The sequence below is a fragment of the Bombina bombina genome, chromosome 8, assembly GCF_027579735.1.
Source record: "Bombina bombina isolate aBomBom1 chromosome 8, aBomBom1.pri, whole genome shotgun sequence".
NCBI classification, from domain to species: Eukaryota; Metazoa; Chordata; class Amphibia; order Anura; family Bombinatoridae; genus Bombina; species Bombina bombina.
The window spans coordinates 324,329,258-324,473,436 of NC_069506.1; the positions used below are offsets into that span (position 1 = coordinate 324,329,258).

The 144,179-nt window shown below is 35.6% G+C and overlaps 1 protein-coding gene across 3 annotated transcripts; it reads right to left on the minus strand.

The window, feature by feature from the left end:
- Nucleotides 1-31,061: 31,061 nt before the first annotated feature.
- On the minus strand, nt 31,062-111,308 carry BARX2 (BARX homeobox 2). Of its 3 annotated transcripts, none has more exons than XM_053691543.1 (5): nt 111,225-111,308; nt 106,985-107,210; nt 42,651-42,957; nt 39,602-39,686; nt 31,062-31,925 (listed from the first exon to the last, which is right to left on the minus strand). In XM_053691543.1, the coding sequence occupies exons 2-5, from the start codon at nt 107,169-107,171 to the stop codon at nt 31,632-31,634; spliced, it is 873 nt and encodes a 290-aa protein (XP_053547518.1). In that variant the 5' UTR covers nt 107,172-107,210; nt 111,225-111,308; the 3' UTR covers nt 31,062-31,631. The 3 variants fall into 3 exon arrangements, with proteins under 3 accessions (XP_053547518.1, XP_053547519.1, XP_053547517.1); XM_053691544.1 differs by lacking the exon at nt 111,225-111,308 and adding an exon at nt 108,045-108,198; XM_053691542.1 differs by lacking the exon at nt 111,225-111,308 and adding an exon at nt 108,045-108,198 and having other exon boundaries at nt 106,985-107,633.
- Nucleotides 111,309-144,179: the final 32,871 nt, after the last annotated feature.

Below are 144,179 nucleotides of genomic sequence, written 5' to 3' on the forward strand. Positions count from 1 at the left end.
GACTTCTCCAGACTGGCTCCCATCTTGTGGAATTCTCTGCCTTGCTCCACAAGACTCTCCTCTAGTTTTGAAAGCTTCAAGTGCACCCTAAAGACTCTACTGTTCAGGGATGCTTACAACCTATGCTAACCTTACTTTATACCAGTTCCACTCCTCCATTGCTATCCCCTGAACCCTCTTAGCATGTAAGCCTAAGAGTCCAGCTGTTTGTAGATAACCTTCTTAAGAGCTGACTACAACAGTGCAACTCTTGGCAGGGCCCTGTACCCATTTGATCCCTATAATTGTTTTGCTGTACTCAGCCTTTGTTTATAGCGCTGCAAAATCTGTTGGCGCTCTACAAATAACAAATAATAATAATAATAATAGAGCACTAAACATGTGAAAAAACACAAAATATGTAAATTAAGGGCAGCTGCTACTTTCAATGTTGGGATAATAAAGAAAACACGTGGGTTCATAGAACCCCCCCAAGTACCCTTAGAATCACCTCTGTCTGAACTTCATAATTGTTCTGTCTTTTTATCATATATTTTAAGACCATTAGACTTGTTATTGTTTAACAAGATAGATAATCCCTTTATTACCCATTCCCCAGTTTTGCATAACCAACACAGTTATACCTCTGTGATTACCTTGTATATAAGCCTCTGCAGACTGCCCCCTTATCTCAGTGCTTTTGACAGAAATGCAGTGTAGCCAATCAGTGCAGACTCCTAAATAACTCCAAGGGAGTGAGCACAATTTGTATCTACATGACACACATGAACTAGTACTGTCTAACTGTGAAAAAATTCAAAATGCTCTGAGCTAAGAGGTGTTTTTCAACGGTTTAGAAATCAGTTTCAGTCTAGCTAGGTTTAGCTTTTCAAAAATACCACCAAGGGAACAAAGCAAATTTGATGATAAAAGTAAATTGGAAAGTTGTTTAAAATCGCATGCCCTATATGATTCATGCAAGTTTAATTTTGACTTTACTGTCCCTTTAAATGCTCAATGAAAAATCCCAATTTATAGTATTTTGTACAAAAATCCCCAGAGTAAAATAAATGTGCTTATAATTAAAAACGCAGGAAACTAGGAAACATATTTTGCTCTCTGTAGTATGTGTATATATATATAAACACACAGTATAATAGTTTGGGTAATGAAATGCTAATTATGGCTGAGAATGGCAAAACCAGCTTTTTCAGATTCAAAGAGCTCTCTCCCCTACCCCAACTAGGAAATTAATTAGTGCTGTTTCTTGTTTAATACAAAGAATACAGGCAAAATCAGCTATTTCTAATAACAAAATAAAAGTAAACAGCCTGCTTGCTAATACTTAAACACACTCCAGCAAGTAAAATTAAAACATTTAAGGGGAGAACATTTTAGAGCGCAATATCCCTTTAAGCTTAAAATGTTTAAATTGATATTGAAACTAACAGGAATTATATGTTTGTGCCCAATTATTCCATATGGATAATTGCCAATTGCCTAACAATTTTGCCTTTTCTTGCAACTTTTCTTGGACAGGGACCTCCACAAGAATAAACTAAAACATATATTTATTCAACTCAGGAAAATCCATTTTTTTAGTAAAACTGAAGCTGTAATGCTTTTAAAAATAATTTTTAGATACAAAAAATAAAACTTCCACGTTATCTTTTACATCAGCTGTGGGGAAAAAAAGGGGCATTGTACTAAAAATGTTCTGTCATGTATATTTAATTTTAATTAAAATTAATAATAATGTTATCAAATTTGCTTTGTTCTCTACATATATTCTCTAGGTAAGCTCATATGTTATTTCTATGCCCTGTAATGCCACCTCTTATCTCAGTACATTTTGACAGTTTTTCACAGCTAGACAATGCTAGTTTATGTGTGCAATATAGATAGATATATGTTAAAGTATTTGTTTCCATTGCATTTTCTTGTGTTTTGTTACGCAAACTAGCAAGAGTTAAATGTGTTATTTAGGTTTTAAAGATCTGTTAATGTTACAGTGGTGTTTTGGATTTTTGTCAAACTCTACACTTAAAGGGACAGTTCACCCAAAAATGTTCACCCCTTTAAATTGTTCCCAGTGATCCATTTTACCTGCTGGAGTGTATTAAATTGTTTACAAGTAGCTCCTTTACCCCTATTTTATCCTTTGCAATATCTGATTTACCCTGTGGTATCCCCACATACACAGAAAGTTTCTATACTGGAGTTGCATCTATTGAAGAACCTATTGTAAACACAGCCAGCAGAAGAAATTAAACTGACAGTGGGGAGCAGGATAGTTAAAGGGACACTGAACCCAATTTTTTTCTTTTGTGATTTAGATAGAGCATGAATTTTTAAGCAACTTTCTAATTTACTCCTATTATCAAATTTTCATCATTCTCTTGGTATCTTTATTTGAAATGCAAGAATGTAAGTTTAGATGCCCATTTTTGGTGAACAACATGGGTTGTTCTTGCTGATTGGTGGATAAATTCATCCACCAATAAAAAAAATGCTGTCCAGAGTCTGAACCAAAAAAAAAAATGCTTAGATGCCTTCTTTTTCAAATAAAGATAGCAAGAGAATGAAGATACATTGATAATAGGAGTAAATTAGAAAGTTGCTTAAAATTGCTGCTCTATCGGAATCACAAGAGAAAAAAATTGGTTTCAGTGTCCCTTTAAGTAATAAAATGTTAACTTTTCAATGTTCTTTCTAAGTAATGAGCTTTGGTTTTAGATAAATATAAGATAAGGGAGCAAGTGTGTGTACACAAAGTGATAACATAATGATATTTAATATTACCTGAAACTCAACCCATTGTTATAGGCTGTGGTTTAATAGCACAAAACCAGCTATTTCATATACACAAATAAACCTGAAAATGCAATTTCTCACACATTTTTATACTCTGCAGCTGGTATAACAAGTCACTTAAAAAAAAAATATTTAAATAAAAACAGATTTACAGTGTACTGTCCCTTTAACTCATCAATTGTAATTAGAACATGATGAGCACACTAATAGATCATTCTGTACTATGCATTAAAACCATAGGACACTCTACAAATGTTTGGCTTCTTTTGGTTAAAATATTTAAAGGAACAGCCTACTTGAAAATGTTTATTATTTAAAAAGATAGATAATCCCTGTATTATCCATTTATAATCAACACTGTTACATTTTTTTTTTCCATGTTACTTTTTATTACAGGGTACAAAGATACAAGGATTAAATAAAATTAGTATACAGAAGCAACAGAGACAATTTGATAAACGTGATATACATAAATCTTTAGCAACTATTCAGTTTACAATACCTAATTACATAAATCAAGATGTCAGTATTTGATTCAAACTTGCTTTGATACTCAGATAAACATATAGGAAATAAACACTAGCAAAAATCATATTTCGTACCCTTTTAGTGTTTTTGTCTATACCATAAACTTCAGGACCTCCCTTAATTAAACATAGTTGAGCTATATCAGAGAAAAAACAGGGACCCTTAGGTTTTACAAACCATATATTAAGATAATACACTGTTACTCTCCATTTACGCCATAGTTAGATGATTTAACTTATTAGTTGGTATGAAAATGAAGAATGACAGAAAAGAAGAAAAAGAAAAAGGAAAAGTTTTGCTCTACTTCAGCTGACTTCAGATGAAAGATTGACAGTAATAGTATATAAAAAAAAGGAAGAAAAAAAACAAACAAAAAAAAAAACATGGTTGTAGAGAACGGACTCCGCAACTCTCTCTCCCCCCCTCAACTCATATTAAACTCCTGAGTATGTCCTCCACATATTTACATGAGTTAAAGGGAGCAAGGAGTTGGGCTTGCGTATTATTTTTGTATATTTTTAAGGAAACTAAGCCATTTGTTGCAATATTTTTTTAATATTCTGGTCCGACCCAGCAGCACTATCAAACTGTTCCATTACAGCTTGTTTTAACATTAAATTAGTCAGATTATGAATAGAGGGTTCTTTTGTTTTCTTCCAGTTTTTGAGTATTACATATCTTCCACCCAGAATCGTGGTTGGGTATTAACATATCTGATAGCTTCAAAGTCAACAAGCAAAAAAATGTGTTGTTTCTCTAGTTTAATGGAGACATGTAGTGTTTTACTCAGCCAAAAACTGGTACGTGACCAGAATTTCTGAATTTTGGGACAATTCCAAAACATGTGTATTAAATCGGCATTAAAATTTGAGCAGCGAGGACACTTATTACTAACATTCGGAACCATTTATTGACAGTAGCAGGCGTGATGTAAATTCTGTTAATTTAAGATGACTCCAGCTTGCTGCTAATGTGGCATTATCTACTTTATGGATGCTTCTAATAATGTTTTTTTTTATCTATCTTTGGTAGATATATTTGCCAACTTGTCACTAAGTTTTGTAAATTTAAGTCTCCAGAAAAGTTTATTATCATTTTATACCAATAGTTAAGTGAGTGAATACCTGCTGTTGTCAGGATTTGACTTCAAACTGTTCCTTTAAATCAAATCTCCTCCCCACACTGCTCCTTATTTAAGCCCATTACTTCCAGTGTCCATTGCTTGATTATTGGATCACTGAGGGAAGTACTGTTGCTCCCTTATCTGGTTTTCCTCTTTAAGCCTTGGTCTCACTTTAAATTACAAGTACTAATTCCTTTATCCTTATACCTCCTTTAGTTCAACATCTGACCAGTTTTTGGATTCAAGTTAAACTTTATATTTGTGGCTTAACTTTTACTAACCATTGATCCTGTCACAGTGCTGCAACTATCTCCGTGTACACAGACTGAACACGGTGACGTCACCTGCTCTGCACTGAACAGCCGGAAGAACTGCGCGCCTCTAACTCTGATCAGAACAGCTGCATCCTGCGCGCTCAAACACCGGATCCTCCGTGTTAGCTAACACTGTGAATAATCCAGTTCCTCTTCTTCTCCTAAGGCTCAGTTAGTAAATCTAACATTCAAAGGTATGACATTCTTATCCTTAATATTTGAGTCTGCATAACATTAAGAAGGAATCACTATCTTATAATATTCATACTGTTATCGCAACAACTCTGTATGAATCACTGTTTACCTAGCTTAACACTAACTACCTTACTTATGCTCATTTAACTACAGCCTACTATGTATAAGTTCTAAAATATCCTAAAAGATATCTTGGAGTTCTATCAAATCTTTGTAATCTTTGTCTGTTAATATCTGAGATAACATTTGTCTGTTAGTATTTCAGCTTTTGTTTCAACCACCATTTAAAATCCATTTAGATTAATTGCTGCCATATTTAAACCTGAAATCCAAGAAATGATTATTGGGAATTCATGGCAGCATACACTCAGTGAACAAGAGACATGTAAAATATTTGCAATGTGAATTAACAGACTGTCACAGCTATATATAAGACTAGACCACAATGTATCCCTGAGTGTATCCATACATGGTTAGGATTCTTAGTAACTTCATAAAACCAATGACACACTTGTAGGTATGCATACAAATCGGACTTTGGCAATTTATATTGTGATCTAAGGTTGGCGAATGTTAGGCTTCTGGGAGAATCTGGCTCTTTAAGTTGATACAGATATTTTAGGCCATTATTAGCCCAATTTTTAAAGATCCTGTTGTACAATCCTTCAACAAAATCTGTGTTTCCGATGATTGGTAAGAGGTTTGAAATCAAGGGGTAGGTTTCTATTAAATTACATAGACTATGCCAGGCCTTAATAATTAAATAGATGGAAGTAAGCTTCTTAACCTTTATTGGTAATTTTCTGCTATGGCAATGTAATAACGCCTGGAGAGAGAATGTAAATGTCATACTCTCTTCAGCTACTCAGAACGCTATATAATTACCTTCTGTAAGCCAATCTAGCGCAACTTTCCCAAGGCAAATTATATTATATATGTCAAGAGATGGGAAGGAGAAAGTTTTTCCTTCCTTTTCCCCATAAGAATACTCTGAAGATGTTATGCACCGCCAACAGATCCTTTTAAGCATAATAACAGGTATATTATTCATAAGGTATAAACATTTAGGAAATATTATCATTTTAATTAAATTAAATTTGGCAGTCAAGGATAGCGGAAGTCTCAACCAATTCTCCAGATCTTGCTTGGTCTTAATAACAGGGACATAGTTAATTTTTAAACCCTCAAATTTTTGGGTGACAGTCGATGTGACTGGATTATATTCCTGTATACCCCATGAATTAGACCTTACAGCATTAAGGTTTATTTTGACTAACTATTCCAACTTGAATTTCAGAAATATGTTGTAGAAATTACCAGGTTCCTCCTGAGCCACAATTATTTTGAATTTGAGGGGGTTTTCTATCTCCAGAGATGTGGGACAGCAATGGGGGCACGTTTTGCCCCCTCTTACGCCAACCTGTACATGGGTTGGGGGGAGCTGTCCCACATCTATGGAGATGGGAACCCCCACAGATCAAATATCTCATATTACGGTCGATTCATCGACGACCTGCTATTCATTTGGAGTGGCAAATTTGAGAGTATTCCTGAGTTTGTAACCTATATCAATCAGAATGACCTTAATCTTAGATTTACATCTGAGATACACAAAGTCACCATAAACTTCCTGGACATTACTCTAACTGGTACTAGATCAGGTTAAATTGAAAGTAGTATCTAAAGGAAACCCATATCTGGGAATTCGGTACTACATGCCCGGAGCTGTCACCCAAAGAGTGTGACATACTCCATAGCCAAAGGACAGCTAATCAGGGCCAGAAGGAATTGCTCTTCAGAGGACAAGTTTGAGGAACACTAGAAAGATCTTTTGGATCGTTTAAGTGAAATGGGATACCCCAAAAAAGTATTGAATAGAGCAGTCAAGGAAGTAAAGACTATTGACTGTACCTCTCTACTAGAGGACAGGAAAAAGCTGAAACACATTGACCCTAATAAGAATCAGGTAACCTTTGTCACAGACTTTAGTTTGGATTATCAACCAATCTGTAACATAGTCAGAAAACATTTCAAGTTACTTGTGGCAGATGACAAACTAGTTGAATGTGCCTCAAAGGGCATAAGGTGTTCATGCCGCCATAATAAGACACTAGGGAATTACCTGTCTCCTACAGTCTTAAGGAACAAAAAATCCCCAGCTAGCTCTTGGCTTATAAACAAGGTCATGTTCAGGTGTGGGAGTAATAGATGCAAAGCTTGTGATTACATCACTATAGCTAACACCTTCACCTCCACTGTCACTCAAAAATCATATGACATTAATATCTGCCTAAATTGCACCTCACACCATGTGATATATCTGATCACTTGCACTTTGTGCAAAATACAGTATGTGGGTCTCACCACAAGGGACATTAGGTCCCACATTAGGGAACATTTATCAGCAATCCCTGTAGGAAAATCTACTTCACCAATAGTGTAACACTTTGTGACTAAGCATCTGAAGGATGTATCCTCTTTCAGATGGTTAGCGATTGATCATATCCCATACCCCAAAAGAGGTGGGGATAGGTTAAAACTATTAGAGAAACGAGAGATGCTCTGGATTTTTAAACTATCCACCAAAGTCCCTCTGGGTTTAAACGCAGAGTTTGACCTCATAAATTACTAGGAATAGAACATCACCCAGGCATATTATTCTTGGGTATATACTCGAATATAATGTTCAAAAAAAGACATAGACACATCTTTAGTTGTGAGTATTACTCATAATTTCAATACTTTATTATATATAGTGTATTCCTATCCCTAAAGCTCTGGTTACTACTATCTCCAGAAGTAGGCACACATTTGTTAGTACTAGAAGTGTGCTTTTAATGCATTCAGGGTCACACAGTCTAGGAGATATGGGAAAAACACATATTTATTAATATGTTCAAATTCTGAGGTTTGTCTTACTAATCTATTATTTATAATTCTCTTGAGAAAATTACCTATTACCGTCATAGATCAAGAACACAAGGCACATATATGATACTCTAAAATAAAATGTATATCAGAGGTCTACACTGCTTAGTAAATTTAACATCCATCTGATCTCTTATACTATATTCCACTGGTGCTACACTTTGCTTGTGTTACAGTCACTTGCATTTAATGATACAAAATACATATTTTGTGGCTATTTATATCAACACTAACAATTAGACATGCTGTGAATATAAGCGTCTGTTATATTTTCTCTCTAGAATGTTTGTATCAATTTCACCATGTTACTCATTCCATCTCACTAAAGGGTTAAATCTCAGACACTAGGTCACAGGGAGTATAGATTAAGGAGGCGCCTTTTTGCACAGGTACTTGTGTAACGTCATAATGAACATGTGTTCTCTTTTACCAATGGGCGTGAAGTGCACCCCTTTTTAAACTAATATGTGTGCAGTGTTTTTTAAGCAGTAGTGAGTACAGCGTACAGCCGAAATGTGTATACTGTGTTCTCTTTCTTTTGTACCTGTGTCCTCCATGGATTTTAAAACTTTATTGAATAAAGGACCAAGTTTTACTCTATGTGGGATTGCTTCATAATTTTCTCTTTGGTCTATATAGTTAATTTTGTACCATTGATGGGGGTTATGGCATAGATTAATACCAAGATATGTAAATTGTGTGTGGACTTCTTTAAAGGTTATCTCTATTTTCCTATTTGGATAAAGAGAGATCCATAGAAGTTTTGATTTTAATGCATTAATCTGATATCCAGAGATAGAGCTGAATATTTGTCTCATATCTAATAATAGAGGTATTTCAGTTTTTACATCTTTAATGAATAGTAGAAGATAATCTGCATATAACAATAATTTAAGATTAATCTTCCCTATAGGGATTCCCTCCAATAAAGTCCTGAGTTTAATAGCTGGAGGTTCTATGGCCATATTAAACAATAGCGGTGAAATTGGACATCCTTGCCTTGTCCCTTTGGTTAGTTCAAAGCAATCTGTCCTAGTTCCATTTATTAAAAGGGAGGAGGGTGCTTTCTTGTATACAGATTTAATAAAATCTGGAAATTGATTTCTGAACCCGAAGCGCTCAAGGGCAGTCAATAGGTGATCCCAGATTATAGAATAGAATGCCTTTTGTGCATCTATAGATAGTATGGCCGCATTTCGCAAAGCATTGTTCTTCTGCTCTCCTTTACTAAGGTTACAGCAAGAGTCTAAGACTAAGACTACCGGAAATTTGGCCGAATTCATAAAATTCGGGATTCGGATCGATTCGAATTTCCAAATTAAAATAGTGCCGAAACTACTGAATAAATTTGAATTAGTTTGGATTTATTCAGATTTATTCGGTAGATTTGGATGGCTATGGATTACACTAGTATTGTACAGTATATTAGGTTATATCCCTCTGCTATGGGTTACACCTAATATACAGTACATAATACTAGTCTAATACATAGCACATCCCACCTAACACTTACCGAAATTCCGAATTTCCGAACTGAACCGAATCAAACTGAATCCAGCCAAATTTATTCTAATCCGAATAAATCCGAAACGAATCCGAACTGAATTGATTCAAATTTTTCCGAATTTGAATCGATCCGAACCGAAATTCGAAAAAATCTGAATCGATCCGAACCAAATTTTTTTCGCCATGCACATGTCTACTATTTGGCATAAATCCTGTTTGATCTGTATGTATCAGGGGTTCAATTATTTTTTTTAGCCTGTTAGCTAAGATACCGGTCAGCAGCTTGTAATCAGAATTTTTCTCAATTAAAGTTATTATTGATTTGACAAGGAATTGAGAGGGAGTTTTTCCTTTTATAAAATAGCTATTGAATAGATCCATTAGTGATGGGGCTATAACTGTTTTTAAAATCTTATAGAATTCTCCGGGCAATAAATCTGGTCCAGCTGCTTTATTAGGTTTAATACTATTTTTGGCTTGTTGCCTCCAATATGGAAATGTGTTCGTTTATGAATTGGAGACTTTCAGGTTTAAGAGAGGGAAGCAAGATACTTTGCCAAAATCTGATTTTGTTTGTAGGGTCTATGTCAGGAGTAGAATATAAATTGTTTTTTCAAGTTTAAAAATTCTTCCCTGATTTTTTATTAATCCTATTAATAAATTTTAGTTTTTCCTTTGATTTTACACGTTTTGCCAAAAGTTTTCCAATTTTGTCCCCATATGTGAAGTATCTTGCACTAATTCTAAGGTCCTTTATGGTATTCTTCTGTTCATTAATCACCTCCCATTCAACCCGTGCTTTAGTATACCTGTCCCAGTTCTCTCGATTGGGACAGCCTATGTATGTGTTATATCTTTTTTAAGATTATTTGAAATAGAAAGTTCTTTCCTATTGATCTCTTTCTTCCAATTAGCATAGTAGGTTCTAATCTCCCCCCTAAGAACTGCTTTAGCGGCTTCCCAGAAGACCTCATGTTTATATATATATGATTGATTATTCTTTTTATATACATGTCATTTCTGAGTTAGCCAGTTCTTAAATTTAGCATTGGATGCTAGAAACTGAAGAAGTCTAGAACATCTTGTTATATCACTATTTCCTTCTCCCCAAGACAATTCTAATGAAATTATCACATGATCAGAAAGTGTAAAGTTTCCTATCCCTGCATCCGGGTTGAGACTAAAAATTCTATCTGAGGTTAGAAAAAAATCTAATCAGGAAAAAGATTTGTACTTCTTAGATTCACATGTGAATGCTCTGGTATTTGGATTAGAAAAACGCCATACATCTCTTAACTTTAAGGCATTACAAAAGTTTTTAAGTGGTTTATCTGTCATTCTCCTTATTTTTCCCTTTTTGTCAGTGCTTAGCGATTGCAGCCTATCTATATTGTTAAATACCATGTTAAAGTCACCTACAACTATTAGGTTGGTATCCAGAGATTCATATAGTAAAAAAATTACATCTGTCATATTAGGGCCATAGATGTTACAAGATACAAAAATCTTATTCTTAGTTAGAATTTTAATTAAAATATATTTCTCATTCGGGTCTAGGTCTTTTTGTAAGATTTGATTTTTAATTTTCTAGTTTAGAGAGGTGGGTTTCTTGTAATAGTGCAATATCTGCCCTACTCTTTTTAAAAGATGTCAAAATATGTTTTCATTTTATTGTGCTGGTGATGCCTCCGACATTCCAAGACACTATTTTAATATTAGCCATAGCTCAGGGGACATAGATTGAAGGGGAGGCCCACAATTGAGGGCAAAAGGGGGGGCCCACGAGTATGAAGAGAGGGGAGAGAGAGAAGGAGAATATATATATATAAACAAATATATATGTGAAGTTTTCTTTAATTTCTATTTCCATAAAACAATCTTAGAAAGACAACAAAAATAAAAAACAATAAAAAACAAAATTGATCATCTATTTAGTTGCTATTAGGGCCACTGTTCTTTTGTAAAAATTCCGGAGCTTCCTGGTCTGATTTCAATAGTTATTTTCTCATTTATGATAATTTTGATATTCGTTGGATATATCATTCTAGCAAAAAAAGCTGCATTGAGTAATTTGGTACAGTACGGAGCCATATCTTTCCTTCTAGCAGAGGTTTCTACAGAGAAGTCCCGAAATAACAGGATCTTATTATGCGCTATTTGCAAGTTTTTACTTCTTCTGTATGCTCTTAGAATGGATATCTTGTCTTGGGAATTTAAGAACTTTATTATTACAGGCCTTCTCTGCAGTGTGTTATTCGTCATTGGTTTCTTTGGTCCTATTCTATGTGCTCTTTCTATTGGGATATTCCTTTCTTGATGTAATGGGTCACTGTCCTTTAAACCATGAAGACCTGCCCACTTAGTACTTCCCTATAAAGCAGTGAACAAAGCACCTGTAACCTGCTTGATTATTGAAGTCTGATTGCTGTTATAGTTCCTACGTCTGGATTATACTCCTCACATACTTTGTTCAAGCCTGCACTTCGCACAGAAGAAAAAACTAGAGTCTTTTAAGGCTCCTTTGGACTTCACGTTCTAACAAACTCTGTTAGCATTTTCTTATTATCTTTGACAGGAGAGCGCTTCACTGACGTCATTCTGCTCTCGCCTGCAGACTCACCACAACTTGGTGCTTCACTAACATTCCCTTCTCAAGAATGCTGACTACTCAGCTGCATGTTCTCGCTTCACAGACAACTCCCCTTCAGCTGATGTACTCGGGATCTTCGGATCTACAAGCCGCAAGTATCAAAACTAACTGCCTTGCCTACTTTAAAAACACTACTGTTTGTTTTAAAGCTCTCTTCTAAGCAGCTTAAGCATAACACTTCTGAACTGTCTAAACTAACGTGATTGCCTCATATTAACCAGCTGAACAACTAACGTTATTTAAACTAGCTTTTTACTCTAAGCTAATCCCGCAATCCTCTGTAAATACCATTTGCTGTCTATTAACGTTACCCTCTTTGTGGGTTTCTCTCCTGCTTCAATCTAACGTTTGTAACATATATCAAGTGTATTTACAATTCAATATCATATGAACTGCTATTCCTTTTCAAAGCTACACATCAACATTATATGTGTTAGATTCTTAAAGGAATATCTACATACTACAAACAAAAATTGTGAGTTTATCTCTATAAAATTGATCCTCCATTTTCTGAGAAGCAACGTATGATACTTGATTATCTATACCTAGTGCTTGTGGTAAAGTAATAGAATCAAAAGATAGCAAATCCTGGAAAACTGGACTCTCAGGGAGACCAATAACCCTAAGGTTATTCCTGCGAGACCAGTCCTCCAAATCTTCAAGCTTGTTATTTATGTCTGTAATTTGGTTACTATGTATTTGTATACTTTGATCTTGTTTAAGGTATGAGTCTTCTATGTCTGAAATTCTATTTTCGGCCTCAGATATTCTAGCCCTAAATTGTTAAGTCGCAGAGGATAATGTAGCTACATCCTGTCTTAGCCGTTCAAATTGTGGAAGTAATAGATCTGCCACTTGTTTAGAGATTTCCATTATATCTGCCTGACTTATGACTAGACTGCTCATATCCATTTTAGCTTCTGTACTGGTTTCTAAGCTATTCCTAGTCTTTTTGTCCTTACTTTAGGCATTGCAGGTGATCTATTAGGGAAATATCTTTCCATAGGTAGTTAACCAGTGATAGGGTGAACAAACAAACAAAAAAAAAGGCAACAAGGGGAGAAATGAAAAAATAATTCTTCCTTTACCATGAATATTAACACAGAGAAGCAAGAGAAAGCAGCAAGGCGCTTAAAGGGATGTGATTTGAAAATAAAAATGTAGTGTTTTTTTTTTTTTTTTTTTTTTTAATAAGTGTGTGTATGGGTTTGTGTATATCAGACGTTATATATAAAAAAGGGTAATAAATGGACTTGAAGTAATATGCCTGTTACAACATTCCCGGATAAGTATTAGATTTCTCAGGAATCATATGATAGAGGCAGCCTTAAGATTATAATCTTAAGACTTGTGTTTAGCCAGCCGGTTAAATATATAAACCAAGGTCAGAGGAGAAGGTGTGTAGGTCTTTAAATAGAAGTGTATATGTGCTAGGTATTAGTGTATATTACTAATACTACAAGCAGATATTCTCAATAGCACACCACTCTAAGTACACTTTGCCTGTACACTATTCAGGAAATATACATTAGGATTCAGTTTAGCAAGTTTACTAAGGAGACCTTAGAGTAAAAAAGATACAAAGAAAGCTAGGTCTTACTTATGCTTGACAGTATGAATATAGATGTGGCAAGAGTCCATGAGCTAGGTACATATGGGATATACATTCCTACCTGGAGGGGGCAAAGTTTCCCAAATCTCAAAATGCCTATAAATACACCTCTCACCTCACTCATACTTCAGTTTAACATATGGCCAAGAAGTGAGGTGTAAAAAAGGAGAAAAAAGCATACAAAAAAGAGGAACTGGAAAAAATAATTTGCTTTATACAAAAAAATCATAACCACAAAAAAGGGTGGGTCTCATGGACTCTTGCCACTATGAAAGAAATTAATTTATCAGGTAAGTGCTTACATAAATTATGTTTTCTTTCATGTAAGTGGCAAGAGTCCATGAGCTAGTGATGTATGGGATATAATACCCAAGATGTGGAAGTCCATGAGTCACTAGAGAGGGAGGGATAAAATAAAGACAGCTAAATCCGCTGAAAAATAAAATCCAAAAAAATAATTAAGTTTTTCTTAAAAATGTTAGAAAAAATCAATTAAAAAAAGGCATTAGAATCAAACTGAGACAACTGCCTGAAGAACCTTTCTACCAAAGGCTACTTCCGAAGAAGCAAACACATCAAAATGGTAAAATGTAGTAAAAGTGTTTAAAGAAGACCAAGTTGCTGCTTTGCAAATTTGATCAACTGAAGCTTCATTCCTAAAAGCCAAGAAGTGGCAACTGATCTAGTAGAATGAGCTGTAATTCTCTGAGGTGGAGACTGCCCCACCTCCAAATAAGCTTTGTGAATCAAAAGTTTCAACCAAGATTCCAAAGAAATAGCAGAGGCAGAAAAAATAACTAATAGACTAGAAGTCTTTCTGAAATCTTTAGTAGCCTCAACATAATATTTCAAAGCCCTTACCACATCCAAAGAATGTAAAGACCTTTCAAGAGTATTCTTAGGATTAGGACATAAAGAAGGAAAAACAATTTCCCTATTGATGTTGTTAGAATTCACAACTTTAGGCAAAAATTTAAATGAAGTCCGCAAAACAGCTTTATCTTGATGGAAAATCAGATAAGGAGACTCACAAGAGAGAGCAGACAATTTGGAAACTCATCTAGCAGAAGAGATAGCTAAAAGAAATAACACTTTCCAAGAAAGAATTTTAATATCCAAAGAATGCATAGGCTCAAAAGGAGGAGCCTGAAAATTTTTTAAACCCAAATTGAGACTTCAAGGAGGAGAAATAGATTTAATAACATGTTTAATTTGAATCAAAGCCTGAACAAAACAGTGAATATCAGGAAGTTTATCAATCTTTCTATGAAACAAGACAGAAAGAGCAGAATTTTGTCCTTTCAAAGTATTTGTAGACAACCCCATATCCAAACCATTCTGAAAAAAACTGTAAAACCCTAGGAATTCGTAAAGAATGCCAAGAAAACCATGAAATATAGGTATTCCAAACCCAATGATAAATTTTCCTGGAAACAGACTTACGAGCCTGTATCATAGTGCTAATCACTGAGTCAGAAAACCCTCTATGACTAAGCACTAAGCGTTCAATTTCCATGCCATCAAATTTAGATATTTGAGATCCTGATGAAAAACGGCCCTTGAGACAGAAGATCTGGCCTTAAAGGAAGTGGCCAAGGTTGGCAACTGGACATCCTGACAAGGTTCGCAAACCAAAACCTGAGAGGCCATGTTGGTGCTATCAGAAACACATAAGATTGTTCCATTATAATCTTAGAGATAACCTTTGGAAGAAGAACCAGAGGCAGAGAAATGTAAGCAGGTTGGTAAGACCAAGGAACTGCTAGAGCATCTACCATCTTCGCCTGAGGATCATTGGACCTGGAAAGGTATCTTGGAAGCTTCTTGTTCAGACACGAGGCCATCAGATCTATTTCTGGGGGACCCCACATCTGTATCAATTGAAAAAACACATCCGGATGAAGAGACCACTCTCCCGGATGTTAAAGGGACACTGAACCCAAAATTTTTCTTTCATGATTCAGATAGAGCATGCAATTTTAAGCAACTTTCTAATTTACTCCTATTACCAATTTTTCTTTGTTCTCTTGCTGTCTTTATTTGAAAAAGCAGACATCTAAGCTTTTTTTGGTTCAGACCTCTGGACAGCATGTTTTTATTGGTGGATGAATTTATCCACCAATCAGAAAGGACAACCCAAGTTGTTCACCAAAAATGGGCTGGCATATAAACTTACATTCTTGCATTTCAAATAAAGATACCAAGAGAATAAAGAACATTTTATAATAGGAGTAAATTAGAAAGTTGCTTAAAATTTCATGCTCTATCTGAATCACAAAAGAAAAAAATATGGGTTCAGTGTCCCTTTAAGTCTGTTTCATTGCTGAAGGACTGTGAGTCCCCCCTTGATGGAATTGAATAAAAAATTCTCTTTTCAATAGAGGCCAAGCTTGAAGAGCTCTGAAAATAGCACAGAGTTCTAAAATATTGATTGGTAACCTCGCCTCCTGAAATTCCCAAAACCCTTGTGCTGTCAGAGACCCCCAGAAAGTTCCCCAACCTTTAAGACTTGCATCTGTTGTGATCACAGTCCAGGTAGGATGAAGAAAAGAGGCCCCTTGAACAATAAGGTGATGGTCTAACCTCCAAGTCAGAGACTGTCCAATGTGGGGACAACTGTGATCTGAGTATAAACCCTGCACCATTGGTGCAACATGCAAAGCTGAATAGGTCTCATATGAAAACTAGCAAAGTGGATCGAATAAGATGCTGCAATCATGAGACCAAAAACTTCCATGCACATAGCCACTGAAGGGAATGAAAGAGACTGAAGGTTTAGACAAGCTAACACTAACTTCATTTGTCTCTTTTCTGTCAAAGAAAGAGTCATGTACACTGAATCTATCTGGAAACCTAAAAAGGTGACCTTTGTCTGAGGAATCAAAAAACTATTTTGTAAATTGATCCTCCAACCATGTTTTTGAAGAAACGACACACACAAGTTGTTTTGGGTGAGATTCTGCTAAATGAAAAGATTGAGCTAGTACCAAGATATCGTCCAAATAAGGAAACACCACAATACCCTGCTCTCTGATTTCAGATAGAAGGGCACCGAGAACCTTTGAAAAGATTCTCAGAGCTGTCGCAAGATCAAACGGAAGAGCAACAAATTGGTAATGCTTGTCTAGAAAAGAGAATATCAGAAATCAATAGTGGTCTGGATGAATCAGAATGTAAAGATAAGCATCTTGTAAGTCTATTGTGGACATGAAATGACCTTGCTGAACAAAATAAAGAATAGTCCTTATAGTCACCATCTTGAAAGTTGGGATTCTTACAAAACAATTTAAAGTTTTCAGATCCAGAATTGGTCTGAACGAATCTTCTTTCTTTGGGACAATGAATAGATTTGAATAAAAACCCAAACCCCGTTCCTGCAGAGGAACTGGAACAATCACCCCTGAAAGCTCTAGGTCTGAAACACACTTCAGAAAAGCCTGAGCCTTTACGGGGTTTGTTGGAACATGGGAAAGAAGGAAACTTCCCATGGGATGTCAAATTCTAAAACCTATTCGATACACCTGAGAAACAATATCCTGAATCCACAGACTTTGGACAGAATCTGCCCAAATGTCTCGAAATAATTTCAATCTGCCCCCCCCCACCAGTTGAACTGGTTTGAGGGCTCTACCTTCATGCAGTCTTAGGGGCTGTATTTGGTTTCTTATAAGGCTTGGATTTATTCCAATCCATGGAAGGTCTCCAATTGGAACCAGAGGCCTTAGGGGAAGGAGCAGTTTTCTGTTCTTTAGTCTGACGAAAGGAACGAAAATTATTGGGAGCTTTAAACTTACCCTTAGATTTCTTATCTTGGGGCAGAAAAATTCCCTTACCCCTATTGATAGTGGAGATAATAGAATCCAATTGAACAAAATAAATGATTACCTTGAAAAGATAATGATAGTAATCTAGATTTAGACACCATATCTGCATTCCATGATTTAAGCCATAAAGCTCTTCTGGATAGAATAGCTAAAGGCATAGATTTAATAACAATCTTAATAATATCAAATATAGCATCATAAATGAAATGATTAGCATGTTGAAGTAAAACAACAATGTTAGGCACATCAGGATCCAATAGCAGCTCTGCTAAATTGTCCAACCAAAAAGTTGAAGCAGCAGCAACATCAGCTATAGAAATAGCAGGTCTAAGAATATAGCCAGTATGTAAATATGCCTTCCTAAGATAAGATTCAATCTTCCTATCTAAAGGATCTTTAAAAGAAATATTATCTTCCATAGGAATAGTAGTACGCTTGGCAAGAGTAGAAATAGCGCCATCAACTTTGGTTAATTTCTCCCAAAGCTCTAAATTAGACAAAGGTAAAGGAAACAATGTTTTAAACCTAGAAGAAGGATTAAAAGAAGTACCAGGCTTAGACCATTCCTGTCACGGCCATGCCTGGATTTGAACCTGGGATTCCTGGTTCCCAACCTGTTTTTCTTTTCCTGTGCCACCAGAGGTATCTGTTTATGTTTGCAGCTTTTTGGAGACCTGTTACCTGCAGTGGATTACTCTCTGGCTCCACCTGCTTGCCAGCTGCAGGTAGTTTTCTAATCAGCTCTGCTATAAAGGGCTGCTTCACTAATCATTTGGTGCCTTGACATTGTGATTGATTTCCTTTGTTTTTGCTTCTGTTCTGTCTCCTGAATTCCTGTTTTGTTGTTGGATCCCTGGCATCTGAACTCAGCTTGCTGATTAACCATTCTTCTGGATTCCCCTTTTTGCTTTATGAAAGATTGGACTGCTTTCCTGGCTACTGACCCTTGGCTTGTATTCTGACAATTCTTTTGTATCCTGTATGCTTACTTGGCTACTGTGTCTATCACAATGCTGTAAGAACTGTATGTTAATCTGCTTGCTAAGTCTAAGCAACTATACTGTGATATCTGTTTATCCTGAAGCCAAGTACCTCTGCTGTGAGTACCTGTATACTTCCTTGGCTGTTGGTACTAAACTCCACTGCTGTAAGAACTGTATGTTTATCTGCTTGCTGAGTCTAAGCAACTCTACTGTGACATTTGTCTTCCTGAAACTAAGTTGCCTTACCGAGATACTGGCATATGCTTGGCCTGTTCCTGAACCCAAGTTGCCTTACCGAGATACTGGCGTATGCTTGGCCTGTTCCTGAACCCAAGTTGCCTTACCGAGATACTGGCGTATGCTTGGCCTGTTCCTGAACCCAAGTTGCCTTACCGAGATACTGGCGTATGCTCGGCCTGTTCCTGAACCCAAGTTGCCTTACCGAGATACTGGCGTATGCTCGGCCTGTTCCTGAACCCAAGTTGCCTTAACGAGATACTGGCGTATGCTCGGCCTGTTCCTGAACCCAAGTTGCCTTACCGAGATACTGGCGTATGCTCGGCCTGTTCCTGAACCCAAGTTGCCTTACCGAGATACTGGCGTGTGCTCGGCCTGTTCCTGAAACCAAGTTGCCTTACCGAGATACTGATGTATGCTCGGCCTGTTCCTGAAACCAAGTTGCCTTACCGAAATACTGGCGTATGCTTGGCTCCTCCCTGAAACCAAATTGCCTTACCAAGATACTGGTGTATGCTCGGCCTGTTCCTGAAACCAAGTTGCCTTACCGAGATACTGGTGTATGCTCGGCTCCTTCGTGAACCCAAGTTGCCTTACCGAGATACTGGCGTATGCTCGGCCTGTTCCTGAACCCAAGTTGCCTTACCGAGATACTGGCGTGTGCTCGGCCTGTTCCTGAAACCAAGTTGCCTTACCGAGATACTGATGTATGCTCGGCCTGTTCCTGAAACCAAGTTGCCTTACCGAGATACTGGCGTATGCTTGGCTCCTTCCTGAAACCAAATTGCCTTACCAAGATACTGGTGTATGCTCGGCCTGTTCCTGAAACCAAGTTGCCTTACCGAGATACTGGTGTATGCTCGGCTCCTTCGTGAAACCAAGTTGCCTTACCGAGATACTGGCGTATGCTCGGCTCCTTCGTGAAACCAAGTTGCCTTACCGAGATACTGGTGTATGCTCGGCCTGTTCCTGAAACCAAGTTGCCTTACCGAGATACTGATGTATGCTCGGCCTGTTCCTGAAACCAAGTTGCCTTACCGAGATACTGGCGTATGCTTGGCTCCTTCCTGAAACCAAATTGCCTTACCAAGATACTGGTGTATGCTCGGCCTGTTCCTGAAACCAAGTTGCCTTACCGAGATACTGGCGTATGCTCGGCTCCTTCCTGAAACCGAGATACTGGTGTATGCTTGGCCCCTTCCTGAACCCAAGTTGCCTTACCGAGATACTGGCGTATGCTCGGCCCCTTCCTAAACCCAAGTTGCCTTACCGAGATACTGGTGTATGCTCGGCCCGTTCCTGAAACCAAGTTGCCTTACCGAGATACAGGCGTATGCTCGGCCCGTTCCTGAAACCAAGTTGCCTTACCGAGATACTGCCATATTATACCAAGTACCCTGGCTCTAATACCCACTTTAATCCTAATATCAAGTACTCGTAAGGATCGTCTGTGTCTGTTGAAGGACGTCTGCTTGAACTGTTCTTTTACAAAGACTTTCATTTGTTTATTATCAGTTTGGAATATAACCTCGATGTGCTTTACCTCTTGTTTTCCTTGCATTACCTTAGTAAAGTTACTTTAAGAAAAGCCCTTCTTTGTTCTGTGTTTCCATTCTGGTATATTGAGTCCTACTCACCTCTTCACATCCTCTCAGCTTAACTCAGCCATCACCTTGCACATGCTCCAAACCCCTGAACCTACTCAGCCGTACATGACAATTCCTTAATAATCAGAGATGGCTTTAATAATCATTAGAGATGGCTTCTGAAATTGGAAAAATTTCAGGACTAACCTCAGAAGTTTTAAAAACAGAAGTCAAACGTTTGCAATTCTTGTTATCAAGAGGACTAGATTCCTCAATACCCAAAGTAAACAATACTTCCTTTAACAAAGAACTTATATATTCCATCTTAAAAAGAAAAGATGATTTATCAGTTTCAGAGTCTAAAGTAGGATCCTCTGAGCCAGAGAAAACCTCATCAGCAGACAATGCTTCAGTATTCTGTTGATCATCAATACAAACTTCATCAGATTTATGAGAAGTAATAAGAGACCTTTTACATTTATTTGAAGGCGGAATAGCAGTCATAGCCTTTTCTATGGCTGCAGCAATATAATCTTTAATATCTACAGGAATTCATGTACATTAGACTGTGAAGGTTTAACAGTAGATGTATTTGTACTTAAAGAAACATTATCAGCATGAAACAATTTCTCATAACAAGTTCCACATACTTGAGCTGAAGAAGGAAGATCAGCCAATTTACGACATAAACACTTTGCTTTGGTAGATATGTTTTCAGGCAACTTAGTTCCTACAGTAACATCAGAGGCAGGATCAGTTTGAGACCTCTTGAAAAAATAACATTTAAACAAATATCCAAATATAGTCAAAATAGCAGTTTCAGGAATGGGAAAATGTGCTTATAAAAAATACTTGTATGCAACAGCAAACATCATAGCCCTCTGTAACAAATGAAAGCAGAGAGAAAAAGAGGGAGAGACTTAATGTAAAAAAAAATTTGGAGCCAAAAATGACGCTAACAAGGATGACGTAAATACAGAGAAAAAAACTTTTGTCACCAAGGTTAACAGGAAATTACATAATTTGCATCATAACAGGTGTGACTTCTCGCCAAAAAAATCGCCTCAATAAAGATGCAAGAAATAACTTGACTTGCGTCACAACAAACGCAACGAGAGAGAGAGAGAGAGAGAGAGAGAGAGAGAAAGAAGCGCTAGAAGTGTATGAGTATGCTGTTAGTCTTAATATATCTTCCCATCCACTACTGGAATGTCCTCAGGTTTCCAATTACTCCTTGGAGTCTGCAGCGTGTCCCTGGAACTCTGCAACCTTTATTTAAAGGGGGCTAGGGCATAGGAGTAGGGTAATGTGTACTATTTTAAAATATACACAACTACCAATTGATAGAGATAAAAACAGGTGCTCTCCGCCCCCCGCCGCACTCTGACATTGCACGCTGTGCTTACACATCTACACGGAGCTGCATAAAGGATTGGACTGCTTTATTACGAATTCTGATAAAGCAGATCTGCGAATATCCTTTGGTGCTCCATACCTGATTTTATGTATAGTAGAGCGCATTAGCCACTTGTGTTTCTAGCCTTGCACGCTGGATGTAACACCTGTATGACTACAGCTCTATAGTGATCTTCTGCAATACGAGGAACATTTTCTCTTTGCCTACAAACAAACTCTTGTAGGGGTTTTTTTATCTTGCACTGTTAAAAGTTATTTTATGTATATAAATAAACACCTGTTTTTATCTCTATCATTTGGTAGTTGTGTATATTTTAAAATAGTACACATTACCCTACTCCTATGCCCTAGCCCCCTTTAAATAAAGGTTGCAGAGTTCCAGGGACACGCTGCAGACTCCAAGGAATAATTGGAGACCTGAGGACATACAGGAGGACTACAAGAACTGAGAGTACACTAACAGAAGTGCCTTTTGTATACCTCATACGTTGAGGTTGAACCAGGTGAGAGCGGATTTTTTCCCACTGTTACATTATAAGTAAATGATCTGAACGTATTACACGAAGTGTGCCTCTTGGCGCTTGTCTTGTCTCATACTCTTTCAGATTATATATATATATATACTAAATTTCCTCCAAAACATAATTAGACTGCAAAGGGAAATAAACATAGACCTGACTCATGGCAAATAGATGCAATATACATTTAAAACTTTAAAGATGTAAAGTGCCAAACCTAGCTGAGAGTGTCTTTAAAAAAGATATATACTTACCTGAAGACACCCATCCACATACAGCAGACAGCCAAACCAGTACTGAAACATATCAGCAGCGGTAATGGTAGAGGAGTATAATGTCGATCTGTAAAGGGAGGTGGCAGATGAATCCCCACGACCAAATTTACAGAGAGCCTTAGAATAGATTTCCCATAGGTGAAAACATGGCATCATTAGGCAGATACTCCCATCTCATCCCTCAGACAAACACTGTACTTTGAGAGGAACTGGGTTTCAAAATGCTTAGAAGCGCCTTTCACAGGTAGGAATGTATATCCCATTCGTCACTAGCTCATGGATTCTTGCCACTTACATGAAAGAAACTGTATTTTTATTTGTTTTAGACATACAATTCTAGTTTAACTCCATTTTCTTTGATAACTGCACCAAGACCTAGTTTTTCACGTTTTTGTGGTAAACTTTTGATCATCGGGCCCTTAATCTTTATCTTATTCTTTAAATATTTTTTCCACTTCTGCACTAACCCTCAAAAGTCAATTTCATCAAAGCCTGATATTGCATTTGTTTTATTGTTATTCGATGAAAGACATGTTTCTGACTCTACATAAATAGGCAGTAGGTGCCTGCAATTAGTACATTTTAGTGTCACATTGTAGCAGTCTATGATAAATAGAAACCTATGCTCTGATCTATGATAACACTATAGGAATATTGTAAAATCTCATGGTTTTAAGGAAACTGATAGGTATCAATGTATAAAACTAGTACAAAATGTTTCCAAATGCTGTAATTATTTACATACTAGATCTCACATTACAGCTATTTGTGTTTTTTCATTGTGCAGCATATCATGACCCACCCATTAATCCTATAGGCTATGGGATTAGGAACTGATTTACTCACATCAAATCACGCCACAATAGGTTCTTCAATTTCACTCACTCAAGCAGTAATCACCTTCCTGCATGATGTCAAAGTCATACTGATGAAATTAATAATGTTTTTTTTTTCTCTTTTAGATTCCGAATAAGGTAAATTCAATGAAGCAGATTTGCAGAAGTATTTTATTTTTAGACAGAATAATTTTTTTTTTATAAAGATGATAACATTTTTGTGATTTTTTTATAGATAAAAAAATACAGTGTTACCAATGAAGATAAAAAATGTCATTAAATTCAATTAAAATAACTTTCTTACTTTGTAAACTTTGTGCTCCTGCGTGGTTTGTTGAAACATTTAACTCAGATGTGGAGATTTAACTATTATTCAACACTAAAAAATATATAACATAAACTATGTTAAAATATCTTGACTTTTAACAGACATTGATAAATAAATATTTTTAAAGGGAATCTAGAAGTTTGTTATATATAAATCTCATTTCATTTTAGTCTTTGGAATATATTGTTTTCAGGTACAATTACCATATGAATGTCCCCATTTCCAGAGCAGGAACATTTTATAGTTGCAGATTTCTCTCTACTCTCCCTTGGTAAGGGTTGGCTAGCTTACGGTATGAGTTCCCAAGGTGAATTCAAAACTAACTCTCTGGGCTATCGCCCAATATATATATATATAAAGGATTTATAAGGAATAATAACTTGAATGTTTCTTTAATGTATGTTTCAATTTTTTCACTCTTTCTCAAAAAAGTTTGCAGTAGATGATGTATTTCTCTTGTGGATGCACCCAGTCCAGTTTATTTTCTGTTAATGTTCTATATTTACTTATTACATTGTATTTAACATGTTTTAATATTGAACATAGATGTTTTGGCAAAGTATCTTGCTGTCTCTATCCAGTACATTATTTGTGGGGATCTCTTTTGCTCATTTCTGTCCATGTCTTTAGCTTGACTAGTTTTCAGTTTCTCATTCTTTGTCATATTAGTTGTTTAGTAAGAGATAGCTCTTTAACAACAATGACATTTTTTTGCTAATTAATAGGTTCAAAGTTTATTAATCTCTGAATTAACATAATTCTTTAACATGACCCTAAATTCTAAGATTTATAATGAATAAAACCCTGATGTTTCTCATAATCAATGGGAACATAATTCAGTTAGTGATAAGCTCAGAGTCCCATATAACAACCTAATGCCAAGAGTAGCAGCAAGAAAATAAGCACAAACAGAACATGCTCATTCAGTTTATTTTTAATTAAAAAATAAAAATATTTTATTATAAATCTTTCTTTTAAACAGGATTACACATGACCAGTAACATAATTGGCTTCACAAAACCCAACCTAAGTTCCATAACATTCTAAGCATGCTCAAACTTGGGTGTTTTCCCATTTGTATCCCTGAGTTGTTAGCGTGTACACCACATTATTGCCATATTTACCCAACCCAAGTGTAAGAAAACCGATTTGTCATTTATACCACATGCCTAGGTTTTATGGAGTTCATGTGTTTGCAGTGGAATACCGGAGGATAGAAAGCCAAAAACTGAGCTGAAATACATCCAAAGATTTTCCCTGGAAATCTTGAAACGTCAAATAAAGCAGCCATAGTTTGATAATGTTATACTCTATAGGATGCACTTTTGCCATCTCAACATTCTCTATCTAATATTTTTTAGACAAAATTAGATTTTGGCTTAAATCAGTCAACTTTTCCTTATGAGATCATTTTGCACATCCATGGTGGTAGAAAAAGTTTTTTAAAAAAACACATATTTAATGCAAACGAGTAGCTTTTCCTTATATATGCATTTAGAGTCATTACAAAACTGGTTTGGGTGATTTTTTTTGACAGATTTGTTAAAAAATAATGAATACTAGCCAGATTAATTTGTTTGAAATCAATGCCACTAACAATGGCATATGGGTCCCTTCCAGTTTGCCCAATGCTTACTGTGCCACCCTTAGCCCTGGTTTTCTTTTTGTCCCTTCTCATTAGATAATTAAGCATGGGTATTTTTGCCAAATGTTTGTAAATTGAAGTAGTATATATAGTTAAATTAATCTCACTAATAGTAATTTCATATAATATTTTTTTCTTTATTAACTAAATAACTCTTTGGCATAATAGATTATATCATGTTTTACTTTGCCAAACACAACTTTTCTTTCTTTGAATCAAATGCTAATTCCGGACAATACCTTTCAAAGTATTGGCACTAAAACATTACCTGAACAAAGCCTTTTGTATAATCAAGAAAAAAAAATCCTAATTTTCCAGTTAGCCGATGGCAGTTGTTAATTAGATGATTAAACTATGGCTCAGATACTGAATACATTTACCTTGAACTGAAAAGTGCTTAATTTACTAGAATTCACCATGACTCTGATAATATTGTTTTGTATTATATTATACTCAGAATCACTACAGACATAGTCATAAAAATACTGTACATATAAACGTCATTGAGGAGAAAAGCTATATAATGTATGCATTACTTCCAGCTCCTGTATTGTTGTGCACTGCGGGCTGTAAATAAACATACAAATCTAGTTTTTTGCACATTTTAATGACAAATGCCCCATTTCTGCATCAGTTGGCAGTACACTCAGGGTATTTTATTTTAAATTAAAGGGACAGTAAACACCTTGATATTTTTTTATATAAAATGTTTAGTTGCATGCAATAAAACAACTTTTCAATATATTTCCATTGTTCAATTTGCCACCTTTTCATGCAATTTAGCCCTGAAAATATAGCAATTTCTAATTCCCAGAACTTGAAATGCACCATGCTAACTCTTCAAGGCTAGCTCTGCTACACATCTGTCCCTAGTAATTGACTTTATCAGATAACTGCTAAACAATGCATTGTATACTAACGTTATGACAGTTGTTAGCCTTGTTGTCTGTGGACTAAAGCCCAGATTGGTTCCACGAAATAAGGGTAATAGTGGGTGGAGTTTGACTATTGAAAAATAATTGTAGTAAAAATTAGACATTTGGATTCATTTCATTCATGAGATAGACTGATGCACAGTGCATAGACACAGTAACCCTTCTGTTGCTTTTTCACTCACGGCAAAGATCACTTGATGGGAAAAAAACTCCTGTGTAAAATAGTGGATAAAAGTTATAGTGGCTCTAAATGTTCCAATGCCGGTTGCCAGACAGAAACTAAAGAAATAGGATGCAAACAAAGCATGAATATTTCAAATGAATCCATGAAATGCACTATAATAAGGGGACAGAATGTGATGCATTATACCTGCATCACTTCATCATCCCTTTAATTGATATATCTGATTAAAGGGACATTTAACACTATATACATTTTATAAGCATAGTATTGAGGTTATTCATTGCCTCTCTCTAGTCATGGATGCTGCCATTTTGAAATCTATCCATCACTGCATTCCAGTGCTGTCTTGTTTGCAAAATGGTGGCTCCCATGATTAGAGGGAGGTGCATGAAATGTATTTAGTGTTCTTAAAGAGATGTGGAAAGCCCAATGTGTATCTCATGCATTTATAAGAACATTTGTTGCACAAAATTTAATTATTTAATGAGATGCTTGAACTCGGACTGTGTTAATTGTTTCTGACAAAACAAGGAGAAAAAAAGGTTATATATACCTATTATAATGACTTAAAACTATATTTTTAAATTGCAAGTTACAACATGTTTGGCTTTCCGTGTCCCTTTAATTAAACAAGCTGCCAAGAACTGTGGTCTAGAAAAGACTATTATATACCACAAAAATGCAATTACAGTTCATTTTAAATTGACACCTCATTATTCTTTTCGTTAACGGAAAGGTAAACTATTTACTTCTTGGCAAGTGATTTTCATTCTACAAGCAAAGAAAAAGTCTGTAGAAAATACTGCTAGGTCTTTATAGGACACAAAATATAGAAAATGAACATTAACAACATATTTATGAGTTATAAGGAATAGAACTAGCCTTGCCAAGCTGGTTCATTTAAGCAATGTGTACACAACAAAGCTCATACAAAACTCCTAAAGAGATGTGATTTAGCTAGGCTTTCAGATTCTTAAAGGGACAGTCTTTTCAGAAGTAACATTTCATGATTCAGATAAGGCATGCAATTTGAAACAACTTTTCATTTTACTTTTATCATCAAATTTGCTTTGTTCTCTTGGTATTCATTGTTGAAAGCTAAACCTAGGTAGGCTGGTATGCAAAAAAAGTTTACAGCTAGACAGTGCTAGTTCATGTGTGTCATATAGATAGCAATGTGCTCACTGCTGGGAAGTTACCTAGGGGTCAGCACTGATTGACTAAAATGCAAGTCTGTCAAAAGAACCGTAATAAGGGGGCTGTCTGCAGAGGCTTAGATACAAGGTAATCACAAAGGTAAAACATATATTAATATAATTGTGTTGGTTATGCAAAACTGGGCAATGGGTAATAAAGGGATTTATTTTTAAACAATACAAAGCTATGAAGTACACTGTCTTTTTAAAACATATGTTGTGTCATTTAAAGGGACAATAAATACTTAATACATTTTAGAAGCATAGTAATGAGTTTTTTCCTGCCTCCCTATAGTTATGGGTGCCACCATGATAAAATCTAGCTATCACTTCATTTCAGTGCTGGCGTGTTTGCGCATGTGCAGTAACACTCCTTTAGATACTTGCAGTGAAATCTAGGTTCCAAAATGGCGGCACAATTATATAGAGGTGAATAAAATGTATTTAGTGTTTATTGTCCTTTAAACCTACAATAATTCATCAGTTCACTACTTCACTCCCCTGGTACTATATAAATTATTAATTGTAGTCTTGGAACATATTGTCATGCAGTGTAGTTTTACTGTAGGACCTACTCAATATAGATATAGGAAGATACAAATGTTAGATACATTAATGCTATAAAATACAAACTCTTTATCACAAAGCACAGTCAGTTATCTTTTTAGTGCCTTAAGTTAAGACAAGACTTGCCTAATCTGTGCTTTTGGGGAGTTTAATATATTAAATACAATAAAACACTGCAAAATTGCAGTCACAATTAAACTTTTATGATTCAGATAGAGCATACAACTCTTTTGGTATGTTTTATTGAAGAGAATATCTATGTAGCCTCAGGTGCATGCATAATATAAAGCTGCTGTGTTTGTAATGTTTATAACAATGTGCTCAACAATGTATAATTCATACATTGCTGCAATATAAAGGTCAGGACACATGCACACTCCTGAGCTTATCTAGGTTCGCTTTTCAATACAGTATACTAAAAGAATGAAGTTAATAAATAATTACACCATTCAATCCCAACTAAAAAAGCTATAGAGAAAAACCTCCTGACTTGAACATCAGGTGTGATTTTTTAATAGGTCATGTTATTTAATAATACGGTTCTCTCTGAATACACTTTCTGAATCATAAAAGTTTAATTTTTATTTTAAAGATCTAGCTTTCTATAAAAGTTTAAAATGTAAAAATAAATTTCCTGGGTCATATTGTCAAGCAAACATACATTACATAAAGCACAATTCAATCCCAACTAAAAGAGCTATAGAGAAAAACCTCCTAACTTTAACATCCGGTGTGATTATTTTATAGGACGTCACCTAAATTGACAGCTGAGGTTTCTTATCTGCTATTAAATCCGACACTGCGGATCAGGTCTGCCAGACCTCGATGAATACGGCGAGCAATGCGCTCGCCGTATTCAGCATTGCACCAGCAGCTCACAACGCTGCCCCCTGCAGACTCGTGGCAAATTGGCCGCCAGCAGGGGGGTGTCAATCAACCGGATCGTACTCGATCGGGTTGATTTCCGGCGATGTCTGTCCGCCTGCTCAGAGCAGGCGGACAGGTTATGGAGCAGCAGTCTTTGTGTCCGCTGCTTCATAACTGCTGTTTCTGGATAGTCTGAAGACTCGCCAGAAACAGGGGCCATCAAGCTCCATACAGAGCTTGTTAAATAGAGCCCAATGTCTGAAATGCCAACTCTATGTATAATAAGATAAACACATTTTATTAATCCGTGTCATTCAGTAAAATGTATGGCATGTGACTGGCATCACATTTAGGGATGTACGCATCTTGACAGATATGTATAAAATATATGTACAATCTCATATGATTAAAACACATTTGGTATAAATTATTTTGTGGTGCAGATAAATATTTATACAAGCATACAAATATATTTTAACACATATATACTAAATATGGACAATTTGCCTTAAAACCCTGCTCTTAGGGTTAAAGTGAATGTAAATTTTGATGCTAAAGTGCCCGGTTTTTAAAAATTCGATTAAAAGCAGGGGCACTTTAATTCATCAAAATTTACATTTCGCTCCTGTTGTGAAAAAAAAACTTACCTTTTAAAGTTGACAGCAGCTCCAGCTTCCTCTGGTCGTCGCAAGCCATTTCTGATGTCAGAAATGATGGATAGGTCATCCTCCAATCACAGCTTCCCCCGGGGGAATCCGTGTCTGATTCAATGCCGTGATTGGAGGAAGCCGGATTCCTCATTTTAGACCCAGGAAGAGGCTTTGCAACTGGTGGAAGAAGCTGGAGCTGCTGTGATGTTTAAAAGGTAAGTTTGTTTTCACAACAGGAGTGAAATGTAAATTTTGATGAATTAAAGTGCCCCTGTTTTTAATCGAAGTTTTAAAAACTGGGAACTTTAGCATCAAAATTTACATTCACTTTAAGGTGGAGATTTTGCAGTCCAAGAGCAGGAGTAGACAACTTCAGGATCTGGATTCTGCAGCACTGATCACTCTATCAGCTTTAGCCAGTAGGAGAGACATACAGGGAGGGGGTGGGACTAAAGTCCCTATACAGAACTGATCAACATAATTCAGAACAGTAGCAAAAAACAACATACTTACACACATCACTGGAAAATTGTGACATCATTTTTCACAAATAATTTTGGTAAAAAAATAGGTCAACCCAACGGCTGAACGCAGAAGGCACACTTTGGGTTTTAGCCTGTATGTATGTAACTCTATTTCTGATGCATATTTTTTAGACAGTTTCACTATGAAATAATGGCAATAAACTACAAATAAATGGTTTTGTGAGGTATAAATTTATTTCAATAGAGAAAATCCATTTGGTTCAGGTTGGTTCTCTATGGAATCCAAAACTAAACAAAATGGAAGACTAGAACCCAGTTTGGATAAAGCTCATCTTTAGAAGCCTGTTGTCTCATTAGAACATCTAATTCTACTGTTAATAATCCTTCTATTGTCATTACTGCTGGGGCCTTTATACCGTACACTTTAGAACTTTATAGTGGTTGAATATGGTAAATGGTATTGCCAGAGAAATCTATAGGATTGCTCCAATGCATAGATATATTTTAGTGTTTTTGTATTTTTGCATAACCTCCTCTTTCTGCCGTTTTGTTATACATTTTACACAACCAGCCCAATATATGCCAGTAGGTCACGTGTATAAAAGTCGCCACCACTTGTGCATTCTCAAAAGTGCTGCAATTACTTCAATGTCCCTTTATAATGTGTGAGTGTTTTCTTTTTATTTTGGTAAAGGTTGTTTTTCCACTGCAAAGTCCCAATTTTAAAAGCTAATCTCTTTTAACCAATGTAGTTATTGGAGTTTTCCTTATTATCCAATGTGCATTAATGCAGTAGTATCAGTCGCACACAAACATGCATTTGTTGCTAGTTTCAATATGAATTGACAGCTGTTACATCATTTTTTTCATCTACAAACTATTTTCAAATGTTTAATTACACCTTTATTAAAGGTATGATAGAATGTATTTGTTTCCATGTCCTGTTAAATTCCACCCAATCAAAACCAGATATGATAAATAATGAGGTGCATCTACTTTAGACATCTCATTATGAAACCAGTAATATAGCTATAAAAGTACTTTTTGGTAGACAATTTGTAACATGCAACATATAAACACTTCATTTCAATCCATCGCAAATTAAGTCACAATAGGGACATTTTATTTTTCCCATATTTTTTTCTTCCTTTTCACTGTAGCTTCTGGCAAAAAAAAATATTAAAAAATAAGGAACACTATATACATTGTCCAAACACAGCAAAATATTTCAGTTGTACATAATGCAAGAGTCTTTTTTTTGCAGCAGTACCGTATCACTCACTATTCTGTCTCTTCTGAATGGCAGTTTCTATTGATTCCAGGGGAAGACACTTAGAATGGGGTAACTTCTGCATTTCACAAGTCCCTACATCTGTCCAAACAGCAGCCAGAAGTGTGTATTTGTGTTTTATATGCAGCATTTAAATAGTTTGTTATAAATATTCTCTGTTTAGCTCAGGGAAGCATTTCCTCTGGATGAGCTCTCAAGATGAGATGCTGAAGAGAACGATGGTGACTGCGACCCTAGACTCTGGCATTCCTCCTCTACATTCAGCTCATCAGATTCTTCATCATCGTCATTTTCATTTGTCCATTGGTTTGGTTCCTCATCATGTCCTGTGCCATCAGATGCTTCTGCCAACCGATTCTTCTCTTCTGCCTCTATTTCTTCAGAAGTCGGGATGGAATTTTTCTTGGGACGCCCTTTAGGTTTAGTTGGCGCTTCTTGACCTCCTTTCAGCACCTAGCAGGGAAAGATTGATACTTTAAGCTTTATCAGGTTATGCATTTGTTGCATACAAATTTCATATGTATTTGTAACTGTATATAATTCAACATTTGTATTGCTATTTTGTACTGCTGCCTGGTTTAATAATCATGCGCTCTTTTTTGCCTATAAGAATTGATCCCCAATATAATTTAACCATACCTCAAAGGGACACAAAAATGGTTGCTTTAAAATTGCAGAATAGAAACCCAAAAATATTGTGATTCAGCATACAATGTTTTTAAAAGATCCAATTTACCTTTATTATCAGATTTGCTTTCCTACCATGGTAATCTTTGCTGAAGAGATACCTAGGTAGTTTTCTAGATCATTATATGGCAGGAAATAGTGCTGACATCTAGTGCTCTTGAAAAATGATAAAATTCTTGCAAAACTGCTGTCATATAGTGCTCCAAATACATGCACACTCCTGAGCTAATGTAGCTGCTTTTCAACAAAAAACTACCAAGAGAATGAAGAAAATTTGATCAAAGAAGTAAATTGGAAAATTGTTAAAATTGCATGCTCTACCTGCATCATGAAATAAAAATGTTGAGTTTCATGTTCCATTAAATATGTATCTTTTATGACCTTTAAAAAATAAATAAATAAAAAAATGTATGCTTACCTGATAAATTTATTTATCTCTTGACACAATGAGTCCACGGATCATCATTAATTTCTGTTGGTAATATCACTCCTGCCCAGCAGGAGGCGGCAAAGAGCACCACAGCAAAGCTGTTAAATATCACCTCCCTTCTATCCTACCTCAGTCATTCGACTGAAGTAAAGGAGAGAAATGAAGCAACAAGGTGCAGGTGTCTGAAGTTTATAAAATACTAACAACCTGTCTAAATAACAGGGCGGGCCGTGGACTCATCGTGTCAAGAAAGAAAGAAATTTATCAGGTAAGCATTAATTTTGTTTTCTTTCTAATAACACAATGAGTCCACGGATCATCATTTATTACTGTTGTGAATCAATACCCAAGCTAGAGTACACAGATGATAAGGGATGGACAAGACAGGAAATCTAAATGGAAGGCACCACTGCTTGAAGAACCTTTCTCCCAAAAGCGACCTCAGCCGAGGCTAAAAAGTCAAATTTATAGAAGTTTGAAAAAGAGTGAAGAGAGTACCAAGTTGCAGCCTTGCAAAACTGTTCCATAAAGGCTTAATTTTGAATGCCCAGGAAGAGGAAACAACCCTCGTAGAAAGAGCCGTTACTCCCTTGGGAGGCTGCTGTCCAGCAGTTTCATAGGCAAAGCAAATGATACTCTTCAGCCACAAAGAAAGAGAAGTAGCCGTAGCTTTCTGTCCTGTACGTTAAACAGAAGACTGAAGAAAATCCTTAGTCGCCTGTAAATAGAATTTTAGTGCACGAACCACATCCAGATTGTGTAGAAGCCGTTCCTCCTGAGAAGAAGGATTAGGACACAAGGAAGGAACAACAATCTCCTGATTAATGTTAGTGTCTGAAACTACTTTAGGGAGAAACCCTAATTTAGTACGTAAAAAGGATACTCATACTGCAATACAGAGAGCTCTAAAAATCTGCGAACAGATGAAATAGCGACAAGAAACAAAACTTTCCCAGAAAACAATTTAATCTAAAGAATGCATCGGCTCAAATGGAGCCCCTTGAAGAACTTGAAGAACTAAATTAAGACTTCAAGAAGGAGTAACTGGTTTGAATACAGGCCTGAGCCTGACTAAGGCCTGACAAAACGATTGTACGTCTGGGAGTCCATCAGACGTTTATGTAACAAAATAGACAAGGCAGATATTTGACCCTTTAGGGAACTTGCCGATAATCCCTTCTCCAAACTTCTTGGAGAAAGGACAGAATTCTAGGAATTCGAACTCTACTCAAAGAGTAGCCCTTGGATTCACACCAGTATAGATATTTACGCCATATCTTATGGTAAATCTTCCTAGTCACAGGTTTATGAGCCTGAATCATGGTCTCAATGACTGATTCCGAAAATCCACGCTTGGATAAAATTAAGCGTTCAATCTTGAAGCAGTCAGCTTCTGAGAAACTAGATTTGGATGAAAGAAGGGTCCTTGAATTAGAAGGTCCTTCCTCAAAGAAAGTCTCCAAGGTGGAAGAGATGACATGTCCACCAGGTCTGCATACCAAATCCTGTGAGGCCACGCCAGTGTAAGGAGTATCACTGATGCCCTCTCCTGCTTGATTGGAGCAATGACCCGAGGTAGAAGAGCAAGCTGAGTAAATAGCTATGCAAGACTGAAATTCCAAGGTACCGTCAGAGCGTCTATCATTACAGCCTGAGGGTTCCTTGACCTTGAGCCGTACCACGGAAACTTGGTATTCTGCGAAAAAGTCATGAGATCCAAATCCGACTGACCCCATTTGAGAATCAGGTTGGAAAACACTTCCGGATGGAGTTGTCACAATCACCCAGGAAGATCTACAAAAGCAGGTTCCCTTGGAGAGATGATCCTGAGACAACCATCAAAGTAGAGATCCCCTGTCTCCTGCTCCAGCTGTAATGGCGGAGACAGATCCGCAAAATCTCTGTTACACTGCCTGAGCAATTACCTCCATGCACTGAGACCAAGGCGAGGACTAAAGTGCTAGGCAAGAATTAAAAATTTCTTGATTTCCTGACTTCTGTCAGAAAAATGTATTGATAAGGAGTCTATTAGGGATTCCAAGAAAAACTACCCTTGTAGTTAGAACTGAGTAACTCTTTTCCAAATTCACCTTCCATTCGAGAGTTGAGAAAATTCTGGGAGCTGTGGCAAGGCCGAAACGTAAGAGCCCCGAGCTGGAAGTGTTTGTCTAGAAAGGTAAACCTTAGAAAACTGTGATGGAACCTGCAAGTAAGCATCCTTTAAATACACCGTGGTCATATTAACTGACTCTCTTGAACCCAAGGAAGAATGGAACAAATAGTTTCCATCTTGATTAGACTCATGAATAAAGTTGGTCTGACAGTTCCCTCCCTCTTGGGAACCACGAACAGAATGTAATAGAATCCCAGACCTCGTTCCTGCTTTGAAACAGAAACTATCACTCCCAGGTCGGAGAGCTTCCATGCAAGTATAAGAACGCCTCTCTTTTTGTTGGATATGCAGAAAATCTTGAAGGCAGAACCTGCCCCTGGGAGGAAAAATCTTAAACTCCAGTTTGCATCTCGAAACCAAGCTTGAACGAAGAAGAAAAACTTGCCCCCACAATATCTGGCCCCCGGATCGGAGGCAGGCTCTTCATGCTGTCTTTGATTCAACAGCAGGCTTTTTGAATTGCTTTCCCCTATTCCAAGACTGATTGGGTCTCCAGGAAGACTTGGACTGCTCACGCTTGGAAGAGGAAGTGGAAGGATTTTCCTTGAAAATTCGAAAGTAACTAAAATTACTCTGACGTCCTTTTTATTTCTCTTATCATGAGGGAGGGAATATCCCTTACCTCCCATAATATCAGAGTTATCTCTGTCAAACCAGGTCCAAACAAGGTCTTTCCCTTGTAAGGAATCGCCCAAAGTTTAGACTTAGGTGAGACATCCGCAGACCAGTATTTTAACCATAACACTCTGCAGGCCAATATAGGAAGCCTGAAATTTTAGCTCCCAGCTTAATAACCTGAAGGGAAGCATCTGTAATAAAGAAGTTGGTTAATTTCAAGGCCCTTATCCAGTCCTGGATTTTTTCGATGGGAGTGTATGTCCAATAGAAATAGACAACACATCAAACCAGTATGCTGCCGCACTAGTGACGTTAACACTGCAGGTAGCCATTGTAAACCCTGGTGTACATACATTCTTTTGGGCGACCCCTCTAACTTCTTATCCATAGGATCTTTAAAGAAACAACTATCCTCTATGGGAATAGTAGTCCTCTGAATAGCATGGAAATTGCCCCTTCCACCTAGGGAACGGTCAGCCAAGACTCCTTAATACAGTCTGCTATAGGAAACATCCATTCAAATTAGGAGATGGAGAAAAAGGGATACCCGGTTTCTTTATTCCTTAGCCATAATCTCTGTAGCCCTTTCTGGTACAGAAAATACTTCCACCATAGAGGGCACGTCAAAATACTTGTTTAGTTTTACTGTACTTTTTAGGATTGACTATGCCGGTAGTGACAACGTCATCCAGGGTAGCTTAAACCTCCTTACGTAACAAACGGAGGTGTCCAAGCTTAACCTGGAGGAAACAACTTCAGTATCCGATAAAGGCATTACACTGTCTGAGTCTGAATTTTCCCCCTAAGATACTGCTGAAGGTTCTTCCTCTTTAGGCTTCTGGGAAGAAAAAATCGGAATAGCCACTACTGAATTAGCAACTTTTATTCCCTGATTGAAAACATTTCCTCTTGTGCTCTCCCTGCAGCATGGGAAAGGCAGACAATGCATCAGATACTGCCGGTGACATTAGAGAAGCGATGTCTTGCAGGGTAACTCCAGGTGGAGTTTGAGATGAAGCGCAGGGCACTGCTTTTGTGGGCGATAAAATTTGGGACACTTGAGGAGACAGTTGCGGCATTATTGAACATTGTCATAAACTTCTGAACAGCATCCGCCTTAGAAGGAGTTGGCTCAGAAAAAAGTCTATCCCTATAATTTAAAATAATCTCAACAAATAAGGAACAGAAAGGGATTTGTGGTTCCACATTGGCATCAAAAACATAAGGAACAAGTGACACCTAGCAGGGCCTCTTGGACCATTCTGACTCACAATGGATGAATTATTCAAATAAACTTCTTAATTTTTTTTAATAAAAATTAAAACAGAAAAACGTTACTGTCTCTTTAAATTTTAAAACTTAACTTTTGTATTTTTGTGTGCAGAAAAGGTTAATTCGGTACACAAATACTGCAGAACCCGTCTACACCTCAGCTTAACTTTGCTGAGGTGCCTATTAGCCCTTCTGACACCAGTTACATCCTGTCAGTTAAAGATCCGGAACTCAGCTGTATCGCTGTCCGGTCCTAACACATATGTAAACACTCTGGGGACTCTGCTCCGTTGCTTCTGATAACAGGAAGTGCAGAGAGAGCGGTGCGCAACGCAAATTGGCGCCACACATAGCTCCGCCCATCGTGGGCATTTAAAATGGCACTGCTTTTGTGGGCGATAAAATTTGGGACACTTGAGGAGACAGTTGCGGCATTATTGAACATTGTCATAAACTTCTGAACAGCATCCGCCTTAGAAGGAGTTGGCTCAGAAAAAAGTCTATCCCTATAATTTAAAATAATCTCAACAAATAAGGAACAGAAAGGGATTTGTGGTTCCACATTGGCATCAAAAACATAAGGAACAAGTGACACCTAGCAGGGCCTCTTGGACCATTCTGACTCACAATGGATGAATTATTCAAATAAACTTCTTAATTTTTTTTAATAAAAATTAAAACAGAAAAACGTTACTGTCTCTTTAAATTTTAAAACTTAACTTTTGTATTTTTGTGTGCAGAAAAGGTTAATTCGGTACACAAATACTGCAGAACCCGTCTACACCTCAGCTTAACTTTGCTGAGGTGCCTATTAGCCCTTCTGACACCAGTTACATCCTGTCAGTTAAAGATCCGGAACTCAGCTGTATCGCTGTCCGGTCCTAACACATATGTAAACACTCTGGGGACTCTGCTCCGTTGCTTCTGATAACAGGAAGTGCAGAGAGAGCGGTGCGCAACGCAAATTGGCGCCACACATAGCTCCGCCCATCGTGGGCATTTAAAATGGCAATCTCCCGGTTGCCATGTTTATTGTAAAGTTAAGCCACCGGGAGTTAGATAAACATTCTGTCAAGCCTCTTTATAACCCTTCCGTAACTTTCTAGGCAGCTGCTTAGCCAGTACTATATGTGAACAGTGAACCATCTCATACTGAGCCAATCTCCCCAGCCCCAGTGATTTAAGCCACCGTGAGAAGTAAAAACACCTCATCTTGAGTCTATCTCCTCAGCCCCAGTGCCTGCCTAAAAAGTGCTGTCATATAATCCCCTCCTTTTATTTATAGGAGGCTCTATGTCCCAGGTAAATAAAGTGCTCCACTTCCTCTGAGATCATTTATTTCCCAGACCCAGAACAAAAAGTCAGCACTTACCTTGTAAATCTTCCAGACAGCAAGGCAGCTCACCAGGTTTGAGAGGTCCTCTCCCTTACATAGCCCTGTGGAGAAAAGATAAAGCCTGAGTAATATTACTTAGGCTATCAGGATTAGGGCAGCATACATTACATGGGAGGCGCAGTGAGAATTATGTCCCACAAGTTCCCATTGATCTAAAGCCACCACTGCTCTACTAAAGAGACTGATATGGACTACGGCTACACCCCAGAAAAAAGCAGCACAATCTTGTACTACTTAAAAAATAATAAACTCTTGATTGAAGAATCTTTTACTAACACCTAACTTTACCACTTCCTAGCTCTAATGTAGGCAAAGAGAATAACTGGGGTGGGATAGAAGAGAGGTGATATTTAACAGCTTTGTTGTGGTGCTCTTTGCTGCCTCCTTCTGGGCAGGAGTGATATTCCCAACAGTAATTAATGATGATCCGTGGACTCATGTTGTCATTAGAAAGAAATAATGTTTATGGAATATTTCCTAAAATCAACCTTCCTTAACCCTCACTTATTTTAGGTGTTGTACTGCGAGTGCTGCAGCTGTTTACAGACTGGATGCGCATGCTCACACCACCTTCTACCCAGCAATGTGCAAACACAGATTGTAGTTACAGCTTCTGGAATGGCTGAGAAACCGGCTGACAAGTTGGGAGGGCCAAAGCAAAGCAAGGGTAAAGGGGGTTTGATTTTTAAGGGTGGGTACAAATCTCTGAATTGTGGAAGTTTTTTGTTGAAATGTTGCTATGGCAGCAGTGTTTTGCAACATTATTTGTAGCTTTGTGATACAATGTTGAAAAACACTGCTGCCATAGAGTACTACAGACATGTGCACACTCCTGAGCTCTTATGAGCCTACCTAGTTTTACTCTTAGTCTTTATATGCACACTTTCTGAGGCACAAGTTCCTACTGAGCATGTTCAAGAGTTCACATTTTATACATATATGGATCTGTGATTTTCTGATGGCCTAACATGATACAGGGATCAGGGAAATGGATTGAAATTTGTCAGAAAAAAAATCTACTGGTCATTTGAAATTCAGAGTATGTGCTGTTCCGTTCTATTTTTATTATACATATATTATTATGCAGTTATTCTGCATATAATTAGTTCTTTAAGTAGTTAGATAAGATAATTAATTAAAGATATTCAAATTTCATTCACAAACTGCTTTTTTCATAGCTAACCCTACTACAAAATATATTATTGTTCCTAACTGGTAAAAGTGTTTGTAATGCACTTCTAATTTCACCTTATAAAGGTGTTAGATGGATGTTTGCTACAAAGCATGATCCTCGTCTATATCTTTAATCTTTCAATGTTACTCCTTGGTCACTATAAACCTGAAACTACTGCCTAAAATGAATAACACAGCACTATGCAGAACAGGCAATGCAGGCTTTTTCTTTCCCTGTAATGCTTTTTCAACTAGGCTTTTTGAGTATAATAATTTTCCTTTCAAGTCTTTACTTTTAAATATTATACTAAACAGGTGACTAAAGATGTGCAGTAAACAAAAAGGCTTTCTCAGCTTACAAGTTATTTGAACATACTTACAATTTTTTTCCATTTCATGCGACGATTTTGATACCAAGTCTTCACTTGCAGTTGAGTGAGGCCTAAGGACTGAGCCAAATCGAGACTGACAGAAACAGAGAGGCAAAATTAGGATTGGATCATACAGTGTAAATCGAGCAAAATATTTGCTTTCTAGTCTTGACCTTATTAATATTGGTAGAAATTATCCAGTAAATGTGAATTAAAGCACATAGATCAAAATACGTTTCCAAAACCTTCCCACAAATAAATACGTTGCCTACAATCCTTAATGTCCCAAGTCTCTATGTAGCAACCAAGTTAAAACTAACTAGAATGTCCGTCAGGCAATCTCTTACATAAATTTCAAAAGGTAAATATGAGTAACAAATATAAAATGATAGCTATCATCTTTCTTTCATTCTTTCTTTCTTATTTCTTTCTTTCTATATCTATCTATCTATCTATCTATCTATCTATCTATCTATCTATCTATCTATCCATCTATCCATCTATCCATCTATCTATCTATCTATCTAACTATCTATCTCTCTATCTATCTCTACTATCTATCTATCTATCTATCTATCTATCTATCTATCTATCTATCTATCTATCTATCTATCTATCTATCTCTATTAATATGACTATCATTGTTCTAGGTAGAGATGGATTATTATAGCACAGATATCAGGAAATGCCCTTTAGAATTTAGTCATTACTGCAAATAGAAAACATTGTGTAAGTACGGTAAAATACAGAGAATCTTTGATGAACACCAAGTTAAGTGCTACTTTGTAATTAAGAGGTTGCCTGGAGCAGTAAAATTATAGCCTCTTTTAATTTTTAAATTCACAAGGTCAATGTTCCTTCCCACGACTATTTTGAAGTTTATTGTGGTTACTGAGAAACAGCTTTGAAGTAACATATAATGGTTTGTTGACTAGTGATCTCTTAGTTATCTGCTGTCAAAAGATATTTTAATATGGTAATTGAAAATATGACTATAGAGTTAATGCATGCAAACGTGAAATTCCCTACTGGGATTGCCAGGGTAGGGTTAGTTCTTTCAATACGTTCCAACAAAAATCTCTTTGATCTTGAGCAAGTGGGTAAGGAGGTGCTAGTAATATTCAATACCCATAAATATCTACTAGTTCAGAGCTCAGTAATGGGTATTTAAATTCTTCTCACACTCTGTTGACATCACTGCACAGCTGACAAAGAGTTTGAGTCTTAAGATACCAAGGATCTAGATTTGATGGCACCTCAATAGTGCCCTATCATACAGTCTTCCAGAATGACAATAGTATACGTTTAGGTAGGCAAAGTATGCACCGGGTGCCAAATCAGGCTTGCCACTTGTTTTATCAGCCTTTGAATTAGGAATTGTTTCTACATTTTTAAATGCTTGAAAAAAATATATCAAACTAATAATAGTATTTTGTGACATGAAAATGTTATGAAAATATGAAATTCAAATGTCAGTGCCTACTAATAAAGATTTCTTAAAATACAGCCACTCTTACTCATTTATGTATTGTCTACGGCTGTTTTGGGAGCCCCTGTGTGATTATTTTCTCTATTTTCCCTGCGACTTGGCTTACTACAGTCTATGTTAGCACAAAATTTCAAAGGAAAGCAACAGTCAAAGTAATTAGACAGTTTAAAACAGAATCTCATCACAGCAGACTTTCTTTATAAAAATACAATAAATAAATAAAATTAGGCTGCAACCAAGGTAAGATTCTGAGTTGCTTATTTGTCATACATTTTACATTTAATCAATTAATAAATGTTTACATTTTTTTCTCTCTTGTCATAGAAGTACATACATGATATTATTTATTTTGCCTCTTGGCTCACAAAGACTAAAATATCTACTATATGGGGCAGTATTGCACCAGCAGTTCACAAGAACTGCTGGTGTAATAAAAATGCTGAGAGCGTGCGCTGTTGGCATTTATCGATGTGCTGCGGACATGATCAGCAATATCGGATCATGTCCGCTTGCACCTTGTTAAATATGCCCCTATAGGTCACTGCACTATTATAGTTCACTCTTTTGTCTTTTGGAATCTTTGAATTAGAGGGACAGTATGATCTAATATTTTCTCCTTTTTAATGTGTTCCAGCTGATCAATTTTACCCATTGGAGTTTATTAAATTGTTTACAAAATAGTTCCTTCACCTTTTTTTCTCATTAGAAATTGTTGATTTTGCCTATTACATCCAATCTATACTAAACATTTGCTCTGGTTACAAACAAACAAACAAACAAACAAACATGTAAACAAGAAGGTTTAGATAAAATAATGCTCCTCGGCTGTGACTGAGGTACTAAAATGTTCATTTTCCATTATTGTCTAAGTATTGGCCTTTGAATAAACAGTAATAAAGTAAATAATGAGGACTTTTTGTAAATAGACAGATTACATAATTAGGTATTATCTCCCTACAAGACCAGATCTTTGTATTGGGTTGTGGTTTTAGTTAGCAGAAACAGCTATTTCATACACAAAAAGATACCAAAAGGAACAATTTCTCACACATTTCAAATTCTGCAGCTTGTATCACAAGTAATTGGAAACACGTTAAGGAGAAACTAATTCCCTGCACTTCGCCGCCCACTTCAAAAGTCAATTTCTTTGTGAGCTAATAGTTTGAATGGTTGTCCAATTAGTGCTCTAGCTACAACAAACGTGCCATATGAGGAGAGTGCTAATTGGACAACAATTCAAACCATTAGCTCACAGAAAAATTGACTTTGAAGTGGGCGGCGGAGCACAAGGTATTTGAGTTTCACATCTATATTAAAAAGTATAGTTATAGGGCATCTTCATTACAACTGATTAATTAAACTCCATATAAAATAACACTAACATTCTGGATCTGATTTTAAAAAGGGGAGAATTTACCATCACTTTAAAAGTAGCTTTTTTTGGATATCTGTTTATTTTTTAAATAAACTAATGAGAAATTACTTCTGAGACTTGACAAAATGTTTTGTCACCAGAGTGCGCTCCATTATTTAATTCTTATTAAAATCATTACTTGGTCAACAACTCACCGGTCTGGCGTAGACAAATATTTCTGCTTCTGGAATTTCTTTTCCAGTCCCATGAGTTGAAGTTCTGTAAAGATGGTTCTGCTTCGTCGCGGTTTCTTGACACGAGGGGTGGTTTGTTCTATTTCTGATTCACTGCTGTGGTGACCTTCACTAGCAGGAGTTTCAGACCGGGCACAACTTGGAGAAAGATGTGTAGGCGAAAGAACAGAAATATGAGAAGATGAAGGAGAAGGGACTAAGTGAGTAACCACATTGGGTTGCCGAGTGATGACGGAGAGAAGAGGATATGACCTGAGTGAAGATGAACCTGCAGACAAACAAGGGAACAGAGAGCAAAAGCATGAGATAAATTTTAGTATTGTGCAGAAACAAGTTAGTAAATTGCAAAATGTATTACAAAGTAGTGGGTTAAAGCACAACTTTCATGATTAGAACACAGAATGCAATTTTAAACAACTATCCAATTTAATCTAATTTGCTTAATTCTCTTGGTATCCTTTGTTAAAGAGTACATCTGGTTAGGTTCAGGAGCAGCAGCGCATTACTGGGTGTTAGTTGGTTATTGGTGGCTGTACACATATACATCTTGTCATTGGCTCACCAGATGTGGTCAGCTAGCTCCCAGTATGGCATTGTTACCCCTGAACCTGCCCTTCAACAAAGTATCCAAACAAAGCAAATTTGGTAATAGAAGTTAATTGAAAAGTTGTTTAAAATTGCATGCTCTATTTGATTCATGAAAGTTTAATGTCCCTTTAATTTTGACTTTACTATTGCTTTAATTATGAAAAATATACTGTATTGTTTATTTTTTTCTTCTCCTGTAATTTAAGTCTGATAATTGCATTTATTCCACTGCCCACCAGAGAAGTTGGAGTACATTCAGTAGAATTCAACACCCTGGCCGACGTACGTTTCACAGTGAGTTTATTTATATCTGTACTTTGCTGGCAAAGGAGATCAAATAATAACACTCTACAGTCTTTCCAAACGGGGGATCCCTGGACTGAAAAGCAGTGCAATTTTTTTAATAAAATGGCTTTATGATTTTAAAGGGATATGAAACCCAAAAATGTTCCATTTACTTCTATTATCAAAGTTGCTTCGTTCCCATGATATTCTTTGTTGACGAGATACCTAGGTAGGCACCTGGAGCACTAGATGGCAGGAAATAGTGTTGCAAACTGCTGCCATATAGTGCTCCAGAAATGGTCCAGCTCTTGAGCCTATGCCCCTGCTTTTCAACAAAAGATACCAATAGAACTAAGAAAGATTAATAATTGAAGTCAATTTGAAAGTTTAAAATTGCATGATCTATCTCAATCATGAAAGAAAAAATTTGGATTTCATATCCCTTTAAATATTTTCTAAAACACTTATGTTACATACTTATCTTTTGCAATATAGTAAATAACGCCTGATATATAAAATATGTGATTTTAATAACCTTTATATTTGTAATACCACAAAATTATCTGCCACATTAAGTCAAATTTCTTTAAACTACTGCATAAATACATGGGGTTTTTAAAGCTATTTGAGAATTAGTCAGTGAGTTACTCTGGATTAAGAAAGAGAAAAACATAATAGTTTGCAAAATTATAAGTAGAAATGTAATTTAAAATGATTATCTTTTCTGAAACTGTTATATGCAGTTTTGATTGATTATTAATTTGCACAGAGTAATATCAGTTATAAATAAAAGCAAGTCAAAGACAATGCTTAAAACAGATTAGACCCTCTGTCATCATCTATGCGCAAACGCCTGGTGCCATTAAAAGAACACGGGTTGCACTGTACTGATACAAGAGAGTGGACTTTTGCTATCTATACTATAATTGCGTTTGTAATGTCCGTCTCTGTCGGCAGTTGCACACGCATCCTTAAAAGAATGTTGGCAGAACTACAGAAAAAATAAACACATTATCCAAAATAAAAAAATTAAACCTAATCCCTATGAAAATAAAAAAAGCCCCCCAAAATAAAAACACCCCCTAATCTAATGATAAACTACTTATAGCTGAATGCCCTTTTAAGGGCAGTGAAAAAGAGCTGAATGCCCTTTTAAGGGCAATGCCCATACAAATGCCCTTTTTAGCGCAATGGGTAGATTAGGTTTATTAGTGTTAGTTTTTTTATTTTGGGGGGTTTGGTGGGTGAGGGGGTTTACTTTTAAGGGGGACTTTGTTTATTTTAAATGTAAAGAGCTGTTTAACTTAGAGGAATGCCCTACAAAAAGCTCTTTTAAGGGTTATTAGTAGTTTAGCATTTGATTAGGGGGTGTTTTTATTTCGGGGGGGCTTTTCTATTTTCATAGGGATTAGGTTTAATTTTTTTATTTTGGATAATGTGTTTATTTTTTCTGTAGTTCTATGTATTTACAACATATAGACTGCCCCTCTGGGCAGGCTTACCAACTAGTTATACAATAAAATAAAATGGTAGACTTAAAACTGGTTTATTTTAAAAATTAGAATGTTTTGGGAAACATTGTATACTTCAAACAAGAACAAACTATATAATAAATAACAGAAAGAATAAAAAGCACTTGAACGTATCTTTAACTGACAATGGATTTGTCATTTTTGTTTTGAAAAAAAAGACAAATAAGAAAAACATGCAAAAATAAAGACAGAAAGACAGACATAAGTAGATAGAGCAGATAGATAGATATATAGATAGATAGATAGATAGATAGATAGATGATAGATAGATAGATAGATAGATGGATAGATAGATAGGTGATAGATACAGACAGACAGGCAGACAGACAGAAAGATAGAGACAGACAGATAGATGATAGATAGATAGATAAATGATAGAGCAAGTCAAGATAGTCTGGGAATAAAAAAACATAATTATTAAACGTACAGCAAATGTTTGAATCCCCTACACTATTTAATTAAAGGGACACTGAACCCAAATTTTTTCTTTTGTAATTCAGATAGAGCATGCAATTTTAAGCAACTTTCTAATTTACTCCTATTATCAATTTTTCTTCGTTCTCTTGCTATCATTATTTTAAAAAGAAGGCATCTAAGCTTTTTTTTGGTTTCAGTACTCTGGACAGAACTTTTTTTATTGGTGGATGAATTTATCCACCAATCAGCAAGGACAACCCAGGTTGTTCATCAAAAATAGGCCGGCATCTAAACTTACATTCTTGCATTTCAAATAAAGATACCAAGAGAATGAAGAACATTTGATAATAGGTGTAAATTAGAAAGTTGCTTAAAATGTCATGCTCAATCTGAATCGCGAAAGAAAAATGTTGGGTACAGTGTCCCTTTAAGTAACCACACTTTTTTAAAGGGACATAAAAGTCAAAATTAAACTTTTATTATTCAGGTAGAACATGCAATTAAAAAAAACTAATCTCAAATTTACTTCTATTGCCAAACATATTTCTACTCTCTGTATCCTTTGTTAAAGCATAGTTCTTGTCCATGACAAAATACCTAGGTAGGCTCAGGAGTCTGTATGTATACTAAACACTCTATAGCAGCTGTGTTTGCAACAATGTGCAACCTTGTTACAAACATTTTTGAAAACATTGCTGCCATACGGTGCTGAAGAAGTGTGCATATGAATGAGCCTACCTCGGCATGTTCTATTGGAACAGAGCTAAATCGCAACAGAGGAAGTACACTGATCTTACAAGCAAATTAGAAAGCTATCTGAATCATAGAAGCTTCATTTTAATATTAAATCCACGTTTTTCTTTGTAACAAAGACAGAACATAAAATTAAATAAATTCAAGTTTGCTTTGTTCCAATGATATTCTTTGTTGAAGAGATACCTAGGTAGATGTCTGGAGCACTACATGGCAGGAAGTATGCTCTTGCAAAACTGTTGCAATATAGTGCTCCAGAAATGTGCATGCTTCTGAGATTACGCTCTGCTTTTCAACAAAAGATACCAAAAGAAGATACCAAAAGAACAAAGACAATAATAGAAGTAAATAAGAAAGTTGTTTAACATTGCATGTTTTATATGAATCATGAAATAACACATTTGGGTTTCTTGTCCTTTTAAATACATTGCAAATCCTATATAATATATAGACTGCACATGACAAACATACCTGGCCGTTTGGATCCTGACACTCAGCACAGAGCAAGGCTTAAGCTGAATGTCAGGGGAGCGTCGCCGGGTGTGACGAGGGGCGTGGCCAGGTGTGACAAGGGGCGTGGCCAGGTGCGGTGAGGGCGTGACCGTGTAGGTGTCACCACAACGGGGCGTGGTCGGGCGGGTGCTGTGATGCGGGCGTGGCCAGAGAGGCTAAGGGTTTGAAAGACAGAGCCAGAGAGGGAGCAAGAGAGGGGTGGAGAAGGGCCAAAGAGGGGGGGAGAGAGCCAAATAGAGGGGGGGAGAGAGCTAAATAGAGGGGGGAGAGAGCCAAAGGGGGGGAGAGAGAGCCAAAGAGGGAGAAGAGAGAGAGCAAAAGAGGAAAGAGAGCCAAAGAGGAGAGAGCAAAAGAGGGGAGAGAGCCAAAGAGGGGGGAGAGAGAGCCAAAGAGGGGGGAGAGAGAGCCAAAGAGGGGAGAGCAAAAGAGGAAAGAGAGCCAAAGAGGAGAGAGCAAAAGAGGAAAGAGAGCCAAAGAGGAGAGAGAGCAAAAGAGGGGAGAGAGCCAAAGAGGGGGGAGAGCCAAAGAGGGGGGAGAGAGAGCCAAAGAGGGGGGAGAGAGAGCCAAAGAGGGGGGAGAGAACAAAAGAGGGGGCAGAGAGAGCAAAATAGAGGGGGGAGAGAGCCAAATAAAGGGGGGGAGCGAGCCAAAGGGGGGGAGAGAGAGCCAAAGAGGGGGAAGAGAGAGAGCAAAAGAGGAAAGAGAGCAAAAGAGGGGAGAGAGCCAAAGAGGGGGGAGAGAGAGCCAAAGAAGGGAGAGAGCCAAAGAGGGGGGAGAGAGAGCCAAAGAGGGGAGAGCAAAAGAGGAAAAAGAGCCAAAGAGGAGAGAGCAAAAGTGGAAAGAGAGCCAAAGAGGAGAGAAAGCAAAAGAGGGGAGAGAGCCAAAGAGGGGGGAGAGAGAGCCAAAGAGGGGGGAGAGAGAGCCAAAGAGGAGAGAAAGCAAAAGAGGGGAGAGAGCCAAAGAGGGGGGAGAGAGAGCCAAAGAGGGGGGAGAGAGAGCCAAAGAGGGGGGAGAGAGAGCCAAAGAGGAGAGAAAGCAAAAGAGGGGAGAGAGCCAAAGAGGGGGGAGAGAGAGCCAAAGAGGGGGGAGAGAGAGCCAAAGAGGGGGGAGAGAGAGCCAAAGAGGGGGGAGAGAACAAAAGAGGGGGCAGAGAGAGCAAAAGAAAGGGGGGAGAGAGCTAAAGAGGGGAGAGAGAGAGCAAAAGAGGGGAGAGAGAGCGCAAAGGAGAGGGGGAGAGAGCGCAAAAGAGAGGGGGAGAGAAAGCAAAAGAGAGGGGGGAGAGAGAGCAAAAGAGAGGGGTGAGAGAGAGCAAAAGAGAGGGGGGAAAGAGCAAGGGTGGGACTGCTGTACTGCAAAAAATGGCCCATGTACACGAGCTTTAGTACTAGGAAGCTATAAATAGCATCTAAACAAGATCATTACTATGAGATGTGAAGATTAATACACACACTACGTTACGTTCATACTACTTCATACCACTTTCAGGCTAGTACGGTAGTTAAACTTTGATTAATGATACTTACAATGACTAAAAATTATTTGGCCGCTATCAGATTATTAAAAGAAACTGCTTTAATATAAATCTGACACTTGAAATGTGATCTCAGTTATCTGTCCAATTAACCGAGAATCTCAATGACAACAAAAGCGTTAATACTCATGAACTTTCTAGCAGGCGCTGGATTAAAACCTTTTTCTGGCATCGTCAACTGCAGGTACCTTCCACGGGTATAATTAAAAAGCCACTAATAATAGTGTCAGCTTTGCTACTTTGATAAATTAACAGCTGCTTTAATTAATAAAGGGCTTGAACTGGGCTGAGCAGCGTAGTTATTTTTTCTGTTGGCTCACTGTGTACAAAGCTACACACCTCAGGCTAGAACAGAGAGGAACTAGGTCTGGGTGGCATTCAGTGGGAATGTTAATCTTTTTTTTTCATGGTTGCACTGCTAGCAGTTTATTTTAACCTCTTGGTTGCTAGAGAGCAGGGAATGCATTCTTGAGCAATTTATCTATTCCACTCTGGCAGTCAAATAGTTAAGATGGTATTCCTAATAATGTTCTAAAATGAAAGGGTTAAGGCACAGCATTGGTTCCCAATTTCAATCCATGTGCAAAATAAATTTGCAGACATGGACTTTAATGGAAATTTTTCTTGTGGGGGCAAAAAATAAAATTGTCCCGCACTGCAGATGAGAGTGACTCATCAAATCAGTACTTATGTTTAGATATAAGAAGCAAATCTCCAGGGAGGGTGTTTCCCCTCTCTTGCCCCGTTCTGGAAGCTCATGATGGAAGACTGGGTGGAAGAGCCACTTTCTGAATTACTTAAAGGGACATGAAACCCAACATTTTAAACAACTTTCCAATATACTTCTATTATCTAATTTGCTTCATTTTCTTGATGTCCTTTGTTGAAAAACATATCTAGATAGGCTCAGGATTTTTTAGTTAGCTGCTGATTGGTGGCTAAACTTGTATACCCATTTTCTTTGGCATACAACTGTGTTCAGCTGCTTCCAGGAGTGCATTGTTGCTTCTGTATTAAAAAATACCAAGAGAATGAAGTCAAATTAATAATAGAAGTAAATTTGAAAGTTATTTAAATATGTATAATCTGAATCATGACATCATTTTTGGGGGGTTTCATGTCCCTTTCAATAACTCAAAATACACAAATGATACAACAGGAAATAATTTTGTAGAGTTTTCACCATCATAGAAGCAAAGATATTCATGGCAGCTAACTGGTTAATCACTGACACTGGTTCTCTAATGTTTTTAATACTGCTTTCTTTTTATCTTTGCATTATCAGACAAAGCCAATCTGATGCAGATGAATGAGAGTCAGCAACAGTTGTGTTAATAGCTCTTCATAACCATTAGATTAGGTGATCATGTTCACATCAGGTGAATACAGTTTGTATATTACTCTGAGAAATATTATAATTAGCATTCCAATGATGATATTCATTTATATCAGAACACGTTTCATAACTTGAGAAATAATGTTCACTTTTCATGAAACTAAAATATTATGTATTAAAGGGACGTAGCATGCAATAAGACATTTTTTCCCCACAATTTACTTTTACTATTAACATCTGGGCTGCATATGGTGTCCAATGACAAAAGGCTCACTAGTTGGATTCAATAGACTTCCAATGCTATTCAGCAGAGACCCTAGAAGTAGCCCAGATCATGATGTCATCAGTGGGCAGAGCTTGACAGCCATTTGAAGGTGGCCAGAAATAATATTCATTTTTAAATAACTTTCTTACTGTTACTGCTGCATGATATAGCATGGGGTGCATGGAGCTATTTGCAGCTTAATCTAAGGTGAGACTTTAAGATGACTAAGGTGTAGAATGTCCCTTTAACCATTTTTAATTGCCTCATTTACCTCTTAACTCCAAAAAGGTAGATGAAGACAAGAAAGACCCTAACAGGATGAAAAAGGATCCTCACTGTGCTCGCTCAATGTTCAGGGGAACCCTTGCCAGCTACCAGGAAGGGCAGTGATTCCTCCAATCAGCCCGCTGGGTGCCCTTCACCACTGCTACCACCTAACTGCTGTCTAAGTGAAGCCATATTGTACAATAATACGGTCCAAGGGTTTTGGATGCTTTGCTCTTTAAATTGCATATGCAAATAGCTTGACCCAGATGTACAATATGGATCTACTCCAGTTGCAAGTCATTTGAATATACTTTCATGTGTTTTCATTTTACCCTATTTTAAAATAAGCACCATTTCAAGAATGTGTAAGGAATTAGAGGGGCAGTAAACTCAAAATTAAACTATAACGATTCAGATAGAGAATACAATAATAAAAAAATACAAAAAATGTACCCGATTACTCTGTATAGACCATGGGTGATTTATTTTGACTCTATTATCCACTTAAAATGCTTATGCATAATTATATAATACCAATCTAGTTTTAATTGATGCATGTTGATAAGGCAATTACATACCTGCAGTTTACATAAACAGTCATTAGATAAATCATTTTCACAATATATGTTTAGGCAACATTACAGATTAGTGGGGTAGGGAGATCTGGAATAAAGAAAGGGTGATGATTCTGCAGTATTTGCAGTAATGTCAATGATCTTGTGTTCTCTATGACATTTAGTTCACTGCTGTACTTAGTGAGTTTATTAGAACCAAAGCAGAGTTGTTTTTTTAAATGTTTCCTTGTCAAGCCTATAGAACAATTATTAGAAATAAAACAGGAATAACAGACATTAAAATCCTTTTGATAAATGTTTTTCATTGACTACAGACTGTGTGGGAGATACCTACTAAGTATTTATAGAGGGAACAACAGAAAAACATCCCTTTTAAGGACACTAAATCCAATTTTAAGCAACTTTCTACTTTACTCCTATTATCAATTTTTCTTTGTTCTCTTGCTATCTTTATTTGAAAAAGAAGGCATATAAGCTAAGGAGCCGGCCAATATTTGGTTCAGAACCCTGGATAGCATTTAGCCACCAATCAGCATGCACAACCCAGGTTGTGAACCAAAAATGGACCGGCTTCTAAACGTACATTCTGGCTTTTCAAATAAAGATAGAAAGATAATTTATAATAGGAGTAAATTGGAAGATTGCTTAAAATTGCCTGCTCTATCTGAATCATGAAAGATAAAATTTGGGTTCAGTGTCCCTTTAATCTGACTTCTGATTAGCCACAGCAATGGAGACTAATTCAACATGTTTTCAAAGGATTTATGCCTGGAATGCACTAGATCTTCAAAACCCAGAAGATGTTTGTTAAAAAGAAAAAAGTTCATAATTAATAATAATTAATAAATTCAAAAAAAATTGTAGATATCCTTCATTTCAGTGCCTATTGCTAATTCATACTGAGCATATATGAAAAATATATCCCTGTAATCAATCGCTGGCCTTTTCTATAAGTCTATTATAACTATTCCAAGAGGTTTGTTTTAGGATTTGAATTTTACCGCAACTGTAAACAAAGATTTCAGGCTGTTTTCCTTTGTTAAACACCTCATGATTTTGTATAACACAAATTGCTTGTGCCATGTTCCCTAGTGTCTTTGAGAAATCAGAGAAAACATAGTTTACAGTACGTGCTTGTTTGCTTCTCAAATAATCACATTTTTACACAAGCAAAAGGTATTTAAAGTGACAGTAAAGTCAAAACGAAACTTTCATGATTCAGATAGGGCAGCAATTTTAATCAACTTTCCAATTTACTTTTATCATAAAATTTGCTTTGTTCTCTTGCTGTTCTTTTTTGAAAGCTAAACCTAAGTAGGCTCATATGCGAATTTCTACGACCTTGAAGGGCGGCTCTTGTCTTTTTTACAGATAGACAGCGCTAGTTCATGTGTGCCTAATAGATAACATTGTGCTCACTCCAGTGGAGTTATCTAGGAGTCAGCACTGGTTTTCTAAAATGCAAGTCTGTTAAAAGCACTGAGAAAAGGGGCAGTCTGCAGAGGCTAAGACACAAGGTAATCACAGAGTTGGTTATGCAAAACTGGGGAATGGGTAATAAAAGGATTATTTATATTTCTGGAGTAGACTATCCTTTGAATGATCATTTAACTTGTCTATTTTCAACTTCTTAATAATGGTATTCCAATCCATTTTTTTTCATTAGCCAGCCCATCTAAGTTACGTCAACAATAAATCCACAGCAGTTATATGTAACAGAAGTTTTCAAATGAATTTTGCACACCTATAATCTATTATAGAAGCAAAACATCTTTCTTGTTGATAACAGCATTGTGTGTTCACATGTCGTATGTCATATGTGTGCATGTTTTAGATTTTTATGAAACTGGAAGTCATCATGTTGTTATAAAATTGCTCAAATCACATCTTGAACTTAGAGAACTAATACACAATTAGAAAATGATCAACAGATTGTACATTTACAATTATAATTAAGTAATTAAAGTATTTAACAATGTTAATGATAAAATTATGCAAATCAATTAGCCTGGTAAAACAAAATGTGAAAACTTAGAAAAAAATGTTTTTAGACATCTATCCAGTTCACGTGTAATGTAACATAGTAGGACAGAAGTCCCATCAAGTTTAACCTATACAAATCTAATATATTACCAATAAAAAGTCCAATTGAGCTTAATCTAATCCCATTAAAAAAGATGACCCATTTAACACAAGCAAGCATATCCCAGAATTCTGTTTCTAGACAGAAATGTATCTAAAAAAACATTTTTAAATGTATCTAAGATATTGGCATGTACTACATTCTTAGGTAATGAGTTCCACAATTTGATTGCTCTTATAGTGAATGTAAACCTGATATTTTGGATTTATTTCCATCTGGTCAAAACTAAAACAAATGACTAAAACAGATCAAGATCTATACAGTAGTATTATGGACATAGTTTTCATTGCATGAACTGGTCTTTTAATACATTTAAAAATAGTAAATTGGATAGAAGTGTGACAGAATATATTATACGGAAAGCCTTATATTAGTTTATTAATTGCTAAGGTTTATTCAAAGGGACATATAAGTAATGCATCAATTTAACCATACCATTTCCAGACCCCTTACAGGGCCTTATAAGCCTTCATTAAAAGTGTATTTTTGCATATTTCAAATTAAGCACATGCTATTTCCCCACTGCATTTAAATTGTGCTTTAAAGTATATTGCAAGTAATATAACAAATTAAAGACCATTTTACCCAAGTACAGGTGCATTACTGCCATAGCAATGACAACCCAGGAGAGCATACTTGTGTAGACCTATTGCTCAGGCAAGGTGGCTTTTGATTAGTTGTATTATCTGCCAAAGAAGTGGCTCACTACAAGATTAGCATAAACAACAACTGCATGATAAAAAGACAATGCACTAGCACTTAGTCTGAACTTCAAATGAGTAGTAGATTTTTTTCTGACAAATTTCAGTTATATCTATTTCCACTCCCACTGTACCATGTTACAGCCATCAACCAATCACAAATGCATAGACGTATATTCTGTGAATTCTTGCACATGCCCAGTAGGAGCTGGTGACTCAAAAAGTGTTAATATAAAAAGACTGGGCACATTTTGTTAATGGAAGTAAATTGGAAAGGGGTTTCAAATTGCTACTCTATCTGAATCATAAAAGTAAAATTTTTACTTGAGTGTCCCTCAAAAAGGATAGGAAAGTCAAAATTAAAGTTTAATGATTCAGATAGAGCATGTAATTTTGAGAAACTTTTTAAATGCTCTTCTGTTATCAAAAATATACTTTGTTCTCTTGGTATCCTTTGTTGAAAAAGAATAAGTAGATATCCTACAATACTTGGAACTAGATGATGATTGGTGGCCACACACATTTGTCTCTTGTCATTGGCTAACCAGATGTATTCAGCTGGCTCCCAGTGGTGCATTGCTGCTCTGGAGCTGACTTTAACTATGTGTTTAACTTCTTTGCAGGGGGCTAAATACACAGCCATATGCACCTTTATATCCCGTCAATTTAAAATATGTAAAGATAAGCAATGCATAGTTTATATGAAACAGCAAAATGAGGAAACAAAATTGAATAAAATTCAAGCTTGACATTTTGCTTGACAGTAGAGATGATTTGCCAAAATATAAAAGATATTTTAGGAGAATTTTGTCATTCTAGTACTGTCAGATCTAAAGGAACATTTGTTTTCTATGCTAAGAAATAAAAACCATATATAATTATAGACAAGCATGCTTACAATAATACCTTAGGTCAATGTTACATTCTAATGAGTTATAATTTAGTAGAGAGATCTGTAACAAAACGCTGGAGGGGGGGATTTAAAAGCCAGTATTTGTGAATGTTGCCTGCTGCTTTGTTTAACATCCTCCATGTAAAAACAAACAAAAAAACATGCAGAAAAAGAGCCAGAAGCAGATATTCCCAGGGCACTTTAACACGAGTGAAGCTGGATACGTAAGTATGCTATGTAGGCTTATATGGACATTGTGCCCCTCACATTCCCTAGAACCTGAGTATTCCTAATGCTGCAAATGACCTAAACCAGCTATTACATTTTCAGCATTTGCTGATTACAGAATTTGCTTTGTGGCCTCTAAAGGAAGCTCAGAGTTTATTAAAAAAAAAACCTAAAATTCCTTTATAGGGAAATGTAACGATAAACTTTATGCTAACATTCCACAATCATTTTGAAAGCCCTTATTTTAAATTGTTGCTAAAATAAAATGGCCACTATGCTTAGGTGTTTAGTCTTAGGGCTCAATGTATCATCCATGGGCAGATAGGGACGTACATATTTACCCGTGTCCGCCCGAATTCTCCTCTGGTGGGCAGCAATCTGCAGCCTGCATTTATCATTGCACGAGTGCTCCTGTGCAATCCCACCTTCTGCCAGCACACAGCCAATCACGTGCGGGCAGGAGCTGTCAATCTTCATGGTTGGAAGAGATCGGGGAGACTGAAATTCTCCACCTAAGAGGTTGAGAACAGGGGAGGGAAGCAGCGTTCTGATGGCCGCTGTTTGATAAATACTGACTGCAGGTTCTCTTGTGTCTGATGACCACTGCTTGTTAAATACTGGCTGCAGGTTCTCTTGTGTCTGATGAGCGCTGCTTGATAAATACTGACTGCAGGTTCTCTTGTGTCTGATGACCGCTGCTTGATAAATACTGACTGCAGGTTCTCTTGTGTCTGATGACCATTGCTTGATAAATACTGACTGCAGGTTCTCTTGTGTCTGATGACCGCTGCTTGATAAATACTGACTGCAGGTTCTCTTATGTCTGATGACCACTGCTTGATAAATACTTACTGCAGGTGCTCTTGCTTCTGATGACCACTGCTTGATAAATACTAAATGCAGGTTCTCTTGTTTCTGATGACCACTGCTTGATAAATACTGACTGCAGGTTCTCTTGTGTCTGATGACCGCTGCTTGATAAATACTGACTGCAGGTTCTCTTGTGTGTGATGACCACTGCTTGATAAATACTGACTGCAGGTTATCTTGTGTCTGATGACCATTGCTTGATAAATGCTGACTGCAGGTTCTCTTGTATCTGATGACCACTGCTTGATAAATACAGACTGCAGGTTCTCGTGTGTCTGATGACCGCTACTTGATAAATACTGACTGCAGGTTCACTTGTGTCTGATGACCGCTGCTTAATAAATACTGACTGCAGGTTCACTTGTGTCTGATGACCGCTGCTTGATAAATACTGACCGCAGGTTCTCTTGTGTCTGATGACCGCTGCTTGATACATACTGACTGCAGGTTCTCTTGTGTCTGATGACAGTTGCTTGATAAATACTGACTGCAGGTTCTGTTGTGTCTGATGAACGCTGCTTGATAAATACTGACTGCAGGTTCTCTTGTGTCTGATGACCGCTGCTTGTTAAATACTGACTGCAGGTTCTGTTGAGTCTGATGACCGCTGCTTGATAAATACTGACTGCAGGTTCTGTTGTGTCTGATGACCACTGCTTGATAAATACTAACTGCAGGTTCTCTTATGTCTGATGACCGCTGCTTGATAAATACTGACTGCAGGTTCTCTTGTTTCTGATGACCGCTGCTTGATAAATACTGACTGCAGGTTCTTTTGTGTCTGATGACCACTGCTTGATAAATACTGACTGCAGGTTCTCTTGCGTCTGATTACCACTGCATGATAAATACTGACTGCAGGTTCTCTTGTGTCTGATGAACGCTGCTTGATAAATACTAACTGCAGGTTCTCTTGTGTCTGATGAACGCTGCTTGATAAATACTGACTGCAGGTTCTCTTGTGCCTGATGACCGCTGCTTGATAAATACTGACTGCAGGTTCTCTTGTGTCTGATGACCGCTGCTTGATAAATACTGACTGCAGGTTCACTTGTGTCTGATGACCGCTGCTTGATAAATACTGACTGCAGGTTCTCTTGTGACTGATGACCGCTGCTTGATAAATACTGACTGCAGGTTCTCTTGTGTCTGATGACCGCTGCTTGATAAATACTGACTGCAGGTTCTCTTGTGCGAACCTGCAGTCGAAGTTTAGAGAAGGGCTTGATAAATCGAGCCCTTATAGTTGTCATGCAAGCAAAGTCTATTTACATTTCAGTGAAGGTGCTGAATTTAATATCCCGTTAGAATTTAAACCCACAAATTTCCTCAGTTTTGTTCTTTGGAATGACAATGTTTTTTTGATGCGCACATGAAAACAGAAAAAAAAGGTAGTGAAGTGAATTCAAACTGAGTACAATAACAGATGTTGAATATCCTACCTTTAATACAACATGAGCTGTGTCTGTTAGATATGTGTTAGGACATTTCATTATGAGCTGTAAAAGAATATATTTTTTTGGATTTTTTTCTTTTGCTCTGCTTTTTTAATGACTGAGTTCAACAGAAGCTATACCATGAACACTGTCATTCATATCATGTGTATACTGTATATAAAAGTATATATTTAATTATTATTATTATCATTTATTTATAAAGCATCAACATATTACACAGCGCTGTACCATTAAGTATACAGTTATGGGGAACAATAATCAGAAGACAATTACATAAATCATAAGGGTACAGTTATGGGGTACAATTATCAGAAGAGAATTACATAAATCATAAGGGTACAGTTATGGGGTACAATAATCAGAAGACAAGTACATAAATTATAGGGATGCAGTTATGGGGTACAATTATCAGAAGACAATTACATAAATCATAAGGGTACAGTTATGGGGTACAATAATCAGAGGGCAATTACATAAATTATAAGGGTACAGTTATGGGGTACAATAATCAGTAGACAATTACATAAATTATAAGGGTACAGTTATGGGGTACAATTATCAGAAGACAATTACATAAATCTTAAGGGTACAGTTATGGGGTTCAATTATCAGAAGACAATTACATAAATTATAAGGGTACAGTTATGGGGTACAATAATCAGAAGACAATTACATAAATTATAAGGGTAAGATTATCAGAAGACAATTACATAAATCCTAAGGGTACAGTTATGGGGTAAAATTATCAGAAGACAATTACATAAATTATAAGGGTAAGATTATCAGAAGACAATTACATAAATTATAAGGGTACAGTTATGGGGTACAATTATCAGAAGACAATTACATAAATCCTAAGGGTACAGTTATGGGGTTCAATTATCAGAAGACAATTACATCAATTATAAGGGTACAGTTATGGGGTACAATAATCAGAAGACAATTACATAAATTATAAGGGTAAGATTATCAGAAGACAATTACATAAATCCTAAGGGTACAGTTATGGGGTAAAATTATCAGAAGACAATTACATAAATTATAAGGGTAAAATTATCAGAAGACAATTACATAAATTATAAGGGTACAGTTATGGGGTACAATTATCAGAAGACAATTACATAAATTATAAGGGTAAGATTATCAGAAGACAATTACATAAATCCTAAGGGTACAGTTATGGGGTAAAATTATCAGAAGACAATTACATAAATTATAAGGGTAAGATTATCAGAAGACAATTACATAAATTATAAGGGTACAGTTATGGGGTACAATTATCAGAAGACAATTACATCAATTATAAGGGTACAGTTATGGGGTACAATAATCAGAAGACAATTACATAAATTATAAGGGTAATTTATGGGGTACAATAATCAGAAGACAGTTATGGGGTACAATAATCAGAAGACAATTACATAAATTATAAGGGTAAGATTATCAGAAGACAATTACATAAATCCTAAGGGTACAGTTATGGGGTAAAATTATCAGAAGACAATTACATAAATTATAAGGGTAAAATTATCAGAAGACAATTACATAAATTATAAGGGTACAGTTATGGGGTACAATTATCAGAAGACAATTACATAAATTATAAGGGTAAGATTATCAGAAGACAATTACATAAATCCTAAGGGTACAGTTATGGGGTAAAATTATCAGAAGACAATTACATAAATTATAAGGGTAAGATTATCAGAAGACAATTACATAAATTATAAGGGTACAGTTATGGGGTACAATTATCAGAAGACAATTACATCAATTATAAGGGTACAGTTATGGGGTACAATAATCAGAAGACAATTACATAAATTATAAGGGTAAGATTATCAGAAGACAATTACATAAATCCTAAGGGTACAGTTATGGGGTAAAATTATCAGAAGACAATTACATAAATTATAAGGGTAAGATTATCAGAAGACAATTACATAAATTATAAGGGTACAGTTATGGGGTACAATTATCAGAAGACAATTACATAAATTATAAGGGTAGAGACAATGTAAACTGTAAACCATCTTTACATAAAATGATCAACAGGAAAGTTGGGTTCTTACATTCTAAAGTAAGTACATGTGGAAGGAAAGGGAAACATAAGAAATAGAGCCATCTTATCATAAGTCGTACGCTTCCTTGAATGTTTTTATGCTTTGGAGACTAGAGGCAAGTCTTACTGAGTGAGGAAAGGAGTTCAATATGATAGCTGCAGTACTAGAAAAGTCTTGCAGACGAGACTGTGAGGAAGTAATGAGAGATAAAGAGAGAAATAGGTCTGGGCAGAGCGGAGGCAATTTGGGAAGTTTTTGCAGACAAGGGCAGAAATTACAATGGTGCAGTGTTGGTGAGTAGTGATGTCGCGAACATAAAATTTTCGGTTCGCGAACGGCAAACGCGATCTTCCGCAAATGTTCGCGAACGGGCGAACCGGGCAAACCGCCATAGACTTCAATAGGCAGGCGAACTCTAAAACACACAGGGACTCTTTCTGGCCACAATAGTGATGGATTTCAAGGGGACTAACCTGGACTGTGGCATGCCGGAGGGGGATCCATGTCAAAACTCCCATGGAAAATTACATAGTTGATGCAGAGTCTGGTTTTAATCCATAAAGGGCATAAATCACCTAACATTCCTAAATTGTTTGGAATAACGTGCTTTAAAACATCAGGTATGATGTTGTATCGATCAGGTAGTGTAAGGGTTACGCCCGCTTCACAGTGACAGACCAAACTCCCGCAGCGGGTACAACATCTAAATAGTTTCTAAATTTTGTCCTGAGTTTAGAAATACCCAATGTTAACATGTTCTTTGCTTTTTTTGCAAGTTATAGGGAAATAAATACAAGAAGCACTTTGCTATTTCAAAAACACTTTTTCTCAAAATGAGCGCTAGTTACATTGGAACCCTGATATCTATCAGGAATACCTGAATATCCCTTGACTTGTATATATTTTTTTTTTAGAAGACATCCCAAAGTATTGATCTAGGCCCATTTTGGTATATTTCATGCCACCATTTCACCGCCAAATGCGATCAAATAAAAAAAAATAGTTCACTTTATCACAAACTTTAGGTTTCTCACAGAAATTATTTACAAACAACTTATGCAATTATGGCATAAATGGTTGTAAATGCTTCTCTGGGATCCCCTTTGTTCAGAAATAGCAGACTTATATGGCTTTGGCGTTGCTTTTTGGTAATTAGAAAGCTGCTAAATGCCACTGCGCACCACACGTGTTTTATGCCCAGCAGTGAAGGGGTTAATTAGGGAGCATGTAGGGAGCTTGTAGAGTTAATTTTAGCTTAAGTGTAGTGTAGTAGACAACTCAAAGTATTGATCTTGGCCCATTTTGGTATATTTAATGCCACCATTTCACCGCCAAATGCGATCAAATTTAAAAAAAACTTAAACTTTTTCGCAATTTTAGGTTTCTCACTGAAATTATTTACAAACAGCTTGTGCAATCATGGCACAAATGGTTGTAAATGCTTATCTGGGATCCCCTTTGTTCAGAAATAGCAGACATATATTACTTTGGCGTTACTTTCTGGTAATTAGAAGGTCGCTAAATACTGCTGCGCATCACACGTGTATTATGGCTAGCAGTGAAGGGGTTAATTAGGTAGTTTGTAGGGAGCTTGCAGGGTTAATTTTAGCTTTAGTGTAGAGATCAGCCTCCCACCTGACACATCAGACCCCCTGATCCCTCCCAAACAACCCTTCCCTCCCCCACCCCACAATTGTCCCCGCCATCTTAAGTACTGGCAGAAAGTCTGCAAGTACTAAAATAAAAGGTTTTTATTATTTTTTTTATTTTTTTTTAGCATATTTACATATGCTGTGGTGTAGCATCCCCCTTAGCCCCCAACCTCCCTGATCCCCCCAAAACAGTTCTAACCCTCCCCATCTGCCTTATTGGTGGCCATCTTGGGTACTGGCAGCTGTCTGCCAGTACCCAGTTTGCAAAAAAAAGTAGTTTTTTCTGGTTTTATTTTTTTTTCTGTAGTGTAGCTTCCCCCCCCCCACAGACCAACCCCCACCACCTGCCACACCAGATATGAGTGGTGGCACTGGGCAAGTGGGCACAGTATACGCTGTGAGCCTGACACACACGCTGGCAGGCAGGCAACTGCAATTATATTACACAGGGAAAAAAAAAAGCAGACTGATGTTCTAGCCCTAAAAAGGGCTTTTTGGGGTGCTGTCCTTACAGCAGAGATCAGATGAGTCCTTCAGGACACTGAATACACTAGCCTAGCTATCGATTTCCCAATTAAATCAGCAGCAGCTACACTGTCCCTCCTCTCACTAAGAATGCAGCTTCCGAATGAATCTAAAATGGATGCTGTCCAGGAGCTGGGAGGGTCTGGGAGGGAGGGTCTGCTGCTGAATGGCTGGAATGTGTCTGCTGACTGTGAGGTACAGGGTCAAAGTTTACTCAATGATGACGAATAGGGGGCGGATCGAACATCGCATATGTACGCCCGCCGCAGCGAACGCGAACATACTATGTTTGCCGGGAACTATTCGCCGGCGAACTATTCGCGACATCACTATTGGTGAGGGCTTTGTATGTTAGGGTCAAAAAAATTAAATTTTATTCTTGATGCTAAGGAAAGCCAGTGGAGGTGTTGGCAAAGAGGTGCAGCAGATGTCATATGCCAGACTGTGCATGCGCATAATTTGCACATGTACATTATCAGCTATTTATTTATAATACTGCTTAAAGGGATAGTGTCTAAATGTAGCCACCAATTAGCAAAAGCTGCCCAGGTCCTGAACCAAAAATGGGCCGTCTCCTAAGCTTACATTATTGCTTTTTCAAATAAAGAAACCAAAAGAATGAAGAAAAATTGATAATACGAATAAATTATAAAGTTGCTTAAAATTGCATGCTCTATCTGAATCATGACAATTGAATTATGGCTAGACTATTCCTTTAAGTAACACATGGACATGTTCAGTATAAATCTAATATATTACTGCAAGACAAAATATATACATTTTATATAAATTTATAAACATAATTTTAAAAATATATTAAACATAAACTTTGAATGTTAATGTGTATATTTTAAGTCTTTTATAATTGAATGTTACATATTGTAACCTAACATTTGTTTGCAAAACACAGATGTTGGCAGACACTCAATATTTGTATGAAAACCGGCTGTAGATATGAAAGACACAGGGAAATAATCAGATAACTAAGGAGCTTGATGGAATTAGATACAGCAAAAACTCTATTTAGCTTTGGAGGTAATTAATTTGAATATTTAATTGTGACTCTCCCTTTAGTTGTTCAACAGAACCATTAATCTACAAGCTCTCCTTCTAAATATTATATCATTATCTGATTAAATTATAAATCAATGTCAAGAGGCACATAAGGTAACGAGTTAATCATGTTTTACTGGAAGTGACACATGAACAGTTAAATGTAATGTATTCATATTCACTCCTTGGAATGTAAATACATTGTATTGGCTACATTTTCTATGAAAATAACCAACGGTATTAAAGCTCACATTAAAGCAACAATGCATTTTATTTCTATTAATAAAAGTAAAGAATTAGAGACTGTGCAAGCAATGTTACAATTATTTGTGCTGTGTCTTAGAAATGTTAGTGGATCCTGTGATGATCTCTGGGCTGGCAAGACTATTAAAGGGACAGTATACATCAATTTTCATTTAACTGCATGTAATCAACACTACTTTTAAGAATAATATGAACAGATACTGATATAAAAATTCAGCATAAAACCAATCTTACTTAGAAGCTCCCAATTTAGCACTGTTGATGAGTGTAGGCTGTAACACCCACTGAGAGGGGCTGAGGGCAGGCACTTCCCCCTCCCCTGCATATAAAAAGACCCATTATACTAACAGAAGCAATTTGAAGTCTGCATACCTCAGTATACATCTTAAACTTTGGGGCTTGGTTAGGAGTCTGAAAATCAGCACAATGTTATTTACAAATAAGCAAAACTATACATTGTTACAAAAAAACAAAAAACAGATGGGCTATATAAATGGATCTACAAATAATTTATGCAAAGAAAAATCTGGTGTACAATGTTCCTTTAAACAAAACGCACCAGTACTTCTGTTTCTCTAGTGCCGTGCATTAGTGTGTCGGCAGAAGTGTGTAGGTGTGTCCCTGCTTCAGCACAAATTTTTGGGAATTTAAAATTATTTTTGCATTTTTTCTTTTGGTTTCCGACTTTCTGCCTGCCTGCTGCTCATATCACGTGGTTGACACGTGATTGATACCTAGTGGGTCACAGATCATCTTAACCTATTGGCGCAGCTTAGCGGGAACTGAAACTATTCCCATTGGCGGCACATTGGCTCCTAACTGCACATGTAGTCTCCTCAATCGGCTTGTGACTGCACATGTAGTCAGTGAGTGGGACAGCAGTGTGTTTGCAGCGCAGGCAGTAGTCAGTTGGACTTGCAGAGCTCTGAGGGAAGCAGCTTAAACGTTGAGCTGAAGTCAAAAGTCAAAGTGTGGGGTTTTTTGCAGCTAGCTCCCAGTAGTGCATTGCTGCTCCTGCTATTGATATATGGATAGGAAGTGGAAACTTAAAAATGCTTGATGATGAAATGCCAGTGTCTTTATCTAATATTCTACTAAATATTCAGAAATTGTGTTCATCCCATCAACCTCATACATCCCATTAAAATAGTAAGTAGCTATTGGTGTTATTAAACTTTTTTCATTCTTGCACATTCATACTGTTACTTGTAAATACATTTAGATATTCTATCATTTATGTATGTGTCTGTATCTCTTAAAACAAATTAGTTTAACCTCTTGTTTGCTACTACAACTGAATTACTGTGTCGCAAAATGATGTAGGTCTAAAAAGTTTCACCAACATGAAAAGTTTGGAAAGCTCTGCCCTAGTGGAATGATCTAAAGCCAATTTTATCTGGTTTCTTGCTAAAGGGCGTACACTGCATTTTTGCATGGGAAGGAGATGCATACATTACAAAAGTTTGCAATAAAATTTGTATTTTAAAAATTGTACAACATGAATAATTGAATCATTTACACAAAAACACACAGGAAATATTAAATTGTTTAGGTGCCTCAGAAATTGTAACACAATTCTTCACAAAAAAACAAAAATTTGTATGTAAATTACACAGGAATAAATTGTATTAACCCTTTGGCTGCTAAGCCATTTCCCACCTGGGTGCTAAGCTGGTTTTGAGCTTTTTTTTTTTTTTTACTTTTTTTAAATATATTTATTTTTTACTTTTTTTTCCAGATCTCCAAGACTTATACCGTTGGAAAGGTTAGGTGATTACCTTTCCAACAGTGGGTCTTGGGGGTCTGAAGCTGCCTGAGATACAAGCTTCTAAGCAGTATGCCCCCATCTCCCTATATTGTCTAATGTTTATTTTAAATAAAGTTTTGCGGTGACATCATCATGTCATTGCACGTGATGTCACCTCGCGAAATGTGAATCCCTGATGCCTTTCACTATTCAGGCCAGATCGCCGGGGTGAAAGTAGGTGGGAGCCCCCAGATTGCCCTTAAGTTGGGTGATTGCTAGCGACGGCTCTGAGCCGTCGTAAGCACCTGACTGAGAAAATTTGCGATGGCTCAGAGCTGCCGTTGCACAGCGTAAATTGTAATTTAATTTGAACTTATAAGTAGAAAATATTAAGTGTAATCGTTATTTTTTCTTAAAATGGGCTGAACATGGGAATATATGAAATTGTCTTTCTAATCCCAGTGTAATTCAGTTAAGATTTTTACACTACAGATCTCACAGTTTCTTCTTTCAAATTTAAAGATGCCAAACTTTTCTCAAAACACTCAAAATACTTATAACCCTAATAGAAAAACACATTCATATGAAAATGTAGGCAATTGTAAGATGCTATACGCAGAAAGTAGCATAATTTGATTTATATTGCCTGCAGGATTTACTTTTTAAAGTGTGGCCCCTGATTACTGTTAACATCGCTACATTTCCAGTTAGCTTCATTACTTACAATAGGAGACATCTCGCCACTCGCAGGGACTGTAACCTTTTTTATGATAATTTTTTATGATAATTCCACCAGGGCAGCCCCAGTGAGGACCAGCGAGAAAAACCACATATGATCTGGCGAAGTTTAGATCATCCATTCCCAAGAGAGCTGCAGCAAATTCCCAGTACTCTAAGGAAAGTTTTTTTTTTATGGAGCCTGCAGATCTACTCTATTTATTTGACTTTAACTTATTGGAATAACTGAGGAACCAATAAAAACACCCAGGCTAGGTAGGTTATTTACTGGGTATTTGTTAAAAGGATATTAAACAGTGCTCCTTTAGTGAAAGCAAATATGTTGCATCAAAGTAACCATAAAAAGAAAACAGTTTGTGTAAAAACAGGAATTGACTCACTTGTTATCTTGTAAAATGAGCACTTAGAGAGTGCTGTACAGGGTTCTGAATCAAAAAATTGTCTGGCTCCTTAGCTTAGATGCCTTTTTTTTCAAATAAAGATAGCAAGAGAACGAAGAAAAATTGATAATAGGAGTAAATAAGAAATTTGCTTAAAATTGCATGCTTTATCTGAATCACGAAAGAAAAAAATTTGGGTTCAGTATCCCTTTAATAATAAACCTGCTCATTTTATTATTGTTTTTTATTATTATCAGATATTTGTAGAGCGCTAACAGGTTCCGCAGAGCTATGAACATAGGTGGTATACAAAAAACAATTACAGGGATCAAATGTGTAGAGGGTCCTACCGAGAGTTGCAGTGTTGTAGTTGGCTCTTATGAAGGTGGACTACAAACAGCTGGGCTCATAGGCTTACATGCTATGGGGTTTCAGGGGATAGCAGTGGAAAGCTAGTGTAGGTTGTATGCGTCCCTGAATAGTAGAGTCTTCAGGGAGCACTTGAAGCTTTTAAAACTAGATGAGAGTCTTGTGGAGTGAGGAAGAGAGTTCCATAAGATGGGAGCCAGTCTGGAGAAATCTTGTAAACGGAAATGTGAGGAGGTAACAAGAGAGGAGGAGAGTAGGGGATCATGAGCGGAGCGAAGGGGTTGGGAGGGAAAGTATCTGGAGACAAGGTCCGAGATGTAGGGGGGAGCAATGGAATTGAGGACTTTGTGTGTCAGAGTGAGAATTCTGTGTTTAATCCTGGAGGCAAGAGGAAGCCAGTGAAGGGATTGGCAGAGAGGTGCAGCAGATGAAGAGCGAGGTGTAAGGAAGATAAGCCTGGCAGAGGCATTCCTTATGGATTGTAAAGGAGCTAGGCAACAGCTAGGGAGACCAGAGAGGATAGAGTTGCAGTAGTCAAGGTGGGAAGGATGAGAGAGTGGATTAAAATCTTAGTTGTGTCTTGTGTAAGGAAATGTCTGATTTTAGCGATGTTTTTTAAGGTGGAAGTGGCAGGCTTTAGTCAAGGACTGAATGTGAGGAGTAAAAGAAAGATCTGAGTCAAGGGTGACCCCAAGACATCGGGCATGTGAGGTTGGGGTAATTATGGAGTTATCAACAGTTATAGAGACATGGGGGGTGGAGATTTTGGAAGAAAGGCGGAAAATAAGGATCTCAGTTTTAGAGAGATTTAGTTTGAGGTAGTGAGAGGACATCCAAGATGAGATATAAGAGAGACAGTTAGTGACACGGGTTAGCAAGGAAGGAGATAGTTCTGGTGCAGAGAGGTAGATTTGGGTATCGTCAGCATACAAATGATTGTGAAACCCGTTGGACTTTATTAAGGAACCTAATGAGGATGTGTAGATTGAAAAGAGAAGGGGACAGAGGACAGAAGCTTGCGGTACCCCAACAGAAAGAGGTAACGGGGCAGAGGATGCCCCAGAGAAGGCTACACTAAAGGTACAGTTAGACAAATAGGAAGAGAACCAAGAGAGAGCTGTGTTGCAGATGCCGAAGGATTGGAGTGTATGGAGCAAAAGAGGGTGGTCGACAGTATCAAAGTCTGTAGACAGATCAAGAAGGATAAGTAGAGAGAAGTGGCCTTTGGATTTTGCTGTAAGTAGGTTGTTGGTAACCTTAACAATTGCTGTCTCTATTAAGAGAAGGGGGCGAAATCCAGATTGCAGTGGATCAAGGAGGGAGTTTAATGTAAGGAAATGGGATAGACATGCATATACTAGCTTTTCAAGAAGCTTTCAGGTAAGAGGGAGTAGGGAAATAGTGCGGTAGTTGGATGGGGAGGTTGGATCAAGAGAAGGTTTTTTGAGGATAGGTGTGACTAATGCATGTTTAAGAGATGTGGGAACTATACTAGTTCTGAGGGAGAGGTTGAAGATGTGTGTGAGTATAGGGGTAAGGGTAGAAGAGAGGGAGGGGAGTAGTTGTGAGGGGATGGGGTTGAGGGGACAGGTAGTGAGGCGAGAGGATAGAATAAGGACAGAAACTTCTTCCTCTGTAACAGGGGCAAAATTTATGGCTATGTGCGTTTTGGATGATTGTGAGCTTTTGAGGGGGTGGGAGACCGGTAGTATGTTGAGAGCTGATATCTGATGGAGTCGATTTTGTTGTTGAAGCAGCTGGCAAAATCTTGAGCTGGGAGAAAAGTTGTGGTGGGAGGTGGGGGTGGGCGGAGAAGAGTATTAAATGTGGAGAACAGACGTTTTGGGTTTGAAGAAAGAGTAGAGAAGTAATGTTGCTTATATAGATTAAGGGCAGAATAGTAAGAGTTCAAGATGAACTTATAGGGAAGAAAGTCAGCAGAACTCCGAGATTTCCTCCAGTGTTGCTCAGCAGTACGGGAACATCTGCATAGGTACCATGTCAGAGGAGTATGCCAGGGCTAAGGACGAGTGTATGTTTTCCGAGCTATGGTAGCTGGGGCCAGATTATCAAGGACCAATGTAAGGGTGGAGTTATAGTGGCAGATAGATTAATCAGGACAGGAAAAGGAGGGGATGGAAGAGAGAAGAGGTTCAAGAGAGCTAGCAAGCTGTTGCTGATCTAATGATTTGATTCTTCTGTGAAGTTTAGTCTGAGGGGTAGAAGGAGGGAGAGTTGTAGGGAGGGAGTTGATGGTACAAGTGAGGAGGTGGTGGTCAGAAAGAGGAAAAGGTGACTTTGTGAAGTTTAAGATAGTGCATCGATAGCTGAAAATCAGATCAAGGGAGTGACCATCTTTGTGAGTGGAAGAGTCAGTCCATTGTGACAGGCCGAAAGAGGAAGTGAGTTGCAGAAGTTGTTTTGAAGAGGAGGCAGTGGGATTATCAACAGGGAGGTTGAAGTCACCGAGATTGAGGGCAGGGGTATCTGAGAAAAAGGAAGTAAGGTAGCCAGGCGGCAAAGTGATCAAGAAATAGAGTTGCGGAGCCAGGGGGGCGGTATATGACTGCAACGCGTAAAGAGGCGGGTGAGAATAAGCGAATCATGTGTGTTTCGATTGAAGAAAATGTGAGGGAAGAGAAGGGCTGTATTTGTTGAAAGGTGCAACGAACGGAAAGTAAAATACCAACACCACCTCCTTGTCTATTGTCAGACCTAGGAGTGTGGCTGAAGTGGATACCCCCTTGTCTGAAGGAGAGAGCCAGGTTTCTGCGAGAGCCAGAAGATTGAGAGAGTGGGAGATAAAGAGGTCATGGATAGAAGTGAGCTTGTTGCAAAGAGAGCAAGAGTTCCAAAGTGCGCAAGTGAAGGGGGTACACATGGATGTGCAGGGAAAGGAAGTTGTGGGGGACCAGGATTAAGGGAGATGTCGCCAGCAGCTAGTATGAGCAAGAGGGAGAGTGACATGAGATGAGTTGCGGATTTGCAGTAGTGAGACTGTTTTTGTGAAGAGTTGCAAGGGGGAGAGAGAGTCTTAAGGTTGTGTGGAGTTCATGAATACAAAAGTAAGGTGAGCTTAATACATATGGGCTAATGAGCAATGCAGGTGGTGAGGGGTAAGGAGTAATTGAGTAAAGTAGTTTGTTAAACAGACAAAAGGTGGCAAAAAGGGATATTAAGATACTGTGCATTTTTTACAAAATAGTCAGACAGTGTATAAAACTCAGTATTAAAACAGAAGTTACTCTAGACGTTTGATGACAACAAGCTGAAAATCCATTTTAGATCATGAATATTACATATTGCAATAATTGGTTTCCCTTTAAATATTTGTGACTGTCTTTACCAGTTGCAGAGTATAACATGTATGTGAAATCATTCCTTTAGGTTTATTTTTGTAAATTAATAGATGTTTTTGCTAATTGAAACTACAACCCAATGCAATGAACTGAGCTTCTAGAGCAGACCCAATTAGCATTTCTGTGCAATTATTTACACAGTCTTCTTTATCTTTTTTATCACTGTTTACTCAAACACTAATATATACAGAGAACAATATAAAATGAACATTTTAGTATCTCTCTTTCATACCCCCACTAGGTTCAATTTCATCCAAACTTTCTGTTTTTTCTATACTCCATACTTAAGATACTGACATTTTTATTATAAGTGGGGATACAACAGACACAATCAGCTGTTTCAAATGACAGAATAAAGGTAAATTAGCTATTTGTGACTAATTTAATATACTCCGGCAAGTAAAATAGGTAATTGGGAGCACATTAAAGGAGAGATAAAATGGAAGTAAACTGTCCCTTTATTAAGTATTAGGATGTCCCTTTATTAAGTCTTAGAATAGAATTATGCACATTATATGCATGTGAATTCCCTCACAGTACTGATCCTTAACAGCTCTATTGGAAGTTAAAGGGACACTGAACCCAAATTTTTTTCTTTTGTGATTCAGATAGAGCATGCAATTTTAAGCAACTTTCTAATTTACTCCTATTATCAAATTTTCTTCATTCTCTTGGTATCTTTATTTGAAATGCAATAATGTAAGTTTAGATGCCGGCCCATTTTTGGTGAACAACTCGGGTTGTTCTTGCTGATTGGTGGATAAATTCACCTACCAATAAACAAGCTCTGTCCAGCATTCTAAACCAAAAAAAAAAAATGAAGTGCTTAAAGGACCACTCAATACAGTAGAAATGCATAATTAACAAGTTTATAATAAAAAGACAATGCAATAACACCTACTCTGAATTTTAAATAAGCAGTAGATTTTTTTTATGACTAATTTGATTTCTTTCTCTGATTTTGCGGCCCCCTGTATCATGTGACAGACATCAGCCAATCACAGTCTAGTATACGTATACCCTGTGAGCTTGTGCATATGCTCAGTAGGATCTTGTTCTAGAAAAGCTGTAAACAAATGAAAATATATTTTGTGTTTATAATTTAAGGGCTTGGAAAGTCAAAATTAAACTTGCATGATTCAGATAGAGCATGTTATTTTAAGACACTTTTAAATTCACTTCTATTTTCAAATGTGCTTCATTCTCTTGGTAGCCCTTGTTGAAAAGGAGCTAGCTGCTGATTGGTGCACACATTTGTCTCTTTTGATTGGCTAACTAGATGTGTTCATCTAGCTGACAGTATCGCAATGCTGTTCCTTCAGCAAAGGATAACAAGATAATGAAGCAAATTTGATAACAGAAGTAATTTGGAAAGTTATTTAAAATTGTAAGTTCTATCTCAATTATGAAAGAACATTTTGGGGTTTCCTAAATTCCTATCCCTTTAAGCAAACAAGCCAGGGATATGCACAGAGAGCTTATTTGTTAACAACTCATGAGATAGATAATCTAATGCTAAGCTGAAGATCCCATGTCCAAGCCATATGCAATGCAGTTAATATATATATATATATATTTTTTTAAGTAATGCATTAGAGATCATACAACATTTACCAAAACTTGCAAAGGAGCATACAACCTATACAACATAGCCATTAGTATTTAGCTTATAAATGGAAAGTTCTTAGTTCAAGTAAACTTAAATGACCATTAAACTTGGCATTTCAACAATGCATAAAATAAAATGTTTCATTATTGAAAGTAAAACATTATTGCAATATACACTCATTATTTATTTTGCTTCCTTTTGCTGTAAAATACATCTGAATATTGCATGTGTTTCACCTTCTCCCAGGGAGGATTGGGTTAATACTTTTAGCTTATTTAAGGCTAGATTACAAGTGGAGCGCTAATTTATCACACCCCCGCAAACGGGCAAAGTCTCTGTTTGCGGACACACAATAAATAACCAGCCTTTACAAGTGGCTGGTTATTGCTAATGTGAGATCATATCTCTGGTTATTTTCTAAAAGTGCCCCAAATGCCCCCAGAATAAAGGGTCTTTGAGTTTTTTATGACATTTTTTTTTAGCTTTTTTTCCCCATAAAGAAAACTACTGCACTAGGCAGTTTTTAGGTGTTAAAAAAAACAGTACTGTAAATTGCCTTTACATTGCGGTCTATGGCAACTGTGTGTTCCCTGTAAGTATATATGTATATGCTTTACACATATTAACTTATAAATATATATGTATATGCTTTACACATATTAACTTATAAATATATATGTATATGCTTTACACATATTAACTTATAAATATATATGTATATAATCTTATACATATATATTTATATTTGCTGCCCATCACTGCGCGACTTACCCCTCTCACTGCAGAAGTTCTCATGCCGTGTCTCACGGCGTGACAACGAGTCTCCCATTGGAGCCTATGGAAGTGTGGTCTCGTGAGAGCAATTGTTCTATGCAATGCGAATGTGAGGTTGCGTTTGCATTGCACCTAATTTGTAATACCGGCGCACATTAGAGTGAACTGGTATTATTCAGTGGAGTGCTAATAACGCTTTAGCGAAGGTAATATTTTGCGATCCACTTATAATCTGGCCCTTATCTGTGAGCTTCTGCCTTACATTTTTTGTACTCATATGCTCTTTTAAGGTGGATTATCAGTTTTACATCAACAATACCAATAGGAAAACAAATTCTGAAATAGCAGTGGCAAATAAGGTAGTTTAAGTAGGTGTGAACATTATTGTGTGTATATAAATATATATTTATATTTAGCTTTTAGATAGAGATAGGAATTAGTGCTAAACTATCTTAAAGTGAATGTCAAGCTTGATGAATCAGTGCCCAGTTTGTAAAAACGCTATTAAAAACAGAGGCACTTTCATTCATCAAACTTTACATTTCACTTGTTTTGTTAAAATACAGTACTTACCTTTTAATCTTGAAAACCGCTCCAGTGATTCCCCCTCTTGCCGCTCATCACTTCATAGTTCAGCAATGACGAATACGGCATCCTCCAATCACGGCTTCCCCCCCAGGGGAATCATTGCCTGAGGCAATGCCGTGATTGGAGGAATCCGGATTCGTCATTTTTGACATATGAAGAGGCTTGAGACGGGCGGTGGAAGTGCTGGAGCGGCTTTCAAGATTAAAAGGTAAGTATTTTAACAAAACGAGTGAAAAGTTTGTTGAATGAAAGTAATAGGGTTTTTAAAAACCGGGCACTGATTCATAAAAGAGGGCAGGTTACCTAAGTCTCTTATGTGGAAACAGAGTTCATGCTATATATGTATTCTTATTTGTGATTGGTTAAGGTTTTTTTTGTTCTGGGGGACAGGGAAATCAGTAAAAAGAAAAAACATAAAATAATATGCTCATCTGACAAAATAAAGCTGCATTATTCATTGAAAAGTTCTTCTCAGATATGAAAGTACATTATCATGCAGCTTACAATTGATGTTAAATGTCCCTTTAAATTAAGTGAATAGCTCCTGGGTATGTTTGGGTGTGTATTTGTGTATGGGTTGTATGTGTGTAGGTGAATTAAGTTGAATACTAATATTTAATCATACCATAGGTTTACGTACATGTTTCACAATATATTAAAGACTGGCTTACCAACCTATAATTCAATTAAAAGATTAATTAAATCGTCATGAGGTGATGGCATTTGATATAAGTGTAATGTCAACTCATTCTTAAAGGGACATTAAACACTATGATATGGCAATAAAAATGATAAATCGTGTATATAAAAAAACAACTCTACAATATATTTTCATTATTTATTTTGTCACCTTTTCCTGTAATTTAATTCTGAAACTGTGAGCATTTCAGTTCCTGTTAGAAATCGAAGTGCAGAACACTGTTATATTCCACACAGCCATTGGCTGCGCACTCTAGTGACCTATTTATAACTGTCCCTAATTGGCCACAGCAGAGAAGGTAACCTAAGTTACAACATGGCAGCTCATACTGTTTTATAGACACTAAGGGGCCTTTTTATTAATGTGAGAGCGGACATAATCCAAAATTGCAGATTATGTCCGCTGCACATCAATAAATGCTGACAGCATACGCTCTCGGCATTTATCATTGCACTAGCAGTTCTGGTGAACTGCTGGTGCAATGCCGCCCCCTGCAGATTTGCTGCCAATAGGCCGCTAGCAGGGGGTGTCAATCAACCAGATCATATTCGATCGGGTTGATTTATGGAGATTTCTGTCCTCCGCCTCAGAGCAGGCGGACAGGTTATGACCGCTGCTTCATAACTTCTGTTTACGGCGAGACTTCAAAGTGTAAAATATGCTCTCATAACTTTACACTTAATTTGTCACTATTTAAACAACTAAGGAAACTTTTTTTTAAAAAAGTGCATCTTATTGTTATTCTCAGACTAATCTTCTCTTTGAATGAATCATTGTATCTGGCATTTATTTAGTGTTAAATATCCATTTAAAGAGACAAGTAAATTTATACAAACAGATACAGTATACAGTATATTACCCAGTGACGTCAGATTGACACCACTTTTTAGTACACAAAAGGGGTGGAGTTTAAATATTAAATAGATGGATTTAGATAAATTTGTTAATAGTTACAGGGGTTGGAAGTCTTGACAAAGGATTGTTTTACAACAGACATTTTTTTGTAAACAATATGGATAAATGAAATCTGAAGAATTGTTTTTACCAGTAAGTCCTGAGAGTGCCTTTTCTAGTTCAACTATGTGCATATATTTATTTATATATAAATATTTATAGTATATATCAGCAATCAAGCAATACAATGCACAATATCTGCATATACAAAAAAGCTGTTTTTATATTTAATATTTTGCAGTTTTGATATTTAAGAGCACTCCAGGGATACGCTTTTGATACTGGGGTATTAATCATAGAGTTATTTGGAACCAAATATAAATAAGCTCTTGCATTGATCTAATACATTTCTGGAAAGCATGTTGCAGGGTAAGGCCTACGCCAGGCTTATCTATGAAGGAGGCAGAGGAGGCAGTTCAGTCTCTTTGTAGGGAGCAAAATTATTATAAATATTATAGAAATACATTTTTGGAAAAACATGAAACATTAATAATTAATGATCAATGCATATTTTTACTTTGCTTAAAGTGAATCTCAAGGTACTAATAGTGCCCCACGGCATTGGATAGACTTTTAAAAATTAACAAGGGTTTAATTCATGAAATCTTTTATATGTATATATTTTAAAGAATTTTTACCTATTTACCGCTGCGATGATAAGCGCAGCTCTCCCGCCCGCCATATTGTCAAATGACAATTTGTAAAATAACTAATCCTTGTTTCCCCCCCACCGGGGCGCTTAGCCCCTTTGCGTAAACATCACGGCCCGGGGGGAAACAAGGATTGGTTCTTTTACGAATTGTTATCTGTCAATCAATTTGACAAAATGGCGAACGGGAGAGCTGCGCTTATCGTCGCAGCGGTAAATAGGTACAAATTCTGCAAAATATATACATATAAAAGATTTCATGAATTAAACCCTTGTTAATTTTTAAAAGTCCATCCAATGCCATGGGGCACTATTAGTATCTTGACATTCACTTTAATTAGATATTCAGTTTAACAGCTTTGGGTATTTCTAGACAGTGTTTCTCAACTCCAGTCCTTGAATATCCCTAACAGACCAGATTTTCATGATATCTTAACTAGAGCTCAGGTAAATTAATAAACAGCTGATCAGTAACCATGGTAACCTGCCCTCATCGATTAGTAGATTATTTCACCTGTGCTCTAGTTAAGATATCACGAAAATTCAGCCTATTAGGAGAACTCGAATACTGGAGTTGAGAAACACTGGGTTAAGCTATATATTTTTATCTTTACTGTGTTATTCTTTGGGCCCTATTTAAAAATCTCTCCAACATGAAAAAAAGTTATTACTTACAACTAAATACACAAAAAATGTCAGTATATGAATCAAATGCACTTAGAATAAAGTACATCAAAATCTATTCAACAGATATTTTTCATTGTTATAAATTCCTATTAGACATGAACATTTAGTTATAGACTAACATAAAAAAACAACTAAATGTTTTATTGCATTTGTTTTAAAACTATAAACAAGCAGTAATTTAATAAAAAAAACAATGAGTGTTTAAAAAAGAGGTAAGAAAAGTCTATTTTATTTAGGCGAGATGGTCCTTGAAAGTTCCAATTAATACTATCCATAATTACACCATCAATGATTTAGCAATGTACTTCTCAGTTGATTGATTTTTTAAATTAATTTGTAATTACAAAAATACAAAGTTGCACATCTTCTATCATTACAAATATAAAAAAGGGAAAAATTAAACAAAGAGTAGACTGTCTTAGGGTTAATCTCCTGGTTAAAATAAGTCCTCAGGTTGGGAGATAGAATCTGTCTTTGAGTAGAATCATCTAAGCATTCAATAAAAAGAGCCCAGTCAATAATGAATTTTTAATGTTCCCATTTTTCCCCACTCAGGACATCAAATTATTTTTTAATCAATTAAAGAATTACACTTTGCTTAATTTGTTGTAATTTGGGGGTTGGGGGAAACCAATTTTTTAAGAAATGTCTTCTAACACATAGAATAATATTTGAAACAAAATTAATTGTATTCTTGATTGATTTTGAGGTCAGCCAATAAGTATGTAAGCTTCGTTTTTGTTTATGGCCAATCCATCCAGACCCCATTGAGACCCCTACTGCTAGTAGCAGTAGCACTACCTACTACTTTAACCTTAAAGGGCCACTAAACCCAAAATCTTTCTTTCATAATTCAGATAGAACATACAAATTTAAACAACATTACAATTTACTTCTATTATTTATTTTGCTTAATTTTTTAGATATCCTTATTTGAAGAAAAAGCAATGCACATGGGTGAGCCAATCACATGAGGCTTCTATGTACAGCAACCAATCAGCAGCTACTGAGCATATCTAGATTTGCTTTTCAGCAATGAATATCAAGAGAATAAAACAAATTAGATAATAGAAGTAAATTAGAAAGATGTTTAAAAATGCATTCTCTTTCTAAATCATGAAAGAAAAAATGTTGGTATCATGGCCCTTTAAGATGCTTTTCAGTTGATCCTCTGGGATGAAAAATACATCTAAAACATTTTTTTTGTCTGTGCACATTTGTAATACATAAAAAAATATTTGGTTTTATTACAGTTTTGTAGCCGAGTGCCAAAAAGATATCACCATATTTTCCTCCCAAATATTTATCTGCATGTTTCCACCCGAAGAATATTTACAAAGCAGCCTCTGATTTGCTTTGGATATGTGCATGCAAATTGCTATGATATCACAAGTTGTCATCAAAAAATTATATTAAAAATGTTATTGGATTTTTATAATTAAAAATGATAAACATATAATTAGGTTTGACAATTAAATATAATAAACTTGTCATTGAGTTTTCATTTGCAAAATCAGGAAAAAATGTTAAAACATATACAACAACAAAAAATATTTTTGTGCCAAGACAAAACATGTTTCATCCTATATATTTTTAATATAAATAACCCAGCCATAATTTATATACTTAAATATGTATTGATACACTGTGTGCATAGCCTTCTAGTTTCTATAGTTAATGTTTCATGTTACACAAAATATAATCATCTCCTATTTGGAGATATAGTCTGTTGGTGGATATATTACAAACCCATAATGTATGAGTCTACCCCATTAAAGGCACATAATACTCATATGCTAGATCATTTGAAAGTGATGCAGCATAGCTATAAAAAGCTGACAAGATAATATCACCGGAACATCCCTGTGTAAAAAGGGAAGATATTTTACCTCAAAATGTGGGTATTATGTCACTTTAACTATGGTCCATAAATGAGAGGTAACATTATACTTGTAGGAAACATATTAAACAGTTCACCTTTTACGTTTATATTTATTTATGTTTTATAACAAATACTTTAGGTATTCTCCAAAAAATTGGGGTGGGTTAGCTTTATATTATCTTTCCACCCTGGCAACTTAAAAGGACATGAAACCAATTTTCTTTTTTCATGATTCAGAGAGAGCAGGCATTTTTAAACAACTTTCCAATTTACTTCTGTCATCAATTTTCTTTATTCTTCTGGTCTTTTGGTATCCTTTTTTGAAGAAGCAGCAATGCACTACTGGGAGCTAGCTAAACCCATCAGTAAGCAGATGACAAGAGGCATATATCTGCAGCCACTATTCAGCAGTTAGCTCCCACCTCCTGAGCCTACCTTGGTATGCTTTTCAACAAAGGATACAAAGAGAACATTGGAAAATAGAAGATAAAAGGCCAAAATTTGTTTAAAACTGCATGCTCTATCTGAATCATGAAAGAAAAATTTTTGGGTTTCATGTATTTTAAACCAATATTACAAGGTGATAGTGTGAATCACAATGGACTAATATAGGTGGATGGATAGATAGATAGATAGATAGATAGAAGACAGACAGACAGACAGATAGATAGATAGATAGATAGATAGATAGATAGATAGATAGATAGATAGATAGATAGATAGATAGATAAATCATAGACAGACATAAAGACAGATGATAGATAGATAGATAGATAGATAGATAGATAGATAGAATATTGATTAGTGGTGTATTTAGCTTTAGTGCTGCCCGAGGCACTGTAAACTCTGCTGCCCATCAACCCCCAGCAACAATTTAAAGGGACATTCCGGTCAAATTTCAATACTGAAATGCAACCATGTGAATTCCAATTAAAGCTGGAATGTTCCTTTAAGTTTATTTGCCAGGGAGGAATAGAAATATCATACACAATCCTCCACAAGACAAGGGATTTTTGTTAATGGAAATATATTGCAAAATTGCTTTTATTTATAATTTAAATGCACCCATGCACATTGCAATATTCACCTTTCTATCCCTTTAAAGGGACAGTTTACTCAAAAATGTATCCCCTTTAATTTGTTCCCAGTGATCCACTTTACCTGCTGGAGCATTTTAAATTGTTTGCAAGTATTTCCATTATCCTTATATTGGCATTTGAAATAGATTATTTACCCTGTGGTATCCACACCTATCCTGAAAGTTTTTGGCCTGGGGGCCAAGCTGTGTTAACACAGCCAGTAGAAGAAACTACACTCCCAGTGGGTTATAGAAGCGATAAGGTAATAAAATGTTTAATTTTCCATTGTTCTCTCCAAGTATTGGTGATTGGTTTATGCACAGCTATAAGATAAAGAAGCAGGGAGATTTTTTTCCTTGTGTTTGAGACATCCGGTTGGGCGGGGTATAGGAGCGTGCGGGAGAGACTCACTGTTGGAGCCTCACAGAACCGAAACTGTGAAGACAAAGTGCCTCCCTGCTTAAAAATCAGGTTATGGATAAAACGTTAACTTGAAAATAATGCAAAAGTGGAGAAAAATAGATGGAAAAATATACAATTCCTATTAATATGCCTCCCAAGGGGAATAGTCAGAACAAAAGAAAAATGCAAACCAACATTCCCAAATAGGAAACATCTCCATAGAAAATTCAATAACAGAACAGGGAGACACTAATTCTATCACTTTCCACCTAACAGACCTATCAGGAAAGATAGATAAAATCCAAATGGGATTGGAATGTGTAATACAAGAACTGAGACAAATAACACTAAAAATAACAGAAATGGGACAGAGAATTTCAGATGCAGAGGACCTACAAAAATATCAGGAAAATAAATTAGAAAAAGTCTTGGAAGAAAACAAGATATTAATAGCTAAAGTTGAAGAACTTGAAAATCGATCACGGTTAAACAACCTTAGGATAGTAGGTTTACCAGAGACGTTCCAATCTGAAAAATTATTAGAATTTGCTGAAAACATCTTGCCACAGCTATTGAGATTGGAAGGAGGCTACAGAGCAGAAAGGGCACACCGACTGGGAATAAAAAGAGATAATAATAACGAGAGGAGACCTAGAGTTGTAATAATAAAATACTTAAATTTCCAATCCAAGATGGAGATAATGAGAGCATATAGGAAACAACGCAACCTCCAATTCCAGAACAATAAACTCCTAATGTTCCAGGATTATACAGCAGAGGTATCAAAAAAACGAAAACAATTTTCATCAGTATGCTCAAAGTTTATAGAAGATAACAAACCTTTTGCATTGATGCACCCAGCTAAACTCAAAATCTTTATGGGAAATACTTCTATGACTTTTCATAATCCAGAGGATGCACAAAAGTTCATAGACGATGCAAAAAAAATAAATATGGCAGCTTAAGTGTTATTAAGATAAATTGCTTTTAAATTTCTTGTTTGGCTTTTTTTTTTCCTCCACAAGGTTGAATATTATTGGCACAGGCACACGTGTGTTTTTTTACTTTTTTTTTTATCACAAAAGGGGATAGGTCAACCCCCTGATCTAAGGAAAGACTGAATAACGGGTCAAGGTATTTTTTTTTATGTTATTTATTTTTCTCTCACCATATAATGGTGAGTATGCACACAATGTTGGCACAGGAGCTTTGTTTTTTATCACAAAAGGTGTTAGGTCACCCCTTGATTCAAGGAAAGACTAAGCAATGAGTCGAGGTTGACCCATATACATATATTTAACATAAATGATGGTACAGATTTTTTTTCTTCCCTCATTCACAAGGGTGGTAGATCAATCTTTTGATCTAAAGGAAAATTGAGAAAAAAAGTTAAGGTTTCAAGGATTACCCATAAAGGGTAACAAAAATTGTATAAAAGGCAGTGCCACAGGCACATGAGTATATGGCAACAATATTAAGACACAGTTAAGAATGTGATTTGCACTTTGTACACTTCTTTTTTGTATGACACAGGCACATGAGTATAAGGTATTAATACTATGACACAATCAATAGTGTGATCCATAATGGTTTTCTTTTCTTTTTTATTTATTCATATTAATTTCTCTTCTTTTTTTTTCCTTCATAAGGGTGGTAGATCAATCTTTTGATCTAAAGGAAAATTGAGAAAAAAAGTTAAGGTTTCAAGGCTTACCCATAAAGGGTAACAAAAATGTATAAAAGGTAGTGCCACAGGCATATGAGTATATGGCATTAATATTATGACAAAGTCAAGAAAGTGTTTTGTACTTTGTATACTTCTTTTTTCTGTGCGACACAGGCACATGAGTATAATGTATTAATACAATGACACAATTAATAGCGTGTTCTATATTGTTTTTTTTCTTTTCTCTTTTATTTATTCATATTAATTCTTCTTCTTTTGTTTTTTTTTTTTATATACCAAAGGGGGCTAACAGGAAGTTTTTTTTATCCCTTTTTTTACATTCAAGATCAAGCTAGCAACATGGAATGTTAAAAGAAAAGCAATTATAACCCAACTAAGAAAATTAAATATTGATATAGAGTGTCTCCAAGAGACTCACTTAACTGACATTGAACATACCAAATTAAAGCAAAATTGGGCAAAGGAAGTATATTACTCATCCTTTAAAAAATCCTCTAGAGGAGTGGCTATAATGATAAGTAAAAACTTAACATATAAGATGAAAAAGGTCAAGGCAGACCAACAAGGTCGATATGTAATTATATTAGAGGGAAAATAATTATTAATTTGTAATGTGTATGGCCCAAATACAAAAGACAGGAAATTTTGGGAAAATATCCCAAAAGAATTAATAAAATTCCTAAGTATTGATATCATAATAGCAGGTGACTTCAACCTAGCTCCAATCTCAAAACTAGACAGGAAAAACAATCAAAATGAAGCAAAAACCATTAAGAAAAAGGTAAACAAATATGAGGAAAAAATAATAGATGACATATGTAATACACTGGGAGTAGAAGATATATGGAGAACCACTAACCCGATAGTTTGGAATATACGCATATATCAAGGGCACATAATACACTTTTGAGAATCGATTTTTTTTTAACATCTAAAAATTTTAGTTGTAATATTGCAAATGCTGTCCTTAAAGAAATTACAATTTCAGTTAATGCCCCAGTAACAATAACAATTAATCAAGTATTAAGAAAGAATAGAAAAATATTTTTTTACCCAAATTATCTATATAATAGGAAGTTTGTGGAAGAGAAATGGGATGAATACAGAGCAAATAATATACAGCACATAAATAACACACACTTATTTTGGGAAGCAGCAAAAACTGTGTTAAAAGCAGACATCACATCTTACGTTATTCAAAATAACAAACAAAGGAGACATAAGTAAAAAAAGTTAGCTGATGAATTAGTCAAGGTGTATGCAGAATATAGAAGAATTCCATCACAAGATAATCAATTAAAATATTTTCCTATAAAAAAACAAAGAGATGACTACATAATGTAACAGAATCAATTAGATATAAGTGGAAACAGGGGAAAATGTTATAGATGTGGAAATAGATCAGGAAAATATCTAGCTGCAACAACAAAATCCAAAAACCTAAGAATAAAATTACGGCTTTATTAAATGGAGATAGATTAAGTACATATACAGAATCAATTATGGAAATATTCAGAAATTATTATGAGAAACTTTATAACTCTGAAATGAATTTGGATAACAATGATAAAAACATATGGGAAAAAATTAAACTACCTGAAATAACGAAAGACCAACAAGATAGTCTCAATGCAAAAATAGAAAAAGAAGAAGTATTAAACACCATAAAAAATTTACCGGCAGCAAAAGCAGCAGGCCCAGATGGTTTACCCCCAGATTTTTATAAAACAATAGCCAATAGAGTAATAGATCCCCTATATAACACATTTATAGATATTTATAACGAGGAAGGATCAATAACGCAAATATTTAAATCAGCTAATATAGTCGTCATAACAAAAGAAGGAAAAGGTCCAACACTGTCCCAATCATATAGACCACTTTCTCTGATAAATACGGATTATAAAATCTTAATGAAAATAATAACTAAAAGACTCAAACAAATTATACCTGACATCATAGGAAGAGAACAAGTGGGATTTGTAAATGGGAGATCCTCTTCTACAACACATGTAAGAACTATATTACAAATAATAGAAAAATATAGATTAAATAAGGAGGTGGGATCTGATGAGACTCTGCCGGAGGCCTTCCTGCTGTCCTTAGACACAGAAAAGGCCTTCGACAGAGTTTAATGGTCCCATATCCTAACCACATTAAGTAAATTTAATTTTAATGGTCCATTTCTAAAATTTATTACAAAACTATATACTAGAGCAGACACACAAATAATAATAAATTGTGAAATATCAAAATCTATAGCATTACATTGCGGCACCCGACAAGGCTGCCCTTTATCGCCAATATTATTTTATTTATCATTAGAACCACTAATACATCTGCTGAAACAAATACCATTTGGTATTAAAATAGAAGAACTAGAAATAAAAACAGCTTTATAAGCAGATGATTTTATGTTATTTGTGGCAAACCCCCAAAAACATATAAAACGCATAATTACAAACATAGAACAATATGGAGAGATATCGGGATATAGAATAACTATCACAAAATATATAACCTATTTAGGTATAAAAATAAACAATGACCCAACTAAAACATACAAAATAAATTATCATCCTTTGATAAAACAAATCAAAAGAAATTTGAGGATTTGGAGTAAGTTATACTTAAATCTAACAGGAAGAATACAACTAGTGAAAATGATGATTTTACCGAAGTTATTATATCCCATGCAGATGTTACCATTCCTATTGAAAAGGATAGACCTACAAAGCATAAATAAAACAATAAGAAATTTTATTTGGAAAGATAAAAAACCTAGGATAAGCTTAAAGAAATTACAGGTTTCCCAAGAGCAAGGAGGATTAGGACTACCGAATATACAATATTATAATTGGGCAGTGTTAACAAAGTATGCAATAGAATGGATAACGGGCAATGGACAGACCGTCTGGAAAGATCTAGAGCAGAAAATGATAAGTCCAATGGCTTTAACCTATCTACCATTTGCAACATCTAAGGAACTATCTATAAATAAAAAAAAATATATATTTTAACAAAAGACACCATATGGACGTGGAAAAAATTAAATAAGCAATTAAAATCAGGACACGAACTTAAACTTTATATGCCAATACAAGGCAATGCAAAGTTTGACCCAGGAAATTATTTTCCCTTTATTCAAAAAAAGGGAATTGCAGTAATCAGATACATAAAAGAAGTAATGAATATGGTGAAAGGAAAGATAAAAACAATAACAGAACTAGTTAATTAGTTTGAAACCTTTAATGGTCAGATCCTGCCATATCTGCAAATTAAACATTTTATTCAAACTGAAGAATTAAACACAGAGAGACACAATTCAGAAAACACAATGCTAAATATTATTGACAGAAGTAGGAAAATGAAATATAAATGATCAGTCCTATACAAACAGCTAATAAGAAAAGAATCCAAACTGTGCTTAAGGGAAAAAGCAGTGAAGTGGGATAAAGAAACAGACATACATATAATGGAAGAGAGGATCCTTAATTGTATTAAAACTGTTAAAAATTCGACTCTGGATATGGGAATAAGAGAATCCAACATAAGACTTCTTCACCGTGATTGCATAACACCTACAAGGAGTGCAAAATGGAACAATAGCATTGACCCAATATGTATAAAATGTAACAAAATAACACCTGATGTAATACACTACATATGGTCATGCCCAAAAATGCGGCAATTTTGGTGCCAAGTCTCTTCTTTCATATCTAAGATTGTGAAGCTAAAATTAAAGCTAGAGTTAAGCAATATTATGATCTTTATTTTACCTAGAGAAACTAAAAAGAAAGAAAAAAGATTTGTGACAATGATTATTTTGCTGGCAAGAAAGTTTATATTTAAATTATGGTTAGAAAAAAGAAAAAAAACCTATGATTAGTACATTAAAGGAAATCATAATGTATCAGATAAACATAGAAAAAGAGATGCCCTAGCTGATATTAATAATAGAATCAAAGTCTTTTTTGAAAAATGGCCCCCTTATATAAAAATTCAATCTGAAGTTATTCAAAAGGAAATCTTAAATCCTTTTAAAAACACAGAATACTTTCTACCTACAAATATAAGATACAGACACATGTATATGTACACAATGTGATAAAGTAATGAGATCTGATTATACCTACAGATATAAGATAAAGACACATGTATAAGTACACAATGTGATACTGTAATGAGATCTGATTATACATACAGATATAAGATACAATAAATAAATAAGGAGAGGACAGAAACATTATGGGGCACACTTAGGAGGATTATTACTCTTTCCTATTGTGGTGGAGTGTATTCAATGTGTTGTGAAATTAATTAAAACATAACATTTATTTACAATAAGTTTAAAATAGTACTTGTGATGTGGACCATGCCACCATTAAAACTAAAATTCATCACACATTATTACAAAAAAAAGGAAAATTAATATTATGAATATATGAAAAATAAATAAAAAGAGAAAAAAGCACTGTGTACTCTCCAGTATGGAGTGAAACTCCTAGTACCCAATAATTAATAGTTCATATCAAATTATTATAGTATGCTGGTAACTAAACCTTCTATAGTAAAATATATTCAGCTATACTGGGAGAGGTGCGGTTTAAGCAAGACAATTATAGATTACTGGGTAGCTTAGAGTATAATCTGACTTATACAAGAATCGCCTGCTTCCCAATTTTGCCTGTTAATATAAGTCACCGCATTAAGATAAATTACCGTCCCATCTCCCATTCAGTTCATATTATTTTCGCCCAAAAGTTGAGCCAACAAATTACCACTGAGATATTAAGGTTTTTTAAAAATGATCAGCTATATCAATTGGAGGACTGGTCGAGATGGCCGAGGTCGTAGAAACAGACAATCTAGAAATAATTACTCTATCAGATAGAACTCTGTCCCCAGACCACATAACTGTACTTAGTAGAGGCCTATCTTTCTCACCCACAAATAGGCTAGACTTCTTTGATGTAATTATATTAATCTTTTCGTTAAGAAACTAGCACTCAGAAAAATGTACACAAAACATAATGACAGCGATGAAGACACACAAGCTATTATGGATCTTGTAACATTACTGGAAGATAACGAAACGGCCATATCAGACACCTCAGATTGGCAGAAGAAACTTACTAAAAAATCCACGTTCATGCCACAGATTTCCCTATACCCACAGATTGAAATATTTCTGAAAGTAGTCTGTAGAGATGTTTTGAACCTCAGAGGCAAAGACTGGAGTAATCTCAATAGAGCAGAAAAATGGGCACTGAATGATATCCAAAAATGGGAGGACGTGGTGATCAAGCCATCTGATAAGGGTGGAAACATTGTCATTTGGCCTATAACAATGTACATTACTGAGGCTATGAGACAACTAGGAGACACAAATTGCTACAAATTCCTATGGAGTAACCCAAGTAGTGATTACTTGAAAATGTATGGTACCTTAATCAATGATGCCAAAAAGGATGGTCTGATAGATGAAAAAGAATTAAAGTTTTTGATAGTAGAGAATCCAAAAATTGCAACTTTTTACCTACTGCCAAAGATACATAAGAACAAATTAACACCTCCAGGCAGACCAATCGTGGCAGGGATTGGTAGCCTTTGTGAACAGGCATCTAGATATCTGGACATCTGGACCTACGCTTAAGGAACATTGTCCTTACACTTCCCTCCTATACTAGGGACACAATGGATGTGCTTAGCAAAATAGATGATATGATACTGGAAGATGACATGCTCTTAGCAACTTGTGATGTAGAGTCACTGTATACATCAATTGAACACAAATGGGGTTGCCATGCTGTCAACTACTTCCTCCAAATGGAAGCATCTGAACACATTCCGAAAAACATCTTCCTAGTGAAACTACTCAGGTTTATACTGAGCCACAATTTTTTCATTTTTAATGATAGATTTTTCCTGAAAATTCGCGGAACAGCAATGGGCACTGCATGTGCCCCCACCTACGCCAATATATATTTGGGGTGGTGGGAGCGCGAATTTGTCTTTGGAATAAATATGGAGAAGTGTGCTAACAACATTGTTTTGTGGCTCAGGTACATAGACGATGTCTTCCTGATTTGGAAAGGGGACATATGTCTATTCAAAGAATTCATTGGAATCCTAAATACAAGTACCCTGAATTTACGTCTAACCTATGAAATCGAATATGAAAGTGTGACATTTCTTGATCTAAGAATATCTAGAGACATGTTTGGCCGGGTCAAATCAGACCTTTACAGAAAAGAGACAGCCACAAACTCGATACTTAGTTTCCAGAGTGTACACCATCCATCAACAAAAAAAGCCATTCCATTTGGGGAATTCCTTAGGCTAAGACGTAATTGCTCTGATATCAGTGATTTTAAAAATCATGCTATCGACATGAAGAAGAGACTAAAAGCCAGAGGATACCCTAATAGTATTCTTAAAAAGGCATACCACAGGGCCCTCCATACGGACAGATCAAATCTGCTAAAACCGAAAATAAAATCCAATTTGGATAATAAAGTCCGGTTTGTAGGGACCTTTAATGTAGCACACAAGGAAATAAGAGATATCCTTAACAATCATATACATATCCTTAAAACAGATGAGGATTTATCTAAGTGCATTGGAGATAAAATTGCAATGAGCTGGAGACGAGCACCTACAATTAGGGATAAAATAACTAGAAGTCATTTTGTTAAACAGACCAACAAGAAGAGAAGAGACTTTAAGGGAACATATGCATGTGGAACGTGTAAATTCTGTCCCTATATGCTGAATGTGAAACAGATGAGTGTCTTCCCGTCTGGAACTATATTCATGAATGACTTCTATAACTGTAGAAGTAAAAACATCATCTATTGTATCGAGTGCAATTGCAATAAAAAATATGTGGGGATGTCGACACGTGAATTCAGGAAACGCTTGGCCGAGCATATTTGCAACATCAAGAATGCCAAGAATGTTCTTGAACATGAAAAGAAGTTGACTACGGTAGCGAGACATTTCTTGGAGAGGCATGATTGTAAGCCGGAATTACGGAGCTGGATTCTACAGAAGGTCTCACTGGGAATAAGAGGAGGGAATGTTGAAAATGCCCTCTTAAAAGCTGAGACAAAATGGATTTTTAGACTTCAAACTATGAGCCCAATGGGTCTCAAAGAAACTTTAACTTATAGTGCTTTCTTGGAATAAGGATATGATCCAAAGCAACTAACTCTAAGATAACATTTTTAACTATGTATACACAAACGTAACTATGAATTAAACTATTAACTAAATTCCTGAACAGTGGCATGTATAATCTGAATGACACCTTTAACATATAGCGATAAATAGCTCTCTACTCTTTAAATATATGCAGAAGTCAAACCTGTCAGATGGTCTATTGTTCATGGCTTAATGGATAACGTTCCACTCCATTATGATGTGGATGTGCTTTTAGCCTGTGCCACATAATTAATAATCATTTATGGTTATAAGTCCAGATATAAAATAACTGTGACCTAATGTGATAGAAACCTTGGGAATGGGTTTTTCAACTAAGTATAACCAAACTAGACTAAATGACTAAATAGAACATCAAGACCTTTGTATATTGATTTGGATGTCTGAATGACAGGTCAGAAGTATAGCTGTATATTTTGTCTCTATATATATTTATAAGCTCATGATGACACACTGCTCCTAAGGAGACGGATAGATTCCTACTGTACCAAAAGGTAGTCATAAAATCAGGATTGGTGTTATTATATATAAGTTAAACGGTTATACTTCAGGCAAACATAATAGTTAATCCAAGAGAAGTATATACACAATATGAGATCATATGGATGTCCCTGCTAACAACAAACAACAATAAGGAATCACTATAGTAAATTTTCTCCTTAACCCATGATAGTCATATAAATACAGAGATCTATTTGCACATAATATTAATAGCCCAAATAAGACAACATCTTTTAACAGTTGAACTTTTGTTGTAGTTTAGCAAACATCTCTGAAAACCAACTTTAAGTGACTTTAACATGGTGTTGATGTATGATCCTAATAGTACTAAATCTGAAAATGTAGACAACCTCTATTTATTAGAGATATCGAAATATCTATGTAAATATCCACAATCAGATTTATCGTTAAGATTACACTCTGAGGAATATATGGGTAATAAGAGATAACTGAATATTCACGCGTAATGTAATGACAAGTAAACTGGCTTGTTTCTTAAATGATCTTCCCTTTATGTGCCGTTATCTAGTGGATTGTATATTGAGAAGTAGCGCTGAGCTCAGGGGGGCATATCTCGCCCTCGTCATCATCTCCTTGCATACCACTGGAGGAACGGCACACACCCTCTGCATACCCAATCGCTGGAGGCCTTATGCGATTGGTTGAAAACAACTGTCAATCACGGTAGTGACACAGGATTGGCCAATGGGCCTTTTTAAGGAAGCTTTGGTGGACGATCGGGTTAGCCTTTGATAAAGCTTATGCTAAACACATGTTAGGCGTTCGCACTGCCGCTCTCCTTATTTGTACTTTAATAGAAACAATTGATATAGCTGATAATTTTTAAAAAACCTTAATATCTCAGTGGTAATTTGCTGGCTCAACTTTTGGGTGAAAATAATATGAACTGAATGGGAGATGGGACGGTAATTTATTGTAATGCGGTGACTTATAGTAACAGGCAAAATTGGGAAGCAGGCGATTCTTGTATAAGTCAGATTATACTCTAAGCCACCCAGTAATCTATAATTGTCTTGCTTAAACCGCACCTCTCCCAGTGTAGCTGAATATATTTTACTATAGAAGGTTTAGTTACCAGCATACTATAATGATTTGATATGAACTATTAATAATTGGGTACTAGGAGTTTCACTCCACACTGGAGAGTACACAGTGCTTTTTTCTCTTTTTATTTATTTTTCATATATTCATAATATTAATTTTCCTTTTTTTTTGTAATAATGTGTGATGAATTTTAGTTTTAATGGTGGCATGGTCCACACCACAAGTACTATTTTAAACTTATTGTAAATAAATGTTATGTTTTAATTAATTTCACAACACATTGAATACACTCCACCACAATAGGAACGAGTAATAATCCTCCTAAGTGTGCCCCATAATGCTTCTGTCCTCTCCTTATTTATTTATTTAATCTATACTTGGCATTAGGCACTACCTCCTCCAATACATAGGTTTAATTGGAGTGAGGTTTTTTGGATTATTACCTCCAGTTTTCCGACCTCCCCCTTTGGGTGATAATGGAATTCTATCAGATATAAGATACAGACACATGTATATGTACACAGTGTGATAAAGTAATGAGATCTGATAATACCTACCGATATAAGATAAAGACACATGTATATGTACACAGTGTGATAAAGTAATGAGATCTGATTATACCTACAGATATAAGATAAAGACACATGTATATGTACACAATGTGATAAAGTAATGAGATCTGATTATACCTACAGATATAAGATACAGACACATGTATATGTACAGAATGTGATACAGTAATGAGATCTGATTATACCTACAGATATAAGATACAGACACATGTATATGTACACAATGTGATAAAGTAGTGAGATCTGATTATACCTACAGATATAAGATAAAGGCACATATATACGTACACAATATGATAAAGTAATGAGATCTGATTATACCTACAGATGTAAGATAAAGACACATGTATATGTACACAATGTGATAAAGTAGTGAGATCTAATTTTACCTACAGATATGAGATAAAGACACATGTATATGTACACAATGTGATAAAGTAATGAGATCTAATTATACCTACAGATATAAGATAAAGACACATGTATATGTACACAATGTGATAAAGTAATGAGATCTGATTATACCTACAGATATAAGATAAAGACACATGTATATGTACACAATGTGATAAAGTAATGAGATCTAATTATACCTACAGATATAAGATAAAGACACATGTATATGTACACAATGTGATAAAGTAATGAGATCTGATTATACCTACAGATATAAGATAAAGACACATGTATATGTACACAATGTGATAAAGTAATGAGATCTAATTATACCTACAGATATAAGATAAAGACACATGTATATGTACACAATGTGATAAAGTAATGAGATCTGATTATACCTACAGATATAAGATAAAGACACATGTATATGTACACAATGTGATAAAGTAATGAGATCTGATTATACCTACAGATATAAGATAAAGACACACATGTATATGTACACAATGTGATAAAGTAATGAGATCTAATTATACCTACAGATATAAGATAAAGACACATGTATATGTACACAATGTGATAAAGTAATGAGATCTTATTATACCTACAAGCTCAATCCATTTTATTAGGTTGTGGATTCTAAACACAAAATCAGTTAATTCATATACACAAATAAGCCTTAAAAAGCAAATCTCATACATTTTATACTCTGCAGCTGGTAAAATAAGTAATTGGAAACACATTAAGGGAAAAACAATGTAATAGTATAATGTCCCTTTAAGTATTTTAACGTTACATTGCTTATAACTTTATGTTTAACCTTCACAAAGAGGTTAAACACATCGTTGAAGATTGCTCAGGAAACACAATGTATCTATTAAACAGCTTTAGCATTGGCAAAGGCCAAGAAGGATAGGGAGCCTAGTTCTTCTACAGAAAATTACTTTATACAATTATATAGGATCAGTTTTTTGTTTTCCATGTACATAAATATATGGTTATTATGTTGTGATCAGTATACGCTGTATTATATCTTCTTACACTATTTATGGAGGGTGATGACTCAGTGGGTTCAGGAGAGGGTAGAGGTGTTGTCTTTGTATTAGGGTGACAGTGATCTGAGAGATTTGGGTTAAACACCAGATCTAAATCAGTTTCTTAGAACTATATACATTGTTATAAACACCATGTGCTAATTCATTATTAATAATATGACCTTTTGGTTGTCAGAAAGTGCCTTCTCCAACACTCAAGCCGTTACATTCACACTATCATTAATTACATTTACTAAATTCAAATATCGATTAACCCATATTGTATCAGAGAAGTTCTTCTGTCATTTTTTAAATACCAGCTTCTTCTTCTGTGCCCTTTGATGCTAAATAAAGAAAGGCCACATTGTCCTTCTATCACCTTTTAAGCAATCCTTATTTATAATCTATCTACCTACCTATCATCTATCTATCTATTTATCTATCTACCTATCTTCTATCTATCTATTTATCTATCTACCTATCTTCTATCTATCTATTTATCTATTTAATCTATCATCTATCTATCCTTTACCTATCTATCTATCTATCTATCTATCTATCTATCTATATATCTATATATCTATATATCAGTCTGTCTGTCTATTATTTATCTATCTATCTTCTATCTATCTATTTATCTATCTAATCTATCTATCATCTATCATCTATCATCTGTCTTTCTATCTATCTATCTATCTATATGTCTGTCTGTCTATTATTTATCAATCTATCTACCTATCTTCATCTATCTATCAATCATATATCTATCTATCTATCTATCTATCTATCTATCTATCTATCTATCATCTATCTATCAATCATCTATCTATCTATTTATCTATCTACCTATCTTCTATCTATCTATTTAATCTATCATCTATCTATCCTTTACCTATCTATCTATCTATCTATCTATCTATCTATCTATCTATCTATCTATCTATCTATCTATCTATCTATCTATCTATATATCTATATATATCTGTCTGTCTGTCTATTATTTATCTATCTATCTTCTATCTATCTATTTATCTATCTAATCTATCATCTATCATCTATCATTTGTCTTTCTATCTATCTATATGTCTGTCTGTCTATTATTTATCAATCTATCTACCTATCTTCATCTATCTATCTATCTATCAATCATATATCTATCTATCTATCTATCTATCATCTATCTATCTATCTATCTATCTATCTATCTATCTATCTATCTATCTATCAATCATCTATCTATCTATAATCTATATTTCCATCTATCTATATATCCATCTATCTATCTATCTATCTTTTTTCGTAGTCAGTGTTACAAAGAAAAGCCTGAGTTGGGCAGCTTTTACTTTATTTAAACCTGGGGGTGGGAACAAACAAGAAAACCCCCAAAACCCTATGTTCCCTATCTTCACGCTCTCCTAACTTAGAAAGAATTCAGATTATTTATTAAATCCCGTATGTTTTACACGACCACAGGAGAAATTGAAACCAATTGGGATGGAAAAATTGTCTGCTTCTGAAAATGTTCTAGTATTGAGTAAGGGACTTAGAATCTGTTTCTGAATTACTAGAGGATGTGTTTTAATTATTGGGAGCCACTTATGCAAGAACGCTTGAACCCTATTTTCAGCAAGAAGATTAATATTCTGGGTCTCAAATACTAATTGCTGCATTTTAAAAACCTGAAAAACTAGGGGGAGATGGATCTTACAGCATAATAAAGGTACTTAAACTTTTATAATTACCTGGTCTAGTAGCTGCCACGTTAAAATAAAGAAAAATATTATATGATGGGAGCAGATTTTGAAATTATCACAAAAAAAGTTTATTATACCAAAAATTCACTTTACACCAGAGTTAATAGATTTTTTAACAATCCCAGAGTAAGTGAAGGGTATCTGCTTTATCAAGCTGACATTTGGGACATCGAAAATCTTTATTGGTATAAAGTTTGGCCAGTTTACCAGGAAAATATCTATCATCTATATATCTTTCTTTCTTTCTTTCTTTCTTTCTTTCTTTCTTTCTATCTATCTAATCTATCTATTTATCTATCTATCTATGTATCTATTTATAATTTATTTATCTATCTATCTAATATATCTATTTATCTATATATCTATGTATCTATCTATCATTTATCTATCTATCTATCTATCTATCTATCTATCTATCATCTATCTATCTGTTTGTCTGACTATTATTTATCTATTGATCATCTACCCATCTATCTACCTGTCATCTACCTATCTTCATCTATCTATCTATCTATCTATCTATTTATCTATCATCTATCTATATGTCTATCTATCTGTCTGCCTGTCTGTCAATCTATCATCTATCTATCTATAATCTATCTAATCTTTCTATTTGTCTGTCTATCATCTATCTATCTGTCTGTCTGTCTATCTATCTATCTATCTATCTATCTATCTATCTATCTATCTATCTATCTATCATCTATCCATCTATCCATCTATATCTATCTATATATCTATCTGTCTGTCTATCACTTATCTATCTTTCTATCTATCTATCTATTTGTCTGTCTATCATCTATCTATTTATCTATCTATCTATCTATCTATCTATCTATCTATCTGTCTGTCTGTCTGTCTGTCTGTCTGTCTATCTATCATCTATCAATCTATATCTATCTATCTATCTATCTATCTATCTATCTATCTATATATATATATATATATCTGTCTGTCTATCATCTATCTATCTATCAATCAATCAATCTATCTGTCTATATGCCTGTCTGTCTGTCTGTCTGCCTATCATCTATCTCTGTCTATCTATCTATATATCTATTTATCTATCTATCTATCAATCATCTATCATCTATCTATCTATCTATCTATCTATCTATCTATCTATCTATCTATCTATCTATCTATCTAGATGGGTGTCAAGAGGTTTAATTCTTCTCATTAAATGTCTTATTTACCTTATAATTACATAAACCACATGATAAAAAAATGAAGTTCTGCTAGTACCAATTATAAATTTATTGTCTTCTATAATAAGCTGCTAACCTTTCTTGCACCTCACAGAGCCTTAGCATATAATCCTGTAATATGTATATAATTATGCTTATACAATTACAGGTCACAAATACTTGCTAATCAGGAAGAAATGTAAAATGTTATGATAGTAAACACACATGGTCTATTAATTTGTAATTAATTATATTCTATAAAGTCAGTCAAACATTGTGTAGCACACAATAGGCCTATATGATGTTATCTTTTAAAATTATATCACTTATTTATTTTCTCTATAAAAAAAGTATTGAAAATTTTTGGTGGAAAAAGTTATATGTAGATTTGTATTATTATTTATTACTGTAAACATTATCATTATAATTATTGTTGTTTATAAAAATAAAGCAAACAATCTTTATTTGTCAAAAGCAAATCAAGTCGCACAGGCGAATAACCATTCATGCAATGCAAGATTTAACTGTATTTAATCTGTAAGAACTTAATAATAATTGGTAAATAGATAGATAGATAGATAGATAGATAGATAGATAGATAGATAGATAGATGACAGACAAACAGACAGATAAATAGATAGATGACAGACAGACAGATAGATAGATAGATAGATAGATAGATAGATAGATAGATAGATAGATGGCACACAAACAGATAAATAGATAGCTAGGATAGATAGATAGATAGATAGATAGATAGATAGATAGATAGATAGATAGATAGATAGATAGATAGATGATAGATACATAGATAGATAGATAGATAGATAGATAGATAGATAGATAGATGATAGGATTGGGAATTCTTGTTATGAATGGGATTGTGAAATCTTGTTATGACTCATCCTATGAGCATTTGCTTTTTTAGTGAATTGTAAGATATAGAATGATATTGACACAATATAAAATTACTTAGTACCTAATAAAAATAATAAAGAACAAATATGAGGATTTTTATAATTACATTTTACAGTTTCTCTTTAGAAATGCTTACAATCACCTGCCCCTCTAATATATCTCTGACAGAGCCAACTTCTGCCCTCAACGTCTGTGCCACTGGACACAATTCCAAAATTAGCCTTTCTATCTATGTCTAAGCTACTGAGAAAAAGGAAACCAACCGTTTATTATCTCAGCTAGTCAGAGAGCTTGGCATTGCGATACGATAGCTGTGCAATGTGAATTTAATGCAGCTGATTCATGTCAGCAAATACATTTTTATGCTAACAACAAAGCTGTTTGGGTCACAGTTTTTTAGTCATTACAAATGATACCTTTTGTATTTTTACTCCAATAAAAAGGCATTTTATGAAGAAAAAAAAAGATATGTTCCTCTATATGATTACAGTAATTTATATTCTGATTTACTGTTTCCTTTTAAAAGTTTATCAAGCATAAGAGTTGATTAAAAATTGGGAAAAAGACATCCCTAACCATTAATTCAATACATACATGCCAATTGCTAAACTGCTGTGTGAGCCATGACTCCTGCAGAGCTCATACTGCAAATGTTTGTAGGTTGTCGTAAAGCAGGAGGGTGGCTGCATCAGCATTTGTGCTATAGAGGACAAATTATTGTATTTCTGTAATGTTATTATAATTTAATATATATATTTACAAGCTGAATTTCTTTACAGGCAAAGAATTACCTTTATTCCAAAAAGTGATGTTTCAGGGACTTTTGATACCTGCACCCTAGTCGTTGAGAGTGAGAGTGCAAACCCACCCCCCCCACCCCAAACTTATATATAAAAACACTCACACATAACGAAAATGCAGCAATTAGTTGTAAAATAAAAAAAATCCAACCTTGGTGCAAAAACATGTAAGTAAAAATATATATTAATATTCACAGTCACAGTATTAAAATTACAAAAATTGATTTCACGAGAGACAACTGCCCCCTATCCTCAGAACAAATAATCACATTATCAAAGATCCTATAAATACACTCACAACCAAAAACAAACTGTGCAGTTACCACCTAAAACTCTACAATGCACATGTCACATGCACAAACCTCAGCCAATAAGATCATAAAGTGAAATCATTTGAAGGAAGCAATAGACAAACCAGTGTTTTTTGCATTGGCAACAAATGTCCCAATGCTCATGCTCCCATATTAAAATCCTGCAAGCTTAGTTACAGAATTAATAAAGCAATCAGTTAAAATGTAAAAGGAAAAGAGAACAAAACATAATGTCCGGAAAAAAGTCCCTTATACCTTAGATCAGGGGTGGTAATGAATTTTTCCATGTCATGTGTCCCAAACAATTTTTAAAAAAGGAAGGCCGTGATCTTGTTAAAAACATTGTTTAGTCTTTTGTAAGTTCCAATTCTTGGTTGTTTGCCCTTTTCTCAACATCATTGCATTTGTGACACAAAGCCTGTTGCTTCTTTTACAGCCCAGCCACTCAGGGGTTAAAAATATGGTTCCTAGACACAAGTCCCTTTATTTCTTTTTTTTCTGCCCCATTAAACTCTGTTCCCCATCCTGTTACAAAAGCTAAATATTCAGGACATTTTTCTAGCCACCTGGATGTGTTTTGTTGTATACCTGCTATGCTACCATCTGAGCACCCGGTAAAAACAAAAGGCTTATCGCTCCCGCACCATGTGACTGATGGACTAAACTATCACAGAATGTGCTCCTGAACAAGAGCTTAGATGATAACAAATACTTGTGAGTGCTCCCTCTAGAAGCCGGGTGCTTGACCATTAAAGTTACCAGGCATAAAAGGGGCGGGGCTTAATGCTTTGCACAGGAAACCTTATCTCCCAGTGGGATCTGGGCACAAGGTGGAGAGCAGGGGCTAATATGTAATTGGCTTTTGCATGTTTACATTTTACTAGATAAAAACCCTGTGTCTTGACCATTAAGATTAGTTACTCTCTACTGCACTAAGCCTTGTCTGGTGTTTGTATGGGAGGGAAAAAGCTTCTTTCACTACACAGCATATTCACTGCGCATAGGGCTACTAGCTGAGCAGCTTTCCCAAAATCAGGAATATTGGTCCCTGGAGAAGGGTGTGTAGCATTGCAGGACTGCTCTGGACCTCACCTCAGGGTACAGGCTCCCAGGTCCTGTCACAGCTTTCAAACACATTAGAACCAATATCAATATGAAATCAATTAGAACCAATTTTGAAAACAATGTACTGTAATATTACTGCTGCCTGTAGTTTTTTGCTTGATTTTCGCATTTTTAACTGTTATAACATTTTCTAATATAAAGTTTTATTTTTCTGTTTTTTTCTGGGGACTAATTTATTGAAATGGATAAAAAAAACAATAAAAAAACACTGACTAATGCTGTTATTTTATGCTTTTTGTGCACATTGGAATGGGGTGTATGTTTCTAACCCAACTCAGAGAGACAATAAATAGCGTCAAATGCATGTATGCATTAATTCTAATCATGTGAGCATGGTAAGTATTTGAGTTTGGCTATGTGTTCACCCATTTAAAGGCTAAGCACACAGTGGAAGAAGTAAATTTGTTTAATGAAACATAACATTTTAAACTAGAGTACCCATTTAAATGGACTATCAGAGAACATTATTGCATTGACATTATCTTGTGTAACTTGTGAATGAAAATGTACATGTCACGGTCCTACTAGGATCCTCTAAGATTTTAAAGGACTATCTAGTGAGACACATTTTTCTAATGCAAAAGTCCTCCTACAGGCCAGATTCACTAATATTTAAGAGGGATACTTCAAATGTATGTCAATCAGGTAATTAAGTTGCTTATATATATAAATTAAAATTCTTTATATCATGCTATACCCACTTTAAACCAATTTAAAGAAACTTGAATAAAATAATTGACTTGGAGAAAAAAAGCAAATTCTCTCAATGCAAGTCATTTTTTTAAAAGCTACCCTCAACAAGTGACTTGCAATAATTAGGTATTTAAGACAAAACTGTAACAAAATTAACCTTAATTAGCTAATTTGCTATTAGAAGTGTACCATCCATAAATACGAACCTTCATAAATACATAAATAAGTACCTTGTTCAATCCAGTTGACTTTGAACCTAAAATCAGGATTTCACGTTGTACACAGCACACTTGCCATTTTGTTATAGTTTTGTAAGTCTCGGGTATAAAATGCACAGACACAATTATCTGTTTCTAACCATTTTACATCAGCATGTGGGCAGAAGTACAGAGCTTGAAATCCCTGGTTATTGGCTTTAACAGTATTAAAAATAATCCTGCTGGGTTAATGTATAACTAATGCCACTGGCAGCTAAAGTGTTCATTTTAAAATTAATCATTTGGTTGCCAGTGGTAGGAAGTTACAAGTTGCTCAAAGTCAGCTCGACTTTAGAAACAGTTTAGTTTTTTAAGAATAGCTTGACTTAAATCCTTAGCTAGAACAGCGGAATTTGACATTCTTTAGTTGACTGATTCTTACAAAAATATTGGTGCACAGTAAGCTTTTACAGGATAAACCGTAGTGTTGAGACATGTTTTTTGGTTTATTTTTTATTTATTTATTTATTTATTTATTTTGAGAGAACTAAACAAATTATTATTATTATTATTATTATTATTATTATCATAAGGCATTCTTATTGAAGACTTTCAAATGGAACATGAAATCTAATATTCTCAGATTGTATCTGTTAAATTGAATAATGCTTCATTTGCACATATATACTAGCAAATGAGTCATTTATTTATAGAATGAAACTGAAAAAAAAAAACAATTTTAGACAAGTTCAAAGCAAGTAAACATAAAGGATATATTTGCCTAGTATACAAATACAATACTAGTATATTTGTTCAGATTGCCATGACTGTTAAAGCATAGACCTGGTTGAGAATAGCAGGGATTGCATCTTCCAAGTGTGATTTACCCTTTGTGGGGTTGTAAGCTAAGGTCAGTAATACAAACATGGCATGCTCCAGCAACGGAGATCAAATAACATTGAGTTAAGATGTGTATTTAGCAAATAATAAACAGAACAACTTTAAACCAATTAAAATAAACTGTGCACTGGTCTTTAAACCATTTGTCAGCCTATGTTGCAGCACTCCCTGGAAGCTAAAGTGTTACTAAACTACAAGCTAGTTGATAAGAAAATAATAGATTGTGTGTGCGTATGTATATTATTATTATCATTTATTTGTATTGTGCCACAAGATTCCTGCCACACACACACACATATATATATATATATATATATATATATATATATATATATATATATACTGTATCAAGCAATCATGCGATTTTGAATATTTCATGTGATGCGTCGTTTAACTTTCTTCCTTGGTGTAATGATGTAACAGCATTAAAGAACAAAAGAAATAAGAAAAATTAAAAAATACATAAATAAATAAAAAGGCAACGTTAACATTCTCATAAATTATAAAAACCGCTATAAGAGTGAATTTAGACATAGGAATTATTAACTTCCAATTAAAATGGCTAGTAAATTGATTTAAAAGTTGGTTTCAACAAACTTGGAATAACTGAAACTGGAAAATAAATCTTTGGATTTGTTAAAGTCTGTAGTAAATGAGCCAATCAGACTCACATTAACACAAATCGGCAAACATATCTGTTTAAGTCAAATCAGTGCCAATTTGATCCAGTTTGGTTTTAATGTTTTTATTGTCAGTTGTTTGTAGATAACATGACTTTTGGCTGACTTAACTTTAAACAAATGCCTGTGTGTTCATATATCAGTAGGTCTGATATGTTTATGTGGCTATATGCCTTTTACTTCTGCAAGAAAATAAAAAGGAAATCATGGGAAAGTACCTCTAAATAACAGTGTCATTGTTTTTTTAATCGAGTGAGAGCCCCTTTTTTTAAGGGGCATAAAGCTTATTTTTTCTTTGTTTTTTATTTTCAATACCAGTTTAAAAGCCTCTAATGTAACAAAGTTTAATGCCCCTTTAATATTTAATGAGACCTTTTCCTTAAATCTCTGAGCACCAAAAATAACAGGTTGCAGGCCGTCCACAAGTAAGTTCCCCAACCCATGATCACACATTCTTTATGAAACTGGACAGCCCTTCTTTTGCTTTACTGCCATAAATAACTGCTGGAGATGCCAAAAATCATTATCTGTACCTGATTAAATCATTGTAAAGTTATTTTTTTTATTGCTCTAAGAAGAATGAAATTTAGAGAAAACAATCATACATAAATATGGCTGTTAAGACAAAAGCTCAATTGTAAAGCAATGGTTTTTGCTTTTCACAAAAATCTCTCTTCAATCAACAGTCCTCATAAACCGCAGAACATATAAACACGCTCTCATGATTCTCCACTGATCACATCACTGCTGAAATGCTTCAACACATCTGAGGTTTGGGAGACTGCAAACACCTGTTAACTCTTTGCTTGCTGCTTCTGGGCTTATTTTAAGGGGACAATCTGAAAGCACCACAAAGTCTGGTGACTTTATGAACATTTAGACAATTGTGTTGCTATGAACTAGCTGACTTGGTGGAAAATGTTGGCTGTTTTTTGAATCCTACCAGTTAAAGTTGGTATTAAATGAATAGCAAGTCGGCTATCCACAAATATCCAGCTTGCAACAGACTTCAAGTTAACTTGTCAAATCCAACAGAGTTGAGGTTTCAAATTGCACTCTGTGCACCTGCCACCTTGCTATAGTTAGGACTTAAAGTGAAATGACTGCAATAAAAAATGCATATTGGTGCATTTCAGTTTTGACTAGAATCAACTTTGCAATACACTGGTATTAGCTAAAATGCTTCTGGTAAAAGCTATCAATGTTTTTTACTTTACTGTGCACAGGGTGTACATGACATACAAAATTATACCCCATACACATGCATTCTAAGTGTTTTAACTAGAAACATTTTACTAGTGCATGTGTATAGGACAAAATATCTTTACTCAAAATTCAAATGCATTTGTACATTTCAATTTGAACTGTTATGTCCTTTAATGTGTAACTTGTTTAGCAGATATAGCTGTCAGATATTATTTAGACCAATTTATATAGAAAAATCAAAATGTAAAAACACCCCTTTTTATGGAAAAACGTAGCAACAAATTAAATATATGTATACTGACATATTAAATATTAATCAGAATAATCATGCAATTATCTTAATGTAATATCCTTTCTCCTGTGTTATTGTTTTAGTGTACAACAAGGATCTCTAATTAAGTGCTGCCCAAGCGCGAAATGCATCAGATCTTATCCTCTCCATGTGTAATATTGTTTTAAACATGATTGAATACCAGTTATTGTTTCATCACTTGAGGAGTACATGAACTTGGATTTATATGGTTAAAACAAGTTCAACAAATTAAACCAATCTGACTGCTGTTTATTCAAGAGGGTTGATTTTCTGAGAATAAGTCAATTTGAAGTAAATGAGTTTGAACTCTCTTCCATGCAGTGAAGGACATTCAAATAGGCATAGGAAAAATCCATCAGCCTTGGCCTCTTAAAAACACATTTTGATCTGAACACCATGGTCTAGTGCCATATTGCCTTCAGGTCATGTGCATGGTTAAGGTTATCACTGAAGCAAAGATGATTTTTAAAAGAAGCATTAAAAAAAAAATCCTATAGATTTTTTAAAAAAAATCTTCGAATCAAATTTTAAATACAACGCTGTTAATTTTGTATTCAATTTTGTGCAATGCAAAACAAATAACATTAGTTCAATGTAATGAATTAGGTTTGGATTAACCCTGGTTATTCGGACTAATGTTTCAAGAATACTAAGCATCAGTTCCAGTTATTTTTCTAGTTTTTCAGCTGCGCACCTGGCAGTTCTAGATTGTCTAAGTAGCTATGGATGGGACTGAAAAAGTATACATAAATTATAACAAAATTATAAATGTATTATTTATGTATCTTTATTTTATCTATTTTCTAGAATAGTTGTTCCCAACTAACATCTCACATAGTAACCTATAAAAAGTACCAAGTTCCTTATACGAAAAGAGCTAATAATAAAAATGTCATGATTATATGTTTTATTAAAACATATCCAAACCCCTTAGCCTTTTATCCTCTCTAGCAGCTAAAAGGTTAATGTCCAGAATGTTCTTCATATTTTTTTTTAGTTGTGTACCAATGTATTGCATTAATATAGTGATTGACTTGTCATAGCTATGTAAAAATAAACCAGGTTGTCGTATCAATTTAAAAAAAAAAAAAAAAAAACACAAAAAGGAAAAATTAAGAACCACTGGTAGCTTGCTAGATCTTGCAGGTGAATACTGAGACAGTAATTAATCCAACACAGAGTTATGTTGAGTATTAAATGTGTTTTAAACCACACAGAATCCCAAATGGGATGACAGATATTTTATATGAACATTATTAAATAGCATTAAATATTACTGGTGTATATAACCCTTCCTGTGAAATAGAGCTTTACCAAAACACTTTCAAATCTATAGCTTGGTAAAGTTATGGCCTCTTTGGTATAATGTATCTCACATCTAACATAAAATTTGAAAACAGTCCCCTAAAATCTGTTGTTATTAACCCTTATTTACCAATTTGGCTACAAGAAATTGATTTTAGTTGGTTCTGGTCTTAAATTAAGCTAATAATTATGTTATTATAAAATGCCTATGATTTTTTTTCCTAATGCTCGCTGATTGAAAAAAATAACCACCCTAAGATTAGCGCTGCGGAATCTGTTGGCGCTCTACAAATAACCAATAATAATAAGATAAAAGCAAACCTGAAAATCCTGATGCTTTTTTTTTTTAAAAACTAAAAATGTTATATTTCTAGTAAATACACATTTTGTTTCTCTTTCTCAGATTTTATGTGTGTGTATATATATATATATATAAATAAAACTTAATTCACCAGGGTCAAGCTCTCACTATACCTTGACAGCCTCCGGGGTTCACTTCAAATAATCTTGTAGAAAAAGCAATGCATGAAGGCACTCTCTGTGTTAAACAAGTCGCGCTAGGAGTACGCTGTGACACAATTACAATGTGTGTGATGGGGAGAGTATTTAGGTATTTTGTATGTTTTATGTAAGTTTGAGGATGGGGGTGACCCTGAAAACGTTAACTGATTAAAGTTACTTGTTTAATAATAAAAACTTGTTTAAATAATACTGCATTATTATATATATATCTCAAAGTTCAGAGTGATCTGCACTCTCACTATACAATTGGTCAACTACCAGGGTGCTGAGTTAATAAAAATATAAAGCACAAAAGAGAACTGCACTCACTGGATTTATTAAAAAAACAACAAAATGTATTTACATACAGGGTCCAAACCTGAGGAAGGGGTTTTGGCCCCCGAAACGTCACCATTTGTACCATATGTAAATAAATGTTGTTGTTTTTTATAAATCCAGTGAGTTCTGTTTTGTGCTATATATATATTTAAAATAAAGAAAAGTTTCAGATTTTAGGCCCTAATGTATATATTGTATACATTTAAAACAGTTTATATTGAAGATTGAATAAAAAAATGCATTGGCTGAGTGCAGAGAAAAGGTGAACAAAGGGTAAAATCTTATACAACAGGCTAATGTTCAGTATATGAATGCAAATATGTATAAATAAAATCAGTTTGAAAGAAACATGTAATATGTCAGTGTAGGTGATATATCAAGTAATATGCCTTACCTTGGTGGTTTCCAGTCTTTGATTAGTTGCACGCTTATGCATATTTCTGTTAAATTATGTGTTTTTACCAATTTGATGCCACAATTACTTCATTAAAGTAATAGAAAAAAATGAATATATTGTCTAATAAAATGTTTATTCACACTCATTAAATATTGCTCCAACTTAAAACCAACTTCAGCTAAGTAAGCTAAAATGAATTATTTGGAGAAAAAATGTCCACATTAGCTATTTTTAAAAGCCAAATCAGTTATAACATCATCCTTATGCGCATTACAAGTAAATTTATGTCAGCTATGTCAGAAAATCAGCCAACTCGCTTATTAAAGTACAATAAATGCTCTATTAACAAAGCAATGACTTGTAAGGGACTTGAGACCCAACTGTTGAATCAAGTTGACTTCATCTCTAAAGACAATGATTTTAAGGTTCAGTATTTTTATCAACCAACTTGCAATATTTGTAATGTAACTATAGCAAACCTCAGGCATAATAATATTTACTAAATACAAGTGCCAATTGTTATTAGGCCAATTTAGATAGGGATAACTAATTAAATACACTTAATAAAATGCCAATACGCCCCCTGCAATTATTGTAAATACATTCTACAAAAAATGTATGTATAAACTTTAAAAAAAAAATGATGACGGTGTATTCTAAATCCAATTGTAATAATACATTTTATAATGTAATAACATTGAATTACACAGTAAATTAACTAATATTAAACTATTTTTTTATTTACATTAAATTATATGTATATATATATATATATATATATATATATATATTTATGATTTATTATTATTACATGTCAAATATATTCTTATCTTTGCATTTTAAATAAAAGCTAAACTATGTATTTGAATTTCAGCTGTTTATTGGCTATTATATCGGATTTAAAGAACTTTACAAATGTGTAATTTGAAACTGAGCAAATATTTAACAGCCAATAAGAATAAATGTAATACAAATCTACTGACAGCTTTTAATACACAAGTCTGTTAGAAAGTGGCAGATTTGGGGATAGATTTCACTGCATATAAGTGTTTATTTACACAACTTTATTTAAAAAAGTATTTAAAAAATAACAATAGACATTGCTTACAAATACAAGAAGAGACTTACACTAATAATATTAATTGTTGATTGTCTAATATGGTACAGGGCAAAACTCAACAGATATTATGTTTAGTTTTATTCAAGATTTGCCCCTGCAAAATCTAGTTGTTTGTCGAAAACTGATATAATATCAGATAAAACTGCATGAATCACAGTTTTTTATTTTTAAATGACAATATTAGTGTTTCTACTAATCCATGCAAAATCTTACAATCCTGAGGCCAAATATATAAAATTCTTGTGTAATAAAATATTAACCATTCTGCAATATTTCACGGTTAAACGTTGTGCTCTAAAATAATTTTTTAAATTAATCAAAAGAAAAATAATTACATTTTAGATAAATGTAAAGCAGTTTGAATAAATAAAATTTTTTTGGTTTGCTACAAGACCCAGTATATAAAGGACTAATTTATCTCTGTGTTTGTATATATATATATTTATTTACTTATTTTTATTTTTTTGTACAAGTATAATTAATTTTTTTAGCAATAATCGAAAAAGTATCATTAAGCTTTGCTTAATTTATTAAACAATTGTAACACAGAAATCACTTACACTTAGCCAGAGGCTATATATGTGTTGATTACATAGTTTCCTAATTTTGTTAAAAGAGACCCCTGATTCTAACATATTTACCTACTTTCCTGAATATATATTTTTGTATTATATAACACCAATATCTGAGATGAGGGGGTCAAAGTTCATGGTAGCAACACTTATATCTATAGCTCTATATCTATCTATAGCTCTATATCTATCTATATATATCAAAATAACAGGAGTATTGCATTGAGCAATGATACATTTTATTGGACTAACTATATATTTATAAATATATAGTTATTCCAATAATAAAGTATCATTGCTCAATGCAATACTGTTATTTTGATATCTAAATCTCTAGACTAACACGGCTACTCCAATCAATGTATCTATATTTATATATATATAGTGAAGATTGGAGTAGCCGTGTTAGTCCAGTAGATAGATGCTCAAAAAACAAAGTATTGCAGTATGCAGTGATACCTTTTTTATTGGACTAACATAATATTTCAAAGACAAGCTTTCAAGAGTTTTCCTCTCTTCCTCAGTATTTCTTCAGACCTGAGGAAGAGAGGAAAACTCTTGAAAGCTTGTCTTTGAAATATTATGTTAGTCCAATAAAAAAGGTATCACTGCATACTGCAATACTTTGTTTTTTGAGTATATATATATATATATATATATATATATATATATATATATATATATATATATATATATATATATATATATATATATATATATATAAATATATATATATATATATATTAATATATATACTCATGCCTCTAGCTTTAAAACAAGGTGAATGTAGCTATATTTATCTTATTATTATTTTTATTATTGTTATTAATAATAATAATAATTATTATTATTATTATTATTATTGTTAATGAGATGAAGTTAATAATAATAATAATAATAATAATAATAATATTATTATAAAACAAACAGTTTAGATATGTTTTACTTGTTTTTATTTTATACTATTTATATTTTACATCTATAACAGTTAATTAGGCACTTAATTAACTAGATTATGTCTATTTATATTACAGATAATGAAGCATCAGAGGAGGTAGCTGTATATAAAGCAATATGGTACAAAGTCACAAAATATATGTTATATAATATAGTAGAAAGAGGGTTATTGTACTAAAGTATATGCAGTGTACATATAAAAGCATCTAAAATTAATTTGATAAAGAAAAGTATATCACTTAATAATGATAAATGAATGTCCCGTATTTTATATCATTACAACCCAAATATTCCCTAAACACTCTAATTTCTTAAAAAACACTATTTATATTACATTTAAAAAAAAATCAATCTTCTTCACAAGAAAATAAAACTCACCATTGCTAGGTCTGTGACTTTTATATTCATGTGTGATTTTGCAAACAATGACATAAGACTAAACAACCCTTTAATGTATATTCATGGCTAAATAGATAATGGTTTGAATTAAAGTGTTAAAGATAACTATATATTTTAACTTTAAGAAACATTTTTTTATTGCCTAATTCTTTATATTTCCTTTTTTATAATCTACAGATATATCCTCAAATAATGCAAATTATAGAGCAATAATAAATGCAATTACAATAAACCAACTAAGAATAATGAAACAAAAAATGACCCTTATTACCCCTCCCCAGTGCAGTATAGTGAATTGATGCCCTTACTTACCAGAGCAAGAGTGAAGGGGCTTGGGCCTGATCAGCAGAGAGGGACACACCGAGTACAGGGACAATTTCTCAAAGTAATCGCAGGTCTCCTTGGATAAGATCTCATCTATCATGAAGGATTTGTAGCGCCGCCTGGCTGCCTTGAGCTGTCCGGGGGAGGTGAGCCTCAGCTCGGCTTGGCAGTGCATGATGAGCCGCTGCAGGGGTAGTTCACTTCTCTCCTTGGTCTAGTCGGTCAGAAGAGAAATCAGTGAAGAGAGTGAAGGGATCCAAGTGGTGCAGGGTCTGAAAGCAAAGCCTGGTGTAGGGTCTGGGGGCAGCAGGGGGCACAGAGGCTTCTAGCAGAAGGTGTTTCAGGTGATGGAAGTTCAAAGAGGGCAGAGCCTGGCAGTAGGTTGCTCAGGGGTTGGCTGCAGGGTCTGGCAAGTGGTTGATGCAAGGTAGCAAAGGGTCTAGAGACGGGTGTAGGGTCTGTCAGCAAGGGAGCAATGCAGGGTCTGTCAATTGGTGGGTGTTGCCAGCAGAAGGACAGGGCACTGCTTGGCAGTAGGGGAGTAATTTAGAGTCTGGCTGTAAGATGGTCCAGGCACAAGCAGCAGCGCGCACTGAAGTGCAGTATAGGAAGTTCTGGCATTAAGTTGGTTCAGTGCCTGCAAAAATAGAATAGTGAAAGCAATTGTAATATTTAGCAGCAACTTGATTCAGGGTCTGGCAGACCGGTGCTTAATCATGCACCAGGTTATTGTAGGGTATGAAAGCAAGATGGGGCTGTGCCTCAGATTGGCATAGGTTTAAAAATAGCTTGTTGCAGCAGGTGGTCGCTGGGACTGGCAAAGTGTTAGTGTAGGGTATGGCAGCAAGTTGGTGCCGGGTTTGGCAACAGGTTGGTGCCGGGTATAGCAACAGGTTGGCACGAGTTTTGATAGCAACTTGATGCAGGGTCTAGCAGCAGGTGGCAGCAGGTTAGTGTAGGGTCTGGCAGCAGGTTAGTGGAGGGTCTGGCAGCAGGTGGCAGCAGGTTAGTGTAGGGTCTAGCAGCGGGTAATGCAGGATCTTCTCACCCTGCTTCTAGCTCCCAGCTCTGTAAATGGCAGGTCCTGTGCGTCTTCACTACTCTCCTATATAAACCATCTGATAAATATCATTTCAATCCCTTTTTAGGACACTCCAGCTGTCAATCAGATAGAGCCTCTGCTTACAATGAGATCCCTTCACTCCATTGTTTGAATGCTTAGTGCTGGGAGGGAACTGAGAACAAATGCTGGCTAATTGGTGCCCAGCCTCTGCACTTACCTCTCTCCTCCTCTCTCCCTCCCTCTTCATCTCAGGCTTTTCTCTCTCTATTTTAAGACTCGCTTTTTTCCTTTCAACGCTGGAGATTTGCCAAAAGCCTTTGCTTTGAATGTGCCATTGAGTAATACGTTTTATAAAGGCTGAGTACTTCCAAATATAATAACCTAAACTCCCAGCCTGACCATAACATTACATTTTCACTCTGTGCACCAATGTGTCACTTCAAATGGTAAACAAATACCAGTGTATAACAGGGATTTATAATATTAGTCAACATTTTATATGACATTATCATGTGCCCATGGGCAGTATCCACATGTGAAGTACTAATGGCCAGCTTTTAACATATTTATGTGCATACTGTTGTGCCAGTGTGTGTGTGTTTACAATATAACAATATACATGCATAACAGTATGGATTACACTTATAGCTGAAGAATGGTAAAACACACACACTATATTCTCATAAACACCAAATAACATACAAACACACTACACACACATCACACACACGCACAAACACCCCATAACATACAAACACATTACACACACAACACATAAATACACACAAAACATAACACACATACATAAACACACATCACACACACATACACACTCACTATATTCACAAACACCACATAACATATACACTACACACACACACACACACACATATATATATATATATATATTTACACGCACACACAAAAACACAACACATAAACACACAGTACACACACATCACACACACTATGCACAAACACCACCCAATACACTCACAAACACATTACGCACACAAACACATACATAAACACACACGAGACAAACACTATATACACAAATTCCACATAACATACAAACACACTACACACACACATACACACACAGACATACATAAACAAACACTACACACACATTACACACGATATCCACAAACACACCACACAACACACTCACAAACACATTACACAAACACAAATATACACCCACAAAACATAACACACATACATAAACACAGACAACACACACACATACACATTCTAAATACAAACAGCAAACAACACACTACACACCACACATAATACATATTCACACTCTGACACACAATTATTAATGAATTAATCAACATCTCTTTATAAGGAACTATAAACCCTCATAACACCATAAAATGCTGTGCAAATCAAAAACAATCAAACAAAAAAACGATTTGCCCACAATATAATACTCAGGGAAATCTCTGTATTTTCCTCCGACATAGAAATCATACCCTGCTTTGAATATGTACTTATATATACTTTTACAGAAAAATAAATAAGGAGAACTCGAACTCTTATATGAAGAACATAGCAAGTTGTAGTCTAGATTTCTGCTACAATTAGTATGATTTAATAAATATTTTTCAAAATATCTATCATTTATCTATCTATTTTTCTATCTATTTATTTTTCTTTCTATCTACCTATCATCTATCTATTTATTTATCTATCTATTTAGTTGTCTTTTTATCTATTTTCTTGCGTGTCTAATCTACATATCAAACCAATAGATTTAATAAAAAAAAAAACTAAGTGTTTTACAAATACAAATGATGCCATGATACCGAAATATTCATTGACCTATACAAATCTTACACTGAGTTGACAACTTATAATATATTATAATATTATTTCTGAGCAATTAAATTAATGTTTTATTTAAAAAAATGGAAAACAGAATTTGAAACTGGATGATTTTGGTGGTGAACCTTTTTTTTCCATTCAGAGTATTATGGTTTCCATTAGTAACATTAACTGGAAGTCAGTTTATTAAAGCCTGAGAATGAAGAACACAATTTGTTTTCTATTCTATTCATTTTAGAGTTGTCAGTCACTTTTGTACCTCAAAGATTTGACATTGTGTATCAGTCACTTGCAAGGGTTAAAGAAACCTTTTTAAAGAACTACACTTTAAGAAGAAAAGATATGCACAAATGTCACTATTTTTAGATTAATAAGTTGTTCTTTTTCTATTGATTTTTTGTTTAAAATAATGTGCATCGCATATGCCAACACTATCTGCAACGATGTCTGCTTGAGAACCATTGTGCTAATTTTACTGTTTCCCCTAATAATTCTGTAAGTTTCTTACATAAAAAAGACACACTCACTCATGAAAACACATGCTCACAACACACATAGCCACATTCACATTTACACATATAACCACACACAAATATATACACATATAACCACATGCATATACTCACACTCACACTCACATACAATAATTGTCACATACACTCACACACACACACATATAACCACATTCACATACTCACACATATAACCACACACCAACAGAAACACATATAACCACATGCTCATACACACACACACACATTCACATACACACACAAAACACACACACCACACACACACTCACACACACACAAAACACAACACACACTCACATACACACACAAAACACACACACCACACACACACACACAAAACACACACACCACACACACACTCACACACAAAGCACACACTCACATATACACAGATACACAATGGCATCTGCATCATGCAATAACACAATCTAATACAGTATTACATATACATATCAGAATTAATATCAACATATATGAAACATAACATTATAATATATACACCTATATTTATTTGTTTAATCCCTTTTTTAATGCACAGATATACAAATCAAACTGTAACTAACTTATGATAGATTTAAAATTAAGCCGATAAGAGATAGAAAGTGTGCTGAGAAAATAACAGTATTATGCATGAAGAAATGCAATAAAACCTTTATTAATCATATATAAAATATAAACCTGTCATTCTAATATTTCAGCTTACGGTATTAGTGTAACTATGTAACAATTTATATTAACAATTCTATAAAACACCTAGATGTCATTTTATTGCAACATTTCCCCTTCCAGTCCTCACCTTTTCAATCCCCTGATTATCTGGTGGATTTATTGGATCTGATGCAGAATGTCACAAGAAAGGGATCCATAAAGTCAGATAGATTTCTTGTATCCAGCTTCGGAAGATGACAGCTTATAATATCTGCTCACAGTCTGCAGCTTCTCTGTGGTTTTAACACTAAATGCCCTTGGGCTTTGTGAAGATCTTGAGCAATCCTTATTTGTGAGGTTTACAGATATTTTAAACAGCTCAATCAATTGTGAGTTCAATCCAAGGACTTTACTTTCTCAAGACAAGTTAACTTTTTTTTTTCTTTCAAAAACACAAAATTGAAATTGACTTTTGCAAATGATCAGACTGCATTATCTTTTACTAATCTGGTGTGAGATATTTTTTAGATTTTATATATAAGTTTATGTATTTATTTGTTCTCTTTGTGTTCTGTTTGCTTGATTTATTGCACCAAATTCAAATTTCATTTAATTTTGTGACTTTATATTTACTGCAATAATTATATTCCTGGTTGTGTTAAAGATACATTTTGCCTTTTAACTGATTACTAATATATATGAGAGAATTTTGTGAAAACACTGGGCAGTATTTTATCAGGGTTCTATTTTTTATTAAAGCAAAAAACAAAAACAAAAAAACAACATAAAATAACGGAATATTCGTTTATAAAATATATGCTGTTGTTTTTTTACTTAGTTTTTTTGTCTGTATTTACATTTATTTTTATGCACTTTTACATTCGTGAAGTATTGTTATATGAGCTATAAGTATTGTTATATGAGCTATAAGTATTGTTATATCAGCTATAAGTATTGTTATATCAGCTATATAAGTATTGTTATATCAGCTATAAGTATTGTTACATCAGCTATATAAGTATTGTTATATGAGCTATAAGTATTGTTATATCAGCTATAAGTATTGTTATATCAGCTATATAAGTATTGTTATATCAGCTATAAGTATTGTTATATCAGCTATATAAGTATTGTTATATCAGCTATATAAGTATTGTTATATCAGCTATAAGTATTGTTACATCAGCTATAAGTATTGTTATATCAGCTATAAGTATTGTTACATCAGCTATATAAGTATTGTTATATCAGCTATAAGTATTTTTACATCAGCTATAAGTATTGTTACATCAGCTATAAGTATTGTTATATCAGCTATATAAGTATTGTTATATCAGCTATAAGTATTGTTATATCAGCTATAAGTATTTCACTCTTATGTAAAACATTTAATGCTCATTTGATATTTAAATATCAATCAGTAGAAGTAGTGATAGCAGTGTTTGTTTCCCTTTTTATTGAAGTATTTGTATGTTTAAATGTAGATAAAATATATAGAATATAGATAGATAGCTAGATAGATGAGACAGATATATAGACTATAGATATATAGATATGATATATATATATATATATATATATAAATATATATAGATAGATAGATAGATAGATAGATAGATAGATAGATAGATAGATAGATAGATAGATAGATAGATAGGTTGATAGATAGATAATTAGATGTGTAAGTTTTATCCAAACTGTGTTTTTTGTTAATAGCACCTATACCCATCTTTCCTTTCTCCTAAATACAGAGTGCCAGTTTTATATATTAATTTAATATAGGCTACCTGAGTACGCCTCTAAATTTGAATTTATATAAAGAAAATGACCCACTAAGCATTTCTTGTTCGTTTTATCGATAACACAAATAAATGTTAGTTTGAATAAAAAGTTTGAAGAACAACTTTCTTTTGTTATAATATTTGTACTGAAATATGACAGTTGCAATTAATAACAAAATAAAAATACAAATACAAAAAATCTTGAAAATTAAAATGTGTTCATTAGTTAATTCAAATACAAATCTAATATAATATATTTTAAACACAATTAACTATTTTGATTGAACTGAAACAATTTTTAACATTTTGGCAACTTCAGAGTAACATTTTATTGGTCTCATAAATAAAGTTGCTCATTTTTCGACAACAGATGATTCAAAAATGTAAAAAGTATTTTTTTTAACAATAATTTAAATCTATAGACGGGTTTTACATTTGATATTAATTACCAGCAGATCGCTTGAATTTTTTTTAAATATTATTTCCCCTATTTTTAACTGATCTAATATCTAATATAATAACATTTGCTTAATCGAAACAAACAGGTATTCTATATTATATTTTACTTTTCAAGGCAAAGGACAAATATTCATTATGTTACATTAAATAGTAAATACAATAAAATAAAAAAACCACACACAAACAACCCCCCCCCCAAAAAAACAAAAAACAAACAAACATATTGTACTGTTTTTATTACAACAATATTTGGAGGAATTATTATTAAGTAAATCAATAGAAATGCAAGACAACAACCTTGTCTAAATAATGTTTAGCAAATTACAAAAAGACAGGCAGTTCTTTAGAAAACTTTATCTTTTGATTTTCTACATAAAAACACAGTCTATACAGATTAGTTTTGTAGCTAAATAATGTTTTTCTAAAGGTTTATGATCAACCCCATAGACAAACTGATAGATTAGAAAGAAAGAGAGATAGATTAGAGAGAGATTAGATAGATGTAGAAAGCTAGATAGATAGAAAGGTGATAGATAATAAGAAACACAGATATTCAAAATAAATAAGATTCTATCTATCATCTATCATCTATCTATCTATCTATCTATCTATCAATCTATCTATCTATCTATCTATCTATCTATCTATCTATCTATCTATCTATCTATCTATCTATTATCTATCATCTATATCTATCTATGTATCTCTCTATCTATTTATTTATATATCATCTCCTGCCTGTATTATTCGAATAATAAACTCAAAGACTTAACCTGAGGGAAAGTAGTAGCATGATTGCTAAATATTCTTACTGACTAAAGCTAACACAATGTATTTCTGTGTATTGCTAGATATGATTAGATATATAGATGATAGATCACTTAACAGCATTGAGTTTAATATACAGTATATATATATTGTATCATTTAAATTACAAATATGGAAGGGTCTATAACTGGTTAACTCCAACGCAATGTAAAAATACTGCATTAGATTATAAGGAAAAACTTCCATGTGATTTCCATTGACACTGCAGTGTGTGTAATTGTTTATACATTGGCAGTGCAGACATTACTAACAGATTTCATTTGGTGGGATTAATATTGCATTGCTATTCCAGCCCACAGTAATTCCTTTGTCGTGTTTGTTTGTCTAACCTAGGCTCAAATGAGAGTTGAAAAATGGATCTAACATGGATTTAGTTTCTGCTTAGTTAGTTTTTGACTCATGCCATGAGCAGTGCCCAGTTTCTGAATGTTAAGATCTTAGTACAGAAAATGGGTATTTAGTTATTATGTAAGGAGTTAATTTAAATGAATTAAAACACATTTTTACAAGGTAAGACATTGTCATTTACAGTTAACACATGTCAACACACGAAACCCAACTGATCTGTTCTTTCCCGTGTAAGAGGCAACAAAAAGTCTCCAATTAACTATTCTGTAGAGACAGTTATAAAGTCATCCATTGCATATGACTTGTATATCGAAAGTCAGGTATAAAGTTATTGTTTAAATATAACTTGCATATCCAAAGTCAGGCATAAAGTCATCCTTTAAATATAACTTGCATATCCAAAGTCAGGCATAAAGTCATCCTTTACATATAACTTGCATATCCAAAGTCATGAATAAAGTCATCCTTTACATATAACTTGCATATCCAAAGTCAGGTTTAAAGTCATCCTTTACAGATAACTTGCATATGCAAAGTCAGTTATAAAGTCATCCATTATTATGACTTGCATATCCAAAGTCAGTTATAAAGAGAAAGGCCTCTTGCTATAAGTATAGCAAGTCAGCTACAGTATATATGTAAATGTAATGTCTGTTAGTAAAATAGTAAGAAAATTAATACACAATTACATAATTTAAATTTATTTTTTTTACAAATTCCCTAATCTATTCTCATTTACACTCATGTGTAACATACATAGACATTTCAGTTAAAGGAATAGAAAGGTCAAAATTGAAATGTACATGAATTCATTTCAGTTATCAAACACCACACTTTCTCAGAGAGTCAGTGAAGATTTGTATGACACAAATGATGTCTTCACAGAAGCAATACGCACCACAGACAGCTCTCTGAGCTTAAATACTGCTGCACGGCCCTCACAGCATATGTGCGTATGAAACAGTAATCACTTTTACTAGAAGCATTTTTGCTAATGGAAGTATATTGCAAACATTCTTATATTTCACATTTATCTTAATTTATGCACATTGCAATTTTGACATTTATATCCCTTTAAAGGGACAGTACACAGTAAATTTGTTTTTATATGAATGTATTTTCAATGACTTGTTATACCAGCTGCAGAGTATAAAATGTATGAGAAATTGCATTTTCAGGTTTGTTTGTGTATATGAAATAGCTGGTTTTGTGCTTTTAAACCACATCCCATTACAATGGGTTGAGCTTCAGGTAATATCAGATCTCATTATGTTATCACTTTTATGTACACACACTTGCTTCCTTATTTTATATTTGTCTAGAAAACCAAAGCTCAATACTTACAGACAACAATGGAAAATTATTATTTCATTACTTAACTATCATGCCCCCCACTGAGAGTGTAATCTCTTCTGCTGGCTGTGTTTACATAGGCTATTCAATAGAATATACTCCAGTATAGAAACTTTCAGTATAGGTTGGGATACCACAGGCTAAATCAGCTATTTCAAATGCCAAAATAGGGGTAAAGGAGCAACTTGTAAACAATTTAAAACACTCCAGCAAGTAAAATGAATTATTGGGAACAATTTAAAGGGGAGAATTGTTTTGGGTGAACTGTCCCTTTAATGTTAATAATAATAATAATACAATTAATAATAATAATAAAATGAAATTACAAAGCTGGTTAAGAAGTTATTTTTACCTGTCTGTACTTCTTGATATTTTATTTTTATTTGCCCTGTGGGCTTTAACTAACCTTACAAGATGATCAATCTTGGTTGTTTAAATTTTTTTTGCAGAAATCCAGTTCCAATTTTAAAATAATCAGCTTTTTCAGAATACATCATATTGAACCCAAGTTATATTAACTGAGTTTGAGCAACATTTATAGAATAATCTTCAAATAATATTAACAAACTTTGTACATATATACATAGTTTATAACAGCAAGTCCAAAATTGCAAACTTATTGAAATTAAAACCTAATGGGCATGTTTATATTATCTCAATTTGAGGTAGCTATAGATGAGAGTCCTCTGTTCTAAGCAATCCCTGTCTTGGTTGTAGCGAGTTTAGGCAGGAAACTAAAGATTATAATTAGTGTTTCTAGATATCATTGTCTAATGAAAATCATTGTCTAATGACAATGTTTCTATAATGCATACAAATACATTGTATATTACAGTCTCAAAGGGTTTAATGTCCTTGATAATCCATTAATTAGAAACTTTTCACCAGACCCTTTAAAGTGGATTTGTCATTTTTCACCAAACACCACATAGGGCTCTATTTATGAAGCTGCATTTAAAGCTTTTAGGCTATGTGGAGCAGGTCTGCATAAGCGAGCCTGGGGCCACATATTTAAGAAGCAGAAACTGCTTCTTTTTCCTCCCTGCCATCTCAGAGGTGGAGAGATTATTAACTTTGACACTCTCTCATTTGAGGTGATTGACAGGCCCTGCTCTAGCACAATTTGTTGCACTAGAGCAGGGAGCGACATTGCAAAAGAAACCTTTGTTAAATTTCACTGTGCGATGCTACATTGCAAATGGCGATTAAAGACAAACAGGTTCACTACTCACGGATGGTAACTTTTGTCCATAAGATAAATTACTTAAGCCAGATATTTTGTTTTGTTTTACAATGAAGCTCAACAGAAACCGCTCTTACTAAAGTAACAAATAACCTGTTATCAGCTAAAGCAAAAGGCCACTACTCCTTACTAATTCTTCTTCTTGACCTGTCCGCTGGGAGAAGGGTTATAAAGCTGTTGTGGGGGATCAGGGAGGTTGGGGGTAAGGGGGGATACTACACTGCAAAATATATATAATAATACAAATAAAAAATTAAAAAAGCCTTTTATTTTAGTATTGGCAGACTTTCTGCCAGTACTTAAAGGGACAGTATACACTCATTTTCATATAACTGCATGTAATAGACACTACTATAAAGAATAAGATGCACAGATACTGATATAAAATTCCAGTATAAAACTTTTTAAAACTTACTTAGAAGCTGTCAGTTTTGCTCTGTTGAAAAGGTAGCTGGAAAGCCCACTGCAAGTGGCAAATAAGACACTCCCCCCTCCCCCTTCTTTTATATATGAAAAGACCCTTTACACAAACAGGAGCAAGCTGGAGAAGGTAGCTGACGGTATTCACATAAAACTTTGGGGCTTGGTTAGGAGTCTGAAAATCAGAGCAATGTTATTTAAAAATAAGCAAAACTATACATTTAGTTTAAAAAAAAAACTTTATGGGCTATATAAATAGATCATCTGCAAAACATTTATGCAAAGAAAAAATGAGTGTATAATGTCCCTTTAAAATGTGGGTGACAATTGTGTGGTGGGGGAGGGAAGAGAGCTCTTTTAGAGGGGTGGGGGGGCTGATTTCTATACTAAAGCTAAAATTAACCCTATAAGATAACTAATTAACCCCTTCACTGCTGGGCATAAAACAAGTGTGGGGCGCAGCAGAATTTAGCGACTTTCGAATTACCAAAAAGCAACGCCAAAGCCACATATGTCTGCTATTTCTGAACAAAGAGGATCCCAGAGAAGCATTTACAACCATTTGTGCCATAATTGCACAAGCTTTTTTTTAAATAATTTCAGTGAGAACCTAAAGTTTGTGAAAAAGATAAAAATGTTTTTATTTGATCGCATTTGGCTTTGAAATGGTGGCATGAAATATACCAAAATAGGCCTAGATCAATACTTTAGGTTGTCTAAAAAATATATATATATATATATATATATATATATATATATATATATATATATATATATATATATATATATATATATATATATATATATATATATATATATGTGAAGGGTTATTCAGGGATTCCTGACAGATATCAGTGTTACAATGTAATTTTGAAAAAAAAAAAAGGTTTGAAAATAGCAAAGTGCTACTTGTACTTATTGCCCTATAGCTTGCAAAAAAGCAAAGAACATGCAAACATTGGGTATTTCTAAACTCAGGACAACATTTAGAAACTATTTAGCTTGGGTCTTTTTTGGTGGTTGTAGATGTGTAACTGATTTTGGGGGTCAAAGTTAGAAAAAGTGTGTTTTTTTCAATTTTGTCATATTTTATATTTTTATTATAGTAAATTATATAATATGATGACAATAATGATATCTAGAAAGTCCATTTAATGGTGATAAAAAACTGTATATAATATGTGTGGGTACAGTAAATGAGTAAGAGAAAAATTACAAAAATGTAAAAATAGCCATGGTCCTTAAAGGTAAGAAAATTGAAAAATGGTCTGGTCACTAAGGGGTTAATCTAAAGTAAGACTTTAAGTTGACTAAGGCATAGACTGTCCCTTTAAATAGGAAGCTTCACTTGATATAACCAATTAGAAGCTGTATTGCCTTAGCTGCTATCTTGAAAGTGAGCTTGTCCCAAGAACTTTTAGTTTACTCATTGCTTTGGGGTTAAAGTGACATGAAACTTAACATTTTTCTTTCTAGATTTATATAGAGCATGACATTTTAAACAACTTTCCAAAACACTGATATTATCAACTTTTCTTCATTCTCTTTGTATCTTTTGTTGAAGGAGCAGCAATGCACTGCTAGGAGCTAGCTGACCAAATCGGGTGAGCCAATGACAAGAAGCATATATATGCAGCCACCAATAAGCAGTTAGCGTATTTAGGCACTGCTGCTCCTGAGCCTACCTAGGTATGCTTTTCAACCAAGGATGTCAAAAGAATTGTAAAGTAAATTGGACAGTTGTTTAAAATGACATGCTCTATCTGAATCAGGAAAATTACAATTTTACTTTACAGTCCTTTTAAGTGAAATCTTTCCCATGCATGACCATTTTAAAGTTTACAGTTCGAGCTACAAAACTACTCATCATGACTGATACCATTTGTGTGTCCTGTGAGAAACATATTATGTTCACCAAGGTAATAAGCTGACTCAAGACAAATCAAGCTTCTGATTGGCTGTATCCCCTCAAACGTTCAGTATATAAAACAATAGAAAGATTATACATTGCTGCAAACACAGAGTGCTAAAGACTCTACCTAGATTTACTATTTAACAAAGGATACCAAGAGAATTAAGCACATTTGATAACAGAAGTTTATTCTCCATCTAAAACATGAAAGTTTAATTTTGGCTTCACAGTCCTATTAAATTTAAAGCGACAATCTAGACAAAATTAAACATTCATGAAGTGAATGTAAATTAAGATGATAATGTGCCTGGTTTTTAAAAATCCGATTAAAAACAGGGGCACTTTAATTCATAAAAATTTACATTTCACTCATGTTGTGAAAATACTTACCTTAAAATTTTGACAGCCGCTCCAGCGATTCCCCCGGTCGTCGCAAGCCTCTTCATACGTCAGAAATTACGGATCGGTCATCCTCCAATCACGGCTTCCCCCCAGGGGAATCAGTGTCTGATTCAACGCCATGATTGGAGGAAGCCGGATTCCTCATTTTAGACCTGGGAAGAGGCTTTGCGACGGGCGGGTGAAGCGATGCAGCGGCTGTCAAGATTAAAAGGTATTTTCATAACACAAGTGTAAATTTTGATGAATTATATTGTCCCTATTTTTAATCGGATTTTTAAAAACTGGGCACTTTATCATCTAAATTTACATTCACTTTAACATAGGGCATGCAATTGTAAAAAGGGTGTTAGTTCATGTGTGCCATATAAATAACATTGTGCTCACACCCGTGAAGTTACCTAGGAGTCAGCACTGGCTAAAATTCAAGTCTGTCAAAAGAACTGAAATAAGGGGGCATTTTGCAGAGGCTTAGATACAAGGTAATCACAGAGGTAAAAAGTTTATTAATATAACAGTGTTGGTTATGCAAAACTGGGTAATGGGTAATAAAGGGATTATTAATCCTTTAAAACAATAAAAATTCTGATGTAGACTGTCCCTTTAACCATGAATACATTTCATGGCATCACTGCTACGTTCTACAAGTGAGAAGCTGTGGCTAGTGTCCAGAAGCTCACAAGGGTCATCAGATCATTGTTGTTTTGTCTAATTACAGCTCATTTAGCATGTTACTGAAGCCCTTATCAACACCTCTCATTATCAATATTTTCTTTGCCATGTTTTGTTTTCACGTCACGCATTTTATCTGTCAGTCGGGTTATTTGTGTGTTGGGAGAAGAAGTAAATGAGGATTGCTGTTAGCTTTAACAAGTCTAATGAAGAGGGTGAAGGAGTCAACATCTGGCTGTAGAAATCAATCCTTTGCTATCTGTGGGGTCTTCCCAATTTTGAAAACCTATTGACCCCTGTAAGAAACACGTGTTAGAATTGTAAATAATGTGAGTGCCCTACAGGATTGTGTTTACTGGCACTCCAACAGTTGTAGTGATGTCCAGTTGGCAATAGCATAGCAGTGATTAACCCCTTGCCCGCCAGAGAGGTCTGCAATGCCTTTTCTACATAGTGAGGTTTATTTACAAGACTGGAAGTTTGCACCAATTTACTTTAGACCATCTTGTCAATTTTATGGCTATAGTTGAGGATTTCAAATCACATGATCATCTTATAATGTTTAGGATATGTTCTAATTATAACAAGCCTTAGTTGTGATGATATTAATTACTTAATACAGGTATCAATTGTTCTTACAGCAATTTGAACAGGAAGAGACAATTAAATATAATAAATACAATTGAACATAATCTCAATACAATTGTTGTAAATACATCCATTAAACATATAAGATTTAAAATGATTAATATTACATTATAAATGTAAATATTTATCTAGTAATAGCATTCATAAGACTTGGATATGGCACCAAGGTAACCAGATCAACTTATCAATTCCAGAAAACTTTACGAATATAGTTGGTGTGACATGATCTTCTTTAGGATATTATCTAGTTAAAACAAGACTCAGTTGTGATGATATTTATTTCTAAATACAATAAATAAAATTCAACATAATCTCACTGTAAATACATTGTTGCAAATACATCCATTAAATATATATCATATTAAATAAAATAATATGAAATGTAATGTTCAATATTTAACTTTAAATGTAATAACATTATATTTAAAATGAATAAATTAAAATGTTTAATACTTAAAATAAAAATATTAATATTACATTATATATTAAATGCAAATATGGTATTTTAATATTTATATATTTTTATATTGAATTAAAATTTAAAACTAATAACTACATTTTATAATTTCTTAAAATTTAAAAACAATATGATATAAAATTAGAAAGAAGGTGTTTTATTTGCTATTCAGCTGTGCTAGCAATTCAGCATCAAACTATTTTGCAAAATTTTAAATAATTATAAACTAGCGTAACAGATGGGCTAAGGTTCCTTTATAATTTGTTTAAATGTTGTCTTTTTGTTAATAGTTTTTACATTTTCTATAAAGTTAATTCTGAGACAAATAATAAATCTAACATTCAGATATTGCATATGAAATATCCAGTTGTTACATCCTGTATTCTATATAAATAGTCTTCAACAGTCTTATACAAAAAGTTATGAACATATATAAAATTGGTATAAGAAAATGCTCCTGGGCATAAAAGGTTGAACTTGACATTAGCTCCGGAGCAACAATGCACTAATGGTCCATAGCTGAATACAGCTGCAGAGACAGTGCTGAGAGACATATATGCATACCTATATATGCCGCTGCCCTACCCACAACATGACCATTCTTTACCCAACCAGTTCATGACAATGATGTTGACAAATCCAAAAAGCTAAGAGCCTTAGTAAAATTTTAGGAGATGTTATTGCCTGGCTCTCAGGATGTGTAAGGCTCTATAATGTAAACATCCGATAACATGATCTTGATAAGGTTTGTGTGTGCACTCACTCTGTAGTAAAAAACAATGATACTGTGATTTAAAGTAAAATTATGGTCACAAGGTGTCTGAGTGTCATTTTCCTTTACCATAAACAAGTCTACCAAGTAAATGTGAAGCAATTAACACTGACAGAGAAAGCAGGGGACATGAGGGCACAGTAACATTTAACGCAAAACAGGTCACCTTTTACTTTTGGATGAAACAGGTAAGATTGAATCTGCAGCATTATCTTGTACAGGTCAGCATTCTGCAGAGAATCTGGCCTGTTTACCATGAAATAGACAGGCCTACAGACACCAACATAGATAAACAGACTGCACAAACTATTGGTGTATAAAATAAAGTAATTTCACTAACACCTTTAATTGCAAGGGCTATTTTCCTTCTTGTGTACATATGTATTTCTTTGAACAACTCAAACCAGCTATCTCTGGAAGAACTAAAAGGAATTCCAATCAGAGAGAAAGTAAGAAGCTGGAAGGACATGGCTCTTCCCTGCTTGATGAGCACATTTTTTCTTAAGTAAAACACTGAACTTTATTTAAAAAAACTTTAAAATAACTAAACTAGACACACATGAATGCCTGTTTAATGTCAGGATCCAGGGTGTCCCTACTTTGTTTTTAACTCACATGGTGCATAGCCAGCTTAGCTTCATTTCCTCACACCCTCCTTCCTCCCCTTCCTTTTCATGGTGGGCTGTGACCTCCATGTCTGACAGCAACTCCAGACTCCTCCTCTTTAACAGAGTCTCACCCAGTTAAGGTGCAATTGTCCTATTTCTGCTGAGGGGAGCTAAATAATGCCAGAGCAAACCACACAATAAATGTAAGCACCATGTGTTCCACACAGTGCAGGGTGATCACACAGCAGGACCACTGACAGGCTTGCATTTAGTGTATTGTAGGAAGTGTTACTGCCCATTACTAGAGGATCTAACTATCCCTCTAACCAGACTGTGCTCCATCTCTTCCCACCACCAGCAGCAGTGTTTACTGAAGCATTCTGTTTGCTGTTCAGGGGGAACTTAGTTCCTACTGTAAAAATAGTGCAGGGTCTTTGTTCCCATGCGTTCCTTCTGGACTTGACTCCTGACTAAAAGCCCCTCTTTAAAATAACGCCCCTTTATAGGTTTTAATAACCAGGTGATTAATAGTGATTCACATTAATAGTGATTGCCTTGCTTGAATAAAAGTGCATTTATTTTAGAAAAAGTTAATGAAAGCTCCTACTTGCAAAGTTATACAACTATACCCAAAGTCCCCGATTTATAAGTGGTTAACCCCCTTTTTTTCTTTTCTTCAAGAGTTTATAAAAAAACATACTATTGTTTACAACCTTATTAATTAAAATAGTAATACAAATATACACTTTTTTGCACTTTATATTGTACATTTCTCATGTGCCATGATATATACACAAAATATTTGTATAGTGTGAATCTGGATCTGCTGAAAAAAATCAATATATAATAATGTGTTGGTTTCTCACTGCAAATGGCCTACAGTAAGGGGTTTATTTATTAATGTGGGAGCGGACATGATACGATGTAGCATGTCCGCCGCACATCGATAAATGCCGACAGCATACGCTGTCGGCATTTATCATTGTACCGCTAGCAGGGGGTGTCAATCAACCGGATCGGGTTGATTTCTGTCCGCAGCCTCAGAGCAGGTGGATGAGTTATGGAGCAGCGGTCTTTAGACCGCTGCTTCATAACTTCTGTTTCTGGTGAACCATACAGAGCTTGATAAATCGGCCCATAAGAGTTAAATGTGTGCAACATCTAGAAACTTCAAAACAGCTCAGCATAATGGTGGAAAAGGCTCAGGAGTTAAAGGGTATAATAAAATGGTAATCACTCAGCAATTTGTACACAAATCTATGTGCTATAAAAATATTTCACTTTTCAACTGGAGGCAGATTTTGATATTTATGATCATTTTTGATTCTAGCTTTTATCTGATGAGACGTGAAAGCAATGACCCTCCCTGCCAGTTTTGCAACATTGCAGAGCTGTTTTAGTCAGAACTCCAGAATATAATGATGTGTTCCAGAAGATTGAAAGATAGTAAATGTAATATAAGTCCTATTATGTTTTATCACACAATAGCTCATGTTTTAGTGTTGGTGTTAATTGGATCAGAAAGATTGTTTTTTTTGTCAGCCATTGTAATTCAGCAAGACTAATAAATATCCAAAGGCAGGTTACTATTTTTGTCATCATTACTTTATTATGTTGTTTTTTCATTCTTATTTTTCAAGCCATTTCAAGCCTCATCTACACCAGAAAAAAATAGGTTTCCTTACCCCTTAAACACTTACCTATTCAGTTTAAACACAGGGAAATTCCGGGTGAAGATTTGTTTTATATTCAGCCTCTTTATACCAGGATCCCCCAGAGTTGTCCTCTTTGAACATGACTGATAAGTGTGAGAAAATGAATTATAATTTTAGTATTTTTCAAATCTATTTTTGATTTAGTTATGAACCAAAGTTGACTAAGTGGGAGTGTTACTTAAAGGGGCTTGATGCCGATATTTTGAAGCACATGAAAGTGATGCAGCATAGCTGTAAAATGCTGACTAGAAAATATCACCTGAGCATCTCTATGTAAAAAAGTAAGATATTTTACCTCAAAATATCTAAGTCTTCACACCCCATTGTAAAGAGATTTCAAGCAGCCAATCAGGATGCTAGTCCCATGACTTGCAATGGGCTGTGCATCTGCAGACCCATGTTATTTTCCTATTAAGTTTAAGGAACTTTACCTTGAAATCTCACAAGACTTTAGTGAAATCTTATGAGATCACAGCAAGCCAATGCATGACCTCAGCATTACTGATGCTGATTGTATTAGAGGTCCTTTCAAGAATATTTTGCAGTGCTACCCTAGTCAGGGTACTCCCAGGGGGCCAGACCATGCAGTTAAGTGGAGTCATATTAAGAATGGGACCATGGACTTCCAGTGGGTGGGACTGCTGGATGGAAGCAAGTGCTAGGAGCTCCATACTCCTGAGCTACAAAAAACACTTCTCCTTCACTCTACACCACCATCCAGCCCACCATGCTTTGTGTCTTGCTGGGAGACCTTGAACCGGTCATCGCTAGCCGACTTCTTGAAGGTGAAGGGCATTACATCGGTCCTAGCCCCCGGTAGTGAAAAATTAAACCCATGTGATCCGCCATATTGGCTCAGCAGATCAGCTGACTCTGACACCGTCACAACAGATTAACAGCCAATACTGTGATACAGGTACAGCGAGTAATTCATACCCCTAGCAACATTATCACAACCGCTCAGTTAGTGGAGGACCGACAGGCTACGCAGCGGTAATTGGGCCTAGAAGGGGACTTCTACCCGCAACTGAATCACTTCCTCCAGCTACCAACAAACAGTGGGAATACAAGTTATGACAGCAGAGCACCTGTAGGAACATATCCCTATGATCAGCACTACGGCCTCCACAGCACCGACTGGGGAAAAGCCACAGGATCATTGCCGGACCTGAATTGCGGCCCACAGTGAGTAAAGCAAACTTCACCCTCAGTCACTTACATTTACGGTGCTTACCTTACTAATATTAGGCAGTAGACTGGGGGCACATTAACTAATAAAGAGCAAACCATGCCACATACTCGACCAGAGGGATTAACAGATATCGGCCTCTCAGAACACTGATCTTTAAAAAAAGAGATCTAACATTATTACAAGCCTAGAGGCAAATCTTGGACCCATTAGCTGTGCCTGATTGTATTTTTGGAGGTAGCGACTGCACTGTGTATGGGGTCTTGGAGTGAATTCTACTGAGTATTGAGGGGGACACTGGTTCAATTCATAAACTTTGACACATAGGTGGTATAGCTAATTTTTAAAGATATTCAAAGAGCGGATTGAATATCACACCTTCTTAATTTTTTTGTTTCCCCCTTTGGTGGTTAATGGAAATTTCTCTTTGAGGGCACTACAGCAAAATAATACCTGTCAGCTTCAGTAACCGCATAACAGATTTCACTAATGAAAGTGGACAAGAACTTTCAAAGCTAACAAACCCCCAGAAAGACATCATGAGCTATAAAAATAGAGCTAAGGATAAGAAATCCCGACATCAAATAGAGGTACAAGCAGAGATTGTTCCACACTCTGAGGAAATCATTAAACAAAGTGGGGAACAAAATCAACTTATGAAAGACTTAAAGTCCTTCTTTTTGCCCAAAATGGAAACTCTACAGGCAGGTCTGGACGCATTGACAAGTGATGTCAGACAGTACTCATCACACCTTTCTGACGCAGAAGGACAAATTTCGGAAATAGAAGACAGGCAGACAGAATCAAGTAACTCAATTCAACAGATTCTTTGTCAGAATAAGATCTTACAAGAGCGGGTGGATGATCTAGAGAACTGCAGTTGCTGCAACAATCTGCAAATAGTGGGACTACCCGAAAATGTCAAAGGCAAAGATCTCATTGCTTTCACTGCCCTAATTTTTCCAAAACTCCTGGGCATACCTCAAGATATCCTGCCCATTGATGTAGAAAGGGCACATAGAGTAGTCCCTGAATGCAACTTGGAAAACAGTAAAATGAGACCAAGACAGGTAATTTTTAAGTGCCTCAACTTCCAAGAGAAACTGAGAATTCTAAGAGCCTACAGGCTACAAAAAGAAGTGATATATGAAGGCAAACGACTTCTGCTATTCCAGGACTTCTCCTCGGAGGTCACCAGACAGCGTAAAGACTTCACCTCAATATGTTCACGTCTCTACGAACAGGGACGACAGGTAGGTTTATTATACCTGGCTAAACTCCGTTTACAGACCACCTCTGGTCCCAAATATTTCCATTCTCCACAAACTATGGAAAGTTACCTTGCAACGGAGAGAAGACAGGAGGCTGGCTGAAAGTCGCTTACACTGGCTAACTCGTAACTATACCTTAGATATCAAGTGTTTATTGCTATGTTTTCTTATACTGACTGAAATTTAAAAATCTTGATTACATGTATGTTGCTTATGTTTTGCCTGGACAAAAGTAGCCTAAACAGGGAGTTCCAACCCTGTGTCCTATTAAGATATTTTGGGCGCTGTGTAGAAACAGACCTATTTATGGTTCTCCATTTATTGTTAATTTGTATAAAGTATTTTTTGTTTAATGGTTGTTTACTTACCATGCTGCTGTCACCCCATACACAATTGTGGACCAAGTACTTGATGGACATTAACACATTTACTAAAGAATGGACATTGAAGAGTGATAAAACATGGTTATTTATACAACGGATCCCTGGTTCCATTTTACATATCATAGTTATCTATGAAACTCCACAGCATTCAGATAGTTATACGTTACTGGTTAGGAGGATAACTCCTTTTAAGTTAGTTTATTATTACCTTTTCTGTATATGGCTGTTTATCTCATAGGGCTTGCTCATACAATGAAGATCATAAAAGTTGTGATTTTAACATCTACACTTAAGCTGATACTCACACACTGTATTTTGTATAAAGAAGGACTTGTAAATGTTAGACTATGCGGGGAAATCTCTCATCATTCCTTCGCACCGCCTTGGGCCCTTTTGTTGAAAGGCTCTAGAGGGGATAGGGGCTCTGACTTAGTCTTTGTTTTTAACTCCTTGTTAATTTGTATTAAGTCACTTCTGCTTGTTTACTGTATACTCATCAGAATGTCATCACTCTATAAACAATCAATGAATAAGTATTTGTTGGACATCAATTTAATCATTGAGGTCATCACACTGAAATATAGTAACAAACATCTTCCTACACAACAAACTGCTGGTTTAAGGTCACACAACCCAATCACCCTTGATAATCCACTAAGCATAGAGAGTATCAGAACAGTGGGTAAGGGGGGAACTCTTCTTGTTCTAGTTTATTATGTCCTCTTGTGCAGGATATGGCTTTACAATACAACACTTTCCACTCATAAATTGCAATCCACATTCCTCACAACTCTTTTGAACATGCCAAAAATAAGATTTGTAGATTGCATTCTTTTTAACCATGATTTGCACATGGTAGACCACTCTTTGAGGTCTGTTGGAGGAGGGGAAGAAATCCCACCCCACTTTTTTTTTCTCTTCCTCCTGTTGAGAGTTTAAATGACACTTAAATTAACTTCATGGAATGTGGGGGGTATTAACTCCTCAGTGAAAAGGAGATCGATCCTATCCCATCTGAATAGGCTTGACCCTGGCATCGCGTTTCTTCAGGAAACACATTTAACAGATGCAGAACATGACAAGCTACAACGGATATGGGTGGGATCACTATCCAATCTCTTTAATACGAGTTCAAGCAGAGGCCTGGCCATTTTATTTGGCAAACGCGTCCCAGTTGAGATTCTTCAAAAACATAAGGATGTGGAGGGTAGATTTCTCATACTAAAAATTAAACTCCAGAATGTATTGTATATACTATGTAATATATATGCGCCCAATTCCAAAGTATTATCCTTTTGGGATAAACTAGAAGGTACTGACTCCATTTATGGGTATCGTGCTTATAATAGGGTGAGATTTTAACCTTGCCCCAAATCCACAATTAGATAGGTCCTGGCTGCATCCCGCAAATGTCAATGCTAGACTTCTAAGATACAAAGGAAAATTTGAGAGCAAGGTATTCCTTAAACAGCAATCAGTTCTGGTGGTATGCAACATTTGGAGAAGGAGGCATCTTGCAGACAGAGACTATACATGCCTGTCCAAAACTGTGGGTTCTTTGTCTAGAATAGACATGTTCTGGGTGTCAGATTCTCTGATCCCCAGCGTCAGTAAGGAAAAAATACATACAAGTGCAATAACACATAAGCACTTACGTTAAAACAAAGAACATTCGGCATCCATATAAGAACAAATGTCTTGGTTGAAATGTGCATCTGTTCATTGAGTCCCGCTAACAGCCCGACATCCAGAGTCTCATTGGAACGCCAGCCTCACAACCAGCAGCGTCTGACGTCAAGACTGTTGCCTGAAGCGTCCCTCAGCAAGTGGGTAATTCTCAAATCAAACAGTTACAGGTGACAACAACTGTATGCCTACGCGTTTCATCCGGATCCCGGACGGACTTTTTCAAGGGTATTTGATGAAGACAGATAAATCCCACTACTTCCATTGGGAATTTATACTAAATAAGATAGTGCTCCCTGCTGGACAATAATAAATATAGCAGCCATATACACTAGCTTTATAAATCTTACTAAGGGAAAACATATATATATTCTCTTAATATCAAAATATTTAAAATGTTGTTAGCCCAAACAGAAGACTCTATAAAAATACAATAAATAAATAATTTGGCATACTGAATAAAAATGCACCTATAAATACACAAATGCCAATATATCAGCTACTTATTTCAATGTACATCTACATATAAGCTGCTAGGACCAAATCAACATTTAAACCTCTGGGATGTAAACATCTAATTTTATATATCCAGTAGGTCTCTTGCTGTCTCAGAGCCAGCAGTCTATTGTGTACATTAGGAGGGATCCAGTCTATGACTCTCACTTTAAGAGAAGAGGGGTTACAATTATGTATTTCACAAAAATGATTAGGAATGCTGTGCTTAATAGGTTTTTCCTTAGCCATTTTTATATTATATATGTGCTCATTGACTCTTGTTTTATCTTTCTCTTAGTACGTCCCACATATAATAGGCCACACCCACAGATGAACAGATATACCACAAAGGTGGAATCACAAGTAGTTCTATATCTAATATCAAAGTCTATAGTACCATTCCAGTTCTTAAATTTAGGAGATGTATCTACATGACTACACATATTACACACTGTCTTTCTACAAGCATATGTTCCTTTTAAAGCTGTAAGCCAATTGTATTTATTTATTACTGGTGTAGTGTCCCTAAGTTTACTTGGTGCAAGTAGATTTTTAAGATTTTTCCCTTTCTCCTATAATGGGGTCTGTTTTTAAGATATTCCAATGTTTTTTTAGAATCTTTTAATGGTTGTTGCTCCTTCATTATAAATAGTGATAAAACTAGGGGTATTATTATCATGATTAAACTTAGATCCTTGCCTTCTATCTACATTGTTACACTTATTCAACATTGGATGGAACCAGAAATACAACACTCTAATTTTAAGGCAAAATCCACATTTAATCCTGTGGGTTTTCAAGGTGAACAAATATCAATGTTCAATAAACTAGTTACTAAAGACATAGAGATAGAGTTTGAGAAAGAAAATAATTTCTTAACAAAACATAATGATAATTTGACCATATTAGAAAGAAAGTCCATGAAAAAATTAATGAATAATGACAATATCACGATACGCCCCGCCGACAAAGGCGGGGGTATAGTGATACAAAAAAGAGATGAATATCTCAAAGAAGCATATAGGCTATTAAATGATAGTACAACCTATAAAATTCTTCCAAAAGATCCAACTGATACATATAATAAGGAACTAAATAAGATGCTCAACACAGCTAAAAGTGCTGGTATTTTAAATGAGGATGAATATAAATACATCCATACTACACAACCGAATACACCGTATATATATCACTTACCCAAAATACACAAAGATCCCCTCAACCCTCCGGGTAGACCGATAATATCGGGAATAGGGTCTATTACAGATAATTTATCTAAGTATGTAGACTTTTACTTACAGCCAATAGTGAAATCGACTAAGGCATACCTTAAGGATACTAGCGAGGTAATAAATAGATTTGAAGGCATTACTTGGGAAAAAGATATGATGTGGCTTACTTGCGACGTCGCTTCCCTATACACCTGTATTCCTCATGATGATGGCATAGAGAATATACAAATTGAACTGTCCAATTGGTCTATCCCAGAAAACCATATACAATTCTTAATCAACAGTATAAAATTTATTTTACACCATAATTACTTTCTATTCCAAAACAAATTTTATGTACAAACAAGGGGGACTGCGATGGGGACTACTTTTGCCCCATCGTACGCAAATATTTATGTTAATGCTTTTGAGACCAAACACATTTGGAAAAACAATCCATTTAAAGAGAATATTTTAATTTATGCTAGATATATCGACGATATTATTATTTTATGGAAAGGAAGTAAAGAGAATATAGATAATTTTATGGTTTTTATGAATGACAATAATTTTAATTTATCTTTTACTTATTCATGCTCAAAAGAAAAAATAGAATTTCTAGATTTAATCCTTTATAAAGATAGTCATGATAAAATAGCGGTAAAGAATTTTCGCAAACTTACCGACAGAAACAGCTTTATACAAGCCAATAGTGCCCACAAAAAGAGTTGGCTAGACAATGTTCCGTACAGCCAATTCTTAAGGTTAAAAAGAAATTGCACACACGTAATAGACTATGAAACGGAGGCTGATATCTTGGAAAAGAAATTCCTGGAGAAAGGGTATACCCAAGAAATTATCAAACAGGCTAGACAAAAAGTAACCCTTAAAAATAGGAACCATACCCTAAAAAAAGAAGAAAAAAACAATAGCCAAGACAATATAGGGACCAATATACATAAAGAATTGATTAAATCAAAATCTGGAAAACAAAACCCTATTAGATTTATAACAACCTTTAACGAGGGCTCTAAAAAACTGGAAGGCATCCTTAAAAAACATTGGCCTATTTTAAGATCAGATCCTGTTTTAGGACCACACTTAGAGGTAAAACCTACTATTACATATAGAAAAGGAAAAAGTCTAAGAAATCTACTAGCACCTAGTAAAATTAAAGTAGAAACAAAAACAGAAATAAATAAAATTAGTGAGGGAACCAACTGGCTTAAGGATTGGAAAGGAACTATGAAATGTGGAAAATCTAGGTGCAATATGTGCAAACATATAAATAAGGCACCCACATTTCATAATAGTGAATCAACTGAAACACACAATATCACGTTTAGAAGTAATTGTGATTCAACACATATTGTATATTTATTGGAATGTGGGTGTGGCCTCTTATATGTGGGGCGCACAAAAAGGAAAGCCAGACGAAGGCTAAACGAACATGTTTATAATATAAAAGAAAAATTGGAAAAACATAGTGTACCAAAGCATTTTTTAGAACATCATGGTAACAACCCTAGTTCCCTTAAAATCCAAATTATAGATCAGATCCCCCCATCTAGACCAAATAGGCTACTAGCACTTAGAAAATTAGAAACTAAGTGGATTTACAAATTAAAAACCCTGCAACCACTAGGTCTCAATATAGATATTGACATAGCGGCATTTATGTAGCTATAATAAATTTCCTTTATATATATTTAATAACCGTTTTTTTAATACATTTTTAGATAATTTATTAACCTCTTATTGCACTTTTTGGTTTTAGAAATAAAAATAAAAATATTCCAGGTTAACATAGCAATTAAAGTCCCGACATTATACTAAACACAAAACCTTTTTATGACATAGTAAATCGTTTTTCTATTATTTATTATTTGTTATCACCATTATTGTAATATACTGTTCTGTTCTATTCAATGATACAGCTAGCACACAGTACGTAATACGTAGAACACAGTACTAAACTTCTGTAGTAATCTTATAATAGTACAGTGAAAACCCTGATAGACAGCTCCAGGGAAAATGAATAGTATGGGGATAATCACTTCATGTAAATAAAGTTTTAACATTGACCGCGCCTTATGCGATTATACTTTGGGTACATAACGTTATCGTATATAGTAGCGGTCAAATCTTAAAGAATAATGATGTATTCTCTCCTTTTTTTATATAATTTTTTTATATATAACTTTTTTAACTAGTTTTATAAGTATTTCTTCTGTATATACTATGTGGTATCTAGCAATTTGATGAAAAAATGTAAAAATGTTTGACAAGACATCATTTACACTGCAGCGAACTAAAAGTCTGTGTATGCGGAGCAATATGAGACACACCTATGAACAGGATTGGCCAAGTAACACACCTCTTTATGATAATTGGCTGTCTCTCCTTTAAATAACAAAGGCGCAATTTCAAACACATACGTCATTACTGCCTCATGAAGAAGCCCGGCCGCTGATCGGGGGAAACGCGTTAGGCTATTAAAGAGCAAGCGTCTGGCCAGCTGCCTCAGAATCCTATCCACGGTTATCAGAGCAGGGGTTCCGGATACCGTGCCTGAAAATTTCCACCTTGAACCTGGTGTGGAGGAGCAGCAGCTGTACCTACACAGTGCTCAACTGATGTGCTTTTTAGCACTTACGAATCTTGTAAGTGTCAGTTTTTATGTGTATACTTCACTGTTAATAAAATATTTCACTTGAGTCGGCCCTGTGCGCTTTCTTCTTTTTTTCTCTTTTACATGATACTGCATTGGAGCTGAGGATTGGATTGCCCAGCTGATCACAGGCAGCACGAAAACAGCCACTCAATAAATTGTTTGCAATCAAGGAAAGCAATATATATCTTCTTCTTGGAATATCCAACAAAAGAATATAATTGGACTGGACTCAATCTGACCATTTTTGATTATATGGACACAACCAGTAACCGTAAGGTATTATATACCATTTAAAGGGATAACACAAATAGGCTGAAATTGGTTTTTTAATTTGCAACTATCTGCAACTGCTTACATTCCTCTATCTTGTGTTTTTTATCCTGTTGTGGTTTTGATATAATCCTTTTTTGTTGCATTCGTAGCAAGATCTACCACGTGTGTATTTAGATACAATATATATATTAACCAGTCTTACATATATACATATATATTCTCTAGCGCAATTCATTTTTCTTTCAATCTTTGTGTATAACACTTATTCAGAAGACTATTTCTATCTATAATTAAAGTTCTAGTTTTCGCTTTCTTCAATAGATCAATTTTATATCCTTTTTCACAATGTTTTTTATCTAAAACTGCTGCCTCTTTCTGGAAGTAAGACATATGTGTACAGTTTTTTCGCATTCGAAGGTATTGCCGGTATGGAACATTCATGATCCAGCTGGGTTTGTGCCCACTAGTGGCCTCTATATAGCTATTTCTCTCAGTTGGTTTTCTATAATTGGTCACTGAAATTAAATTGTTTACATCTGTATAGAGAACCAAATTGAGAAATTCTATCATATTTTGAGAGTATTTCCCTGTAAAATTTAAATTATGATAATTATTATTCATATAATCCATGAATTTATTAATAGTGTTCTCATCTCCCTTTCATAAATTAATCACATCATCAATATAGCAATGGAATTTGATTATATTTTTATGGAAGGGGTTATTAGACCAAATATATTTATTTTCATAATCATTAACATAAAGATTAGCATACGAGGGCGCAAATGTGGTCCCCATTGCAGTCCCATTAATTTGTCTATAGTATTTCTTCTCGAACACAAAAAAATTGTGCTTGAGAATAAACAATATAGATTCTATGATGAAATCTATATGTTTATTTGGAATAGTCCACTTTTGTAGTTCCGTACTCACTGCTTTACTTCCCTGATCATGAGGGATACAGGTATAGAGTGAGGTGATGTCGCAGGTAATCCACCAAAAATCTTTTTCCCAATGTATTCTCTCAAAGAAGGTGATCACCTGTGTACTACCCTCAGGTAGGCTCTAGTTTTCTGTACAACCAGCTGCAGGAAAAAATCCACATATTGAGAAAGATGGTCACATAAAGAATCAATCCCAGAAACTATGGGCCTACCTGGAGGGTTGTAGGAGTCCTTATGGATTTTTGGTAGATGGTAAAATATCGAAAGTTTAGGTGAAATTTCTAGAAGAAATTGGTACTCTTCATTGGATATAATCAGATTATCTTTAGCCTTACAGAGCAAGATTTTTAGGTCCCTTACATATTTAGTGGTGGGATCCCCATCCAGCACACTGTAGGTGGCGGAATCACCCAATAAGCGATGAGCCTCTCCCAAGTATGTATCCCTGTCCTGAATGACTATCCCACCACCCTTATCAGCACCCCTAATAATGATATTCTTGTTATCAACCATTTTCTTAAGGGACTTTCGTTCTAGAGTACTAAGGTTATCTACATATTTATTCATAAACTGTTTAGTATTTGTGAAAGATTTTTCTAAGTCATCCATCACCAACTTAGAAAAAATTGGTATTTGGTCCCCCTGAGCCCCCGTTGGGTAGAAGCTTGATTTCTTTTTAAAATTTGAATGAACAATCTGTTGTTCTTCATCATAAGTAGATAAATCGATAAGATCTTCTATTTCAATAGGTTCAGGGGGTACCTGTTGATATTCATTATCGATATTAGTTCTTTCATGCAAGATTTTAAGGGTATCCAAATCTTTATATTCTATGTATTCTGGATTATAACCTGTTCTATTAAATGGATTTTTTGCAAAATATCACTTAAGGGTAAGCTTACGTACAAACTTCTGCACATGTTCCCCTTCTGGGTCTTGTTCTAGTGATCTTTTCCATGAAGGCAACATATTTTCTTCCAAATGGTTTCTCCCTACTTCTAAGGCTCTTTGGTCTAAGGGCTTATGCGTTATTGCACTTATTTTATATAATAAATTTATTAAGCCGTTTTTGCGCTTGTCTTGATTGATGACATGTGCTTCATGTCATCAATCATTATTGGGACAGGGGTAACATACACTCAGAAGGGGAGAACTCTGAGGCATTTCTTCTATCCCTTGATGCCGAAAAAGCATTCGACCATATTGAATGTTCTTACCTTTTTGAAGCTTTAGGTTATTTTAATTTCCAAGGCCCCTATCTACAAGTAGTAAGTAAAATTTACTTCACCCCCATAGCCCGCATTTTGGTTAATGCATGCTTTTCCCCAGACTTCACTCTGTAGAGAGGCACTAGGCAGGGATGCCCCTTGTCCCCCCTGATCTTTGACTTGGCTTTGGAACCTTTGGCAGTAAAAATAAGACAGATTTTCCCAGGAGTGATCATTAAAAACAGTGTACTTCAGTTAGCATTATATGCAGACGACATGCTATTGTTTGTAGATTCCCTGAAAATTCATATCCCTATTATTTTAGAAACCCTAGACATGTTTGGCAAGTTCTCAGGCTATAAGACAAATAATACCAAGTCCGAAATTGTGTGGTTACAAAAATACATTTTGGATTCAACACCTTACCCTTTTGTAGAAGTAACCAACTCACCTATCTAGGTATAAGCCTACACAAAAACCCAAATAAATTATATGAACTTAACATTGCAACAGTGTGATTCAGTCTGCTCTCAGCTATCTAGCTGGAAAAAATATACCTTTAGGCCTTACTGGATGCATAAATCTTTTCAAAATGTCTTTGCTCCCCAAGATCCTATACCCACTACTCATGCTGCATTTACTGCAGACTAAAGGAGAAATTAGAAAGAGCTATCAGCCACTTCACATGGAGAGGGAAGAAAACTAAAATTGCGGCTCACAAACTTCATCTTTCCTATCTAAATGGAGGCCTCGGTTTACCACATATTCAATATAATAATTGGGCAACCCTGATAAGATTAGTGATAGACTGGCAACTAGACACAACACACTTTTCTGATAGACACCTAGAGGAGACAGTAATAGCACCTTGTGCCCTGGCCTATCTTCCCTATTGGCCTATAAAAGACCTACCTCAACATATAAAAAACAATTTCCTATATAGAGACCCCCTCAGAGCCTGGTCACAAGCTCACAAGCTGCTGAAATGCCTGCACCCCTCCCCCAAATACATACCTATAAAAGGCAACGCTAGTTTTCCAGCGGGAGATGAATATGCTCCCTTTACAATGTGGAGTAAGAGGGGACTGAGAAGGGTGGGCGATGCTCTGGATCCATTGTCACACACCGTGAGAACATTCCAAGATCTGAGAGCCAAATTCAACCTTCCAAATCAACATTTCTATTCCTATTTGCATCTTAAGCACTTCATTAAAACATTAGAAGAAACCAACCCAATGTACTGGAGTCAGATACCTTTTGCAATTTCCAAAGTAGTGTTCACTATGGGAAGATTCTCAATCTCAGAATTTTATCAAGAGCTGCTTAGACAACAAATTAACAAAGCTCAAACAGATATCTTGGAGAAACTGCGATGAGACACCACAAACAATATAACCATTCTAGACATTAAAAATAGCCTAATGAAAGCTAAAACAGCCACAATGGCGTAGACATTGCGGGAGGCACAGACTAGACTAATCAATAGAGACTACATTATACCTAGTAGAAGGGCAAAATTGAATCCTCATAAAATGTCATTTTCCTAATCCCTTCCTATCTCACTATTTATATGACTGCCCTCTGATTAGGCGATTCTGGGGACATTTACAATACTGACTTAAAATAGCTTTGTCTATTGAAGTTTCTTTTAATACCACCAATATTTATCTGTTTACATGGAATAACATGATCAATAACTTGCAGCCTCTACTGACCCTATGCACTCTAATCGTGAGACACTGCATTTTAACTCTATGGTGCTCTAGATCTCCCCCAACCATGACTCAATTTAAAAGGAACCTATACAAGCACTAATTCATTGAACAACAAGACTTTTGTTTAGACACTAAACACAGATTATTACCCTTTTAAAGAAATGGAAAAGCTTTTTAGAAAAACTATCACCAGGAAAGCAAATACAAGTTCTCAAGCCTTTCATGCATCACAAGATAATGCTAGAAGCAGCCTTAAGGGGTGAATAAGTAATGTTGTTTGAATCGAGACCTTCCCAAAACAGGATTCGAGAATCTGAAGAAACATAATTTATGCTTACCTGATAAATTTATTTCTCTTGTAGTGTATCCAGTCCACGGATCATCCATTACTTGTGGGATATTCTCCTTCCCAACAGGAAGTTGCAAGAGGATCACCCACAGCAGAGCTGCTATATAGCTCCTCCCCTCACTGCCATATCCAATCATTCGACCAAAACAAGCCGAGAAAGGAGAAACCATAGGGTGCAGTGGTGACTGTAGTTTAATTAAAATTTAGACCTGCCTGAAAAGGACAGGGCGAGCCGTGGACTGGATACCCTACAAGAGAAATAAATTTATCAGGTAAGCATAAATTATGTTTTCTCTTGTTAAGTGTATCCAGTCCACGGATCATCCATTACTTGTGGGATACCAATACCAAAGCTAAAGTACACGGATGATGGGAGGGACAAGGCAGGAACTTAAACGGAAGGAACCACTGCCTGTAGAACCTTTCTCCCAAAAACAGCCTCAGAAGAAGCAAAAGTATCAAATTTGTAAAATTTGGAAAAAGTATGAAGGGAAGACCAAGTTGCAGCCTTGCAAATCTGTTCAACAGAGGCCTCATTTTTAAAGGCCCAGGTAGAAGCCACAGCTCTAGTAGAATGAGCTGTAATCCTTTCAGGAGGCTGCTGTCCAGCAGTCTCATAGGCTAAACGGATTATACTCCGAAGCCAAAAAGAAAGAGAGGTCGCTGAGGCCTTCTGACCTCTCCTCTGTCCAGAGTAAACAACAAACAGGTTAGATGTTTGGCGAAAATCTTTAGTAGCCTGTAAGTAAAACTTCAAGGCACGGACTACATCTAGATTATGCAAAAGACGTTCCTTCTTTGAAGAAGGATTAGGACATAATGATGGAACAACAATCTCTTGATTGATATTCTTGTTAGAAACCACCTTAGGTAAAAACCCAGGTTTTGTATGCAGAACAACTTTATCTGAATGAAAGATCAGATAAGGAGAATCACAATGTAAGGCAGATAACTCCGAGACTCTTCAAGCCGAGGAAATAGCCATCAGAAAAAAGAACTTTCCATGAAAGAAGTTTGATATCAATAGAATGAAGGGGTTCAAACGGAACCCCTTGAAGAACTTTAAGAACCAAGTTTAAGCTCCATGGAGGAGCAAGAGGTTTAAACAATTCTAACTAAAGCCTGACAAAATGCCTGAACGTCTGGAACTTCTGCCAGATGCTTGTGTAAAAGAATAGACAGAGCAGAAATCTGTCCCTTTAAAGAACTAGCTGATAATCCTTTGTCCAAACCCTCTTGGAGGAAGGACAATATCCTAGGAATCCTAACCCTACTCCATGAGTAATTCTTGGATTCACACCACTGAAGATATTTACGCCATATCTTGTGGTAAATTTTCCTGGTGACAGGCTTTCGTGCCTGTATTAAGGTATCAATTACTGACTCGGAGAAGCCACGCTTTGATAGGATCAAGCGTTCAATCTCCATGCAGTCAGTCTCAGAGAAAGTAGATTTGGATGATTGAAAGGACCTTGTATTAGAAGGTCTTGTCTCAGAGGCAGAGTCCATGGTGGAAAGGATGACATGTCCACTAGGTCTGCAAACCAGGTCCTGTGTGGCCACGCAGGCACTATCAATATCACTGATGCTCTTTCCTGTTTGATTTTGGCAATCAGACGAGGGAGCAGAGGAAACGATGGAAACACATAAGCCAGGTTGAAGAACCAAGGCGCTGCTAGAGCATCTATTAGTGCCGCTTCTGGGTCCCTGGACCTGGATCCGTAACAAGGAAGCTTGGCGTTCTGGTGAGACGCCATGAGATCCAATTCTGGTTTGCACCAACGGAGAACCAATTGAGCAAACACCTCTGGATGGAGTTCCCATTCCCCCAGATGAAAAGTCTCATGACTTAGAAAATCCGCCTCCCAGTTCTCTACACCTGGGATATGGATCGCTGACAGGTGGCAAGAGTGAGTCTCTGCCCAGCGAATTATCTTGGAGACTTCTGACATCGCTAGGGAACTTCTGGTTCCCCCTTGATGGTTGATGTAAGCCACAGTCGTGATGTTGTCTGACTGAAATCTGATGAACCTCAGTGTTGCTAGCTGAGGCCAAGCCAGAAGAGCATGGAATATTGCTCTTAACTCCAGAATATTTATTGGGAGGAGTTTCTCCTCCTGAGTCCATGAACCCTGAGCCTTCAGGGAGTTCCAGACTGCACCCCAACCTAGAAGGCTGGCATCTGTTGTTACAATTGTCCAATCTGGTCTGCGAAAGGTCATACCCTTGGACAGATGGGCCCGAGATAAACACCAGAGAAGAGAATCTCTGGTTTCCTGATCCAGATTTAGTAGAGGGGACAAATCTGTGTAATCCCCATTCCACTGACTGAGCATGCATAATTGCAGCGGTCTGAGATGCAGGCGCGAGAATGGCACTATGTCCATCGCCGCTACCATTAAGCTGATTACTTCCATGCACTGAGCCACCGTGGGGCGCGGAATGGAGTGAAGAACACGGCAAGCATTTAGAAGTTTTGATAACCTGGACTCCGTCAGGTAAATTTTCATTTCTACAGAATCTATTAGAGTCCCTAGGAAGGAAACCCTCGTGAGAGGAGATAGAGAACTCCATGCGACCTCAGGAATGCCAGAACTATCTCTGTATGAGATTTGGCAATTTGAAAGCTTGACGCCTGTATCAGGATATCGTCCAGGTAAGGAGCCACCGCTATGCCTCGCGGTCTTAGGACCACCAGAAGTGAGCCCAGAACCTTTGTAAAAATTCTTGGGGCTGTAGCCAACCCGAATGGAAGAGCTACAAATTGGTAATGCCTGTCTAGAAAGGCAAACCTCAGGAACTGATGATGATTCTTGTGAATCGAAATGTGAAGGTAGGCATCCTTTAAGTCCACTGTGGTCATGTACTGACCCTCTTGGATCATGGGTAAAATGGTTCGAATAGTTTCCATCTTGAATGACGGAACTCTGAGGAATTTGTTTAGGATCTTTAAATCCAAAATTGGTCTGAAGGTTCCCTCTTTTTTGGGAACCACAAACAGATTTGAATAAAACCCCTGTCCTTGTTCCGTCCGTGGAACTGGATGGATCACTCCCATTATAAGGAGATCTTGTACGCAGCTTAGGAATGCCTCTTCCTTTATCTGGTTTGCAGATAATCTTGAAAGGTGAAATCTCCCTTGTGGAGGAGAAGCTTTGAAGTCCAGAAGATATCCCTGAGCTATGATCCCCAACGCCCAGGGATCCTGAACATCTCTTGCCCACGCCTGGGCGAAGAGAGAGAATCTGCCCCCTACTAGATCCATTGTCGGATAGGGGGCCGCTCCTTCATGCTGTCTTAGAGGCAGCAGCAGGCTTTCTGGCCTGCTTGCCCTTGTTCCAGGACTGGTTAGGTTTCCAGGCCTGCTTGGTTTGAGCAAAAGTTCCCTCTTGTTTTGAAGCAGAGGAAGTTGATGCTGCACCTGCCTTGAAATTTCGAAAGGTACGAAAATTAGACTGTTTGACCTTTGATTTGGCCCTGTCCTGAGGAAGGGTATGACCCTTACCTCCAGTAATGTCAGCAATAATTTCTTTCAAACCAGGCCCGAATAAGGTCTGCCCCTTGAAAGGAATGTTGAGTAATTTAGACTTTGAAGTCACATCAGCTGACCAGGATTTGAGCCATAGCGCCCTACGCGCCTGGATGGCGAATCCGGAATTCTTAGCCGTTAGTTTAGTCAAATGAACAATGGCATCAGAAACAAATGAGTTAGCTAGCTTAAGAGTTCTAAGCTTGTCAACAATTTCAGTCAATGGAGCTGTATGGATGGCCTCTTCCAGGGCCTCAAACCAGAATGCCGCCGCAGCAGTGACAGGCGCAATGCATGCAAGGGGCTGTAAAATAAAACCTTGTTGAATAAACATTTTCTTAAGGTAACCCTCTAATTTTTTATCCATTGGATCTGAAAAAGCACAACTGTCCTCACCCGGGATAGTGGTACGCTTTGCTAAAGTAGAAACTGCTCCCTCCACCTTAGGGACAGTCTGCCATAAGTCCCGTGTAGTGGCATCTATTGGAAACATTTTTCTAAATATAGGAGGTGGGGAAAAGGGCACACCGGGCCTATCCCACTCCTTACTAATAATTTCTGTAAGCCTTTTAGGTATTGGAAAAACATCAGTACTCACCGGCACTGCATAGTATTTATCCAGCCTACACAATTTCTCTGGCACTGCAATTGTGTCACAGTCATTCAGAGCAGCTAATACCTTCCCAAGCAATACACGGAGGTTCTCAAGCTTAAATTTAAAATTAGAAATTTCTGAATCAGGTCTCCCCGATGAGACTGAAGCTCTCCGTCCTCAGGTTCTGCATATTGTGACGCAGTATCAGACATGGCTCTTACAGCATCTACGCGCTCTGTATCTTGTCTAACCCCAGAGCTATCACGCTTGCCTCTCAATTCAGGCAATCTGGATAATACCTCTGACAGGGTATTATTCATGATTGTAGCCATGTCCTGCAAAGTAATCGCTATGGGCGTCCCTGATGTACTTGGCGCCATATTAGCGTGCGTCCCTTGAGCGGGAGGTGAAGGGTCCGACACGTGGGGAGAGTTAGTCGGCATAACTTCCCCCTCGACAGACCCCTCTGGTGACAATTATTTTATAGATAAAGACTGATCTTTACTGTTTAAGGTGAAATCAATACATTTAGTACACATTCTCCTATGGGGCTCCAACATGGCTTTTAAACATAATGAACAAGTATCCTCTATTTCAGACATGTTTGTACAGACTAGCAATGAGACTAGCAAGCTTGGAAAACACTTTAAAGCAAGTTAACTAACAACATAAAAAACATTGGCTGTCAGTTTGGAATGTGAATATCGGACTTCCGTTAGCAGGAGGGGCTTGACGAGGCGTCTGTGTTTGGCGCGCTCTGTGAAACCAGCTACACTCAGGCTACCCCCAGCTTATCCCAGGCCATTGAGGCTTCACCAACCCTGGCCAGGGAGCCTGTTCGGCTCGGAGGGGTGCCTTTTCCCCTCTGAGGTGCAAGCTCAGGATAAGGAAGTCCCCCAGCCATTAAGACTCAGTGGCTAGAGTCACGATCGGTGCAATCAGCACAGAAACAACCGCTTTTGCTGTGGCAGTGCTCCCAGAACCCCGGTGACTGGAGGAAGGCGAGGCAGCTGACCCTGTCTATTACAGACTCAAGTCCCAGGATAGGAGCGCTATGTTGGCAATGCCGCAGTGAGGACATCTCCTAACGTTGACTTCCACGTTTTGAAAAGGACATCGGTCCCCCTCCCAGAACCCCAGGAACAAGGCTGTTAAGTATACTTTTATACTTTTATATATTCTCTTGCTTGCTTATGTGCCGGCCTGTTATGGGATAGGAGGGGGGACAAGATTGAGGTTAACCTGCTGCTTGAGTCCCAGGCGGACGTGTGTTGCTACTCGTGGAATTTGCTATTAGAAAGCAGTGAAGGAAGCTATCTTCAAGGGAAAGAAGGAGTTAAGAGAGAGGGTCCCCACATATATCAGTGGGTGATAATATTCCTCAACTCTGTCACACTAACCTATTATGCAGTTATATAGTGGAACTTTTACCTGCACATTCTGAAATTAAGGAAACGGTGCTGTCAGCCCCCGTCTGGCAGGACAGGGGGTTTCCGGCTGTGAACTGTTACCTGTGCAATTCAAAAGTAAGGGAACCGCGATGTGCTCCCCTGCCTGGTAGGACTGTGGGCTCCTTTCTTCAAGTCTCATATCAATTTGTTAATCACTCTGGATATATTATGAGTTGCCGGCTCAGGACTTAGCTAAAAGTATTAAAGAGAAGCTTTCCTTTGCCTACAGCAGGGCTACCTGCAGGACTTTAGCTACAATCTACATCTGTTGGGACTTGTGCTTAACGATTATAAGAGTCTTGGTCCCCCTTCTCCTTTACATATTATCTTTCTGACTCCATATCTTTGCTGTTGACATTATGTGTGATTAATGTTTTATGAAATGTTTTCTGAAAGCTAATGTAAAGCAGTTGTATACCTAGAAACTAAAAACAGATTAAGTTACTATCTGTGTCTAGGCAAAGACTCCTTAATGTATTGATATCTCAGTAGCGATTAGAGCTATATAGTGTCTG

Coding starts and splice junctions, on each gene's coding strand:
- BARX2 (XM_053691543.1), bottom strand. CDS start 107,171: ATGCACTGCCAAGCCGAGCTGAGGCTCACCTCCCCCGGACAGCTCAAG. Junction 42,958..106,984: donor GCCCCTTCACTCTTGCTCTG/GTAAGTAAGGGC, acceptor GTTTGTCTGCAG/GTTCATCTTCACTCAGGTCA. Junction 31,926..39,601: donor GCATGAAATGGAAAAAAATT/GTAAGTATGTTC, acceptor TTTCCCTGCTAG/GTGCTGAAAGGAGGTCAAGA.